At 40.4% G+C, this 116,569-nt stretch overlaps 2 protein-coding genes and 1 pseudogene across 2 annotated transcripts; 2 read left to right on the forward strand and 1 right to left on the reverse strand.

The window, feature by feature from the left end:
• The first annotated feature begins 11,094 nt into the window (after window positions 1-11,094).
• Window positions 11,095-90,167, forward strand: MED14 (mediator complex subunit 14). Its single transcript, XM_006864268.1, has 31 exons — window positions 11,095-11,596; window positions 23,670-23,696; window positions 27,969-28,074; window positions 32,607-32,780; window positions 33,466-33,595; window positions 34,222-34,350; window positions 34,636-34,743; window positions 36,161-36,293; window positions 37,491-37,641; window positions 38,123-38,234; window positions 41,275-41,400; window positions 42,345-42,423; window positions 48,292-48,451; window positions 49,234-49,428; window positions 50,262-50,396; window positions 52,284-52,360; window positions 59,975-60,135; window positions 60,222-60,368; window positions 61,965-62,056; window positions 63,035-63,187; window positions 63,506-63,775; window positions 66,981-67,127; window positions 70,889-71,000; window positions 76,403-76,534; window positions 78,553-78,735; window positions 79,871-80,106; window positions 82,748-82,927; window positions 83,016-83,123; window positions 86,561-86,686; window positions 87,062-87,254; window positions 89,795-90,167. The coding sequence occupies exons 1-31, from the start codon at window positions 11,388-11,390 to the stop codon at window positions 89,866-89,868; spliced, it is 4,365 nt and encodes a 1,454-aa protein (XP_006864330.1). The 5' UTR covers window positions 11,095-11,387; the 3' UTR covers window positions 89,869-90,167.
• Window positions 20,348-21,154, reverse strand: LOC102830600 (annotated as a pseudogene).
• A 5,017-nt stretch (window positions 90,168-95,184) lies between the features above and the next one.
• On the forward strand, window positions 95,185-112,376 carry LOC102817517 (chromosome unknown open reading frame, human CXorf38). The gene is made up of 6 exons (XM_006864295.1): window positions 95,185-95,400; window positions 95,561-95,695; window positions 102,303-102,422; window positions 104,575-104,724; window positions 105,019-105,198; window positions 112,230-112,376. The coding sequence occupies exons 1-6, from the start codon at window positions 95,185-95,187 to the stop codon at window positions 112,374-112,376; spliced, it is 948 nt and encodes a 315-aa protein (XP_006864357.1).
• Window positions 112,377-116,569: the final 4,193 nt, after the last annotated feature.

The raw sequence follows: 116,569 nt of genomic DNA on the forward strand, positions 1-116,569 counted from the left end.
TGATGCCACGTTTTTCTTCATAGAACCCAGCTTCTCGTATTATTTGCTCAGCATACAGGTTGAATAAGTATGGTGAAAGAATACAACCCTGTCACTTAAATACTCTTAAATACTCACAGGTATTTAAGCCAATAGGTTGGCTTAAATACCTGTGAGTAATTGCTCCCTTAAATAATCAACTATATGAGACCAAATGATCAAAAGCAAAGATGAGAAGACAAGGAGGGGAAAGGAACCTAGGTCAATAAAAACAGAACAAACAGAATAGAAAGAATGAGAATGCTGATACGTTATGAACATTAAAACCAATGCTCCAGAACAATTTGTATAAAAATTGTTACATAGTAACTTAATTTGCTGTGTAAACTTTCACCTAAAACACAATAAAATATTGAAAACACATAAACACCAATTCAACAGTTTTGTTGTTGTTGTTGTTAGGTGCCATTGAGTCAGTACCAACTCATGGCAACCCTATGCACAACAGAACAAAACACTGCCCCGTCCTGGGCTAACCTCACAATTGTTGCCATGCTTGAGCTCACTGATGCTGCCACTATGCCAATCCATCTCACTTGGAGTCTTCCTCTTTTTCTCTGACCCTCCTCCTTACCTAACATGATATCCTTCTCCAGCGACTGGTCCCTCCTGACAATATGTCAATTCAGTGACATTGACTATATTCTTTGAAGTGTGCACCATTCTCAACCTCCTTTTTTGAGTTTTTCCTTCTCCGTTAACAAAAATTCACTGCTCCCTGAAGTTTATATAACCTTTTGATTTAGATACTGTTGCCAATGTGATCCCATATAGATAGCCAGTCTGCATGAATCTTAAGAAGTCTGGAGTACATAATAATTTGAAATTCTGTTCTGCATTTTCCCCTTGTTGATCAGGATTCTTCTATATACCTTTATAAATTCCACAGTGACAAAATAAGCACATAGCATCATCCAAAGCACTGACACAGTCTGTTAATTTGTAACTACTTCATGAGGAGCCCTAGGAGTCCTGGTAGCGTAATGGATCACAAGATGGGCTGCTAATCGCAAGGTGTCTTAGGCTGAGTTCTCTAGCGAAGCAAAAGCAGTGTAACTTATATATGGATATATGTATGTAAAGAGAAATTTATATCAAGGAAATGGCTCACAACTGTAGAGATAGGAGAGTCCTAAGTCTGGGTCAACTGAGACAAGAAGGGCAGGCAGGACCAATAGGAGCCCCAAGTCTGGGCCAGGCAAACCAAGATCAGAGGGCAGATGGGTTGGGAAGACAGGAATCCCAAGTATGGGCACAAATGTGTTCCTCACTGTTGTGGTGAAAGGTGTATCCTCTGGGCACTCTGTATATGGGATTATGGGTTTCTCCTGATAAATCCACTCTAACATGCCAATTTCCGGAAGTCTTTGGATTCCTTCCTCTAAAGAATACCAAGGCAGGTCTGGTACTTCAATTTGATGTATTATAGGCTCTGGTAGCGTAGTGGTTATGAGTCAGGCTGCCAACCTCAAGGTCAGCAGTTCGAAACTCCCAGTTGTTCCGTGGGAGAAAGATGAGGCTTTCTGCTCCCGTAAAGATTTACAGCCTTGGAAACCCTGTACAGAGTCACTATGGGTCAGAACAGACTCCACAGCACATAACAACAAGAGGCCACCATGCAGTCCATGCTTCAGCAAATCAACCCAATCAACTATTAGATCCTTTCCTAACCTCTAATCAACTATTAGATCCTTTCCTTACAGCCTCAGAAACCCTGTATAGGGTTAGTATGTGTCGGAACCGACTCCACGGTACTTAACAACAACAACAAAACACATATTCTCCGGGTTTCTGTTTATACAAATTAGACAAATCAAGTAGTTCTTTTAGAGTGTAGCATACTTCTTCCTGGGGCACAGATGGTACTTCACCTTTTGAAGCTCAAAAAGGACTTAAGTTTAGTTACTAGACGCAATAATTAGTAGAAGTGTTTCCTGGCAACATTCAGCAATGTCTTGCAAGACATCCACCTTAGGCAATGCCTCAGGCAGTGCCTCAGGCACCATCTCAGCAGGCAGTTGAGTAAATCTCATCAAGAGTGGACAGAGATGTTTTTATTGATAATGGAGTAATGTCTTCAGAAGGGAGAGGTGGCGATGTTGGCAAGAGTGAGTCAATGGGATCTACAGGCTCTATGCCCTCAGCTTCCTGATTAGCTATTTGCCCAAATATCCCTATCCTGATTTTCAGGATCCCATGTCTTCCCAATCAATGCCCTCACTTTAGCATTATACACCATTTCAGCTTGGGAGGTGAGCCAGCATTATATAATCCAGTCACTCTTACAGTAAGATTCTGGGTTTGGTTTTCAGCAATATCTGCTCTGCTATTAAAGGAGCCCTAGTGTACTGGGTCGCTATGGGTTGGAACCAACTCGACGGCACTTAACAACAACAAGTGTACTGGTTACATGTTGGGCTGCTGACTCCAAGGTCAGCAGTTCAAATTTACCAGCCACTCTTTAGGAGAAAGATGAGGCTTTCTACTCCCATAAAGAGTTACTGCCTCAGAAACCCCATACAGGGTTGCTGAGTCAGAACCGACTCTCGCCAGCACCCCACCACCACCATTATAGGAAAGTTGGCTTTCTTTCAGGGCACAAGGCCTTTTATATGCACTGGAGCCGTGACTTTTAATCCCTGAGCGCATCTCTTTCTTTTACCACTTGGTCTATTGTAAATAGGACCAACCAACAACTCTCATCCTGGCAAAATTACAGAAAAGTATCACACAATCACCCAGAGCCTCGCTTCTCCCCAGTACATGATCTATTGGTGGTGATGTTTTGCGTGTTAATATTGCCACCTCACGTCATAGGTTAGCAGCATCCTCACTCTCTTTACTAGTGGAAACAGAGTTATCAGTGCCATTAAATTTAGACAGATCTGAGAACCAATTTAAAAAACTCATCCTTGTGCTATTGGTTCTCTAGAAGGACTCTTGGTACCAAATGCCTTAGGCTGGGTTCTCTAGAGAAGTAAAACCAATGCAACTTATCTATATCTATATCTATATCTATATCTATATCTATATCTATCTATCTATCTATCTATCTATCTATCCAGAGAGAAATTTATATCAAGGAGCCCTGGTGTGGCGCTCTAGGATAAGCACTGGATCGCAAGGTCGGTTTGAATGGCAAGGTCAGTGGTTCAAGCTCACCAGTCGCTCCTTGTAAACCCTATACAGGGTAGCTATGAGTCAGAACTGACTCAATGGCACTTAACAACAACATATCAAGTAAATAACTCACAACTGTAGAGAAAGGAAAGTCTCAAGTCTGGGTCAGCTGAGCCAAGATTGGCAGGTGGGGCCAAGTTCCAGCCAGGTGAACCAAGATCAGCAGGTGGCCTGGAAAGCAGGAATCCCAAGTCTGGGCACAGAGCAGAAGCGTGGTGCTGGAGCAGGGGTGGCAGCAGGGTGATGGGCGACCAGGGCTTGAGTGGGCATGCTGCAGAACACGTGGCATGGAGCACACAAGCTAGTGTGATAGGAGCAGGTGTGCATGGCATGGACCTCCATTGGGCAGTGCACTTGGCAGGCAGGCCCAGCAACCAAACATGCAATAGAGCAGGCCATGGACTCAGGTTCAAAGAACCAGATGTTGGAGGACAACCCAGATGTGAGATCCAGATGCAGCAGAAAGGAGGGGAGCAGGCCACACCCCCAAGGAAACTTAGGCTCTTAACCGTAAAAATTGTTGTTGTTATGTGCCGTGGAGTCGGTTCCGACTCATAACAACCCTATACAGGGTTTCCGAGGCTGTAAATCTTTACAGGAGCAGAAAGCCTCACCTTTCTCCCGTGGAACAGCTGGTAGTTTTGAACTGCTAAACTTGCGGTTCGCAGCCCGATTCGTAACCACTACGCTACCATTGTTGTTGTTGTTAAGTGCCGTCGAGTCGGTTCCGACCCATAGCGACCCTGTACAGGGTTTCCGAGGCTGTAAATCTTTACAGGAGCAGAAAGCCTCACCTTTCTCCCACGGAACAGCTGGTAGTTTCGAACCGCTAAACTTAAGGTTCGCAGCCCGATTCGTAACCACTACGCTACCATAAGTCACCTCAATTTCAGATGTGAAAAATCAACAGGCAAAGCATTTTCAAAGAAGGTCTCATCTCTCTCAAAGCCAATTTCTCGTGTACAGATAAGACTGAGGAGCACTCCCAGACAAACAACAGACAAAATGATGGACAGACAGAAAGCAGACGTTAGTGTTAAAAGCCAAATTTCACTAAAGGACATCCAAGTCCCATTTCCAATCTTTGTTTTATTAAGTTTTTGATTAAGCATATTCTCAAACATACAGAGAAATAAAGACGAGTATAATTAAGTCCCAATATATTCATCATACTGGTGTGGCACTGTAGGATCAGCTCTGGACTGCGAACCACAAGGTCAGCAGTTCAAACCCACGAAGTGCTCCTCAAAAAACCCTAAAAAGGGTCGCTATGAGGTGAAGCCAATTCCACAGCACTTCACAATAAAAACATAGTATGAGATGAAGGCATGTGCATTCATGCCTCAATAAAGCCAGATGACCAGGCACTATGCTAGGTGATGGAGATACCAGAGAGAAAAAGATAGCTATGTGAGGGCAGAAAGCAAATATTTCCTTCTAACGTGGAAGAAAGACAATCCATAGATTATTAGGTGAATAAAAAATGCAATAATGATTGCTTCTAAGCCAGGATGATAACAATAGTGAACATTTATCAAGATGTTATTTATTGTTTCAGTGGGTAGGATTTTTGTTTTCTTTACATTGAGGTGCAACCCATATTGAAGGCTGTGGTCTTAGATCTTCATCAGTATTTTATGTCCTCTTCGCTTTCAGCAAGCAAGATTGTATCATCTGCTAATTGCAAATATTATAATGAAATGTTCAAAGACCTGGAGTTAGAAAAGCAAAAGGGAAGAACATGCTCAGCATTTCTCAAAGAACTGAGAGAACTGAGGAAAAAATTCAAGGCTCGGCTTTCAATATTGAGGGATTCTATGGGTAAAATATTGAATGATACATAAACATTAAAAGAAGATAGAAGGAATACCCCTGAGTTACTGCACCAAAAAGAAATGGTTGATGTTCTACTATTTCAAGATGTAGCATATGATCAACAGCCAATGGTACTGAAGGAAGAAGTCTAAGGGACACTGAAGCTATTGGCAAAGAACAAGGCACTGGGAATTGATGGAATACAAAGAGAAATATTTCAACAAACTGATGCAGCACTGGAGGTATTCACTCATCTATGCCAAGAAATTTGGAAGAGAGCTACATGGCCAACTGATTGAAAGAGATGCATGTCTGTGCCCATTCTAAAGAGAGGTGACCCAATGGTATTCGTAAATCATCACACACAGTATCATTACTATCATATGACAGAGAACTGCCAGAGGTTCAAGCCAGAGTCAGACGGGGACGTGAAACAAGGGATATCATTGCTTACATCAGCTGGATCTTATCTGAAAGCAGTGAATACCAGAAACATGTTTACCTGCGTTTTATTGACTACGCAAAGTGTTTATAGACTGCACGGAGCATAACAAGCTATGGACAAATTGCAGAGAATGAGTATTCCAGAACACTTAACTGTGCTCACAAGGAACCTATATATAGACCAAGAAGCAGTTGTTCTAACAGAGCAAGGGGATTGTTTAAAATCAGGAAAGGTGTGCATCAGGGTTGTATTCTTTCACCGTATTTATTCAGTCTGTGTGCTGAGCAAATAATCCAAGAATCTGGATTATCTGAAGAAGAACGCGGTATCGAATTGGGAGAAGTTCCCTTTATGTTATTTAGTTAGACAGGAAGTTCTCTGTTAATTATTTGGCTGAAAATTGAGCCAGGGAGTTGAGTTCAGTTTCAGAGCTGAAGGGTGACCATAGTTCCAGGTGTTCCATCAGTCTTTTTTTTTTTTTTTTTTCTCCCATCAGTCTTTATCTGAACATTAAGCCTAGTCTCTTTTATGATTTTGAATTTTGTTGTATGCTTTTCTCCCACTCTATCCAGAACTTTTTAATGGGATCCCTTTCAGAACAGTTGGTAGAGGTAGCTGGGCACCATCTAGTTCTCATCTCAGGGTCATAGAGACCTAGTCCATTAGTCTATTGGATTGGACTGGCTCCATATATCTTTGATTTTCATTATTCATCTTTCCTCCTGACATGGAGAGACCAATAGTTACACCTTAGATGGCTGCTCAAGAGCTTTTAAGATCCCAGTTGCTACTCACCAAAGTAGGATGGAGAACATTATCTTTGTGGACTATGTTATGCCAACTGATCTTGGTGTCTCCTAACTCTCTGGTCCTGAGCCCCAAGGCCCAGCAATTCCTTCCCTCAAGGTGTTTATTTATGTTTAAAAAGTTTTCATAACTTTGCCTTCTGTGTGCTCCACTACATTCATGGATTTATTTCCAGCAAAAGTAAATAACCACATACAGATATCCTTTTCCAAACCTATATATATTTGTGGGTGTACTCCCACTCTCCCACACTTGTTCAGCCTGTGTATCTATCCATGCATCTAACCGTTGTTGTTGTTGTTAAGTACCACGGAGTCAGTTTCGACTCATAGTGATGCTGCACAGGGTTTCTGAGGCTGTAAATCTTTACGGGAGCAGAACGCCTCATCTTTCTCCCATGGAACAGCTGGTAGTTTCTAACTGCTGACCTTGAGGTTAGCAGCCTGATTCATAACCACTACACTTGATCACTGTTATTACATGATTGTGTGTTGTTGTTAAGTGCTGTTGAATTGCTTCTGACTCATAGCGACCCTGTATAAGGTTTCTGAGGAGTGGCTGGTGGGTTTGAACTGCTAACCTTGCAGTTCAAACTGACCTTGCAGTCCAGGTCTCTGTAAGATTGTGTATATATAAATAGCATTTATCTCTGTTGCCTTTAACTCTTGTACTTTTTCCAGTGTCTTCTGCTTCCATCATTTTTTGGCAACCTCCCTCTTACTGTATATTGCCTTCCCCTGCACCCAAGTTAACAACTGTCTACCCTCTAGCTAGTGACTTGCTCTGCCTTGTCCTCCCACCCCTGGTAATCATCAAAGAATGTTCTTTTTAGTGTGAAAACCTTTCCTTAGCTTTTTACAGTATGTGTGTCACACAATATTTGTCCTTTTGTAGTTAATTTCACTCAGCAAGACTCCTTATAGGAGCAGACAGCCTCATCTTTCTGCCTTGGAGGGGCTGGTGCATTTGAACAGCCAACCTTTTGGTTAACAACCAAGCACCTAGCCCACAGTGCTACCAGGGCACCTTTTTCATTATGTAAGCTAGTAGAAAGTGCAGTAATCATTGTTGTTATGTGCCATCAAGTTAATTCCAACTCATAGCAACTCCATATGAAGTAGAACTGCCCCATCAGGTTCTCTTGGCTGTAATCTTTATGTGGGAGTGCGGTGGCTCTACATGATAAGCACCAGACTGCGAACCACAAGGTCCACAGTATGAGTCTGCCAGCCACTCCAGAGAAGATGTAAAGCCTCAGAAACCCTGTGGTGGTGGGGCTGGTGTGCTGTGAAGTTGGTTCTGAATTATAACAAGCCTACATAGGGTTTCTGAGGCTGTGAATCTTTACAGGAGCAGAAAGTCTCATCTTTCTCCCGTGGAACGGCTGGTAGTTTTGAACTGCTGACCTTGAGATTAGTAGCCTGATTTGTAACCACAGCGCTATCATAGCTCCTTTCGGATACCCTATACTGGGTCACTATGAGTCAGAACCACTAGATGGAACAACAGTTTTTATGGAGGTAGATTCTTTGTTCTTTCTCCTTGACTGGTAGATATGAACTGCCAACCTTTTGGTTTGCAGCTGATCACTAAACCATTGTGCCACCAGACTCCTTAATTGCACTTTGTTGTTATTGTTAAGTGCCGTCAAGTCGATTCCAACCCACAGCAACCCTGTATAGGGTTTCCAAGGAGTAGCTGGTGAGCTTGAACTAATACACTTTAATTTAAACTTTTAAAAATGAAATATTTTAAAAGAATAAAACAGTAAAGAGAGAGTAGAATACATTTACAATTATATCTCTGTTCCCATATTTATTAATATTGTCGTTTCCTTTAGGTTTAAGGAGAGATCTATTATCTGTAACTAACAGTTAATAGGCTATTTGTTGTTGTTGTTAAGTGCCTTCAAGTAGGTTTGAACTCATAGCAATCCTATATAGGGTTCCTGAGGAGCAGCTGGTGGGTTTGAACTGACAACCTTGTGGTTTGCAGTCCAGTGCTGATCCTACAGCGCTACACCAGGAGTCCTAATAACCAATAAACATCGCCTTATCCCTTATGCCTTCCTAGAAGTGACCACTATCCTGAAGGCAGCATATTTCATCCTCATTTACAACTTTAAGAAATGTTTTACTGTTGTTAAGCACTGGCGAGTTGGGTCCAACTCACATGATCCCGTATAGGGTTTCGAAGGAGTGACTGGTGGCTTTGAAATGCCGACCTTGAGGTTAGCAGTCCAGTATTTATCCTACAGTGCCACACCAGAACCCCTTACTTTTACTACACTATGTAAAATCACAGAGTATACTTTGTGTGTTTTTAAAATGGATAGAGAGTATCCAAAGATTGCTTTTTTCATTCAGTATTGTTTTGAGACTGATTTATGTTGACAAATGTAGCTCGAATTCATTCATGGACTTTGGACATGTTATCAGGAGGGACCAGTCCCTGGAAAAGGACATCATTCTTCGTACAGTAGTAGTTGTTGTTTTTAAGTGACACTGAGTCAGTACCAACTCATATAGGGTTTCTGAAGAGTGGCTGGTGGGTTTGAACCACCGGTTCAAACTGAGCTTTCAGTCCAGTGCTTATCATACAGTGCCACACCAGGACTTGGCACAGTAGAGAGGCAGAGGAAAAGAGAAAGACCCTCAACAAGATGGACTGACCCAGTGGCTGCAAGAATGGGCTCAAGCAGAACAGTGATTGTGAGGACGGCGCAGGACTGGGCAGGGTTTTGTTCTGTTATGCAGAGGGTCTCTAAGAATTGGAAGTGACTCAATGGCATCCAATAACAACAACTAAGAAGAAGAAGAAAAAAAACCTTTTCCTTTTTTACACTTTGTGTCTGAGGAGTAACTGAATATTTCAAAATAAAACCAAAATAAAAAAAAATGTATTTTAATAGTTCTGAAACTAAGTTTATATAATCAGATAATGACCAATTGACTGTTTTAATAGGTTTGGAATAGATGCATTCCGGTTTAACCTCCTGCTGAGAGTTTACCTTTCCATCCCAAATATACTGAATTATTGTTGTTGGTAATTGCTGTCAAGTTGGTTCCGACAATATATAGAGTTTACAAGGGGCAAATGGTGGGTTTCAACCCCCAACCTTGTGGTTCAAACCAATCTGTGGTCAAGTGCTTATCCTACAAGGCCACAGCAGCACTCCATAACAAAACCCCCAGGTTTGTTGTTGTTAAGTGCCATTGAGCCGGTTCCTGCCCATAGCAACCCTGTATAGAGTTTCCGAGGAGCAGCTGGTGAGCTTGAACCACCGAACTTGCAGTTCAAATGGCTTTGCAGTCTGGCTCATTAACCCACAGCACCACACCAGGACTCCCTAGGTTTTAGATCCTATTGAAAATGCAGATTTTAACAACGCACTGGTTCTAAGCTCCGTGTTTAAAAACACTTAAAAAAATATTTTTAAATTTAATATTTATTTAATGTTTAATATTTATTAAACATGGATAGGGTAGGGAGTTGTTGTTGCCGTCAAGTCGATTCTGACTCATAGCAACCCTGTATCAAATTTACAAGGAGCAACTGGTGGGTTTGAACTGCTGACACTGTGTTTAGCAGTCTAGTTCTTATCCTACAGCGCCACACCAAGACTCCAGCTACTGTAAGAGGAGGCACAAAAACGAGTGAAAGGCAGAGGATTTATGGACGATTTCTCTGAAAGAAGTCTTGGTGGCGCTGTGGGTTAGGCATTCATTTGCTAACCGCAAGACCAACAATGCACACTCACTAGCCCAGAGGGGGAATGATGAGACTGTCAAAGATTTACAGTCTCTGAAAGCCTATATAGGGTCGCTATGAGTCGAAATCGACTAGACAGATAACAATGGATTTGGGGTTTCTGTGGTAGAAGGAGCTCTGGTGGCACACTGGTTAAGCGCTTACCTCCCATAGGGTTGTTGTTGTTGTTGGGTACCATCGAGTCGGTACCAACTCATAGCGACCTTATGCACAGCAGAACGAAACACGGCTGGATCCTGGGCAACCTCACTGTCATTGCCACGCTTGAGTCCAACGATACTGCCACTTGGCCAATCCATCTCGATGGGGGTCTTTCTCTTTTTCTCTGAGCCTCCACCCTACCAAACATGATATCCTTCTCCAGCGACTGGTCCCTCCTGACAATATGTCTGTAGTATGAGAGACGAAGTTTGGCCGTCCTGGATGGGGCAGCTAGCTCTACTCTGTCCTCTATGAATTGGAATCCAACGACCTCTTGGGATTTTCTAATTTTGGGTTTTCTGTGATCGAACTGACAGTATTTGTTGGACAGTAACGTGATCTGTATATAGCCAACTCTATTAATGTTATTTTGCCTTACTCCTGCCCCAAATTATGTTTTCTCACACTTTTTCCCACGGTTGGTAAAACAAGGAAGGATGCAATATCCGAGCACTCACAGGCGCGGCAGGAACTACAACTCTCAAACCTCTAGGGAGGGTCCCTCGGCCGCGTTAAGGGGCCCCACTAGGGGAGCGGTCGCGCTGGACAAACTGCCGCCTTTAAAAGCCCCCAGAGTCGCGAGGGTCAACGCCGGGAAACTACCCACGTAAGGGTGACGAAGCCTAACCCGCCCACACACCAACTTCCGGTGACGCGCCCCCCCGCTTCCGGTTCTCCTGCCCAGGCGTCAGGCCCTGCCCCACTCCGCTCCCACGCGCTCCCACGCGCCCCCAAGCGCCCCAGCAACAGAGCGCGGGGAGAATAGGCACAGGTTGCTGTCGGAAGTACCCCTGCAGGTTCTTCTTCCGCTCTGCCAAACGACTTCCGCTGGGGGCAGTCAATATGGACGTTATAGCTGCCTGGCGGAGCGGCTTCTGATTAGCAGCGGAGGTGCAGCTTCTCGTCCGCGGAGGCTCCCCGGATACCCCCGCCCCTCCGCTCTCGAGTCTGGGGCCGGCGGAATTGTCGCTTCATGGGGGCGGGCCTCCGCGGCCCGCGCACTGCTTCCTGTTCAGAGGCGGTTCGGCGGTAGGCGGCGACGACTCTGCCCGCACCCCCTTTGGCGCGGTGACTGAACGCTTGAGAGCCGCATCTTGTGCCGCTGCGCCAGTCCCGACCCTGCATCGCCATGGCCCCGGTGCAGCTGGAAAACCACCAGCTGGTCCCACCCGGAGGCGGGGGGAGCGGCGGTCCCGCGTCAGCCCCGGCGCCGCCTCCCCCGGGAGCCGCCGTGGCGGCGGCGGCGGCGGCGGCGGCCAGCCCTGGTTACCGGCTCAGCAGCCTCATCGAATTTTTGCTCCACCGGGCCTACTCGGAACTCATGGTGTTGACGGACCTGTAAGTGCCGCGAAACCCATGTCTGCTCCCCAAACCCCTCCCTTCCCGCCAACTGCTGAGCGAGGCTTGCGCTTCCCTTACCCCCAGAGGCTGCTGTTTCCCCCGCCGGGCTGCTTGATCTAGAATGTCTGAAGTCCAGGGGTTACGCGGGGGTGGATTTAAGGGGGGCTCTCTTTCTGGGGATGAAGCAATCGAGACTTGTTAATTATGCGTGTTAGACTTTCACTGCAGATCGTCTCGAGTTGCCAACATGTCATTCCTGGAAGCCTTTTAGCCCCAAACCTGAGACTATAATGTTCAGGGATTTGCATACATAATGTTGGCGCTTAAAAAAACAAAAAAACTATTAAAGACGGGAACTCTGTTTTACAGTCTCTGGACAATACCTTTTAAATATAGGTTGTACTTGTTAATAACTAGATGCAGGTTATTTTATATGTATAGGTTGTACTTTTTAGTAACTAGATACATGTGGTGTGTAAAATCCAAAAATGTTGATTAGAAGTCGTTTTTTTCTGGAATGTGAAAGAGTGTTTTAAGTTTTCTTGCATTTCGTGTAACAAAAGATTTTTTTTAGTAACTGACTTGCTATTGTCATCTAGTGAAGGGAGTTTGTAAATCACCGTGTTAAACCATGAAATGCCTTGGGCATGGTTAGGATAGTAATTTCATAATAGGATCAGAATGCACTGTAACGATATTTTTTGAAGTGTGTTAAAACAAAAAAAGCACTTTCAAATTTGGGGTCATATACTGTAATTGCTGTTTTACATTTAATAGGTTCAGATAAGCGATTTCAGAATTGTTATCTCAATGTGTTTTAATCTTTTAGCGATTGTTAGATTTCTGATCAGTGTTTTCAATTGAAATACATTTGTGTGTAGTTATTAGGTTGTAAAGTGTGGCAAGTAATTTGTTACTTGAGTCTGTTGAAATGTCTGTTGAAACTGTTAGAATGCTGCTGTTGTTGTTGTTTAGTGCCCTCGGGTCAGTTCTGACTCATAGAGACCCTAATCAGGGTTTCTGAGGAACAGCTAGTGGCTTTGAATGCCACCAACCTTGTAGTGAGCAATCCAGTGCTTATCTTAGAGCATCACTCACGATTTTGATACATTGAATGGGACAGAAAGGTAGTGTTAAAGAAGCCTTACCCCCGTCTAAGGAGGTCCTAGGTCGTGCAAACAGTTAAGTGCTCAGCTACTAGCCAAAAGATTGGTGTTTTGAACCCATCCAGAGGCGTCTCAGAAGGCTGGCAATCTGCTTTTGAAAGATCACAACCTTGGAAACCATGTGGAGCAGTTCTACCCTGCACACATACGGCTGTGATGACTAATGACATTGCATGGCTGCCATGCTTTGTAACCATTTATTGTGGAATTTCATAAAAATCCAAGACTATCCGTATGAGTATCTGAGAAAGTATCATGTACATGGAGCTTATCTGTCCTATGTATGTTGTTGTTGTTGTTGTTGTTGTTGTTAAGCGCCTTTGAGTCAGTTGCTACTCATAGGTAACTCTGTATAGGATTTTTGAGGAGCGACTGGTAGGTTTTGAACTGCTGACCTTGAGGTTAGCAGTCCAGTGCTAATTGTACAGCACAACACCAGGATTCTATCCTATGTATTGATGTCATAGCGACTCTGTATAGGGTTTCCAAGGAGCGACTGGTGGGTTTGAACCACCAACCTTGTGGTTAGCAGTCAGTGCTTATTATGTGGAAAAAATGTTGAGAACTGCTATCAGTGGTTGTGTATTTTGTTTTTCATAAGGAATTTGTTGAAATTCTTTGAATTTCATATTGTATTTCTAAGCATTGCCTTTTTATTCTTTTAGGACTTGGTTTATGGAGAAATCAGTTTCTTGGAATAAAAGTGTACTTTTATATTATGATGTTTCCTATATTTATATCTCCAGCACAGACTTCACCACTAAACTCCAAACTATACTCAGATGCTTACATTTCATTTATCTAAGGGGTGTTTCAGTGTACCAAATTCAGAGCTAAACTCCTGATTCCCCTCAACCCCACCAAAACTCCTCTCCACTCACCCTTTTTCACTAAAATGTCTTTAGTCTGATGTGGCACTGTAGGATCACTACAGGACTGCTAACCACAAGATCGGCAGTTCAAACCCACCAGTTGCTCCTCAGAAACTCTGTACAGGGTCAGTATGAGTCAGAACTGATTCAACGGCACTTAACAACAAGTCCTTCCTCTTGTTACTCAAGCCAAACATTTTGTAGTAATTCTTGGTTCCTTTTTTTTGACATCCTACATCAAGTCCATGAGCAAGTCGTGTCAGCTCTGACTTCAGAATATATATATCAGAATATATTCAGAAGCACATTATTACTTCCACCATTGCCTGTCTGATCCAAGCCACTTAGTCCTTCACCAGTGTTACTGCAGTAGTCTCCCAACTGGTCTCTCTACTGCTTTTCTTGCCCCTGTACAGTTTTTTCTCTGTAAAATGGGGTGATCCTTTTAAAACTTCTCTGCTCAGAATTCACCAATGGTCTCCCATGTCACTTAGACTAAAAGTTTTTTATAATCACGTAAAATAGATGAGGACTCCTGGTGTGGCACTGTCGGTTAATACGCTGGACTGCAAAATTGGTTTGAACTGCACAAGTTCACCAGCTGCTCCTTGGAAACCCTGTACAGGGTTGCTATGGGTCCGAACTGACTCGATGGTAATTAACAACAACGGCAACAACAAATTAGATGAGGACTTCTGGTGTGGCGCGTAGGATCATCACTGAACTTGGAACCGCAAGTGGGCTGTTCAAACCCACTAGCCGCTCCTTGGAAACCCTTTACAGGGTTGCTGTATGTCGGAACTGACTCGACACCATTTAACAGCAACAACGAAATAGATGAGAGAGGTGTGGTGGCTCTGTAGGATAAGCATGGGACTATGAACCACAGGATCAGCAGTTACAGCCCACCAGCCACTATGTGGGAAAAAGATGAGGCTTTCTGCTCTGGCAAAGATTTAAAGCCTATACAGGGTCACTATGGAATTGGAAGGCACTTAACAACAACAAAATTGATGACGATGAAACTTAACATCCAGGACACTTTTGAGTATGAAAGCCAGTGCTGTTAAAATACCAGAACAGCAGGTATAAAGTGGGACTATGAGCTGTGGGATGAGCTTTTGACTGCTAACTGAAAAGTCAGTAGTTCGAACCCACCAGCCGCCTCGAGGGAGAAAGATGAAGCTGTCTGCTCCCGGAAAGATGTACAGAAACCCAAAAGAACCATTCTTCTCTGCCTACAGGGCTGCTATGAGTCACAGTTGACTTCATGTTAGTGGGTTTGGTCTGGTTTGGGAGTTTATCTTGGACAAACCAGACATGTGGTCACTTTATGTTTAAGGCCGTATATGATCTATGCCTTATTTCCCTTACCTCTTTCACTTCGTTTTCTAACACTCTCCCCCCTTGCTTAGTTCACTCCAGCCACATTACCCTTCTTGGTGCTTCTTGATGGGACCTTTCCTTCTCCTACCAGGAGTCCTGGTGTGGCACTGTGGTTAATGAGCTGGACTGTAAGGTTGGTTTGAACTGCAGGGTCGGTGGTTCGAGCTCACCAGCCACTCCTTGGAAACCCTATACAGGGTCACTATGAGTTGAAACAGACTTGACAGCACTTAACAACATTCCGAAATCTGTGTGTGTGTTTTTTTCTGTTCCTTTTAGATCTTTTTTTCAGAAATCACTTATCAGACTTTCTCTGACCACTTAAATAAAATACTCTGCCTTTCACTTACCACACTGCAGCTGTATTTTACTCTACAACACTGCTGCCAACTGCCATTATTTAATTTAGTGTCTGTTTTCCTCCACTGGTTTCCCCAAGGTCTAGAACAATGCCTGGTGCGTAATCAGGGCTGTGCTAAATATCTAGGAGTCATCTGGGCAGCACAAATGATTAAGCCCTGGACTTACCACCTTCAAGTCTGGGAGGTGGTGAGTCATACCCATCCAGAAGTGTCTTATAAGAAAAGCCTGTCTACCTGCTTCTGAAAGGTCATAGTCATGAAGACCCGATGAGGTACAGTTAGAGTCTGACACACATGAGGTCACCATGAATCAGAATTGACTCCATGGCAATGTTTAAAAAAATTTTTTTTAAATTGATTGAATGAATGAATGAATGAATGTTTAGAATTGTCATTGCGGACCCTGGCAAATTAAATGGAGAAATGTGCTGTTTCTTGTGGTACTTATATAAAATAGCTATATAAAATAGCTTTCCTTCTTTTTTGATTTGTGATAACCTAATTAGTTTAGGAATTTACCTTTGAAGTTCCTAAATAGTTTATTATGAAATTGTCAGTGTTGATGTATTGATACATATATAACCAGTGTTCAGGTATACTTTATAACGACAAGGTTACGTTTATCTGCCACATTTTATGCTTCTCAGTGAATTATTGTGGGTGTAAAGGGCAGCCTTGCCAATTTAGGTGCTTTGCTTTTAACCCAGATTTCTGTTTTTTCCTCTCTTTTATCCACTCCCCCTTTTCCTCCAGCATATTTTCATCCTAGAGTTTAAACTCTGCCTTGACTTTTAAGAGATTGAAATTCTACTTTTTTTTTTTTTAAGTTTTAAAAGGACATTTATTCAGAATTTTTTTTTAATTGTAGAGAAAATATGCACAACAAAGTACACCAAAATTTTCTTAATGTCTGATTTAGTGCCATTGGTTGCATTCCTTTTAACTTTTTTAACATTGTTAAATTTATATTTTGGAAAGCATTCAGAATAGTAAAAGTATTACAAAATAGTCACACAGTAACAACCTTAAGATGTCATTACTTGCAGTATCGCCACATTTACTTACAAGAAGTTACAAACTTAGTCAAAATGAATAAGTTACTTAGAAACGTGAGTTGCTTTCTTGGAGATTAAAAGGCTCTAACGGATTTGTAGTAACAGCCTAACCCTCAGAGGGAGGCAGGCTGGCTGCACCGTGTGCTGCTCCTTCCTCTTCTCTGCTGCTAAGCTTCCTCATGCTCCAGAGGAGAGACACAAAGCGGGATGATTTCTAGTCTTGTGTGCCTTAGCCCTTCCATTTCAGAGGACAGCATAAGAGTTTACCACTGTTTTTTTGTTTTGTTTTTAAATGGTAAACCCCAACTAAAAATAACAACATGCTCAAAAAACTTTACTACATAGAGGACTATGATTTTTATTGTGATTCTCACCCCCTCTGGAAATTTCCATTTCAGAAGCATCTGATTGGATTTCCTTATTTGGAGATTCCTGCCTTTGAGCTATCCCCCCCATGCACACTCTTATAAACTACAGCCTTAGGCTCTGCCCTCCTCATAAAAACTGAGTGCTCAGGAGCTAACTGCTTTCACTTTGATTACCAAGTGTCCAGCTGACTGATTTATTGCTCTTTTCTTCCATACCATTGTTTGTCATCTAAGGTGTCTTTTGATATGTTCCTCTTGTTGTTAAGTGCCTTCCATTCCGACCCATAGCACCGACCATTTATAGGGTTTCCGAGGAGCAGCTGGTGAGCTTGAACCGCTAACCTTGCAGTTCAAATGGCTTTGCAGTTTGGCGCATTAACCCACAGCGCCACAGAATGTCTTTATTTCATGTTACTAATAACTAAGCTTGAGGTTTTTACTTAACAGCTCAGGTACTTTTGCTGGTATCTGAAACACTGATTTGCATAGAGACAATGATGGGATACTAATGCTAGTAGATGAGAGCGGCATCTTTGCACCTTAGAGTTGTGATTCTGTCCCTCCATATAGCCTGGTGTGACGCTGTGAAGCACTCAACCACAAGGTCGCTTTTGAACCTTAAGGTCCTTGGTTCAAACTTACAGGTCACTCCTCAGAAACCTTATATAGGGTTGCTATGGGTTAGAACCAACTCAACAGCACTGAACAACATGTAGCTTTGCACTAGGGTTCAAAGAGTCAACTCGTACTCACACTCTCAAATAAAACCCAATTTCCTTTCAATATCAAAAACCCACAATAAAAAAAACCCACAAAGACATACTCAGGACAAAACATCACAAAACCATGAACATCACGTAAATGCAAAGGCAATTGACCGATTTCTTAACTGCTGCTTCCATGAGTGTTGTTGGTGGGTCCAAGCAAAATGCAGTCTTTGACAATTTCTGTCTTTTCTCCATTTATCAAGATGTTATTTGTTGGTCCAGTGGTAAGGATTTTTGTTTTCTTTACTTTGAGGTGCAACCCATACCGAAGGCTGTGGTTTGTGATCTTCATGAGTAAGTATTTTAAGTCCTCTTTGCTTTCAGCAAGCAAGGTTGTATCATCTGCATATCGCAGGTGGTTAATCAGTCTTCTTCCAGTGCTGATGCCACATTTTTCTTCATATAATCCAGTTTCTCGAATCATTTGCTCAGCATACAGATTGAATAAGTGTGGTGAAAGAATACAACCCTGGTGCACGCCTTTCCCAATTTTAAATCACTCATTGTCCTTGTTCTGCTCAAACAGTTGCCATTTGGTCTATGTACAGGTTCCTCATGAGCACAACTAAGTGTTCCAGAGTACTTACACTCCGCAGTGCTGTCCATAGCTTGTCATGATCCACACAATGGAAAGCCTTTGCACAGCCAATAAAGCACAGGTAAACATCTTTTAGGCATTCTCTGTTTTCATCCAAGATCCATCTGACATCAGCAGTGATATTTCTTGGTCCACGTTCTCGTCTAAATCCAGCTTGAACCTCTGGCAGTTCTCTGTAATGTATTATTGCAGGTGTTTTTGCATTATCGTTAGCAGAGTTTTACTTGAATGTTGTATTAATGATATTGTCTGATGATTTCCGCATTCCAGTGGGTCACCTCTCTTTGGAATGGACACAAATATGGATCTCTTTCAATCAGTTGGCCAGGTAGCTGTCTTCCAGATTTCCTGGCATAGATGAGTGAGTGCCTCCAGTACTGGATCAATTTGTTGAAAGATGCCAGTTTGTATTCCAACAATTCCTGGAGCCTTGTTTTCTTTGTCAATCAAGGCCTTCAGTGCACCTTGTACTTCTTCCTTAGGCTCTTGATCATATGTTATCTCTTGAAACTGTTGAACATCAACCATTGCTTTTTGGTACAATGACTCTGTGTAATCTTTCCATCTTCTCAAGATGCTTTCTGCATCATTTAATATTTTGCCCAAAGAATTCTTCAGTGTTGCAAGTTCAGGCTAGAATTTTTTCCTCAGTCTTCGCAGCTTTAGAAATGTTGAGCATATTCCTCCCTTTTGATTTTCTAACTCCAGATCTTTGCACATTTCATTATATTTGACTTTGTTTTCTTGAACTGCCCTTTGAAATTTTCTGTGCAGTTCTTTTATCTCCTCATTTCTTCCATTTGCTTTAGCATTTCTGTGCTGGAGAACAAGTTTCAGAGTCTCTTCTGACATCCATTTTTGGGACTTTCTTCCTTGTCTTCTTAATGACGTTTTGCTTTCAGCCTTTATAATGTTCTTAATGTCATCCCACAGCTCTTCTCGTTTTCGATCATTAGTGTCTAATGCATCATACCTGTTTTTGAGCTCTCTTAATTCAGGTGAGATATGTTCAAGGTGCTATTTTGGCTCTTGTGGACTTGCTTTAACTTCCACAGCTTCAGCCTGAGCAATTGATCTGCTCTACAGTCAGTCCCTGGCCTTGGTTTGGCTGATGATACGGAGCTTTTCCACTGTCTCTTTCCACACATAGAGTGAGTTTGATTTCTGTGTATTGCAACTGATGAGGTCCATGTTTAAAAAAGGTGTTTGCAATGAATAAGTAAGTAATTGGTCTTGCAAAATTCTATCATGTGATTTCCATCATCATTTCTATCACCAAGGCCATATTTTCCAACTACTGATGCTTCTGTGTTTTCAGTCTTTGTATTCCAATCACCAGTAATTATTAATACATCTTGACTGCATGTCTGATCACTTTCAGACTGAAGAAGTTGGTAGAATTCTTCAATTTAATCATCACTGGCTTTAGTGGTTGGTGTGTAGATTTGAATGCTAGTGATATTAACTGGTCTTCCTTATAGGTGTATGGATAGTACCCTATCACATACAGCATTATACTTCAAGATGGATCTTGAAAACTTTTTTTTTTTTTACATTAAAAAAATCATATACTTCATTACAATGATTGCAATCCCCTCTTGAAATGTATTTTTTGATGATGAATGTGGTAGCATTCCTCTTCAATTTGCCATTCCTGGCATGGTAAACTATGTGATTGTCAAAATAAAAATGGAATTGACAAATGCAATTAACTAGTTTTAAAAGTAAAGGTCTTCTAGCCAGTGGATCATGCAATATTCCACATGATCATTTTTATAGTTATATATAGAAAAATGAAAACCCATAGTTTTATGTGGGGGGCATATTTTTAGAAATCATTACTGCAGTGTGTATCATTTTCATAATTCATAATTCATAGTACAACCACCCAAATTTTCTAATTATGAAAGTTGTACATTTACAATAATTTCCTCTCACTAATTGTAACATTCTCCATTTTAATTTATTTCTATTTAAATTCTGTTTTAACTGTCTGATTTTGAGTTTGAGGTAGCTTCACAGTGGTTTTATCGCTATGAAAATGGTATTGACCAGACTTAAATGAAAAAGAGAAATGCAGTATTCGTTTTACCAATTTTTCACATGACTTACAAACCAAAAAAGAAAAAGAAAAAAAAAAAAAAAGCTCTAAAACAACAAAACCAAACATTTCTTCAGTGATTAAAATATAGTTCCTTATTGGGCCTTGGACACAATGCATGGAATCTTCTTTGCCTGCAAAGTAGAGTCAAGGGAATAGGACTCAAATTCTGTTGCTACCTTCTGGTTAACCCGAATGAGGGTGTGGGTGAGTTCAAGCCTGTAAGCATACTGTTTCATCATAGCACAGAGTGACTGAATGGACCAGGATCTATCTTTTAAATTGCTCCAGGAATAGTAACCAGGTGCTGTGAAATATGCATGTAAGAAGTCTGCCTCAGCTGGTGTCTTCTGACATGTCATTGTCAGAAGCACTGTCTGTCTCAGTGCCACTGTCCAACTCTGTACCTCTTGCAATCCTGAATAATAAAAAGTTTGGGCTTTCCAAGCTGCAGTCATCCTCTCTGAATCAAGTTCATTTTTTTTAGGTCAACAGGTCCATTTGTTCCAACAATAACTCCATCCTCACCATAGCTTAGAAGCATGCAGATGAAACTGCTCTTTTGCTATGATTTTCTTTGATAACATTGCATGTTAATTTCACAATTTCTTCACATGTAAGATCATTTTTATTTCTGACTTCATATTTCAGGTTCCTGAATGTTTCCCTGAGGCTCGCTGTGTCTACATCTGTACCAGACCGAAGTGCCATTTTAGTACTTGAATGAAAGTTTTTATTATTAATTATTATACATAAACCCATCTCAGGATAGACCATTTTGTAACTAGTATCCAAGGATATGCTGGAGTCTTCCATGGAAGGTCTTTGTTTCTAAATTGTTAATGGATTTTGAATCCACTGAGTTTTCCCTGTTCTCCATGGATACTTTTATTGATGTTCAGCTTCCACTGTGCCAGCAGCTCGCTCCTTTCTGCTCCAGGGTCAGATTTTGCTGATTACATTCTTTAAGTTGTGCAACCGATCTTGCTCCCCCCCCCCCCCAAATTACAGTATTCCATTGCCATTAACAAAATTAATGGTTAATTAAGCAAAAACTCCCCTTTCCCTCCTCCCTTCTACCCCTGGTAATCACTAATAATGTTTGGTTTCTATCTATTTGCTGATTTCATTTAAGTGAAACCATACAGCATTTGCCCTTTGCAGCTGACTTATTTCATTGCTCATGAACATTTTCAAGGTTCATCCCTAATGCGACTGGTATTGAGACTTCATTTCTCTTTATGGTTGGTTGAGTAAGCAACCAAAATGCCCCCTCAGCAGATGAATAATAAACAAAATGTAGTATATGCATATGAGAGGACTTCAAAAATTTTGTGGGAAAATGGAATGAAAAGATACTGGAATTATTTTATGAACTTATTGAAGCTCCCTCATATGTATATAGACCACATTTTGTCTATTACTCAACTATTTTGGAACATTTGATTGTTTCCACCTTTTGGCTCTTGTAAACAAATGCTTTTACCAGTTCTAGGATGTATGATAGTTATATGTTCGACTATTTTGAGGAACTGCCAAATCGTTTCACATGATGCCATATAATCAGGGCTAAACGAAATAGTTGACTTCCTTCTTTTTTTAAAAAAATCTCTCTTAGAATCAGAAAATGCCAGGATCTCAGTCATGAACTTGTCTTATTTCGTTTTGGTATAAATGAGTTTCTGTGACTTCTTCCAACCATTTGCACCCGAGGGCTTTTATTGCAAATGGTGGAATTTAAGATTTGTTTACTATAAAGGAATTTCAAATAGATTAGGAGGAAGTTGGGGGGAAGGAGGCGGGCAACAAAGCCTTTATCCCGGAAATGACTCCTTCTGACATGAAATGATTCTTTTAGGGTTCCTGATGGTGCTGTGGCTTAGGTGTTGGGCTGCTAACTGTAAGGTCAGTGGTTCAAACCCACCAGCTGAAAGATGATGCTGTGTGCTCTCAAAGATTTATAGTCAAGAAACATCATATAGGGTCAGTATGAGTCAGAATTGGCTCGATGGCAGAAGCTTTTGTTTTGTTTTGTTTTTTTAAATGCTTTTAGGGCAGATAGGGAGGAGCTCTGGTGGCAGAGTGATTAAGTGCTCATTTGGTAACTGAAAAGCCAGTGGCTTGAACCCACCAGCTGCTCTGTGGGGAAAAGATAGGGTATTCTGCTTCCATGAAAGTTGCAGCCTTGGAAACCCTGTGGGGCAGTTCTTCTCTACCCTAGAAGCTCACTATAGGCTAGAAGGCAATGGGTTGTTTTTTTTGGGGGGGCGGAGGAAGGGGCCAGGTGGAAGAACTCTTCTGTTTGTTGTCTCCCCACCCCCCCTTTGGTTGTCATCTTCTCCCTTCCTTGAGGACAAGGGCTCTGGCTTTGGGGAATGCTCTCAGGGACTTTTGCAAGCAAAGGAACTTGACCGGTGATTGCTTTTATTTGTCATTTTACAGTATGGTCTAATTTCGACTCCATTCCTCTGATTTGCTGGTCCTGCCAGATCCTGTTTAGTTTCCCTTATTACTCCAATCATAGCTTCAGCTTCTTTTCCCATCCCTCTGTCTTTCCTAAGACTTGCAGGTAAAACAAGCCAAAGCCCATTTGGGTAGCTTCTCCTGATAACACTTTGAGAGTGGTTTTAGTTTTTCTATTCCTGTAGCATGTGGGTGGGAGGGAGGGATCTGAAGTAGCTACATGGGTATTTTTTTAAAAAGGGAGTAGATAGGGGGGCAGTTGTTCAGAGATTGACTTTTGGGCGGCAGGACAGAGACTGACAGATGAGGATCTTTCTAAGCATTAGTGAGCGTTAAATGGTGTAATTAGTTAGGGAAGAGGGTGACATTGATTGCTAGTGATCAGTACCAGGGGAGTAGTGAAAAGAACAGAAATCAAAACCTTAGTGGAGCACTTTAAAAGTGATGCAAATAATTTACATCTAATCACTGTGTAACGTCATGATGACTAAAAATCCCTTGAGCTGACCCTTTTGTGTGCTTAGTTTCTCCTTTTGCCATCATAACAAAACAAGGGGAGATTATTGCAGGGAACCAAGGTTCCATTGAATACAGGGAGACTGGCAACTGGCAGGAGCAGCTGAGACCGTTTTGTTCTTAAAAGAATATATTTTTTGACTATGATATAGTGTGCTAATAATGGCTTTTTAGGTGCTTCCCGTTCATGTAAATCCTTTTGATGGTTTCTGAATGGAGAGAAAAGTTCCTTTGTTGCTTTTTTTAAGGACAGCCATATTGCTGGAAATGCATAAAAATCAAGAACTAGCCCTTGAGACTGTTTACCCAGTTTTCTGAAATGCTAAGATGTTTAATAGAATCAAATAAAGATTATAATTAGCATTCTGATGAAGGTATGTATATCTTTAATCCATTTTCTTTTTTTTCTCTCTTAGACTGCCAAGGAAATCTGATGTGGAAAGGTGAGTATGAAAAACACCTTAAATCTGCATTGATATATATATATGTGTGTATGTGCTGTAGGACTGTGGATTGGTGAATTTTCACCAATTTTAGGAAGTCCATGGTACTGTAAGTTTTTTCATCCCTGGAAATACTTGGTGTGAGACCAGCTCTGAACCTTTATTGTTTGACCCACCTGATCAGTCGTGAGGCTGGCACAGGCCCGTCCAGTGTTTTGTTCTGTTGTGCACAGGGTTGCTATGGTCAGAACTGACTCCACAGCACCTAACAACGTGAAAGGGACAAGATCAGTGAAGTGGGGTGTTGAGGAAGATGTATGAGATACAGTCACTAATGGAAGAAGCCAAAGAGCAGGCTGGCTTTAGAAAGTTGACTGCTAATTTGCCATTTGCTGCAGTGATAATACTAGATATCTTTAAAAAATTAACATTTGCCTACTGCTGTTGATGTGGCACTGTATGATAAGCACTGGACTGCAAATTACAAGGTTGGCAGTTCAAACCCACCAGTTACTTCTCGGAAACTCTGTACAGGGTCACTATGAGTCAGAACCGATTTGACAGCACTTAACAACAGTGAAAACATTGCTGTTTTATAGTTGAGAGAATTTTAGTTCCATTGGATTTGGGGACCTAAGACATAACTAAATACTATTATGTTTCCATAATGAGCCCTGGTGGCAAAATGGTTAGGCGTTTGACTGCTAATGGAAAGGTTGGTGGTTCAAACCTATCAGCTGCTCTGTGAAAGAAAAAACTTGTGATCAACTCCTGTAAAAATTCCAGCCTAGGAAACTTTATGGCACAGTTCTAGTTTTTTCTGTAGGGTTGGTATGAGTTGGAATTGACTTGACAGCATGTCCCTCCAACTGTGTTTCCATAGCTAAAGGAACAATATAGCTACCATTTCAAGAGGTAGCATATGATTAAGAGCCAATGGTATTGAAGGAAGAAGCCCAAGTGCACTGAAGGCTTGGCAAAAAGCAAGGCTCCAGGAATGGTTGAAATACAAATAGAAATCTTTCAACAAACTGACACAGCACTGGAGGCATTCACTCATCTATGCCAAGACATTTGAAGACAACAACCTGGCCAGATGATTGGAAGACATCCATATTTGTGCCCAATCCGAAGAGAGGTGATCCAATGGAATGTGGAAATCATAGAACAGTATCATTAATATCACATGCAAGTAAACTCACTGAATATAATTTCAAAACAGTTGCAGCGATACATCAACAGGCCAGAAATTCAAGTCTGATTCAGAAGAGGTCATGGAATGAGGGATTTCATTGATGACATCAGATGGCACTTGACTAAATGCAGAGAATACCAGAAAGATGTTTGCTTATGCTTTATTGACTATGCAAAAGCTTTTGACTGTGTGGATCATGCCAGACTTTGGATAGCATTGCAAAGAATGAAAATTCCAAAACACTTCATTGTGTTCATGAGGTACCTGTACATAGACCAAGAGACAATTGCTAGAACAAGGGGACACTGAATGGTTTAAAATTAGGAAAAGTGTGCATCGGGGTTGTGTCCTTTCCCCATACTTAATTTAATCTGTATGCGGAGCAAATAATCTGAGAAGCTGGATTACATGAAGAAGAACGAGGCATCAGAATTGGAGGAAGACTCATTAATAACCCGCAATATGCAGGTGATACAACCTTGCTTTGCTGGAAGTGAAGAGGACTTGAAGTACTTACAGATAAAGATGAAAGACGACAGCCTTCAATATGGATTGTACCTCAGTGTAAAAAAAGTTAAAATCCTCACCACTGGACCAATAAATAACATGATAAATGGAGAAATTTTGCTTGAATCAACTATCCACATTCATTTTGCTTGAATCAATTGTTCACATTCATGGAAGCAGCAGCCAAGAAATCAAACGACATATTGCATTAGGCAAATCTGCTGCAAAAGACCTCTTTAAAGTGTTAAAGAGCAAAGTTTGCAGATTAAGGTGCGCCTTACCATAACCATGGTAGTTTCAGTAGCCACATATGCATGTGAAAGTAGGATAATGAATAAGTAAGACCATAGAAAAATTGATGCATTTGAATTCATGGTATTGGTGAAGAATATTGAAAATACCATGAACTGCCAGAAGAACAAACAAATCTGTCTTGGAAGAAGTACAGCCAGAGTGCTCCTTAGAATGGCGAGATATCATCTCTCTTACTTTGGGCGTATTTTCAGGAGGCAACAGTCCCTGGGAGAAGAACATCATGATTGGAAAAGTAGAGCGTCAGTGAAAAGGAGGAAGACCCCCAAGGGATGGATTGACACAGTGGCAGCAGCAGTGGGCTCAAATGTAACAACAATTATGAGAATAGCGCAGGACCGGCAGTGTTTCATTCTGTTATGCATTGGGTCACTATGAGTCAGAACTGACTCAGTGGCACCTAACAGCAACAAAGGAACAAGATAAATGAAGTTTTCAAGGAAAGCATGTAATGGGATTTCAGTTGTTTCCACAGGCTAGGTTACTTGACAAAATCTTTGTCATTACTTATGCTGCTGGATTGGTTTTTTGTTTGTTTTTATATCTGTTCACTAGGGAGCTTTTAGCACTTATTAGCGACTATATGCCGCCACCACCCTACAAAGAAGCATATTGCTGTTGAGTCGATTCTGACTCATAGCCAACCCTATAGGACTGAGCAGAGCTGCCCCATAGGGTTTCCAAGGCTGTAAATCTTTGCAAAAGCAAATTGCCACGTAAGTCTCCCACAGGGCAGCGGGTGGGTTTGAACCATTGACCTTTTAGTTAGCAGCAGAGCACTTAACCGCAGCTCCATCAGGACTCCTTAAGACTTCCCACTCCCGTTTGTTGTTTTCAGTAGAATCAGACACAAATGAGAAAGTAGAGATATAAGAGACAAATGGAGCATACCTGTGTTATGGTTGGGTTGGTCAGTATTAAAGAAAGGAAATGATAGTCAGGATTTGTTCTGTCTGGTTAGGGTTGAGGGTGAAACCATGGTCTTTTGGAAACCAACTCATAATGCCTATCACTTGAGACAGTTTGGTGCCAGAAAATCTTATTATAGTCATTTATAAAGGAAGCCCTTTCCAGTAGAGGAGCTTCTTTGGAAAACCAAGTTAATAATATTACAAGTATGTTTGCTCTGGGAGAGGAGCAGAGAGGCCTTGTAAGATGCTGTGGAGTTAGAGTGATGGAACTGAAGTGCCTACCAGGTCTTAATGTACATGCACCATTTCTGCTGTGTCTCAGTCTTGCCCGTGATGCTCTGCTTACTTATCTCTTTAAGGTCCTTCACAGGTACTGGTAAAGAAAGAGTCATAGTGTGGTCTGTCCTTGATTCTTTTCTTTCTAGTACCATTGCTGGCTGATCTTTAAAGAACCTCTTTTAATAACATTGGAAGGCTTTCTGAGCAGATAATAAAAATACTGATAAGAAAAAGCATTGTAATGGATAGAGCATAAATATAGATACATATCCTCTAGCTTTGAATGTCAGTGGCCCCAGGTAGTACAAATGATTAGGTACATGACTACTCGCTGAAAGGCTGGTAGTTCAGACTCACCCAGAGAGTCCTTGGAAGACAGGCCTGGTAGTCTGCTGCTATGAGATGACAGCTTTGAAACCCCTCTGGAACACTCCTACTCTGCACACCAAATCACAATGGACTCTGCTGCAACTAACAACAGCTTTTATTTTAGTAGTCACTTTAAAAAACAACAACAACAAAAAAAAACTTTGCTTGGATAATTTAACATTTCCACATTGACACTGGAATTAGTTTGGGAAGCATTGAGTTCTTTGATTTTTCAGCTTTGTAAATCATGCATTTGCAAGATGGGAAATTGCCCTTTGCTTTTGTACTAAGAAGAGTTTCAAGTTATGGTAAACATTTACTTCAGTTGATGCTCTTTATCAAAAAAGGTCACATATGTGTGATTTTTAACTCCTAAGTTTGGTACCATCTGTCGCTTCCACATAACATGAATTGTAAGAATTTAGTAAACTTTTATTATAATATAAAATTAATTAAAAATATGACTCATTGCTAAAACATTTTATTGGATTTGTTATTCTAAGGTGAAAAGGTAAGCATATCCAAGTTTTATACAAGAAGGGTGAAAATAATATAAATCCTATTTAGTTAAGTATAATTGGTTCATTTTGTTGTAGTGATTGTAAATGTAAGATTGGTTCATTTTTGAGCTCAGATAAAATAAATTATAAAATATTCTCCCTAATATTCTGGTTTATTAAGAGTTGTTTTATTTTATAGGAAAATAGAAATAGTGCAGTTTGCGAGCCGAACACGCCAACTCTTCGTTCGATTATTAGCTTTAGTAAAATGGGCTAATAATGCTGGCAAAGTGGAAAAATGTGCGGTGAGTTAACCTTTTGTTGTTATTTTATATAAAATAATAATTTTAGAATGCTAACTTATAGACATAGTTTTGAGAAACATTATGTGAGTACTTCTTTTTCTGTTTGATGTGTAATATATTTTCATGGAAAGTTAGTATTTGTTTCTGGAAGCCTGGTCAGAAAGAAGAATGGGAGTTATCTGGAGAAACATCATTAATTATTCTGAAAGACTTCATATATGCTGAGTTCCAAACCCAGGATTCTTACCATATGGACAGTTTTCTGCTGATATCTTCCGTCAGATTATCCTGATCAAATGCTTGAAGCATGTTTGTATAACTCATCAATTTTTTCCATATCATCTGCTTGCGTTTCCCCGTAACTTCGTCCCAGGAAGATATAGTGTACCAGATACACTGACCGTTGTTAAGTGCTGTTCATCATTGTAACTTGTAAATCGAGGACTACATGTATGTTCAAATCATTTCTAAATGTTCTTAAGTTTATCAGGCTTGCTAGATAAAGTCAACAGCTCCACACTATAAAGGTACCATAATAAATTTATTCTTGTTGTTGTTGTCGTTAAGTGCTGTTGAGTCGATTCCTACCCATACCGACCCTGTATAGGGTTTCTGAGGAGCAGCTGGTGAGCTTGAACCACCAACCTTGCAGTTCAACGGCTTTGCAGTCTGGCGCATTAACCCACAGCGCCATACCCTGATAATCCAAATTTAAAATATTTTTACAGTCATTTTTGTATGTGCAAATCTATGGGGACTAGCCCATTTCATAAAATTTCACTGCAGAAGGAGATCTATAACACAATCATATTTCTGCATGTCCTTATGATTTTCTTGGCGTCTTAACTCAATTTTGGCCTGCTGCGTTTCATTATCCTGTTTCACTAGACTCTCTCCCCTCCGTTTTTTCCCTTTGAAACTGAAAAACAAAACCTGGTTTTCACTGAATTAATGTTCAATTTCAGCCCTGACAGCTAAACAAATGGCAAATCTGGAAGAAGTAAGATACATCCAGCCACACGTCTTCTGTTTTAAGAAATAAATTGATATTATCTTTCTTTATAACATTGAGAAAAGGTTTATTTAGGGGTAGGATATTTTGTATCATATATTAACTTTTCCTTGGTAACAAAGGGGAAAAAAAGTCTTTTATTCATCTATGTCAATTGTTCATGTAATATGAGAAATTAAAGTTTGTAAACAGAAAGTCTATGTACATTGTTGCGAATCATTCAAAGAATAGATTTTGTTACAACTAGTAAAAAACAAATGTATCCCAATTTTATTAGAACACTTACAGTTCACTTCAGTATTTTGGAAATTAGACACTGGGTCTGTTGACTGAAATGAAACTTAGTATAGTGTTTCTGAAAAACTTAAGGTTTCTTTTCAGTGCTTAGTTAGTTTGGGGTAATCTTTTATTAAAGATGCTCAGATTTGTAGTAAAAAGTTAGGTATTCCTGAAATATATCAAAGCCAAGGATTAAGCTTTTCAAATCTTGTGTTACCAAAGCTCTTGAATCTGATTGGGAGCCAATATTGCATTAATCTTTATTTAATTCATAATATAGCAATCACCTATTAGTTTTCTGAATTGGTGGTTCAATTAAGTCATATTCTGAATAGAGTTTCATACTGAACTCTTACACACAGTTATAGTAATTTTGTGAATGTAGGCACAGATGTGTTTGTCAGAGATAAAGTCTTATCAGCTGGAAAACCAGAGAATTGTGCATGCTTTGATAACTTTTGTTCTCAGTCTAGTTATTATTTAACTAGTCTCATTAGAGGTTCTTAGATAATAATCTTTAGCAAAGAAAAAATGACGTGTGTGTGAATCTATAGCTTATAGAAAGAACTCTGACTAATGGTAAAGCAATCTGGATAATGCTTTATGTAAGGAAACTATCTCATTCTCTCCTAGAGTGTTAGTTTTTTTTTTTAAAGAAATGGTTGTTTAAGTAATAAAGTAGTAATGTTTGAACATTAGTCAAAGCTTGTGATCAATTTAACAAGTAAAAAAGACTTTAGAAAAAAAGTTTACAATTAGATACAAAATACTTGAGAATACAGTTTGATATTCTGTGTGCATATTTTAAAAGTAGGTTATGCTACTAAGGAGCTCTGGTAGTGTAGTGGTTACGAATCGGGCTGCGAACCTTAAGGCCAGCAGTTCAAAACTACCAGCTGCTCCACGGGAGAAAGATGAGGCGTTCTGCTCCTGTAAAGATTTACAGCCTCGGAAACCCTGTACAGGGTCGCTGTGGGTCGGAACCGACTTGACGGCACTTAGCAACAACAAATGCTACTTTAGCTCAAACAAAATATATTCACAGTGTCGAGGTAAACAAGTTCTTACTTGGAATTGTCCTTCTCCAGGATAGATGATTGTCATCTCAAAATAAGATTCATGTAAGAATTCATTTGAAAACAATGGTTAACTTGGTTCAACAGCATAGAAGTATAAGTACCGATGGTTCTTTGATCTTTTTTTTTTTTTTTTTTTTTTAACAGCTTTATTGAGATATATTTCACATACTCTATAATTCCCCATTTAAAGTGTGTAATTCAGGTTTTTTTTTTTTAAATAATTAGAGATGTGCAACCGTTACCACAGACAATTTTAGAATATTTCATCACCTCAAAAAGAAACCCCATGCCCATTAGTTATTAAGCACCCCCTTATCCTAAGCAGCCACTAATTTGTTCACTGTCTCTATAGGTTTGCCTGTTCTGAACATTTCATAGAAATGCAATTGCATAATATGTGGCCTTTTGCTTTCCTTTTTATGAAAGAATAATATTTCATTATAGGAATATTACCATATTTTGTATTTCCATTAATCAGTTGATAGCCATTTGAGTTGTTCCCATCTTTGGCTGTTATGAATAATGCTGCTGTAGACATTTGTGTAAGGCGCTCTGGTAATGTAGTGGTTTTGAATCGAACTGCTAACCTACATGATTTACTAATGATAGTTACTGAAAACGAACTTTGTCTATTTAATTGGTTTCCTAAGTCAAAAGAATGTACCTTAAAGCTAGTGTACTTCTGAGTTTGGCAAGGTAGCTTAGGAAGTGTTTCATTTCCTACCCATGTTTAAGGTTAGAGCGATGTGGGCTAGATAATCCGTGGCACCCTATTAGGGTCCATGCATGTCTTATGGGAGAGCGATCTTTGGTGCTCTTTGGCCTTGACTTTGGTTGATGAGCATTTGTACAATGTCCTGTGAAGGGAGACTTGGGATGACCTAAGTAAGTAAAATCCAATTCAGGAGTTAAGAGAAGCAGGACTCAAATTGGTTTTAATATGCTGAAATCAGATTACAGTCCTGCTTTAGGTTTAGGATGCATATAGGGGACTGTGCTTGAGAGAGCTTTATGTACAAACGATCAAGGCCTTTTAGTGGACCTCACAGTTTCTGTGTGGTAGCAGTATCATGGCTGCTAATAAAAAGTTAGTGACATTGACAGAAATCCATTATACCATTATAGGTCTTCTACCGAGCTATGCTATTCTAAAACAAGAAACAATTTTTGGTTCCACCTTCTCTGGTTATTAGCTGTCTTCCTTTGGACAAAGGCCTTAACCTAAGCTTCAGTTTTCTCATCTACAAGGTTTTGTCTGCTTCCTAGAGTTATGGAAGTCAGATGGTAAGTGTGGGAATACTGAGAACATGTAGAGTATTGTGAGTGCATGATGTGGTATGAACTTTGGGTGCCATGTTTTAAGTTGACCACTAACAGACTGGAGCATTTCTAGGCAATGGAACAATGATGGTATGTCAGGAAATTGGAGCTATGAAGACTTAATGAAGTCATTTGGAATGTGTAGCTTGAGGACTGGGAAGGTAGGTGCTCTGTGTTTGAGGTACGTGAGAGAAGACTTCAGGAATTGTTTCAGAGTGGAACTGGAAGATAAAAGCTTCAAGGAAATAGATTACAATTCTGCTGTGGAGTGCTACTAAGTCAGACTTCTTTATAAAATACATTGAATAGAGAACTTAATAGAAAGGATTTCTGTTTGGGGCACGAAGTTGGGCTGTTGTATGTATCTCTTAATAGGCAACATTTGTTGTTAGAAGACTGAAATTTAAAAATTTTTTATTCTTTATTTTTCCTAACTTCTCATACTACAAATGTGTAATGTTAAGGATGGAGTTGTGGTGTGGCACTGTAGGCTAACACACTGGACTGCAAAGTCAATTTGAACTGCAAGGTCGGTGGTTCAAACCCATCAGCTGCTCCTTGGAAACCCTACACAGGGTCACTGTGAGCCAGAACCGACCCAACGGCACTTAACAGTGTTAAGGATGGGGGAATAAATTGACAAACCTTTTATTTTAAAATGATAGAAAATGACTATTTAATGTCAAATAAAATTGTTTTCGTTTTTCTCATTACTTGGAAATTTTCAGAAATATTTTGAAGTATTTCCTAGAAGCTTGTATTAGAATGAATAAATAATACATAAAGTGAAAAGCAGATCATTTTCAAGGACGCTTAATAGTTTTACCTTTTTTGCTTTAAAGATGATCTCAAGCTTTTTAGATCAGCAAGCTATCTTGTTTGTGGACACTGCTGATCGCCTGGCTTCCTTAGCTAGAGATGCTCTGGTCCATGCGCGCCTGCCCAGTTTTGCCATCCCATATGCCATTGATGTACTGACTACTGGGTCTTACCCAAGGCTGCCAACTTGCATTAGGGTAAGTGTGTTGCCCCTGTGTTTTTAAAAGTTGAACATTTTGGCATTGGATTCCACTGTTTATTTAGTACGTAGTCCAGCAAAAAGCTGTTCCATATTTTTAAAACAAATATTTCATGTAGTTCACTTTTTTCTCTACAGCTAAAATTGTGGGTAAGGTTTTGGGTGGGGATGAGAGGTACAAATGTGAAAATTTGACTTAGGTCTATTTTAGATGTGGAAATACCGCACACTGATTGCTCTTTAGAAGTATTGTTGTTATATTTGCTGATTTATTGCTATTGTGATAGATTTTATACTTTAAAAAGTGGTAGGTGACATCTCTATAGTAGATGGCATCTCTAGTGACAGTAAGTTGGTTTCGTAAGTGGAGCGTGAAGGTAGCTAGTTGACTGCCGTTACTGGCCATCTGTAACGCACTATAGGAATGGTCACTATTAGCGGTGGTGGTTGTTGTTGTTAAGTGCCATCGAGTCAATTCAGACCCATAGCAACCCTGTATAGGGTTTCCAAGGAGAAGCTGGTGAGCTTGACCCAACGACCTTGCAGTTCATAGGACTTTGCAGTCTGATGCATTAGCTCCCAGAGAGGTTCTCTTTGTTAAAGTAAAAACATTTTTGTCAAGACAAGCAAAGGTAAAATATACGCCTCTTTGTGCATCATGAACCATTTAAATCTTTTTCTAGGATAAGATTATTCCTCCTGATCCAATTACCAAAATTGAGAAGCAAGCAACACTTCATCAGTTGAACCAAATTCTTAGACATCGGCTTGTAACCACAGATCTCCCACCTCAGTTAGCAAATCTTACAGTTGGTATGTACCTGAAATTTTAAAAAGAGTTTACTTGTTTAAAAAAGAGAGAATATGTTTCTGAAACAGCCTTTTGGGCTTTAGTCGAAGAAATGTTATTATGATGCTTTGACTACCCTTTTGATGTTGTTTACAGCTGTGAATTGTCAGCCATATTATTTCTCTTTGTTGTTGTTAAGTGCCGTCGATTTGATTCTGACCCATAGCGACTCTGTATAGGGTTTCCAAGGAGCAGCTGGTGAGCTTGAACCGCCGACCTTGCAGTTCAAACGGCTTTGAAGTCTGGCGCATTAACCCACAGTGCCACGACTTTAGTACCTAGAAATACATGGCTGGTATTTGAAGCTGTTGAGTGGGTGTGATCACTTAGGTTGGGAGGAGAGAAGAGCCCTTAGAGTTGAGCCCCAACAAAATAAGTGTTTGTTGAGTTAGAAAAGTTGCCTTTGGTTTCTTGATGAGGTACCTGGAAGTTGGCCATTACTTACGCAAGAACCATTGAATTGTTTGGCATTTAAAAAGGAACCTTCAATTTATTTCAAAATTTCTTACAAGCAAGGCTGCAAGTTCTAGGTTAGCAGCAAGCTGCTGCTTTTCCAGCAAAGTACAGTTCTTCTTCCTTTTTATAAAAGCAAATGGTCGAGTGAAGTTTCGAGTTGAAGGTGAATTTGAAGCCACTTTGACTGTGATGGGAGATGACCCTGATGTTCCATGGCGTCTTCTCAAGCTTGAAATTCTGGTTGAGGATAAGGAAACAGGAGGTAAATCATAAATGCCATCTTGATTGAACTCTTTTATTATATCAATAAAACATTCATACAGAATAATAAATGTACTTAGCACTTTATCCTCTAGTTGAAAACAAATTTCATCACTATTATAGCTACCAAGTGGTCATATAAGTTTAATGCTCTCTAGTTTCCATAAATCATTTATTTATTTCTTCACTTTTAATTCATTGTTAGTATATTCTTACTTAGCTGGTACTGTAACATGACGTGTATGCCTTTCTGATTAACCACCTTCTTTTCTCCCACCAATGGAAGATGGCCGAGCTTTGGTTCATAGCATGCAGATCAACTTTATCCATCAGCTGGTGCAGTCTAGGCTCTTTGCTGATGAGAAACCTCTTCAGGACATGTACAACTGCTTACGTATCCTTCTAAAAGGATGTTGTGTCTTCCCTCCCTGCGTTTCCATTTGTTCTTAGTTCTGAGCTGTAGCATCCTACCTAAGACACCTTCCTCCCATTCTGGGTAGATGTAGGACTAGAAACTGGCCAGTGTGAACAATAATGATACGTCTATAATGAACTAAGTTTTGTTTTTTGTTTTTTTAAAAAAGCTTTCATTGTAAATTGAGTAATAGTTTACATGGGAGAACATCGGTTTTGCACTCATCCTATCTTATTTTGTTTCATTGCAATGATTATAATACCCTTCATGCATCATTTGACAGTATTTGCTTCTATTCTTCTGTTTTTGTTTTTGGGTGCACACAAAAACACTCAGGAATATATGGTCATTTAAACAACCAAAAGGGCACATTCTGCAAGCCAGCCTCCTGCCTTTTTCTTTCCATGAATCCAGAGTCCTCAGCAACTCTCTCTCTCCATGCCATCATCTCTGCCTCCATCTCTGGTATCCCTGCTTCTCTGGTTAGGGTGCTGGGACCTCTGTTCCTGGACTGTAAGATTAACTACTCTCCCCTTTATGTTACAAAACTTCTACCTTTACAATTGTGACAATCACAATTAGTCATGATAACAGTTACTCACTAGTGAATCATAAGAATCCCCATCTCCTTCTACCAGACCCATCTAGACAAGATGAAAGCTATTCATTGGGGATTCTACCTTCCCCTGCACACACTCTGAAATGAAACTCCCTCTTGAAAACTTGTAAGCCTCATTTTAGGTAGCCAGTGTCTAAGTTGCCTGTCCGTATCAACCATGTATACAGAGGGGATAGGATTGATATTTAATGTAAAGATTCCTTTCCTCTCAGTTGGTATTTTAGCTACTACAGCCATAAGTGTAGGTCAGATTTCTTTATTTTCCTCTTGTTGAGCTCTGGTCATCAAGCCATTGAAGCTAGGTTAAATGGGTACTATCTACAAGTTTGGACGTTTTTTGTGTGTCTCCTACCACTTCATATCAACTGGATGCTTCACTCTCAGCTCTAGTCCTCTGTGGCTAGGTCAATGTCCATGGGCTCAGGATATAATAAACTAAGTTTTAAGTTTATTATTGTCTTTGCAAGTCAAAACAAAAATTGATTAGTTAAAAATAGTACCATTTGCAAAACCTGTAGTTTCTAAACTGTGCTGAATTAAGGGGCAATGTGGGCTTTATGGTTTGCTTGTATTCATTCAAATTAAATAGAAAACCTTCTAAAATTATATCACACATTATAATACTTTTTAGGGTAAGTCAGTAGAGAAATGTGATTCCAGAAATTTCCTCTATAGTCCAGTTTTTGGAACTAGAGCCTGTATTCAATGATGTTTGCATGTACTTCATTGGCTGTTGGAGTAAATATTCTATTAGATTTCCTTAATGAGATCCACCAGATTCGTTCTGCTTATCACTTCAGTTAGAAGTGCTGCATTCCCAAACGCTGATGTTAATCCGAGAGCGGTGGGGAGACCTTGTGCAAGTGGAAAGGTATCATGCTGGAAAGTGCCTTTCCCTCTCAGTGTGGAAGTAAGTAAAATTGTATTGTTGGTTTCATGCTCTTAACTGTAAATACTCCATCTTTTTGTTTCTCTTCAACATCTTTAAATATACCAATGGCTGTGTAGCTCTCTTAATGTGCTTTTGTATTGATTAATTATGGATGTCTCAGGCGGTCTAGGGTATTGCATAGACCACCTGGGACATCTATAATTAACTTTTTTTTAAGACCATGGAATGCTTTAAATGCCTAGACATCTATCTATTTGTATTGAGACTTGCCATTGTTAAAAAGTTTGAGCAATTAGTTTATTCTGGGCTCATACCAGATTGTTTCAAGACCATTAGATTAGATGGTTGAGTATCAATTTTTAAAAACCCGTTGCCTTATCACAGCTTTACATTTTAAGATGTACCTTTTTAAAACTTTTATTTTTTTAGTTCAGGCTTAAGCGTCACTAGGAAAATTCACTTTCTTGTATACATGTAATATCTATTCCTTGTATTGAAGAGCAATCAATCTTTATGCCTGTGTTCTACCTTTTCTCTACTTTATAAACTAGATTTAGTTAGGCTTCTCTCCTATGGGTAGCAAAATGCTTTTTGGGGGGGGGGTTTTGGAGAAATTTGATATCAGACTTTATAATTCTCTATTCTCTGTTTTAACTTCATTTGATATTTGAATTAAAAATAAATAAAAGGAGCCCTGGTGGCTGCTAACTGGGGTTAAATCTACCTGTGGCTTTGCAGGAAAAAAATGAAGCTGTCTGCTCCTATAAAGATTTACAGTCTCAGAAGCCCTGTGAAGCAGTTCTACTCTGTCAGTGGCCCTGGGTGGATTTTTTGGAGAGGGATGGCTACCACTTTAGAGTACAGGGTTTTTTGTTGATTTTTTGTACATGTGTTTTATTTAAAAAAAAAAATTTTTTAATGTCATAAATTAATTAATGATTATGGATTTCAAAAAAGCTATGTTTCTCTTCACAAACCTTGAAGGCCTACCATGTTCTGTGCCCTGGAGTGGCGATCCTAACTCCTGGTGACTGCATGTGTGTCAGAGTTGAACTGTGCTCCAGAAGGTTTACTGCCGTCCTGTCAACGAGCAACCAAGTATTAGCCATTTGCACAAGTCAAGAGCTGAAAATGCCCAATACATTGCCTCGATTTTATTCCAAAACTTAACCCTGTGTTGAAATAAGTTCTTAACATTTCCTTTTTCTCTTTAAGTCAACAGGTTCTTGGGAGAAAAACAGGAACAGCATCTGTCCACAAAGTTACAATTAAAATTGATGAGAATGATGTATCTAAGCCTTTACAGATTTTTCATGATCCCCTTTTGCCAGCCTCTGATTCCAAATTAGTAGAAAGAGCAATGAAGGTAAAACATCTCAATGTATTTTTATATAGATTAAATGAATATAATATAGCTTAACATTTATACTTAAACTTTTTGCATAGATTCCTTGAAATACCTAATTATTCCTAAGATCCTTTATGAACTTGCTTGAAATGTGAATTTTTGACTTTTTTTTTTAAACAAAAATGAAAAAATCTGATACTGTAATAACATAATTTTAAAGATGTCCTTTCAAATTTTATAATTGAGATAAATAAGATCACCATTTTGTTTTTTAAGGTCTAGCATTTGGTCACTATGACCACTGATCTATGTTGGTTAGAATGTTATCAGTACTATGTAAGTTAATTTTTAACACCTTCTAAGTTTACTTTCTTTTACTGGTTAACATTTAATCACTGTGATTCTAGCAGGAAATAGCTTGAGCCACATAAATCTTTCCAAGCTTTTAAAGTGAATAATTTAAATTGTACGTGTGATTCTGTTATTCTTGTTGATGCAGATTGATCACTTATCAATAGAAAAACTCCTGATTGACAGCGTCCATGCAAGGGCTCATCAGAAGCTCCAGGAACTGAAGACCATTCTTAAAGGCTTCAATGCCAATGAAAACTGTAGGTTTTTTAAATCAGCATTTCTGTCTTTTGTTTAAATGATTATCTACTTTTGTTGTATAAAAGGGTTTTCTTAAATATGATATTTTCCTCAGTACAGGTTGTCCCTGAGAAGTACTGTTCCTACGACTCTGTTATAAGTCAGTTCTGACATAATTCAAATACCTCTTTTTTTTTTTCTTTCCAATTTTCATTATTGCTTTGTACGAGAGCGAGTCTAAAATTATTATCTGTACTCTGGTTGTAGAATTTATTTTAACCAACTTTTTAAAAAGACAAATACATCATTTTTTGACATACTCTCCTTGTTTATCAGTACACTTTGCCCATCTGCCAACAAACTTTTGTATTTCCTTATTAAAAAATGTTTTGGGCTGAGCTGCAAGCCATGAATGCACCGCGGTCTTCATTTCCTCATCAGCGTGAATCTTCGTCCTTGAAGGACTGCTTTTAGGGGACCAATCAGGATGCTTTAACACCCCAAAATGAAGTTTTTTTTTACCATTTCAGCAGTGTAGACAGGTGGGGGGACGTGCATCAACATGCCCTTGGATAACAGTCCTCTGTGTTTAATCTGAAATTTAGGCTTCAGCTCTTCAGTTAGCATTTCACTATAACGAGCACTGTTGATTGTTGAACCTTTTTCACGATAGTGTTCTAGTACTGGCCCATGAGAATCCCAGAAAACTGTAAGCATCAATTTTCCAGCTATGGTTGACTTTTGAACTTTTTCGTGGTTGGCAAATGAGGACGTTTCCATTGCATACTCTGCCGTTAACTCTCAGACTGTAGTGTGAATCCATGTCTTGTTACCAGTAAGGATTTTTTTTTTTTTTTTGAAGAAACTTTTTCCTTCCTTCAAGTATCCAGATTTTGTTTACAGGTGTTCAAACACTTCTGTTTATGCTCTTCTGTGAGTTGTTTCGGTGCCCATCTCACACAGGCTTTTTGAAACCCAAGTCTGTCATGGATTATTTCATAGGCAGACCACGGCTGATTTGCAGATGATTTGCCACTTAATCCACTGTCACTCATCCTAGTCAACAGAATCATTTCACGCACATGCACAATGTTGTCAGCCTTGGATGGGTGTGTTAATATAACTGGAGTGTGGATAAGTTTTTACTCATTCTCGTATTATCAATATCTTTATAAATCATAACATTGAATATGTATGAGTAAAGAATGCTGAGAATGATAGCATCAGATTACACCACCGAAAGGTCGGTGGTTCAAATTCAACATCTACTCCTCAGAAACCCTGTACAGGGTCGCTGTGTGTTGGAATTGACTCAATAGCACTTAACACCATAACCTTGTTTATTAGTTTTCTTATATAAACTTTCAGGATTTTGTCACGTAAACTAATCAGATCTGGGGTGGGGGCGGGGGAGTGATTTTATATATACATATTTATATTCCTATAGTCCCCCCATCTTTTATTTATAAAACTTTTCAAACATTATACAAAACGGAATTAGAAAACTAATTCATATTTGATTTTGTGTTATTTCTCCTTTTATTATTTGCCAGGTTTAATGAGTTTTAGCTTTTGAACATAAATAGCAATTTTTTGAATCAGTATATTGCATTATTTTTGTATGTGTATGTCTACATTGAATTACATAGTGTGTATATTTAAAGCCTGGCAGGGAGAATCAATGATTTAAAATGTCACCACACTCATTCTAGGAACATAGTTTCACAGCATCACAGTGAGCATCTTTACTATCCCCCACTTCAGTTGTTTTTGTCTGTGATTTCCTTGGGCTAAAGTGAGCAGCCTTTAATTGGGATGATATAGGTGAAGTGTATAAACATGAAGTCTTCATAGTGCAAATATCAAAATTACTGCCTTTCTTCATCACAGAACCCAGCCCAGGTCATTATATCTAAAGAAAACAACCTCTTAGGTATGGACTAGGAACCCTGCATTAAAACCACTTTGATAAAATAGTGATAAACACTATCTGAAAAAAGGCAGAATGTCAGAAAAAGAAATTTACATTTACACACAATATTTATTCAAGGAAAGGAAACAATAAAAGTGAGCAGAAGCGATCTAAGATAAGCCAAAGTGTCTGCTTATATTTTTAAAGAGACTAGGGGGGAAAGGCAGTTTCATAACATAACAAAAACACCAGATGCTACAGGAAGAATCATCATCTAGTGTCGGTGCTACTCTCTACAAGCATTTCATCACATGGCCAAGTGAAAGGATTCATACAAAATGACGGCCAAAACACAAACCACGTGATCTCAACCATTGCTAAAGACTGAGGTCGAGAAAAGTCCGTCTGCAGCCACAGCCTCTGCCCCTATATTTAACATGGTAGCGTGCAGGTACTTGCAATGCAGCACAGCCATTTTCTTTACTCCCTTTTCACTCATAGAAACAAATACATTCCAGCCAAATGTGACCCTTAAGGAAATCATTGAAGGGTATGCCAGGAATCTGATGTGGCGCTGCTAATTCTTAGCAGGCCTGTAGGGCAGAGTAGAACTGTAAATGTTTACAGAAGCAAGCTGCCATAGCCTTCTCCCTTGGAGCTGCTGCTGGTGGTTTTGAACTGCTGACGATTTAGGTTAGCAGCTGAGCACTGTAACCACTGTGTCAACAGGGCCCCTTTTTTTAAAACACAGGGATCCTAGTTGCCAGAATAGTCCCCCATTTAAAAAAAAAAAAAAAGTGGCGATGAAAATCTTCTGTGCATAGATGAAATTTATTTCATTTACCAAGCAAACTAATTTTCTTCTCGCTATATCAAAAAGAAAATCCTTAAAAATTAACTTATTGTAAACAACCAAGTGAAAGAAAAAAATTAAACTAATTCAGACAGGGCTATTTTATGTTTGTTTCAAGTCAACTTGAAAGTTACTATCTTCCTTTAGAGGTACTAATTTGCCTAATAGTACTATTAACAAATTTTGCAGAATCATGTTTTTCATCTGACATTGAGGATCATTTTATAGTGACTTTATTTCTACTCAAAATTGTTTTTTCAGAAATAAATATAATTTTTAATTCTTAACTGTTCAGCTTCCATAGAGACTGCACTTCCAGCTCTCGTTGTTCCGATCTTGGAGCCCTGCAGTAGTTCGGAGTGTCTATATATTTTTGTAGATTTGCATTCTGGAATGTTCCAATTGATGCTTTATGGACTTGGTAAGCTATCAAATAATATAGTCACTTGGTATAAGAAAAAAATTGACAAAAGCAAAATTAAGTGTTTCTGTCATTAAGTATTAAAAGGAATAATAGTAAATAGCATAAAAAGGAGGTCTAGGATGAATAAATCTGGCTGGTGTGTATTCCATGGGGTTCTATTTTAACTATTTTTGATTTTCATGTACTAGAAGTTAAACTTCCTTATTATAAAGTATATTTCTGTTATTTATGTTAAGAATAGTGGTGTTGATGTGACTAGTGTTTTGTAGATCTCTATCCTCTGTCTCAGTTTATATTTTACCATGTGTAGTTGGGTTAATTAAAGGGAGTCTAATGTTATCCATGACTAAATAGCATATTTATAGCAATATAGACATCTAAGATGACATGGGGTACAGAGTCCTGGAGGAAAGGACTTTTTTCTGGATAATAATGAATAGTTTATACAATAGAGACAGTAACTCTGAGCTTAAGCACAGTAAAAATGAAAGTTTGTTTTCTGACTTTTTCTGTTACTAAGTTTTGAAATGATGAAATACTAGGAACCTAGTGTTTTTGTATTGCCAATAGAATAGTATTAATGAATATACTATATTTGCGATTTGAAATTAGTATTAAGCTAGACAGAGTAATTAATAAAAGGCTTCCAGTTCTATTGTATGGCTGTAAAGAGTGATTTTACTGTGAGCCGTTATGGAGAACTGAACTATTACATGGAATCATATCACATATATAATGGCTAATTGACCATTAAAATGACAAATTTATGAATTGCCTTTTAACTATTTCCAGACGAATACAGCCATTATTGTTTGTTCTTAAATTTTTTAATTTAACTATTTTCTTTGTTATCAACAAGTGGTATTGTTAGGTGCCATCAAATCAGTTTGGACTCATAGTGACCCTATGCATAACAAATAATAAAGCGCTTCCTTCTGTAGACCAGACAACTCTAGATGACATGGAGAAGTTCGTGAATGATGATATGAAACGGATCATTCCTTGGATTCAACAGCTTAAGTAAGTTTAAGTTTATCTATTTAGCTCCAGACCAACGATGTAAACATATTGTGGCATAATGTATTTTCTTCTCCATCATTACCTTGATCAGTTCCTGTCCATGACATGACACCGAGATCATCTTTATGGTATGAGTCTATCGGATGATATGTTCAGAGCAGTGGTTTCTGCTCTTCTAGTAATGTCATTCCGTTTGTCTTTAAATCCTTTGAATGCCTCAAACATATGTATATATATATATATATGTATGCACATTATTTTATATAATATAGTAACTGCTTTTATACTTTTCTTTTAATAGTGGACATACCAATCTCACAATATTTATGTAAATGCAAATAGAGATTTCAAAGCATTTTTAGCAAGTTCAAGATAGTCATTTTTTAGCTTAGATCCAAAATGGAGCAATATAGTAGAATTATTTTCAAAATTCATCTTGATTCTTTCATTAATAGCGAAGCCCAACAATTTATATTATAAAGTTGTAGTTAAATTTAATTTGTCTTTTAATGAAAAAAATAATAAAAACTGGTTTCCAGATTTTAAATCCTTTTGAGTAACAGTTGGAAAGCTACCTTTTATTTATTTATTTATTTATTTAAACTTTTTGTTGTGAATTGAGTGAAGGTTTACAGAGCAGATCATCAGTTTTACATTAAAAAATCATGCACTTTTCATTACATGGTTGCAGTCACGTCCATGTACCAACAGTTAACAGTGTTCGCCTCTGTTCACTTAAAACTATTTATTGCATTCCTCTTTGTGTCTCTCATTACCTTCATCTTTCCTTTGCTAACTTCCCTCTTATATGTTTCCTGCCCTGTCATCCATGTTAATATGTGCCTGCCCTCTTACCTAAGAAGCTCTGGTAGTGTAGTGGTTATGAATCGGGCTGTGAACTCAGTCAGCAGTACAAAACTACCAGCTGCTCTGCGGGAGAAAGATGAGGCTTTCTGCTCCTGTAGAGATTTATAGCCTCAGAAACCCTGTACAGGGTCGCTATGAGTCAGAACCGACTCCACAGCACATAACCACGTGGCACCACGACCCTCTTACCTGTGAATGATTTCCCCTCTCCCCCAAGTAACCATCATAGATTGTTTTTTATCAAGAAAACCTTTTCTTCACTTTTTACATTGATCTGATACAGTATTTGTCCTTCTGTGATTTACTAATTTCACTTAGCATAACGTCCTCCATGGTCATCCACGTCATGAGATGTTTCATAGATTATCATCTTAATTCTTCATCGTTGAGTAGTATTTCATTGTGTGTATATATCCACGTTTGTTTAACCATTCTTCTGTTGATGGGCATTTAGGCGATTTCCTTCTTTTTGATAATGTGTCTCATAGATAGCATATTGAAGGATCCTGTTTTCAGATCCATTCTGTGTTCTATGTCTCAAGACTGGTGTATTTAATCTGTTTACGTTCAGTATAATTTTCTATAGGTAGGAGTTGATTGCTGTCATTTTTTTAAATTCTGAGTTCATGTTTGTCGGTTTTCTGTTTAATTTTTATTGTGTTAATATTTACTAAATCTTTCTGACTTTCCTCTTTTTAAAATTTTGATGTTACCTTGTAATTTATTAATTTTTTTCTCTGCTTAAAACAGTTTTATCTTGAAATCTACTTGACTTCCTTGCCATTTAGAAGTTCTGTATCTACACTGTTCCCTCTTTTTGCTTTGTAGTTGACTTCATTATACAGTGATATCTCTGGTTCCCTATTTTCAGATTGTAGGTTTGTTTAACTTTAATTATATGTTTGGATTGAGTTCTGGATGGTGTAGTCATGTAATATCAGGTTGTTGTCTGCTGTTGTTTAGTTTTCATTCCAAACACACCCGTCGGCATTTTTTGTAAAGTTGGTCTGGTTATTGTAAATTATTTTAATTTCTTTTTATCAGGATATGCCCTAATTTCACCATCATATTTTGAGGCACAGCTTTACTGGGTATATGGTTGTTGGTTGGCAATTTTTTTTATTTCAGAGATTTATATATGTCATTCCATTGCCTTCTTGCCTTCATGGTTTCTTCTGAGAAATCAGATGATTTCTTATTGGTTCTCCTTTTTAGGTAACTTTTCATTTTTCTCGAGCTGTTCACAGGATTCTTTCCTCGTCTTTGGTTTTGGAAAGTTTGTTTATGGTTTGTGTTAGTGATTTTCTTTTGGGATCTATCCTCTGGAGTTTGTTCAGCTTCTTGTGTGCTTATCTTTGTATCTTTCATGATGTTGGGGAAGTTTTCTTCCAACAACTCTTGGACAGTTTTCTGTCTGCTTGTCTCTTCTTGTATTGGAATTCCAACCACCCGTAAGTTGTTCCTCTGCATGATATCTTACATAAAACTCTGAGGCTTTCTTCAGAGTTTTTCATTCTTTTTTCTAGTTGCTCTTCTAGCATACTAATATTGAGAAATTTATCTTCAAGTTCACTAATTCTAGCTTTTGTTGCTTCAAATCTTCTCCTCTGCCCTTTCAGTATATTATCTGTTTCTGAAATTTAGGTATTCATTTTCTGGATCTCTAATTGCAGGTTTGGTATGTTTTCAAAATTTGCATTTATTTTGTCTGTCTGTTCTTGCAGTGTTCTCCTGAATTCTTCTAGAGTTTTTTTCTGTGTTATGCTTTCTTCCCTTGATCTTTCTGTCAGTCCACTGAAGGTACCCAAATACCATTCTTTTGCATTATTTTTCGGTTCGTTCCATTACCTTATTTTCATCAGAAATGTCTTCTGTCTCTGCATCTTAGTCATTTATTTGAGCCATTGTTTCTTGTTTCTTTGTGTAAGCTAAAATTGCCTGTTGTCTGCTAGGCATTATGGGCTGTTGTATTTGTAAAAATAAACAGTGCGGTTGTTGGACTCAGAGGGGTGAAATCTCTGTTGGGCACCTACAATTCAAGGATCTCAGGGGGTGGCTGTGGAAGGGAAATGGCAGCAGAGTTCCTGGCTCTAGATGGAGTTCCTCTCAGCCTCGGTGTTATCTGTGTTCATGGAACTCAATCTGGAAGTAGTTCATGGGGACCCTTGATGGAATTGGTTCCAGTGTCTATTAGGACCACAGGGAAACTGGGGCCAGGTTGACTGGTTAAATGCTGTTCTGGTAGCTCTGTGGGTTTTGTAGGTCTGGAGCCAAGCCTACTTGGATTCAGGTACCAAAGTAGTGCACCTAGCCCCCAATTCACAAAGGCATGGCTCCAAACTCCCAGTGAGCAGGGTCTGCAGTGGGAATGAATGAGGGTGGGAGCTGGACACACCCCTGGCCACCAGGGAAGCATTGGGAAAAAGAAGAAGTCACACCTTTCCCGGTCGCCTTTGTGAATCTGCTCTGCCAGGTCTCCCTCCACTGCCAAAGCTTCTCACAAGATGGTTGAGCCATGTCTGCCAGCTGCTCAGCAGTCAGCTTCCCTCTTTCACCATCCTTGCTCGGCCTCTTCTCCCAGCAAGCAGTTCATCCACCTCTAACCTTTCTTCTGAATTTCAGTGTCCCAGAAGTTTCATCTCTTGTATCTTTTTTGTAGATCTGTACAGTGTCTCTGCCTAGTCTGCCCTCTTTGCAAGCTACCTTTTTTTTTTTTTTTTGTCATATATTCTAACATGCTTTTGCTGCTCATGGCTAGTACAGTGTATGAGTCCACTCACATGCTACCACAATGGGGCCGATCTAGATCCTATTGTTTACTAACTGATCACGATCTTGAATGTCTGGTATGTTACATTGTTGTGACAAGTTTTTGAGTTCCTAGTCTCATTTTCTGTAATCTCATTATGGATCAGTAAGAGTTTGTAAACCAGTCATTTTATCCCTTTTTCACATTTACATGGTTTCTTAGCCTCAAGGCTAGATAATCAGATAAAGGGAGTAAAAAGAGTTCCAAAGTGAAAGTAAACAAGTGAAATCTGATGGCTTAACTGAAAGAGTAGAGAGTGTGAAGGTAATTAGTACCTACTAGGTGTATCCTGTGAGCGTGTGACTCTGTAGAATAAGCACTGGACGAATAACCACAAAGTTGGCAGTTTAAGCATATGAGCTGCTCCATGGGAGAAAGCTGAGACTTTCTGCTCCTGCAACAGATTGTTGTTGTTGATAAGTACTGTGGAGTCGTTTCCGACTCATAGTGACCCTGCACAGGGTTTCTGAGGCTATAAATCTTTATAGGAGCAGAAAGCCTCATTTTTCTCCCATGGAACGGCTGGTAGTTTCGAACTGCCAACCTTGAGGTTAGCAGCCCAATTCGTAACCACTATGCTACCAGAGCCTCAGAAACCCTCTACATGGTTGCTATGAGTCAGAACTGATCTGCTGGCACTTAACCACAAGATATACCATAGGCACTTTACACATACACAGTATAAAACCTCAGAAAACATGATCCATGGGAACTAGTAAGTATAGGGACAGGCAAGTTCTTTTACGTTACCACCAAGAACATGCTTAGTTAGCAGTAGAGTATGAATTCTATTCCGTATCTTCTGATAAACATGACAGGGAGATAATAATCTAAGAGGATAAGTAAAAAAGTATTGCTATTAGGGTTCCAGTTCTTGCATTGTTGTTAGGTGCCGTTGAATCAGTTCCGATTCAACAGAATAGGGCCTGCACCATCCACAGTCCATGGTCCTCTCAGTAGTCTCCAGCTCAGATGTATCAGTTCTTCTCTGGTCATCTTTATTCATTGTCCAATTTTCACATGCATATAAGACAATTGAAAATACCAGTGCTTGGGTCCAGGTGCAACTTTGTCCTCAATCTGACATCTTTGCTCTTGAACACTTTAAAGTTCATACATGCATACATGCATGAGTTTATTCCAAAGAAAACATGTTTAGACATATCTCTAATGAATTGATGGCTGCAGACAAGTTTTCTCAGTAATACACTTTTTTTAGTCTCTTTGGTGTTGTTAAGTGCCTTTGAGTCATTGTATAGGGTTTCCAAGGAGTGCCTAGTGGTTTTGAACCCATGATCTTGTGGTTAGAAGTCCAGTGCTCATCCTAAAGTGCCACACCAGGACTCCTTCTTGTCTCTTTAGGGTGCCTTCAAAAGATAAGTCCAATGAAAACTGTGGCTTCCAAGGGAATCACCTGAGCCAGTTAAATTCAAGGCAGAGAGGTCAACTCAGAAGGTTAAGGTGACTGTTTTTTTTTTGATCCCACGGGGGATAATCTAAATAGGACATAGGACAGTGGCTTATAATGAAGTTTTACAAAAATTGGAAATTGCATTGGTGAGGAAAAAAGCCATGAAAGTTGTGCCAACTGTTGTCCATCACTACAATGCAGCTGCTCATTCATTTATTGTGTGTTCTATTTTGTTTTATAAACACATCAGGCATTTTATAAAGAATATTGAGGTTAGTTTTACTATCTTTAAACTATAAGAAATCTGTCATTTCCCATAATAAACTAATACAGTGTCTCAGCTTTATAATTAGCTAATTTTTCCTTATAATTAATCATAATCATTCACACTACACTTTAAATGTCCTAAAAACTAACAATCCAATACAGAACTTTGGAAAAATCATTCATCATTATGGGCTTAGATCTTTTTACTGGTGTTGTTAGTTGCTGGTAAGTCAATTTCGACTCATGGAGCCCACCCCGTGTATGAAGAGGAGACCTGTGCCATGGTGTTTTTAAGGCTGTGACCTTTCAGAAGTGTGTCCCCAGACCTGTCTTCTGAGGCACCTCTGGGCGGGTTTGAACTTCCAGCCTTTTTGTTAGTATTCGAGTGCTTAACTGTAGTGCCACATAGGGAGTCTTTTATTCCGTTACATTTTAATGGTCTTTGATAATCAGCAACACATAGTTGATTGTAAAAGTTGGATTTTATGATGTGAATTTTCTCTTTCAAATTAAGGTTTTGGCTTGGACAGCAGCGTTGCAAACAATCTATAAAACATCTGCCTACAATAAGCAGTGAGACATTGCAGCTTTCCAATTACTCAACGCATCCTATTGGCAACCTTTCTAAGAACAAGCTATTTATTAAACTTACCCGGCTTCCACAATACTACATTGTAAGTATACAGAGGGGTAATTTGGGCAATCAAGTTCAGTAATTCCATTAATGTCTTGAATGATTTATTGTGTAAATTAACTTGCACCTCTTTTTTATTGACTATTTGACTCTCATATAGTGATTTTCTACCCAGGAATAGGGATGGAGGAGAGAGGGAAGTCATCACCGTAAGAAATTATATAACTGTCAGACAGTTGCAGTATTAGATGTCCCTCTATCCTTTACCCTAAGATTTCTTTTCTAGTGTGCCTGGTTTCTTTGCAGTGTGGCATCTCTATGTGCGGAGAAGAAAAATGTGAGGGCAATTACTATGAAAATATTCATATCAGATAAATTTGTTTGGTTTTAGCTAAATACCAACTTGTATTTATGTTGTTGTTGTTAAGTGCCGAGGAGTCAGTTCCTACCCATAGTGACCCTGTATTGGGGTTTCCTAGGAATGGCTGGTGAGCCTCAATCTCCAACTTTGCGGTTCAGACCGACTTTGCAGTCCAGTGCATTAACTCACAGCACCACACCGGGACTCCAACTTGGCTGGCTGAAGTATTTTTTTTCTATACGTCTTCTTCTCCCACCTTTTCTACCACAGACCCATGAGGAAAACATAAGTTATTTGGTGGAAGTTACAAAGACCATAGGTTGAAGAGCCATGTGAAGTATTTCACTGCACTGTATACAATTTGCATTACTTTTCTAATTCTGAACCGCGCCTATGTGAAAAGGAATCTATCCAACACTTACTGTTTGCTTAACTCTCATTCCTAATTTGGCTCTTTTTAGGTTGTGGAGATGTTGGAGGTTCCCAACAAACCTACACAGCTGACGTATAAGTACTACTTTCTGTCTGTGACCAGTGCAGATCGTGATGACAGCCCTGTCACAGCACTCGTACTGCAGCAGTTCAAGGAAAACATCCAGGACATGGTTTTACGTGCAAAAGCTGGGAAACAGCCCAGAACCGGGGCCAAGCGCAAGGTATGCTCACATATGGGAAAGAGCATCGAATTTTTATGCATTAAATTAACTTGTCGTCTTTTACCATTTCTAATATTGGAAAGAATTAGGCATGGTTTGTAAGAAACTGGACAGCAATAAGGCTTAAGTTCCAATCATCTACATTTTCTTGAAAATGCCTCTCTTTTAATTAACATTAATTGTAAGTCGTTTTCTGAAAGTATTTATTGTTAAGTGGCATTGAGTTGGTTCCAACTCATAGCGACGCTGCATAGGGTTTCCAAGGAGTGGCTGGTGGGTTTGAACTGCCAACCTTATGGTTAGTAGTCTAGCGCTGATCCTCCAGCGTCACACCAGAATTCCTGTTAAACACACAATACCCACCCACTGCTATCAAGTCAAATCCAGCTCAATGTTGACCCTATATATAGCTGAGGCTATAAATCTTTATGGAGCAGAAAGCCTCATCTTTCTTCTGTAGAGCAGCTGGTGGGTTTGAACTGCAGTTAGCAGTCCAGTGCTTATCCTACAGAGCCACCAAGGCTTCTGAAATACCTGATTTGTTGTTGTTGTTGCTAACTCACAGTGACCCTGTATAGGGGTTTCGAGGCATTAAATCTATGAGGGAGTAGAAAGCCTTATGTTTCTTAGGTGGAGTGGCTGGCCAGCTTGTGGTTCGTTACTACTAAATTACCAGTGTTGAGCTCAGTGTCTACTCAATAAATATTTTGTTGAATTAATAAAACTTTTGTTTTGATTAGCTCAGCATCGTTACTGTGATTTTAACTGCCTTAAATAATTGTATCACATAGCTGTTATTTTTAACTCACTTTTGTTTATTCTTTACATTCTAGTTGTCTGGTGATCCATGTCCAGTGGAATCCAAGAAAACCAAACGATCAGGAGAAATGTGTGCCTTCAATAAAGTTCTAGCTCACTTTGTCGCTATGTGTGACACAAATATGCCATTTGTAGGACTTCGTTTGGAGGTAAGTTTTTTAAAAATTTTATTTAAAATTTTTTTTAATTCACTGCTAAAGCTACATAGATTCCATTAAGAGATCCAGAATTGTTGTGATCCTGTTTATTGGGATGGGTGGATGGAGGTTGAACTTTTAGCATCTCATGGTGTATGTGTAAAAATACCACCATGACTTAAAATTGTTTCATCTGTATAATTTAAGATTCTGGGTATTCTTTTCTTTATGGGAATAGAAATTACATTCTTCCAAGTTAAAAAATGAACAGCTTCTAAAAATTAACATTTTATTTATATACCTCTTCATAGGAACATTAGTTGAGCCTGTAGAGGTGATTAGTTCTTCTTCCTAGCTACTTGATTGTGTTCTTGGACTTTTTTCACTATGTCATTTGGATTAGTAATTTACATGTTACTTAGTTACTAGCTGTGCTTTGGGAAAGGGGCAATGTAATGTATTTGTATGATCTCTCCCTGCACTTACTCTCTTTCTCCCTCACTCATAGGCTAGAATTTACAAAAACATCATTTTATAGTGTCCATATAGACTAGCTCTATCTGTTCCCTCTCTCTATACTCCTTTACCTGTCATACCCATAAAACAGCTAAGTCACCTTCTCTAGTACCCTATTGAACTCAGTCAAGTATTTAAAAACTTACGTACTTTTTCTTCTTGCAGTGACCATACTAGCTATGTTAAAGACAAAAGCATGTACATTTCCTGTTTAAATTAATTTATACTGAGATAAGATTAATCTTCCCAAAGATGTTTCTGTCTCTGATTGATAGAATAGTAGCAACATTTTAAAGCCCTCCCACTCTATGCTTCCTTCTCAAACTGGACCACCCTTTCTTCACCTATTTGGCCAGCAAGCATGCTAAGTCTCGGCCCTTTCCAGGCTCAAAGAGCGGAGCTTGCTCAAATATATTGTTGTTGCTGCTGCTAAGTGCTGTCAAGTCGATTCTGATTCATTTCAATCTTGTATAGGATTTCTGAGGAGTGGCTGGTGGGTTTGAACCACCACCTTGTGGAGAGCTGCCTTAAACTCCTTTTGGAGCAAGTGGGTATAAATAAATAGTCTGTCATAGAGACCTGGAAATAATTGCCAAGGACAAACATTCTGTTGTCGTTGTTAAGTGCCGTTGAGTCGATTCCGACCCATAGCGACCCTGTATAGGGCTTCCGAGGAGCAGCTGTTGAGCTTGAATTGCCGACTTTGCAGTCTGGCGCATTACCCCACAGCACCACACCAGGACTCCTCTTGGTAGGTCAGATGAATTGCTGGCAAACATTAGGAGCCTCTAGTTGCATGGACAGGGTTTCAGGCACTATCCCTGCATTCATCGTTTTAATTCATTTTCTAAATCCTTCAGTTGTGTAAGATATCTCATTGGAGAAATGCACATGTTGGAAATCCTTTCTTCTTAGGCTTCATATGGGAAATAGTGTCATTTGTTAAAAATAAAAGGGCACTTTCAGAAATGTTATAGATGAAAAGACACTATGATGGTTTAATAGTGAGATATGACTGTGAGTCAAACCTCTTTCTAAACAAGCAAGGTTAAGAACGATACAAGAAAAGAAAAATCTATCTTATTTATAGTTTCCTCCAGGAGAATTGATTCAAGGTTACTTTTGTTGATACAAAAATAATATCAGTCACCTAGATTTTGAAGATTTGCCACCTGTGGGAGTGTTTCGGAGAGAGGGTCTGGGGCAGCTTTGAACTTTACAAAATTGATGTGATTTCCTAGGAAAGGAAATGATGGGGCCAATGCTCATGCCTAATATAACTCTGGAAAAGAGCAGATGCCAGGAGAATAGAGACAACAGGCCATAGAAGGGGTAGCTTCCTTTTTAAATTGACATGATATAATTACATTTTTCTCTTTGCAGTTGTCCAATTTGGAGATCCCACATCAAGGAGTGCAAATGGAAGGTGATGGCTTCAGTCATGCAATCCGCTTATTAAAGTAAGTCTCTGTCATGTTTCTCATCTGACACCACATATTGCAGTTGCACAAATGCTGCTTCTCTTCTTCCATGAGACAGCATAAAGCAGAATTGAGAACCTCTGGGTGTCCTGGATTTCTGCCCAGAAGTATTAAGGTCTTGAGAGGATTCTTTTTGATCTGTGGCATGGAGATGCAGCATCACTTGATAGTTTAGGATGTCTTTTCTTTGCACTTCTTTCTTTCATCTCACCAATATTTGTGGGGTGCTACAGTGTGTCAGGCCTTTTCAGATACTATGGGTTCACATAACGGAGGGATCTGCTCTCTCTCGGAAGTCAAAAAGAGTTTCCTTGAGGCAGTAACAGTTGTACTCACACTGAAAGACAGGGCAGTTAGCCAGAGGATAAGGAGGTAGGGTGACAGTGAAAGGCCCTAGCCAGAAGGGGTAACTGCTAATGTGAAGACTTGAAATCAAGAGAGAGCTGGCATCCTGAGACTAAAAGAAGCTTAGCATTGAAGGAGGTAACAGAGAGGAGGTTGGAAATGTAATCAGAAGGATCAAGCCTTGTAGGGTTTTGTAAGTGTCCATAAAGGATTTAAAGTTTATCTTAAGAGTAATAAGAAGCTATCAGATGATTTTAAGCAGGAACTTGACATTAGATTGGTGATTCTGAAAGCTCACCCAGATGGCAATACATAGAATAAATTTAAGGGGAACAAGACTGAAGTAACAAAACCAGTTGCCAAAATGGCTCACACCAGTGGTGTTGGTAGCTTGGACTAGGATGGTAGAGAGGCCTAGATAAGGTTCCATAAGAACTTATTCCAGGAAACATTCAAGCTTTGGTGAATTGATATTGGAGATGAGTAAGAGGGGAAGGTGGCAAAGATAGATAACTCAGTTTTATCCACGGCTACAGGATGGTGGTAGTGTTTTCTGAGATAAAGGACACAGAAGGGTTTTGCTACATTTAAGCTTGAAACATAGGCAGGGATGTGTTTCAAGCTAAGATCTCAGGCCTGGACAGGAGAAGTAGATGAACTCACCACCATGGTGATGGTAATCGAGCTAGGTTTGTAGATTAGAGATGGGGGGAAACAGTGTACAAAGGCAGATGGCAGGGGGCTTGGTTCTAAAATGTTAGAGGACCAGAAAGCAAAAGGTGCTTAAAAATAAAGCTAATCTGAGGCATATTTCTGGGGAATTTCCATGATCTTTTAACTCCATTTTTCCATGAGCTTTTTGAAAGCCCCCTGGTACAATATATGTTCTTTATAAAGTGATCCAGTGTGAACTATTGCAAAGCTTTGTTGTTACGTGCCATCCAATGGGTTCTGACTCATAGAGACGATGTATAGCAGGGGTGTTGTTAAAGTGCCATCATCAAGTTGGTTCCGACTCACAGCGACCCTGTATAGGGTTTCTGAGGAGGGGCTGGTGAGTTTGAACCACTGACCTTGCAGTTCAAACTGACCTTGCTGTCCAGTGTATATCTTTAAGTGCCATACCTTTTTTCTGCTAAGGGTCATTTAACAGGTAATACAAAATTATCAGCTTAAAAATTAGCCTGCTATAATATGATGGCTGGAATTGCAGTTGCTTTGGCAGTGCCAGACAAGATGACTGTGGGCTCTATATGACCTCTGGGCCGGTCGTGACCCACCCCTGCTGTATAGGATTTCCAAGGAGTAGGTGGTGGGTTTGATCCACTGACCTTGCAATTAGCCTAGTGTACCATTTAAAAGATCAACTTTTTTGGTACAGAAAACTTTTTTTTTTGGTACTGGGAGGCATTTTTTAGTTTCTTAGATGCTGTTAGATAATACAAGTTATATATGAGTGATGGTTATTTACTTAATTCCTCTGCTACTAAGAAATGGCACTTATACAAATTTGAACAGTGGGGCTTTAGCTTGTGCTGTTTGGGAATCAGTTTGTTTTTGTGGAAGATGGAAAAGGCCAGAAAATTCATGTTCTGGCACCCTGCTTCTGAAGTTGAAGGGTTGGAGTATGTGGAAATCAATAAGTGTAGTATTTTGGTTTTGAATTACTTCTGCCTTGTTCCCCTACCCCCCTTCTTTTTACTCTTTTCTGCAACTGCAGAAAAATAAGTAATGTTAGCATTGTGTTCTGTTTTCTTAGTTACACTTTTTGTGTCTTGCAAGATTTTAAAATTAATCTCGCTTGGCATTTTTACAAGACACATTTTGTATTTCCCTCGACCTTTCTGTGTAGCATTTGGATATACCTCAACATCGTTCTTCTGAATTCTTTATTAGGTAGTTCCAGAACCTCTTCTCCCTCAAAAGCAATTTCTAGCTCTTCCTCTTGGCCGTTTGTTTGAGCTACCCTGACTTGTTTCTGCATGTGAACAGAAATTTTTGCTGCTTTTTAGGCATTGTGGTGTTGTATTAATTTGATGAATGTATGTTGGTGTGTTCTTAAACACTCTAGTTGCCTTCTGGTAGGTGTGATCAGGAGATAGGCTTCTCTGTTCACTTCAGAGTGTATTCAGAGTGTTTGTAGCTGGTGTTGGTTGTAGACGCAGCTCTGCTGTAGAGCAACTGCTATTGACTCTTGCTCAGTTGGTGGGGTTTTAGAAAGTACAGTTATAGAGTGGTTGTATGGTCACAGTTGCTGTCTCCTGTCGGGTGAGGCAAGAAGAGAAAGCGCTCCCACAAGATGGAAGAAACATAAAAACAAGACTAAAAACAAAAGTCATAAAAACCCAGAAAAAAACAATATAAAGGCAATAAAACTGGAAAAACAAACAAAAAATGATAGTAAAATAAAAACCAGCCACAAAACAACAGGGTGTGGGGATGGGGTGGCGGGGGTGGGGTGGGGGAGGGATAAGAGTAATTCTTTAGCACTACCTAATGTACCTATACAGGGTCGCTATGGGTCGGAACCGACTCGATGGCACATAACAACAACAACAACAACAATGTACTCTTGCTTTCACAGCCATGTTCCTGCTGTGCCTCTCTGATCTGTCACTGGCTTTTCCCTTTCCTTTCCTTCCTCTTAAATTCATTCAGCTGTTTGTCCTAGTGAGAACCAGCCCAGGGCTGGCCAGACCTGATTTGGAAGAGACTGCTGGCGATTTGGAAGAGACTGTTGGCACTGTCTCTTTCTATTGTCTCCTCCCCCTTTGATTATGTGCCAGCTGCGGGATCCACACAGCGCAGGGCCTTTCCTGATGGTGTCTACTTACTTGTACAGGTCTCATCTCTGGTCCCCAGAGAGGAAATGAGTAGAAAGAGAACAAGGAAAGAAGAAAAATTAATAATAATCACACTTTGTCTCTGTAAGTCGTAGGCAGGTTTCTGTAACGGGAACCCTCTCTTTTGTCACTTATTCCCTTTCCAAATGGCTGCAGCAGGTTACGTTGGCCACCCCAAATCAAAAGTCATCTCCTTTCTTGCTTCCATTCAAATTCTTTCTCCTGGTAAGCATTCGATCCACTTATTTATTCCTTTATATGAAGCTCAGAGTTCCGGGACCAACCTTTGAATCTGTTTCATCCGGTTTTCTGTGTTTTTGCTAAAGAGGATCTGCATAGCCTTTCTGCCTACTGCCATCAAGCCCTGCCTCCACAAGACAACTTTTGGAATCCATTTCTTCTTGAACTCAAGAGAACTCCTGATTTCTACATAGAAAGGAAGTTTGGTTAGGGCTTTTTCAGGTACCATGGGTTCACATAGCAGGGCATCTGCTCTTTTCTACATAGGAAGGAAGCACTTCACGTTTCTTAGCTTCAATTTACAGCCATTTGTAAAAAAAAAAAGTCTTTACTCCTGACTTTTGTTCTCTTTATTTAAAACTTAGAGGAAAACATATAGAACGAACAAATTTAAGGTAGATGTTTATTCAGTAAGTGCTGTCCACTATTTGAGTAAGGTATAAAAGCGAGGAAGGAAAAAAATGTACGTAATGAATGCTTAAATATGAGTTTTTATAATTAAAATCCTGCATAGATCTAATATGTAGTTGACAAATGCACTTTACCTCCAGAAACTTTTTAAAGCTTTTATCCCTTAATCAAGGAAAAAAACAAAATCACTGCCATCGAGTCAATTCCGAATCCTAGTGACCCAAGACTAAATCTTTATGGGAGCAGATAGCCTCATCTTTCTTCAGCAAAGTGGTTGGTGAGTTTGAACCGCCCACCTTACAGTTAGCAGCCCAATGCCTAACCCATACAGCCACCAGACCTAGATATATCAATATGAAATAGGAATATGAATTGATACTGGCATATTTTTCTCCTATGCTGAAAAGATGCTCTGTTTTTGTTCAGTTTTATCTCCTTGAAAATCTCTTGCACAGCCCTCCTGACTTCTCTCTGGAAATATCCTGGTGAGCTCAACTCCTCAGATTGTTGTCGTTTGTGGACCTGGACCACAAGGGAGGCTTAGGGGCCACCTTTCAAGAGCAGCATGCTCATGGTGCCTATTTTGAGCTCTTGAGCAAACTCCCCACCTTTCCTGAATTCCCATTACAGTGACAGGCGAGTGCTACTGTGATCCTCTAGTCACACCCGTAAGTGTTTTTCATCTTACCTCTTGGATTTTCTCTGACTCTTAGAGTGAACACACAACTCTTTTATGCAAGTTGTGTAATTCAGCTTGTCATCCTACACATGCATACACAGCCTTTTTAAAACTATCTTCACTTTTCTTCTAGGCACAGTTGCACTTTTTCACTAGCACTTTTCCCAATCTCACAGCTTTTGTACTCCACAGCCGATGCTAGTGTGGGTACTGATGACGGTAAAACCCCTCAATGAAACTGACACACAGCACGAAAACTTGAGGCACCTTGCTGGCTGTAGAGTATCTGCCTGGAGGGATGCAGCTTAGCTTCTTCCTCAATCTCTTCAGGACTCAGAATTGCAGGATGAAAGTCAGTCCAAAGCGGCTGTTTTGCTCCAATAACTTTTTTGAATTGATAGACATTTTTGGTTAATCCACTGTTCAGGAAACCTCTCTCAAGGCTTAATTTTTGGTGAATGATAAAAATCACTTGAGTATTTTGTAGTACTTTGTGTTTGTAACAGTTGTGCAGGTTTCCTTGTAGAGAACCTGGCATTTTCCCCTCATGGTCATGCTGGAAGGGTGAAAAATAAAGAATGTAGTTTATTTTTCTTCTCTCTGTTTCATTTCTAACTTTAAAAGCAGGTAAATATTGTACAGGCTCCTTGAAGTAGAGCCAGCTAGAGCTGTATCACAGGTTTAGAAAGTGGCTTAGAATTCATTTTCGAGGTCATGGTGTCACTATGAGCCGAATTTGAAAGGTCTCTTGCTCTTAGTTCTAGAGGACCTGCTGGCTTCTGTGTTTTCATTCTCTAAACAGACGGTTGCTATGAGTTTCTGGCATTTGGGTTCCAACACATAGCTACAGAATGAAACACTGCCCAGTCCTGCGCCAGCCTCACCGTTGTTAGGTTTTGGAGCCCATTGTTGAAGCCACTGTATCACTCCATCTTCTTTTTCACTGGCCCTCTTAGCATGTAGACTTCATGAAAACCCTATTTTATGTGAAAGAGAGATAATGTACTACATTTCTATTTTCAAACTTGAAATTTTAAAAAATTGTGTCTATATTAACTGCTTTATAACTTCTATGGGTTAGGATTAAATTTTGAGGGTAAGGGCAGGCAAGTCTCCAGCATATGTATGAAGTTGAAAAACATTTATGTGTTGTATTTTATTTCTTTAATAACTATTCAAAGTAAAATTGTATAAAATCTTTTTAGATTCAAAAGTATGTAGTATGAAAGGTTAACTCTTGAAAAAGCTTTAAACCTATGTATAATTGAAATTTTAATATTTGAGGCTGATTGCAAATTCTCAGTACTGTGTTGATTCTGTTTGTATGTAACCTGTATCTCCCTACCCTGCCCCTCCATACACTCACACAATTTTTTTTTTTAAACCATAGACAAGTTCTACCTCTTCGCTGTGCTCTTAAATTGTTTAATCTGAGTCACTGTTTCTTAACCAGGGGTAGATTTGCTTCCTAAGAGGCATTTGGCAATGTCTGGAGAGATTACTGGCATTTAGTGGGTAGAGTCCAAGGGTACTGTTAAATATCCTACAAAATACACATGACAACCCTGCAGAACAAAGAATGATCCGGTCCAAAATGTTAGTAGTGCTAAGATTGATAAACCCTGTTATCGGTGCTGTGTTCTCAATAAAAGGACTGAATCAAGATTCCATACATCCAGTTGTAGTTTTTTGCCTTAGATGTGTTATACTGTTAAGTGTCGTTGAGTCAGTTCTGACTCATAGTGACCCTATAAAGGGTTTTTGAGGCTTTTCTAAGTCTTTGTGGGAGCAGAAAGTTTCATCTTTCTCTCGTGGAGCAGCTGGTGGGCTCAAACCACTGACCTTGTGGTTTGTAGTCCCATGCTTATCCAATACACTCCCATTGCCTTAGATATAGATGCTCATTATACCAGGCCTAATGTGCCATTTAATAATAATATTATCTCATTATTTTATCTATATATATAACTCATAAATCACTAGCAAAGATTACTTCACAATATTTTATGACAAAATATTCTATAAAGCTGAAAGGTGAAAATAGGTATTTTTTTTAAAAGAGTCTTAGGATAAGCACTGGACTGCTGACTACAAGGTTGGCCATTTAAGCCTACTAGCTATTCCTTGGAAACTCAATACAGGGTCACTATGAGTCAGAACCTTCTTGACAACAACAAAACTAATACATTCCTTTGGGATATGTGATAATATGTGGTGGTGGTGAGATGCCATGGAGTCGGTTCCAACTCATAGTGACCCTGTACAGCATTTCTGAGGCTATAAGTCTTTGCAGGAGCAGAAAACCACATCTTTCTCCCACAGAACAGCTGGTAGTTTTCAACTGCTGACCTTGATTTAGCAGCCCGACTCATAACCATTACGCTACCAGAGGTCCTTGTGATATGTATGGTAAATGAATTAATACGTGTAAAGCTCTTAGAATGTCTATCCCGGTAACTGCCACCTCCACATAGGAGGAGTGAGGGGAGGGGAATAAGGAACCCAGAATTTTGTCATGTGGTCAAGATTTGCTCCTACTATAGGGAGAATTGACATATGAATGCCTGCTGTATCGGCCATCACACTAAGCACTTTAAATATATTTTGCTTTTTTTCATCAGTGACCAACATATTCATTTTAGAGTTGGGAGACTGAAATGCAGAGAGTTTAAATGTGAAAGAGGTAGAATTAAAACAGTTTTTTCCACTATATCACTTTGCTCTCAAAGAGTGGTTTTACAAGTATTTTGTTCCTCTTTGCTTTTCTTGAAGATGGTCTAGATGGATTTCATGGGAAGTTGGGCCTTGATTTTCATTCTGAAAAATTAGTGTTTTCTAATAACAAAATTAAGGAAAAAGACCAATGTCACTTTGTTAAAGTGAGTCCTGATCTGTGGTGATGTGAATGTTGTGAGTAGTTTAAATGCTATAAATTGTCTCCTTCCTGTGCGGAAGATACGTAGTAGTGGGGTTTGAACTGAAGCTCTGGTTTCACCTTGCCTGTCATTGTGTTACATTGTGCTTTTGCCTTTTTGTGATGTAAAGTGTACTTCATATGCTGTCTTTCATCACCAGAATTCCTCCATGTAAGGGTGTAAATGAGGAAACTCAAAAGGCTCTGGACCGCTCTCTTCTTGATTGCACTTTCCGATTACAAGGTAGAAATAACCGCACATGGGTGGCAGAGTTAGTGTTTGCAAATTGTCCACTTAATGGGACTTCTACCAGGGAGCAAGGTGAGAAATTTCACACACTTTGTCTTTGGATATTTCTGGATATTTGTAGTATTGATTATTATTAATATTCTCTTTTAATCCTGTAGGGCCGTCAAGGCATGTGTATCTGACATATGAAAATTTGCTGTCTGAGCCTGTTGGTGGTCGAAAAGTGGTTGAAATGTTCCTTAATGACTGGAATAGTATTGCACGATTATATGAGTGTGTATTGGAATTTGCACGTTCGCTACCAGGTACATGTGATAATCTTCCTCTAAAAATTTTTAAAGGTAAAGCATCAATATTGTAAAAAAATATTTAGATTTCTTCAAAAGTATATTTAATGAGAAATAAACTCTCCCTTTCACCTCAGACTCTAGCTTCCAACCCTGGAGACAGCCACTGTTAAGTATCTTAAGTATCCAGAAATGTTTACACATCGGTATACCATATTATAATAATAGTTAATACTTGCTGAGTGTTTACCATGAGTCACACAATATAATAAACAATTTGCATATGTTAAGTCATTTAATCCTCAGTCACCCTATAAGGTAGGTATTTTATTGTTCCTTATTTTACAAACGAAGAAAACAAGTCTCAGAGGCTTAAGAAACGGGCAGAAATTCACATGGCTAGTAAGCTACAGACCTGGCGTTGAAACCCTTAACCACTGTGTTGTATATCTTGCCCCCTCCCTGACTCCATTTTTTTTAATCTTTGTTTTGTGTAAATTTGGTAAAGGTTTATAGAGCAGATCATTCTCCTTTCAACAATTCTTAGGCATTTTGTTTCATGTCATTGATTACAGTGTCTCACAATGTAACTAACATCACTGGTCCCACATCTTCCCTGCTTCCTCTTTCTTCCATTTCTTCTCTCGTAACCCTTCTGAATTTTGTCCTTGGGCAAATGCTACCTTTTGCTGTCAAATGGTTATTATTCTAGTATTATTGTTCCCTTCATAGACCTGGCTATTACTCTACTGAAAATTGAACCATGGGGTGAGTCCCATTTCCAGACCTGAAGGATGACTAACTCTTTTGTAGAAATAGAAACATATGATGTGCCTTATGGTGTTGCTTTTTTAAACAAAATAGCTACAGGTATGTCACGTGACATCCCTGATGCGTTCTGAGAAATAGGGTCTGTTGTGATTTGTACATTGTGCAAACACCGTATTGAAACCTTATGAGGCCTACTTCTAGGCGTCTTTGTTTCCGCCACTGCTGCTGGTGGAAGCTGGAGGAATGGGCGGCAGCAGCAGTGGGAGCAGTAGCAGCAGAGGAAGAGGAAGGCCCACCTACTGTTCCATCTACCTACCTCCTTGCTGGACAGAGCTGGAGAGCCTTGTCCTCTGCCTCACCTGCCTGGACCCCACCCGTGGTCCAGTGCTGCAAGAGCCTTTAAAACCATTGGTGGTGTGCCATGGAATCACTTCTGACTCATAGCAATGCTGTAGAGGAGTTCCAAAGCTGGAAATCTTTACAGGAGCAGAAAGTCTCATCTTTTTCCTGTGGAACAGCTGGTAGATTTGAATTGCTGACCTTGCGGTTAGCAGCCCTGCACGTACATTCACTATGTTACCAAGGCTCCTTTAAAACCATTAGGGAGAAATAAACAAAAGGAGAGCTGCTTTCTTTCTTTCTTTTTTTTTTTAAATAACACCTGTGGGACCATGGACATATGTGGTTAGATGTTTCTTGAACAGGTGTTAGTGGTACATACCTGTATTTGGAGACTTACCTGCCTAGGCATACGATGCTGCCCAAATACCCTCTTTTTCAGATGTGTAGTTTAAGTTTTATGTGTACAATCTTAATCTCCTTTTTTTCCCCCTCTCTGTTTAGACATACCTGCTCATCTAAACATTTTCTCAGAAGTTCGTGTTTATAATTACCGAAAACTTATCTTGTGTTATGGAACCACCAAGGGAAGCTCAGTGAGTAGCTAAGCTTTTGCAGCTAAATACTAAGTCTTTGAATTCAAATCCTGAAATTGCTCTCATATAATTTTTTTAAATAAAAAAATATGAAGTCTGCCTTAAAATGATTAAGAGCTTGTAAAAATCTGGACAAAATGGTAACTTGTAAGCACTTTATTGATTTAAATAAGTTATCGCATACTATGTTTTATCTTGAAACTTTGAAAATTGAAAGCAAAGGCAGTAGTACCCTCATTGATGAGGCATATAATCTTGGAGAGTTGCAGACCAGGTAGTGTATCTTTGGCATTTGTGCTTTTTTTCTCCGTTAATTTCAAGTCTGCTTTGCAAAATGATTATTATAAGGAAGATTATGGATGGTTATGAACAATATGGTTTGTCTTTGCTTTGGTTCACATGATTGTTAACCTTTAATCCTATCATTATAAGGTATTCCCTGTAATCTGTAGCTTCGTACTTTTTCCCTATATCATGTGCTAGAGATTGATATATAAAGTGCTAGAAATTTAGTATAAAAATTCAGTCAGCTGGCTTCTCTCTGGACTCTTGCTTCAAGTCCTATCAGAAATTACTTGAGTATTTCAAATTGATTAACCAGAGGTGCCTGTATTTGGGGTGGTGTCCTTTCCCTTTAAGTAGGTGCTCCTTAGTATAAATAATACCCAGAGGGGACATTTCTTCAGTTCAAGAGAGAAAGGAAAAATAATGGTAATTTTCAAATAAAATTTAAGTAACAGTTTTTCTTTAGTGATGTCTCTCTATTTTATGTAGTAGGAATGAGTTGTCTAGCACATACATGTTCAGTTAATAGACTGGTCCATATTAACAGCACATCTGAAGATTACAGAGCTCAGTCTTATTTATTAAATCTCATTTAGTTCTTTGGCATTTTGCTCTGCTATTTACAAAATTGTTTTCCTCTTCTTAAATCTGTTACTTTCTCAGTTTCTGAAATATGCCTTCTCTTTTATTTAGATTAGTATCCAATGGAATTCCATACATCAAAAGTTTCACATTTCTTTGGGAACTGTTGGCCCAAACTCAGGTTGTAGTAACTGCCACAATACCATCCTCCATCAGCTTCAAGAAATGTTCAACAAAACACCAAATGTGGTTCAGTTATTACAGGTAATTAAGTTTCTGTTTACAAATAAGACTCGGCCAATGTCAGTGTCGCATACAAAACTGAAATAATCATGCGGACTTAACTTGTGTTTAAATGACAGGGTAAGTGCCTTTCTTTGTCTTTTCTAGCCTGCATTTTTCTGTAAAAATTTTTTTATTTATTGACAGTGGACACAATGCTCTAATTTGCATTTTCTTCTAGGAGAAGTTGTCTGGAGTATACCCGAAGGACATTGTCTCATTTGTGACAGTTTTACATAGAAACTTCTGAGGTTTTAGAGTTTGTGGAAACTGGCTGCTCTCACTGTTTGTTCCTTATAGGTACTGTTTGACACTCAGGCTCCACTAAATGCCATCAACAAGCTTCCCACTGTGCCAATGTTGGGCTTGACCCAGAGAACCAACACTGCCTATCAGTGCTTCTCCATTCTGCCACAGTCTTCCACTCACATCAGACTGGCCTTCAGGAACATGTATTGCATCGATATATACTGCCGGAGTCGAGGCGTTGTGGCAATACGGGATGGTGCCTATAGTCTTTTTGATAATAGCAAATTAGTGGAAGGTTTTTATCCTGCACCAGGACTAAAGGTAATAGACGAGTATGATGCAAATTTAGCGTGAACATAAAAATGATAACTGAAACAATTCCTTTGTGGGGCAAACCAAAATATCACTGTTTAAACTTAGCACATTTGTGTGTGTGTGTGTGTTTTTTTTTTGTTGTTTTTTTTTTTAATTGTGAAAAAGATCATGTTTTACATGCAACAAATCACACACTTTGTTTTATCTCCATGATTGCAATCCCCTCCATGGAACAGCTCGTATCCCACTTGCTACCTGGATTTCTTGTTTCCATTCCTTCTCCTTTCTCAGTTGTCAAGTGCTGTTGAGTCAGTTTCGACTCATAGCAACCCTGTAAAGGGTTTTCTGAGGAACTGCTGGTGGATGTGAACTGCCAGCCTTGCGGTTCAAGCCGACCTTGCAGTTCAAGTCGACCTTGTGGTCCAGTGCTTATCCTACAGTGTCGCACCAGGACTGTCTACTTGGCTGAAAATTGAGCCATAGGTGTGAGTTTAGTTCCAGACCTAAAGGGTGACCAAGGGCTCTAGTCTCAGGGTTTCACCACTTTCATCAGACCAGTAAGCTGGGCCTTTTTTTTATGTCACTGAGTTTTCCACATTTTCTCTTATTGGATCCAGGATCTTGCAGTCCTGGTGTGGCGCAGTGGGATAAGGCACTGGACCACAAGGTCAGTTTGAACCACAAGGTCAGTGGTTCAAACTCACCAGCTACTCCTTGGAAACCCTATACAGGGGTCTCTGTGAGTAGGCTAGCTTGATGGCACTTAACAACAACAACAACAGCATCCAGGATCTTATAAAGTGATCCCTTTCAGAGCAGTTGATAGTAGTAGCTGGGCACCATCTAGTTTTTCTGGTCTTAAGTCCAACGTTTAATTCATCATCTCTGCAACTTCATTCTGAAGTTTTGAGCTAGAACTCTAAGAGCTACAAGCTGTGATAAAGTGGTATATGACTGTGTATGAAATGGGGAAAAAGCCCTTTTCATTATTTCCTATGGTAAGTGAGGTTGAAGATATTGAAGAGAGTTGCATTTGCTGGTGGGAACACCCCAACTGACTGTTGGGGATTTGTAGAGAGCTTTTAGTTTTTATTATTGGCAACCATCAGTTTAATAATGGTGCTTATTTAAACCGTAGGATCCTGAACTATAGCCTCCAAAGATTCTTGCATAACAGCTAGTTGTACATGCATATCATTTAGAATTAAAGCATTCCAAAAGGTTTGTTTTGAAAAACAGTCCCCTACAGCACACTCTTGCCATTTTCTGATTTCTCAGAGGCCCCTAGTTTCAATTCTTAAACCGCTGCTTCTTGGTATTTAATGTCCATTATCTCTAAATAGCATACTTAAATTGCCTTTTTTTTTTTTTTTAATCTTTTCAGTTGAGGGCGTTATTTAATTCTCACAATGGAAAATTAGGATTTAATTCTTTTTCACATGTTCCTTTCCCCCTTCTAGGCTGTTCCCAGTGCATCAACCCACTCTTTTCCTCCTGTCCTTGCAATATGTTAGTGTCTTTTTTATCTAGTGTTGCTATAACAGAAATGCCACAAGTAGATAGCTTTAATTTTAAAAAATAAAGTTATTTTCTTACAGTTTTGGAGCTGAAGTGGGAATTCATATGCTAGATCTGTGGGAAGGTTTTCCACTCTCTGTGGGCTCTTCAAGTTCTACTTCCTGCTTCCTTGGGGATCTCCATGTGGCTTGGCATCTATCTTACCCCATCTCTGCTTGCTTGTTTAATCGCTTTTGTGTGTTAAAAGAGATTGACTCAAGATGCACCCTGTACTAATCCTGCCTCGTTATCATGAGAAAGACAACCCATTCCTGAGCCCATAACCACAGGTATAGAGGTTAGAATTTATAATCCATAATAGATAGTCACTTTGATTAGATAACTTTTCAGTGTTTATTACTCTGTATACATAAACACTGGTTCCTCAGCCATCTAATTTACTATGATTACTTTTTCTTGTTTGCTCATTATTTTACTTTCCTGGCAATTAATACTTTTGTCTGCTTAGCTTCCTCTGTCATTAACTGTAAACTCTCTTTCAGTTATGTAAGTCACCCTCAAAACCTTCAATACTCCATGTCATTTTCTTGGTCTACTCCTTTGCTTTGGTGGAATACTTCTACAACAGTGACTTGAAAGAGGGAAGTTAACTTGAGATCTTGCATATGTGAAAAAATCTTTGGTTTATGCTCATCTAATTGAGAGGGTGGCTAGGCATAAAATTCTAAGCTGGTACTCAGTTTCTGCTAGAATTTTTAAGGCATTTGCTCCATTATCTTCTATCTTCCATTGTGATTGTTGAGATGTTTAATGTTGTTCCAATTCTTGCGTCTTTAAAAAAAAAAAGTATTGTTTCTCTAAGGAGGCTTCTTTGGTTGTTCCTTGGATCACACTCGTTCTGAAACTTCAGATGAGGACTTAGGAGATTGAGTGGGCACTGTCAGTTTGGAGACTCACATTGGTAATTCAGTTATCACTCAACCATCTACTTTGCAGGCTCCAGAATATATTGCTATTTTCTACTCCCATGGTTTTTGTCTTTGTGACTTGCTGATTCAAAGGAGTTTATTTTCCCTCTAGATTTAGTGGGAGGGAGAAGATGAAATGTGTGATATGAATCCATCATCTTTGAAACTTTACTGTGATTTTGATGAACTTACAGTCTTTATTTTGGGAGGGTGGGAAGGTGGAGGAAAGAGAATCTGTGATGGTAGGTAGCCTTGTTCCAGTTTTTCTTGATACCAGTGGATCCAGATTAAATTTTATAAGATAAAAAGGGAAACATTGGCTTAGTCTTTTCACTTAGATTTCCTTTGTCATATTTCTAGCTTGAAAATAAAGTCTCACTAAATGGAAATGTTCCCGTGTTTGAAGTTACTTACATTGACAGCATACATCTTTCCATTTCACCTTCCATTTCTGAGTCAGAAGTTAACGAGAAAATATTTTGACTTGGTGTTAAGAGGTGCTACAATGTACTTCTTTCTTTAACCTTTTGCTTGGGCATGATTTCTTAATTGATAATATTTTTTAGTTAAATGTTGGTTTTGCTATTGACTGTTTTCCTTCAAAATTAGCAAAATCTCTTCTAGGTCATCCTAATAATCGTGGTTGTATATCAAATGTGTATTTCAGAGATGGATATAATAAAGTCAGATAAAATAATTTAAATTTTCCTTGTTTATGTCCATAGACATTCCTGAATATGTTTGTTGATAGCAATCAGGATGCTCGAAGAAGGTCTGTAAATGAAGATGATAATCCCCCTTCTCCAATAGGAGGAGATATGATGGATTCTTTAATATCACAACTTCAGCCCCAGCCACCACCCCAACAACAGGTAACATCTAGCTGAAATTCCAGTGTCACATCTATGTAACTTAACAGACTTTATAGGTGTCTTGGCTTCTTCATTGGAAAATAAGGTAATCCCTTCCCACGATATCGAAGAAATCCATATGAAAAAAATCATTAATAGAGGAAGAGGGAAGGAAGGCATCCAGTACCAGAAGCAGCATTAACCTCAGATCATTCGTGCATTTAACATAACTTCATGTGATCCCAAGAGTGGAAGCACTATCTGCGGGATATGTGGGGGGCTTTGGGAGAGTGTCATCACCATGTCTTGGAAGAAAGATGTCATTAAAGTAGAGCACAGTGAACTAAATGTTCAGTAGGGCCTGCTGCAGAGAACAAGTGGACAAGTTTCAAGGCTTTTGACCTCAGACTATTTGGATAAATCACATTGTAGAATCTTAACGAGCTTTGAGTTTTACCCCGTCACTTTCATGTATCCCGAGGAGCAGCTGGTGGGTTTGAACAGCCAGCCTTGCAGTTAACAGCCCAATGCTTATCCCACAGCGCCACCGTGGTTCCTTTTCTTCAGTTTCGGTGTACAACATAACTCACTGTTTCTCACCCAGAAGCTTTCATGGAACAGCATAACTTGAACTGAAAATTCACTTTGTTTGGTATTCCCACAGCATTTTCTACTGTTGACTACTATGGCTTGAATTGTGTGTCCTCCACAAGTTATGTCGAAGTCCTAATCCCTCTGGTACCTGTGATTGTGACCCTGTTGAGAAATAGGGATTTTCTTTTGTGACATTAACGAGGTCATGCTGCCATGGGTTGAGTCCTATGTCTAATCCCTTTTGAGTGGTGTTTTATACCAAGTGAAAACAGACAGGGAGAGACACCATGTGGCAGTGAGAGCAGACGCGTTTGTAAGTAGCATGGATGGTGACAGCTGGCAGAGACTAGGAGAGAGGCCCACAGAAAGAATTGATAAAGTTTTACAGCTTAGCTCCCAGAACTGTAATCAAATTACTTTCTGTTCTATAAAGCCACCCACTTGTATTTTGTTCAAGATTTTGTTGTTGTTATGTACTGTCGAGTCAATTCCAACTGACTCAGTGACCCCGTACAGGGTTTCTGAGGTGGGTTTAAACTGCTGACCTTGTGGTTTGAAGTCCACTGCTTAGCCTACAGCGCCACACCAGGTGTCTGTAGTTGTAGGAAATTTATGAGACCTAGCTTTTGGTCTAACTACTTAGTAACTGAAATTCTTCAGTGAGAAGTTACAGGGCTTACATCTTTGACAGACTCTTATCAGAGGGGAACTTGGGGGAAGGAATATTACCCCTAGCCATTATTTAGGGGATCCCCTCCCCCCCCACACTATTTGATTCCTTTCTTAATCTTCATAACTATACGAAGGAGCAGCTCAGCAAAACCCCATGTCAATGCCTCTAACCAAGGTGTGGGTCGTGTTCCCCTCTGCAGGTCTTAGAACAGGAGTTATCTTGAGTAAGTCCTCTGAGGATGCTGATTCATCATAGGGGAGAAGTGCCTCAGGCCAGCAGATGCAAGAGCAGCTCTTTTCTATGAAAGCCACTTTCTTGTGATGTAGGTCCTCCCTATACCTGAGATGGAGCAAGGGACATATGAGACACATCTTTTGGGGGATAAAAAAGAAACTGATTAGTTCTGCAAATCATGGCTGACTACTGACCACAGCCATTGTTGTTTTGTTAACTGCCTTCAAGTTGGTTCCGACTCATGGTGACCCTGAATAGGGTTTCTGAGGAGCAGCTGGAACCGCCAGCCTTACAGTTCAAACCGGCCTTCCAGTCCAGGGCATTAACCTGCAGCGCCACACCAGGACCACAGCCATAGCAAGGCCAGTGTGGTGGGATCAATGGAAGGAGAAAGTCGTATACTGTTTGCCCCTCCCCACAGTTAAGTTATTCATTGGCCCATCTATAATTACTTTTGTTACTTAATCATAATTTGGCCAGTGCTGGGTTATGAATATTCTCAAATTGAAGAGCTCTGAGTTCCAGTGGCATTATTTGATTTTGCTTTTTCATGCTCTCTCTTCAACTTGTAAGTCAAATTTTAATTTTTTTTTATACCAGTCAGCATTCTTTTAAAGAATATTTATTGGTTATAGTTATAAGTGACTTTGACCTTAGATACTCTTGTCAATAGAACATTTTGGAGAAGTATTTTAGTCTTCAGTTCTGTTTTGGTTACCTATATTGTACTATACAAAAAATAAAGTTCAAATGACCAGAAATACAAATAGAACCCACAGTGAAATACTACTTTGTGCCCACAAAAGTGACTTAAAAAAGGAAAAACTCTATAATCCATGCCAATATTTGGTAACAGGAGCAACTAAAGCTCTCATTTACTACTGGTGGGCTGTGTAAAATGACCACTTTGGATAGTATTCAGCAGTATTCTAAGATGCCAAACATGAACATCATGCATGCCTGACATAGTGGATGCAACAATGGGCTCTCAAACATAGGAAAGATTGTCAGAATGGCACAGGATCAGGCAGTGTTTTAGTTTTGTTGTACATAGGATCACTCTGAGTTCAGAACAGACTCGACAGCAGCAAACAGCAACAGTGATTGAGCCATTCAACTCTATAAGGCAGAAATACAGCAGAAATACATCAGAAAACACAAAAGAATATTCACTGCAGCATTATGTATCCAAAAATTGTAAGACAAAGTAAGTAGTAGAATGAGTGAATAAATTGGGATATGTTCATACAATGGGATATTTTACTGAAATAAAAAAACATACTACTGCTCTCTGCAACAACGAAGATGCATTTCACTGGCATAATGAACAAAAGAAGCTAGGCACTAAAGACTGCATTCTGTATTTCTAGGAAATGGCGGGGGTGGGAGGCAGAGACAATGACGTGGAGAGATGGAGTGGCTGGGGACTTGAGATCTAGAGAGGGAATGGGGCTGTGTGTTGATGATGGCGGGGGGGGGGTGGGGGTGGGAAGGCACAACTTAAGGTTGAGTAATGAAAATACAAAATCTCGCTTGCCTTTGGGGAGGTGGTAAAGACTTGGAAGATGGTGTACCAGAGAGACCTCTGGGGTGTTGGTAATGTCCTTTGTCTTGATTTATGGTAGTTATGTATGTAACCGTTCATTAGGCTATACACTTAAAACTGTGTACCTTAATAATATGTGATTCATACCTCAATTTAAAAAGATAATGTAATTAGATGATCCCAAGTTTATCACTAAATTTTAGGGTATACAGTGACTAGAAGACAGGTTTAACGACCGTAATTGATTAATTTAAGATTCCTCCAAATGGAAGCTGCACCATTTTTTAAAAACTTACAGCTAAGAAAGAAAAAACACTGTCAGTTAAATGGACAGACCATCAATTGAAAGACACACTCTGATTTCAGTAATATTAAAGTGGGCAAAAAATATCATTCTGTTGTATATAGGGTCCCTTTGAGTCAGAATCAACTTGACAGTACCTAACAACAAGAATCGATGGAATGTGGTAAGTAGGCGAGAAAAAAACATTTTGAGGGGTATCAGCATTGGTGATGTAATGTGACAAATGAGGATGTGGGTATGTTTAAATGTTTCGGACGTTTATGTAGATTTGTGTTATTGATGTGTACTGCGCATGTTTGCATACCTAGTATTTCTGTTAGTAACCAACGAATTATGTAGTGTTAAACATTGTAGCTATAATCAGGAAAAGCCATACCGTCATACTATATGCAGTTGGTTGTCATATCAACATTTACTTTTCTCATTTTCAGCCATTTCCAAAGCAGCCAGGATCATCGGGCGCTTATCCTCTTACTTCACCTCCTACATCTTACCACAGCACAGTTAATCAGTCTCCCTCTATGATGCACACCCAGTCCCCAGGTAAGCTATTTTCCAATCCTGTGTACATGGAAGCATTATGCATGTTAGCCTTAGGCCGCAGAGAGAACTTGCTTTAGTAGACTGTAGCTATTTGCCATTCATTCAGGGTGGCTGGGTTATGATACCTGTCTTGATAGTTTGGGAGCACTTTTTGTTTGTTTGTTTGTTTTAATTTCAAACTTATTTTATTGATCTGGTGCTACCAATAACAATAATCCCAATTTCTTTTTGATCTATAGCATAGAGAAGATTTGATAGGATTTATGCAAATCTGTTTTGACATGGACATTCACTGTCATTTTTAACATTTTTTCATCCAGTTTTCTCCCTAAGTAACAGGAGTTAAAACTAGGCTCTGAAAATACTTATATTCTTCTTATTGTAAACCTATTTTTTTAAACGTTTGAATGAAGTGGAGGTGTTGTCACCCCGGGCCAGCCTCATGGCACAGCTTCCCTAACCTATAACCTATTGCTGTTGAATCCATTCCAACTCCTAGTGACAGAGTAGAACTGCTCTGTAGGGTTTCCAAGCTTGTAAACCTTGATGGAAGCAGACTGCTACACCGTTCTCCCACAGAACAGCTGGTAGATTCAAACCACAAAGCTTTTGGGCAGCAGCTGAACACTAACCACTGCGCCAGGAGGACACCTGACACAGCTTCAGGGAGTATTAATCACATTTATGTCAGAGGCCAGCAACCTAACTCCTGTGTGATAGACCATGCCCACAGCCTGATTTTGTAAATAAAGTTTTATTTGAATCCAGCCACACTCATGTATGTATAATCTATAGCTGCTTTCCTGCTACAGTGGTTTTCCACAGAAAAGTTTAGAGACTCTGATACATGTGAATGGTGCCTCCTAGAAGTAGGCAGTGCCCAGTAAGTTTGTCCAGACAAAATGGTTCTGTTGACAACCCCATGAAGTGCACTATAGGGTTGCTTGAGAATGCCAGATTTTTACTTTGAACTGGCGAGTTCTGGGATATCTCCTGAGCACTTGATCTGTGCTGGATGTTGCCTGGAGTGAGTCACATACCAGCCATGTGCATCTTCCTAGCAAGGAAGATGGGGATGAGATTTCTGGGTACCTGCCAGGGCCCACTCCTAATCTGCTCTACATTAATGTTTTCAGAGCACAGTGATGCTCCTAAAAGAAGTTTTAGCATATAAGGTATGGTATGTAATGTGGGATATAAAGTATGATAAGAAGTCAATTTTTTTAAGCATTTTATGAGGCGCTTCAAAATGTACACAGAAAAATGTCATTATCTTTTCATTCCATTTTTCACCAACTATTTAATATATCAGTCTAATCAAGTAAGGAATGCATTTAAGTAGTTTTGTCCCATTTGAAGGCATTTGAGCCCATCAAACACAAGAAAATCTTTTACATAAAACTCTGATTAGTGAATCACAAACACAGGAAATACATTTGCTTGAAAGTTTTCACATTGAAAACCAGAATTTGCAATGTATGTATATTTTTCCAATATAAAATTAAAAATCTATATGTATCGTGTGTATGAAATTTATATTGAGATTGTTAAGTGCCATCGAATCAGTTCTGATTCATAGCGATCCTGTGTAGGTTCTGAGGCTTTCAATGTTTGTGGGAATAGAAAGCCTTATGTTTCTCCTGAGTAGCAGCTGGTGGGCTCAAACCACCAACCTTGTGATTCGCAGTCCAGTGCTTATCTTATGGAGCTACCGAGATACTAGAACCTTGTTAATCAGCAAATAAAAGATACAAGGACCTCACTTGTTAGCCGGCTAGCTTCATTTATACAATGGGAATAATAATGGAATACCTTTTGCTGTAGAGGTGTGCAAATTTAATGAAATAATCCACATAAAGTCTTTAGTGTGGGGCATATGATTAACACCTCTAATGAGGGGGTTTTGATCCACTCGTTATAATTCACTGTGGCCAGAATTGGGCTGCTTCACAACAACCCTCACTGCCCAGGTACTCGCTCTGGCACTGGCAGACCCCCACCTCTGCCCCATGGCTCACATTAGAACCACTCAGCTTGAGCTTCCAATGACCACAGTAGTGTGGCTTTAGAAACAGAAACTAGTCCTCATTTTATAAATCTGTAGTTTTCCTTTTTTTTTCTTAAGTTTTTACTTGAGGTGGGTGGGTTTCTGGAGATGCCTTCTTTGCTACTGCCTGCCTCATTCTGACCCCCTGACCCCATCTCCCCACCCCCGCACTCCCCCACACAGGTTAAGCTGAGGCTTGAAAAGCAGATCTGAGTTAGCTGGGTTCAAGGGCCTGTAGAGAAGAACGTACTCTAGGCAGAGTGTGCAGGGAGAAAGACAGGGCTCTGTCAGAGAGTTGGGACTTAACTGTCTGAGTGATGGGGAGCTGTGGTTGGGTTTTAGTAGGAGAAGGTCATGGTTAAGTTTGTACAACTGAGAGAAGGGTAAGTGTGGTAGAGGAGCAGATTTTGCCAGGAAGGAGGTGAGTTCTGTTGAATCTGTTGAATTTTCAAGTACCTGGGAGACTTCTAAGCCACTTGTTAAATGCCATCCTGATTAGGGTTTCTGAGGAGTAACTGGTGGGTTTGAACTGCCAACCTTTGGGTTAGTAGTTCACCAGGACCCCTCTTTTGTTGTTGTCAAGCTGGTTCTGACTCCTGTCGACCCTCTATAAGATTTCCAAGGAACGGTTGGTGGGTTTGCAGCACCGACCTTGTAATGACCAGTCCAGTGCTTATCCTGCAGCACCACAGCAGGACTCTCAGGACCCGTCCAGGCAGTTCCTGCAGCTCATCAGATAGCAGTTAGTCACATAGTGGACTTGGATGTTGGCATCCTATCTAGGACTGTTGAAGCTTTGTGTCAGAAGGACCAGGTTCATGGAACCAAGGGGAATATGTTTCTACAATATGAGTTGAGATTGTCTTTGCTTACAATAAAGGGGAAACTGTCGTATCAAAATGATTATAGTAGCAAATATGTATATAGTGCTTGTTGTTAAGTGCCATGGAGTTGGTTCTAATTCATAGTGACCCTATATAGGGTTTCCAAGGAGTGGCTGGTGGGTTTAAACTGGCACCTTGTCGTTTAAACTGACCTTGCGGTCCAGTGCTTTATCCTACAGCGCCACACCAGGGCTCCATATAATTGCTTCTTGTTGTTAAGTGCCAACTCATAGCGACCCTGGATAGGGTTTCCAAGGAGCAGTTGGTGGGTTTGAAATGCCAACCTTGTGGTTAGCAGTCCAGTGCTGATCTTACAGCACCACACCAGGACTCTATATAATATGGTGGTGGTGGTAGTGGTGATTATGTGCCCAGGAGTCAGTTCCGATTCATAGCAACCCTGTATAGAGTTTCCAAGACTGTAAATCTTTACAGGAGCAGAAAGCATCATCTTTCTCCCACAAAACTGCTGGTAGTTTTATACTGCTGACTGTGAGATTAGCAGCTCGACTCGTAACCACTACGCTACCAGAGTTCCTTGTTGTTGTTTTTAAGTGTTGTTGAGTGGGTTCCGACTCATAGAGACCTTGGGTAGTAGGGTTTCCAAGGAGTAGTTGGTGGGTTTGAACTGCCAACCTTGTGATTAGCAGTCCAGTGCTGATCCTGGAGTGCCACACCAGGAGTCCTATATAATACGTGCCAGAAACCTGTTTCAAGCAGTTTACCTATTTAATTCTTAAAACAAATCTGTAGAGTATGTACTATTATCCCCATTTTATAGAGGAAAACTGAGATGTGGCAAAGTTGTCAATTGCCCAAGTCATGTAAAGAATACATAAACATAGCACACTTAAAGGTATTTGGGTTGGTCAACGTGTTGACTATAAGGCATTGTGTTAAGTAATGTAAATGTTAAAAACATGAAATTACCTTATATCAGAACATTTTGAAACATGCTGATGCTAATGATAATTCTTGTTAGGATAGCAAGTATTTTTGTGTTATATCTGCTCAAGTTTTTGGTAGTCAGTTTCCTGTTTCATAATTTAAAATTAAAACTAGTCCTTTGGCTGTAAATATCACCTTTACGCTCATAATTCCCAATTTTAGATCTCCAATATTGACATCTTCCCTGAACTCTAGTCCTCTATTTCCAGCTATGTATCAGCATAGCCAAAACAAAACTCCTGAGTCCCCATTCCCAATGCTGCTCCTCTCACAGATAGCCCACCTCAGGAAATGACAGCTCCTTCCTTTCTATTATTTGGGCCAAAGCTGTTAGAGCCATCCTCGACTCTGCTTTCTTTCACACCTCACACATTTAGTCAGTTACCAAATACTATCAGCTCTGTCTTCAGAATGTATCTAGAATCCAGCTACATTTCACCACCTCAGCCTTTGTCACTCTTGCCCAAGCTGCTAATTATTTCTCACTGAAATTACACTGCCTTCCCCGTTCTTATTCCTGACAATACACTGTAGTCTTTTTTCACACAGTAGCTAGAGTGTTTCTCCTAAGACAGAGTTGGTTCATGATTCCTCACCCCAAACTCTGCCATGGCTTCCCGGAAATCTCAAGCCCTCAGAGTGGCCTATAGTTCCCTTGTGATCTGGACTTCTCCAACGTCCGGGGCTTCATCTACAACTCTCCCCATTGTTCACTCTGCTCCAGCCACGCTACCTTTCTCCCTATTATTTATACTGGCTTCTACCTTTGCCTGGAATATCTTATCCCCTGGATAGGCCTCATGCCTTATCCTTCATTCTTTATTCATGTCTCAGCTCAAATGTCCCTTTCTTAGAGAAGTCATCTCTGCTTGTTTTATGTATGAAGGGGCTTCGAAAGGTTCATGGAAAAATTCCATTATCTTTCTATTCCATTTTCCCATGAACTTTTAGAAGCCTCCCTATCCCCACTCCCCACCGCATATAAATAGTAGCCCCTACCTCCACCAATATACGCAAGGACTTTAAAAAGTTTGTGGAAAAAATCTGTTAGCTTTCAATTACGCTTTTCTGCGAAATTTTTTGATGCTTCCCTCCCCCACCTACCTTGCTCTGTTTTTCTCCATAGCACTTACTGCTACCTGACATATGTTTGTTTGTTTGTCTTTCTCATTCTACTAGAAAGCTCCATGAGGGCAGGAATTTTTGTCTCTTGGTAAACTGCTGAGTCCCCAGTGCCTAAAATAGTACTTGACATGAAGTTGTGCCTACTTTTTGAATGAGTGAGCAAATAAATAACAAGTACACTGGGTATGGGGGGAAATTTTAGTCAGTATAAGAGCTGGAATTTGGGCCCATGGAATTGATTTCTTTTTTTGATACTGAAATCTTTCCAGTTTTTCTTTGCACTACATGAGTTTTGCTGTCTGTTTCTTTAGTCTATGGAGAGATTCTTAACTTGGGGTCCTTGGACAGGACATAAAACGTGTCCTTCAAGATCACAAATAATTATTTTCCTTCATTAGGAAATCTGCACGCCGCCAGCTCCCCCAGTGGGGCTTTGAGAGCCCCTTCACCAGCATCATTTGTTCCAACTCCTCCCCCATCCTCGCATGGAATCTCAATAGGACCAGGGGCCAGTTTTGCTAGTCCACATGGTGAGTCCACACATGGAAATAGCTGTAGTATAAGAGCTTGATGTGAAAGTAGTTTTTCTTAAATGACTTACTTTATTATTGCAAAATTAGTACATGTTTATTGATGAAATAGCACGAGTATTACTCAAGCAAAAAGAACATAATCATCCCACCTGGTAGTCTGTTTCAGCTTTATCATTTCTATCTCTTTCGGTCTGTCTGTCTGTCTCTGTCTCTTTTCACTTTTTTTTTTCCTCCGTTTTTCCTGCCATGCCTCGTCTCCCCCTCCCTGTCATACTCTCCCTGTTTACCTGATGCTCATAGTTCTTTTGTAACTACTTGCTCTCTACCCAGCTGTCTTTTCTTCCCCCCCCCCCCCCGGTTGTTTTGAGATGTGAATTTCTTAACCTTTTAACTAAAATATTCTGTTTTAAGTCAATTCAAAATTCAAGAGGTAGTCAGTGAAGAGTTGCCTTTCTACTTCACCAACCACCCGGTTCCTCTTTCCAGAGGTGTTTTGTGGTGTTCACTTCTGATGTATTCTTGCAGAGCTGTTTTCTGCATACACAATTACATGTAAGTGCTCCCTTTCTCTCTCTCACGCACACACTAGCACACAGTGCACAGGGGTTCCCTGCCTTACTTTTTCCATTTAACATATCGTGAATATAATGCCAGCTCAGAACATAAAAAGATCTTCCTCATTTTATACAGTGGCACAGCATCTGTAATTTTCCATTTTACTATTTATGGGGATTTTTCTGTAGTAAAAACTCTACATCACCATACTAATGGTCTCATTGTCTTCCCATGTCTGGGTACACTGTAATTTAACCGCTCTCCTACTATACGTTGAAAATTAAAAATGACACCACCTCTGTTCACATCCATGATTATTTCCTTAGGTAAGTTCCTTTACGTAGATTTGCTGAGTTTCAGTTGTTTGAAATGTTCTAGAGCTTTCGAAATCCATTGCTAATTGCTCACCTGAAAGGCTGCACCAACTTCTTTGGGCATCATACAAAATTTATGTTTTCCTGTTATCATTGCCAACACGGGATGTTATGATTTTTAAAAGTCTTGACCATTTTGCTGGGCGTAAAATGGTGTCTTCATTTTTGCATTTCTTTGATGTAGTGAGGTTGAACCTTTTGCTGTTTGTTGGCTCGTTGAGGTTTCATATTTTATACCTGCTAATATATGTCCTCTGCCTTTGTTCTTGTGGTGTTCTTCCTTTTCTTATTGATTTGTAAGAGTTCTGTTTATAAGTAAGAAACATTTACTCTGATAAACAGTAGAAATATTTCCTCAGGTTCGTCATTTGACTTTTGTTGTTGTTTTTAAGTGCCGTTGAGCTGTTTCCAACTCATAGCGACCCTGTATAGGGTTTCCAAGGAGCAGCTCGTGAGCTAGAACTGCCGGCCTTGCAGTTAGAATCAACCTTGTTGTCCAGTGCTTGTCCTCCAGCACCACACCAGGAGGGATATAAATAATCTGTCGGAGGTCTCTGCAGGATAAAATTTAAATATCAAATTGTTTAGGAAGTTGCTGGTATAAGAAGTTGATTCTTGGTTCATAGTCAATATAGCTACATAAAGAAAATGGGAAATTTCAATCTCCTTAGTCTTCTTTGGGTAGAATGAAAACACGATTTGTGAAGGTTAGCTGAAAATGTAAAGATTTCTACACTTAAGGGAGCTTTTAAATATTTTGCTTAATATTTCCCAGCATATAAAATAGGTTGTTGCATAGCATAAAATAGATTATTCCATATTACACATGCTGAAGCTTGTGTGAAGGTACATTTTAACCTTCATGGGTCTTTTTCTTTTACTAATTTTTGTATATCAAGTTAAAAAGAAACTGTATACAACAGCGATTCGGAGATGGGATATTAAGAAGCATGATGCTTAAGTGAAATATACCACCTTACTGAAAGAAAAATAGTAAATTATCACCATGTAACGAGTGGAATGCATCAGCGATTATTTAGTTACTAAAACACAGGTTTTGAAAGATATTTGTTCACATTTTTACAGGGACCCTTGACCCTAGTTCTCCATACACTATGGTTTCACCAAGTGGACGAGCAGGGACCTGGCCAGGGTCTCCTCAAGTATCTGGCCCCTCACCAGCAACACGCATGCCTGGAATGTCACCAGCTAACCCATCGCTACATTCTCCAGTTCCAGATGCCTCTCATTCCCCTCGAGCTGGAACAAGTGAGTGTCTTCAACGTTTTTATGTTTGTTTTTAGTATAGCCAATATATGACCTATTTTATTCCATCCTCACATTTCAATGGCATGAGTTGGCTTTTGAACGGGGATATTTCATAACCTAAACTTTGATCACTTAGTACATTGGTTAACAGTAGTTCATTGACAAAGGTCAGGTAAATATAAGAAAGATGAACATCTCTTCCAAAAATCGTATGAGGTGAGTCCTAGGACCTCTGTTGTGACTACTCTTTCTTAGCTGCCATCCTGGACCATAGAAGATATACACCAAAAAGAAGACTTGTACAAGTATATCAACATCTCATATTAGTTAGCTTTTACTATATGATTTTTTTTTTAGTAGCTTAAAACAATGGTCATATATTAGTTCACAATTCTGCAGGTTGGCACTTTGGGTTGAATGCAGTTAGACAGTTCTTCCAGGCTTTGTTGTGCTAACTCTTGTCTGTGGTAGCTACTGGGTTGCCACGGAGCTTGCTGGCCTAAGATGACTTAGCTAGGATGACTTTTCTCTGTTCCATTTTGTCTTTTCTACTTGATCACACTGGTCCAGGCTTGTTCACATGACAGGGTTCCTAGAGAATGAGTGGAAGTCGAGGCTTACAACTAGTACATTGTCACCTCTGTGGTATTCTGTTGGCCAAAGCAAATTGCAAGGCCAGCCCCTATTCCAGGTGGGGAAATAGGCCCCACCTCTTGAAGGGATTGCTGTAAAGTCACCATGCAAAGGACTTGAATAGAGAAAGCCTGATGCTTCTCGTGTCTGATCCAGACATGGGCATAGAGTTGTGTATATAGACCCATTTTATCCTTTGCTCCTCTTGGGGAAACATTGTAAACATCTTTGAAGGTGGAGTTTTTAAGATATATGTTTTGATAAGCATCTTCTCTAAAGGAAATATTTTGTGGCTTTTTGGAAAAATAAAATACAAAAGGAGTTAAATACAGGGAAGAGCATAATGGTGATCTTTTTTTTTTTTCTTGCTAACTGTCTGCCATAGGAGTAACTAAAACAGTGCAAATGATTTTAATCTCAAAAGATTTTTCACAAAAGCAAAACGGGACAATGGGATCCTCTGTATTTGTAAATGAAATGAACATATTATCTTTCCCAAAAGGTTCGCAAACGATGCCAACAAACATGCCTCCACCTCGTAAACTACCTCAGCGCTCTTGGGCAGCATCCATCCCTACCATCCTCACTCACAGTGCCTTGAACATTTTATTGCTGCCCTCTCCAACGCCAGGTCTCGTGCCTAGCTTGGCAGGTAGTTACCTTTGTTCTCCACTCGAGAGATTTCTTGGATCGGTCATCATGAGACGACACCTTCAAAGAATTATTCAACAAGAAACGGTATGTTTTCTTAAGGCAATGATTTGCTGGGCCTGGGGATTCAGGACCATAGTCTCAGGGGACACCATGGTCAATTGGTATACATAGTCCAACACAGACAGTGTTCTACATCCTACTTTGGTGAGTAGTGTCTGGGATCTTAAAAGCTTATGAGCGGCCATCTAAGGTGCAACTACTGGTCTCTCCATGTGTGGAAGAAAGAAGAGTGATGGTAATTTGAAGATGCTTGGAATCAACTAGGCCAGTGTACCAACGGAGCAAGTGAATGTCACCAGGACTATGAGACCGGAAGAACTAGATGGTACCCAGGTACCTCTAACAATGTCTCTGAAAAGGGATCACATTAGAAGGTCCTGGATAGAAAATGTGGAACAAAACTCACAGTTATGAAAAAAGATCATGCTTACTGGTCAGAAAGAAACTGGAGGAACCAATACTATGGCCCTTGACCACCCTTCAGGTCTGGAATGGAACTACCCTCGTGACCCAAGTTTTAGCCAAGCAGTAGATAGGTCTATATGGGGAACAACACCATTATTAGTAAGGTATGCTCCATGGAAAGATCAGTCATTCAAGATGAAAAGGGTAGCATTTACCTAAGGACGGAGTTGAGAAGGGATGGGTAGGAGGGTGGAATGGACACAGGAACCACAGGAAAGAAGTGGGAGAACTTGTGTTGCATGGAGGGGATTGAAATGATTGAAGTGAAACAAAGTATATAATTTGTTTGATTTAAATTGATGATCTTAAGTCACAATAAAAAGTTTTATAAGAAAAAGAGTGTGTCTACCTATTGACCTCACAAGTTTTGATTTTTATAGGTGAAATGCAAAGTTGTTTTACAGAGTAGGATCTGAAACTGAAATTATAGTTCCTCATCTCCTTTAACTTGCTTTTCACTCTGTGCTAGCATTAAAATCAAGTTCCACTATATTCTTTTCCATTCTTAACATTGACATAATTATATAGCCTACAGTTGGCTGTGTAGTGGGTTCTGTGTTACGTGGTTAACATGGACTTAAAGATTGCTTACCACATGATAATCCTATAACAAGTACAACCAGGTTCTGGGCTTGCAGAGGACAGCATATGAGTAACTCTTTGTTCTCTGGAATGCACTGCAGACAGCTGACTTGGAATCTGAGTCCCATTAGAATATTTCTGATCACAAGACTGGAAGCTGCTTTGTAAATACATGGACAGTGGAATTTATTTTAAACCCTGGTAGAAAAAAACCCATCCTGTTGTGATGCGTGTTTGTAAGAGAAAGTTTCAAGGTCTGATTGAAAGCACTAGTTCTAGAGGAAGGCTTGCCTGGACCTGAAGCCAGCCTTACCACCTGACCTAACTGGTCCTGGTGTGGCCCTGTCGGATAAGCACTGGACCACAAGGTCGGTGGTTCAAACTCACCAGCTGCTCCTCAGAAAACCCTATACAGGGTCGTTACGAGTCAGAACCAACTCAACGTCATTTAACAACAACAGCAACTGGCATCATTGTGGGACTTTGAGTTATTTCATGTAAAGCCCTTAGCATAATGTCTTAGCATTTTAAAAGATTATTTATAGTTAAAGTTATATTGAAACATCCTTGCCCATTCATTTATATACTGTCTGGCTACTTTTGTGGTACAACAACATTATTGACAGTTGCTACAGACTCCTGGTGTGACGTTGTAGGATAGACACTGGACTGTAAACCACAAAATCAACAATTTGAACCCAACAGCTGCTCCTATAAGTGGGAACTGACTTGACGGCACTTAAAACAACAGAGACCATAGGGCTCATATAAAATATTTATGATGTGGCCCTATATACAAAAAGTTTACAAACCCTTGGACTATAGAATAAAAGCCTAGTTCAAATCTAACATTTTAAAATTGTACTCTTTTATTCTTTTTTCCCCTGTGCCATTTAAAATTTTTTTTTATTCAGGAAAACTTAGAAATATACAAATATAGAATAGGATAATGAGGCTTTATGTTCTCATCACCCAATTTCAACAGCTAATTCAGACCAATTCATCTATAGCTCCTCCCCCCAGATTGTTTGACAGCAAATCCCAGTGTATCAGATTACCCATAAATGTTTTAGTATGTATCTCTGAAAGGTACAAAGTAGCGACTGTACCACTGTCGTACCTAAAAAAAACAAAACAAAAAAACACCATTTCTTTATTATCAGATATCTAGATTTCCAGATTTCCTCAGTCATCTCATTGTTGAGTTAGAATCTAAGTAAATGATTTGAAATCCCTTTTACACAAAAGATTCCCCCTCTAGTTCTCCTTTCCTTTCACTTGACACAACTTACATATTTTTTTAAAAGTGCCATTTATCCTGTAGCGTTCTCACTTAGGATTCTGCTGGAATCATTTAACATGTTCTTTTGGCTCACCTGTTTCCTTTGGATCTAACTACCGAATTCAGGTTCAAGTTTGTTGTTCATCAAGTAGCACATAATTGTCTAATATTGCCTCTTTTTGTGAAAGCGTTAACAGTTGTTGATGCTCAATGCCTAGATTCGTTTGTTTTGAAACAGGTATCTGCCTGGTTGCTTCCCTTTTAAGACAATTCCCTTAATAACATTCTCATTTCTTCTTTGTCATACATGTTTATTTCATGATCCTTGTTTTCTAGCTACAACTGATAAATTCCAATGAACCAGGAGTGATCATGTTTAAAACAGATGCACTGAAATGCAGAGTAGCTCTTAGTCCCAAAACCAACCAAACACTTCAACTAAAAGTGACACCTGAAAATGCAGGACAGTGGAAACCTGATGAGCTTCAAGTTTTGGAGAAATTCTTTGAAACAAGAGTATGTATTTAATAATGGATAATTTTAAATAAGGAAACAGAAGAACCAAGAAAGAAGGAAGAGTAATTTACTTGATTTATTTCCATAGGTTGCAGGACCACCGTTTAAAGCCAATACGTTAATAGCCTTCACCAAGCTGTTAGGAGCACCTACACATATCCTCAGAGACTGTGTGCATATTATGAAACTAGAGCTGGTAAGTTACAGAAAAAGCCATATTTTTATAGAAAGACCTATTGGAGGAGGTTAGAGTAGGTAGGAGCAGTGGTTTTTCATGCATACTTACTTTCTTCCATTTTTCTCTTCAAGTTGTCTCAATTTTTAAATTGTAATTATATTTATCTGAGAGTGGATAACACTCTTCTGTTGTATCTTATGAGTTGAGAGCAACAAAATGATACTTTGAAAATGTTCCCAGCCATGCCGTCCTCCTCCACATAAACAGCTAGAGTTGGTGTCTTGCCTATTCTTCCAGAAACAGTTCGTTCATAAAAGCAAATGCATTTATCTCCCCATGTACTTTGTTTATCTGAAATGATGCCATTCTATACATCCTCTTTTATGCTTTTTTTCCATTTTTCAATCATGAAGTATTTTACATATATATAAATTGATGACATATATGTAAGTAGTAAGCATACCTATGATCTCAATCACAGAGCTAAAGAACTACCATTTTATTTTAAGTTATAGTCATGTGTCCTATCTTGATTAGATCCCTCTTCATTGCCCCCAAAAAGAATTTGTTTTCTATCATTCTCTTGCTTTTCTTTATAATTTCATCACAAAATGTAAATTTCTTACATAATATGTTGCTTAATAAAATTTCAGATTTTGATTTTTAGATAGAGGACTCCTGGTATGGCACTGTAGGATCAGCACTGGACTGCAAACCACAAAGTTGGCAGTTCAAATACCCCCAGCTGCTCCTCGGAAACCCTATATGGGGTCACTGAGTCAGGACTGACTCGATAGCAGTTAATAACAACAACAACAGCAGTACCATACTAAATTCTTTTAGGGTTTGTTGGTTTACTTAATTCACTATCATGTGTTAAAGGCTTGTCCTTATCGAAGCAAGTTCCTATAGTTCACTCCTTCTCACCATTATGTAAGAGTGCACCACATCACAACCATTCATTTCTCTTATATCAACAAATTTGCATGCAGTATCTCCTCTCAGTTTCTCAGCCTTTAGAGTAAGTACTGATTTCAGCCCAGTCTTTAGAAATGAGGAGGCTAAAGCACAGAAAAGTTACATGTGATTTGATTAGATAATGTTGATCTGTTTACAGAGCTCTTGTACAAATTTACACTGCCACCAAAACTGAAATAGAGTTCCTGTTTTCCAGTATTTAGCAACAAATTAGTATTGGAAAACTGCCCCTTCCCCCATCTTTTCAACATTTGACCCACCTGGAATTGCTTCTTGTGTATGGTGTGAAGTAGGGAATCCCAATTTTCTTTCTCCCACGTGAATAACTAGTTGATACCGAATTTTTTCTATCATCACCTTTTCTAATCTGCAATGCTGCATCTGTCGTAAATCAAATTTCCATATTTGCATGATTATTCTGTTCCCTTGATCTACTGTCTTGCCTTGTATGTTACCACACTTAGTTACTGTAGCTTGATGTGATAAGTCTTCCTCTGTCAGAGAGCAAAGTCTTGTACATCTTTTTTTAACTTTATTCCTGCATTCTTTATTTATTGATTGGTATTATAAATGATATCTTTTCTGAATTACATTTTCTAATTCTTTGATGCTGTTATGTAGAAATAGAATTAAATTTCTCTCTAGCAACCTTTCTGAACTTCCTTGATCATTTTACTGTAATATATAATAGGAGTGCAGTGGCTCTGTAGGATATGCCCTGGGCTGCTGATCACAAAGTTTGCAATTTAAGCCCACCAGCCACCCCACAGTAGCAAGATGAGGCTTTCTGCCCCCAAAGATTTATAGTCTGTATTGGGTCACTGCAAGTCAGAATTCATTCAACAGCACTGAATGATATTTTCTGTAGGTTTTGCTAGATACCATCAGATTAAGGAAGTGCCCTTTTCTTAGTTTAAAATGTTGATAACAAATTAGTATTGGGTTTTATGAATGCTTTTTCTGTATCTATTTGAGGTAATCATGTGGATTTCTCCTTTTTTTTTTTTTTAAATTAACATGGCTGATTATGTTTCTCTATTTTAGTTAGCATTAGGTTTGGTTGTAAGTAGCAGCATCCCCAAAATACCCATATCTTAAAACAAAATAGAAATTTGTTTTTCTCTCATGGCAAAGCCCCAGGGTAGGGGATCCAGGGCCATTTTGTTGAGCCACAGTGTTATACATCCAAGCTCTTTCTGTCTTGTTTTACCCTATCATATAAATACTTCTAGAGTCAAATTTGGATCCCTGGTGTGGTGCTGGGGGTTAATGAGTTGGACTGCAAGGTCGGTTTGAACTGAAAGGTTGGCAGTTCAAGCTCACTAGCCACTCTTCGGAAACCCTTTACAGGGTCGCTATGAGTCGGAACCGACTCGACAGCACTTAACAACAAGTGTCAAATTTAACATGCTAGATAAATAGGCAAGAAAAAAGATAGGAAGGCGAAATCTCTTCTCCTTTAAGGGAAATTGCATGCTCTATTTCCACTTAACATCTCTTTTGTCAGGATTTGGACATTATCTAGTTGCAAGAGAAGGAACCCTGTTGGTGCTGTAGGATAAGCACTGGACTGCTAACCACAAGGTCAGCAATTAAAACCCATCAAACACTCTGTAGGAAAAAGATGAGACTTTCTGTTCCCACAAAAAATTTATAGTCTTGGAAATAAATATGGGGTTGCTATGAGTCAGAATCAACTCAATGGCAGCGGGTTTAGTTTAGCTGTAAGAGAGTCTAGAAATGTAGCTCTTTATTCAAAGCTCCCATGTGACCCATTAAAAATCAGGGTCTCAACATTTATATTCTGATCTGATAAGGTATAGTAAACATTGTTTATGTCAAAAGGAAACCTATTCAGGTTTTTAATGGAATAAATATGGTTATGGCTATAGAAGGTACTAGTGGATGTAATTTTAAATCACTGACACATTTGTCTACCTTGTTTGGGGAGGAAGTTGGAAATGGGATTGGAAGTCTAGATTACCATCAATTAAGAATGGCCTTGAATGCCAGGTAGTAGTGTTAGTCCTTAGTTAGGCGGCGGGGGCAGCATGTGTGACAAATGTCACAGAACATTGTGAACTACATCAAAACCATGGTGTAAGATACGTGTCTGGCAGTGGTGTAAGGACGAGCCACTGGAAGAGACCATTAGGCGGGTGCCAGGAAGAGTAATGAAGCCCTGAGCTTGGGTGGCATGTGTGAATTGAGAGGCAGGAATAAATGTCAGAGGCGTGGCAAGCAAAAGCCATTGACTTCATGAACTAATTAAGGAAGGGGAACAGTACTTAAATCCCGAGTTGCCTTTGACTTAGTAATGTCATCTACGCATTTCTTTTGGAGGGGAGGGGGAAATAAAGATGAAGTTTACCAATTTTGTGTTCTATTAGAGAATAAAATTCTAACCGGTCAGAATCCTATGCTGTAATTTTAAATAATCCTAGGACTTTATCATGATTTGTTTTCCCCTTAACCAGTTCCCTGACCAGGCAACACAGCTGAAATGGAATGTTCAATTTTGCCTGACGATCCCACCCAGTGCACCTCCCATAGCCCCTCCTGGGACGCCTGCTGTGGTGCTGAAATCCAAAATGCTTTTTTTTGTAAGTATCACCTGGTTTCTGTGTGTATAGCACTTCTGAGTCAAAAGTTTTAGGAGGATGGTAGAGCAACTTTTGGATAACTGTGTAAATTACCTATTACTGCCACATATAGGCCTACATTCTTTCATTGTCAGTTTTGACTTTATGTAAGTCTGGCTCCTTGGGTGATAACAATTTTCTTTAACTAGGCAATTATGTGACACAGATGCATCCTAATCATAATGATTTGGTGGTTTGCCGCTTTTCCTTGTCATATTTAATATTCTCTTGCTTGATGGATCTTAATCTGAAAGCATAGTAAATACTTTCTTTTAGGACATTTCGATAGATGTTTTATTTTCTTACTATGTTTTTCTTCTCTTTGTGTGTCTGCAGCTTCAGCTAACTCAGAAAGCATCAGCCCCTTCTGAAGAACCTGTTAGTATTATAGTTCCAATCATTTATGACATGGCTTCAGGTACAACCCAGCAGGCAGACATTCCCAGACAGCAGAACTCTTCTGTTGCTGCTCCCATGATGGTCAGCAACATTCTGAAGAGGTTTGCAGAGATGAATCCACCACGACAAGGTACATGACCAGTAGACGCTATTTTATTGCATATATGTTATCAAAGTTCTTTTGAGAGACACCCCCTACTCTTCCCCTCTTCTCTCTCCTTAACCCCCCACCCCCTATCTTAGTAATAGAATTCTGGTTGCTGTGACCCTCTTAATGTCTGCCTGTCGCTTTCTTCCTTTCTCACTTGTTCTTCAGTTTTGTCCATTTCTCTGCTGCCTGGACTTTATTTTAGTTAGTTATTTACTATTGGGACTGACCCAGTTGCTAATGCCAGAAGCTTGTATTTATAGCACATGTTGCCATGAAGCCCTAGATTAGGATGATCAAATTTTCCATGGCTGTGAATTCCTGCCCTACTCTTGATAACTGCCACTCTGTACATCACGAAGTTGAAATGCATGTGAATTTCTCATTTCATGGTTCAATCATGAATAGAATACTATCATTAAAAGTTCTGTATCTTCTAAATGTTTTGTGAAGAATAAAAGCTGATACAACTGGCATCATTGCTTTTTGGGCTTCTTATATAAGTGAACCTTTCACCAAGTGCACAATGAAGCTCTCAAACTGAACATTTTCGAGGAAACCAGAAAGTTTCTGGAAAAACAAACAAGATCCCTTCAGAAATACTGAAGTGTAGCATATGCTTAACATGTAACTCCCAGCAGTGCTAAATTTTTGGTTACAACACATAAAGCTCAGCAAAGAGAACTTTTCTTCCATTTTGCTTATTTATAATATTCAGAAAATAAAAATTGAATTAAATTTGACTTTGCTTATTTCAAATATTAAGGAAGATCCTGTATATCTTTCAGCTCGGAATAGTTTGACAAAATAATTAAGTGTTGAAATGAGAGAAAGTTGTTCTCTGAAACATTTCTAGTGACCGACCACGATGTCAAAATTTCACTAGGTGCAGGAATCAGCAGAAGTCATATTTTTAGCTGTTTGTTTCCCCGTATTTCCCCTAGATGATTTTCCCTTTAATTATAGTCTACCAGGAATACTACTACTACACTGGGCAGTAGAGAAGGGTATCCTTCTTTTGTTGTAATACTTCTTCCCCTTCTTAAAATTGTCTACTTTCATCCTTCCTTTGACTTATAATCTCTTCTTTCAGCGAAAAAGAGGTCCTCAGAATCAAAGTTTAAAACTCTCCTTATTCTCAAGTAGCAGTCCAATAGAACATTGATAATAAACACCATTCCTTCACAAGCAGAAGACTTAATGTAAATTTAAAATGAAAGGAAAGAGTATTTTGATCCTGTTGGGATCTTGCAGATACTTCTATCTAGCAACAGTGAAAGTACATTGTTGAAACAGAAAGACATAATTTCTTCTTTTACTTAAGAAAGTGTTGGGCTGTTTGAGAAGTGATTTTATTTTTCTTTTATTTTTACCTTAAGGCTGGGCAAGCCTTTGGGTTTCATTTTCTTTCTGTACCTTAATAACAATTAAGGTGAGGAGGTGACATAGCTTGCACCATGTCCCTGCATATCCTAACCTTTGCTGGAAGGCCATTGTTCACATGAGGTCTTCAGTTCTTCTCTCGCTTTTAGCCACGATTTTGTTCGGCCTGCACTAGTGAAAGAATCCAGCTTTTGGTTTATTCTGTGTACAGTTGGTTTTGTTTATAATATTGAAATATTTGTGCTATTTATAAGAAGTAGTGAGAGGCAGGCAGGGTATTTGGGTTTTTTTGAGCAAAAGGGAAGCTGAAAGGATGAATCATCAGAACCCCCACCCCCAAACAAATCTTGTGTTGGGCTTGTTGGTGTGCCTTACTTTACCCCCCTTCCTCTCTTCCCAAACCCATCACCTCCCCCTCCCCTTGACGTGCTTTTAAGATATCACTTAAAAAAAAATTTTTTTTTTTTTTAATTTAATTTACTTCAATGTTGACTGCCAGAAGTTGACCTTGCCTTGAAATTTTGGAGAAGACTCCCAATAGAGATCCTAGACCAGCACTGTCCACTATGACAGCCATTAGCTGTATGTGGCTATTTATGTTTAAGTGAATTAAATTTAATGAAACGTACAATTCCATTCTTCAGTCTGACTAGTTAAACTACAAGTGCTAAGGAGCCACAGCAGAGAGCTGGAACATTTCCATCATCTATTGAACAGGGCTGTCAGACATTTTCATCTGGCCTTAACGAAACATTGTAAGGATACCACTGAAGATGTAGCTAATACACAAATACAAACTAGATCTTTTTGTGCGATTCAAAATGCATAAGAAAGTTGTTGGTAGCTTTAGAGCTCAACTTCATAGGGCTTATCCAGTGTTGTAGTGTTTCTGTAGAGAAGCTCTAGGCATATCTAATTAAATTCAAAACCTCGAATTGCCCAAATTTATTCCTGAGGGAAAAACTAAACTCCAACCAAATATCATCATCTATACTTACCACCAAAGCTTAATTCACTATTATATGGGCAAATAAAATTAGTCTTTTATTTGGGTCTTAATTACCCTTCCCCCACACCAGTGTGTTAACATCATCTTTCCTGTATTGCGAATAGCTAATGACCATTTTTCTCTGTTGCAGGTGAATGCACAATATTTGCAGCTGTTCGTGATTTAATGGCTAATCTTACACTGCCCCCTGGTGGGTGTCCATAAACACTATTGTTTTTAAACCAGGAAGGCTGACAAATGAGACAAAACAACAAAAATAATAACTCTGAACTCAGCCTTCAGTTTAAAAAAAGGAAAAGGACATTTTGACTTTAAGAGCTAAAAATCTAAACTGGCAAAAAAAAAAATTTCAGGGTGCACTTCTTTCATCAAAAAGACCATCAATCTTTTGTATAGATAACTTGTATAGTGTGTTTAAATGGGACACGTTTCCAACTAGGTAATACATCAGTATCCACTTGCCAGTAATAGATTTAATATTCTGTTTTATACTATAAAGTTATGAAAATGCCAAACTTGTTTATTTAATTGTTTTCTTATGTTTTGGGTGTAATAGTCCTTTTTTTGTTTTGTTTTGTTTTTTAAGGACAGGTCTGTCATTTTTGAATACTGTAAAACTGTGATAAACTTTATATTGAAGCTGTATTTTAATATGACCGCTCTGAATCCTTACATGAAAATGTTCTGGGAATTGTTACAAACAGATCCCAAAGAAGCAATATTTAATAAAACTAGGTTTTAAAAAAAAAAAAAAAAAAAGCAACAACAACAATGAAATAATAATGACACTCACTTGTGTGTGTATAAGCTCTGTAGACATTTTAGGATGTCCCTTCATCTTTAGCCTGGTGGGGCCAATAATTACTTTTTAATGATACATGTCTGAAATTTGGCCAAAAACATCTGCTGCTTTATTTCCAGGTTTATTTATTTTCTTCAGACATTCTTAACCTGACTGCACCTTGGTCTTTTTGGTGTAGAATTTGGGTGAAAAGGAAAAAGTCTGGTCTTTGAAAAGACACAGTTAAGTGGTTCCTATTAATCAAGGATCCCAAGTAGTGCCATCATTCTCATCCATTGAGGATGTGGAATCTTTTCTGTTAGGCAGATTTGTTTTACAAGATACCTCTGCCTACACAATTCATTAGGAAACAAAGAACTCTAATTCTCTACCCTTGCATGAAATGTCTGTAAGTTTTCATTTATCTTGCTTAACTTTTCCCTCTTACTTCCCACTATTGTCAACAAAAACAGAATGCTTTGCTTGAAAAAGACCCGTTCCCTGTCTCCCCTCATTTTGAAGACTCAAGATCCAGGATCTAGTCTGCGTATCCTGGGGTTGAATGGAGTTTCTGGTACTGACACATCTTGACACGGTTTCTTTTTTGAGCACAGTGCTGTTTCTCCCAATTAGGAAGGGACTTTTTAAGCTTCAAAGAATGTGATCTGAAGCAAAAGTCTTCTGGGAATTAGACATTATTGGGAAAGTTTTAAAATGGTAACACCATGCTGCATTATCTGGTTGCTGTAATATGGTTCTCCATAAAATTTTCGATACTTTATCGAATTCTACTTTAAGACCATTTAATTAAGCTTCTGTAACTATCAACTACCAAATTCTAGCATTGAACATCTCACTGCAGCTGTATCATGTCTGTTCTGAACTTGGCTTGAGTCTCCATTTCGGTCAGAGTTGTGGCCTTGTTTGCCTTTCTTCTTTGTCTTATTTCTGCCTTCATCTCCTGTTTCTCACCCAACTCTACCACTAGTCAGGAAGCAGCTGACTGAACTTTTATCCTTCCTTTAGCTGACCTTGTATCCTTCTATGTTCAGTTCTCTTTTCAATGGTAATAACATCAGTTTGGCAATCTAAAATATCTTTATCAAGGATCAGCCCTTTTCTATTTGGTGTTGAATCCTTTCTTTCATGTAGAAATCTACATGTATATACAAGAAGTGTATTTTTATCTGCAGGATAATATTGTTTCACATAATTTTATTAATAGAGCTAACTTTTCAGGTATTTTCCCTTTTAAGTGTGGTTTTTAAATGTTAATTACATTTTTAATCATGATGCATTCAATGAATCCCCCCCTCCCCATTATAACTCATCTCCGAATGCATTGTGAAAACAAAAGTAAGATAGGAAACAGAATTTGCTTTCAATGCTTATTAAAAGTAAACTCATGGATTTGAATTTTGATATCATGCTTGGTACTTGGAATTGATATATACTTTATTAAAGCTTGAAAACATTTAGCGTTTGAATCTTAGGTTTCATCACAAAACTATGCCTTTTGCCTCTTTTGTTATCCAGGTTCAACCAAAGGAATTTTTCTTAATAGGTGGTTTGGATCTTTAAGGTGTTTTCAATGTGATTTTAGTACTATCAGTGATGAATAAAATTTATACAAGTTTCAGAGAACTACCAACTCTCTCTAGTTAATTTTGATGAAGATGCTTTGGATAGTAATCTGATATAGTACTCCTTTAACCTTGAAACAAGAAATTGGTCCTGATTTGTCACACACACCCCCATCTGCTTACATGCAATTTCAGATTGTGTAAAAGTACATTCAGACTTAGCAGAGAGGAAGAAGGTGGCAACTTCAACATAATGTATCAATGGAGATTATTAATAGCGGGCTGAATCTTAATGTTTAAAAATTCTGAGTGGGCCAAGTATAAGGATCGACTAAAATATACATAATTTTGAATTTATATGTCCAATAATAAATTTACTGTGCTGCAGTTAACACAGTAACTTGTTAAATAATCACAGAATACTATCTATCTGTTAGTCATTCTTTAGACCATGGTTAATTTTAAAACTTAGAATTTTGCCACTCTGCATTCTGATCCAATTTCAACATACAAAATTTGTTCAATTCTTTCATGATTTTTTTTTTTCTCCAAAAGAAGAAATACCTTTTACATTATAGTTTAGTATTTATCATCTAGGAATTCTTGGTATAAAATCAGCGTACAGAAAATTTTAAGATATCTAATAGCCAAAGGGTACATACATTTCATTATTTCTTGAAATTTTCATTTTCATTTGGTTTTTATGGGAGTGGATAGTTCTCAAGGGCATGCTTGATGTTTACTTAGGATAGATTTAGTACTGAAGTTATTAAGAATAAATAAGGTTAGGCCAGTTGGTACTGTGCTACGTTACTCCAGAAACACCATAATTTAGTGTAAGGAGTCTTCACAAAATCCATCAAAAGATTTCAGTATCTTTTTTGTTTTTTGGATGTACACGAAAACACTCAGGAATATACAATCATTCAAGCAACCAAAGGGCATACCCTGCAAGCCTGCCCCTCAGCCACCAGCACACAGCCCCTCTGCCTCCATCTCTTGACACTGCTGCTTCTCTGGGTAGAGTCCCACACTCCACTCCCGCTCTTCTCCCTTGATGGTCCCAGGGTCCTTCACTCCTGGACTGTAAGATCAACCACTCCCCCCATTTTACTACAAAACCTCTACCTTTACAGTTGCGACAATCGCAGTCAGTCATGATGACAATTACTCACTGTTGAATCATAAGAGTCTTATCCCCATCTCCTTTCACACACCAGCCCCATCTAGATAGGATGAAAACCATTCAGTGGAGATTCTACCTTCCACACACACACACACACACACACACACACACTGAAACTAAACTCCCTCCTGAAAACTTGTAAGCCAGTCACTTTGTGCCTTTATGTTGTTGTTAAGTGCCATTGAATCGGTTCTGACCCATCATGACCCTGTATAGGGTTTCCAAGGAGCAGCTGGTGAGCTTGAACCGCCGACCTTGCAGTTCAAATGGCTTTGCAGTCTGGAAATTAACCCACAGCACCACATCAGGACTCTATAGTCCCCCCATTTTACGAAGTTAATATGTTAGTTGCCCATCCCTATCAACCCTGTGTACAGAGAGGATGAGATTGATCCTTGCTGTGAAGATTCCTTCCCTTGTGGTTGGCAAGAAAATTTCATTATCTTTTAATTTTATTTTTTCCACATAGTTTTGGAAGTCTCCTTGTATAGTACTTGTTCACAGTTTTCTTTAAATTGCCCCAACTTCCAAGTGGCCAGCAACTTGTTAAAATACCTTACCTAGGAATATAACTTACTGATTATATTTAGGTCTGGTAGCATAGTGGTTTATGAGTCAGGCTGCTGATCTCAAGGTCAGCAGTTCGAAACTACCAGCCATTCCATGGGAGAAAGATGAGGCGTTCTGCTCTTGGAAGCCCTATACAGGGTCACTGTGAGTCGGAATCAACTCCACCACACGGCACACAGCCACCACCACCAAAATAATAGCTAGTATTTACTGAGTGCTTATTAAGCCAGGCACTGCACTATGTATTTCAATTCCCACAGCAATCCTATGAGCTTGGTATTAATAGTCTCCCTTTACAGATGAGTAAACTGAGACTCAGAGAAGTGAAGTAAATGCTTAAAATCAAGTAGAGTCTTCAACAGATTTATTTAAGGTCAAAACAAAGCTAGGAAGCTCTGAGTCCAGCACTAGTGTTGTTAACCATTGTGCAGCTCTCCTGTGAACCTAGTTGGGGATGGCAAGTCCTCTAGACTCTTCTCTCAGAGCCTTTTGACTGTACATGCTTACATGTTTCCAAACACAAGAGGCTCACTCACTAAATAAACAGTTAAAGTTGAGATGAGCTCTTGACCGCTGGAGTTGACAATCCATTTGTTGGCCTATTACCTTTTGGTACTTATTTGGAACTTACCTCAAACTTGACACCATCTTCTAAGACACGAAGCACTTACAACCTGAGAATAAAATAATTATCATCTAACTTACTCCACATGGAGTCCTGGTGTGGCGCTGCATGATAATGCGCTGAACTGTAAGGCCAGTTTGAGCTCCAAGCTTGGCGGTTCAAACCAGTCACTCCTTGAAAACCCTATACAGGGTTGCTATGAGTTAGAACTGACTTGACGGCCCTTAACAAGAACACAATAGCAACTTGCTCCATGCCTCTGGGCCATAGTGAAAAAGACTTACCTGACCTGGAACTGTCCAGTTAAAGTTTTTGAGCTTTGTGTTCTCCCGGCACGCCGCCCACATGATAGGTACGTGGTACAGTCAGCCTGTGGTAACGTTTCACAAAGTGCCCCGATTTTATACAGGTAATCGGGGTTTAGAAACCAGCTAAGTCCCTAGAAAAAATAGCCCGAACGTCTGGAGTGTTGAATTGGGGGCTGATTTGCGGACAGACAAGAGCATAAGCTTTTCAGAGGCTACCTTGGCACTTAAATGACAGTTGTCACCAAAGACTAGGAGCTGGCTGACTTGCCCAGGAAGCCAAGGCGCCCCGCCCGTGTGACTAGCATACACTGCTAAACTCTGCTCACAGCGACACCCGCATCCACGTGGCCACCCGTAGGGACAGCCTCTGGGCGGGGCTGCGCCGCCGCAGAAACAGCGCTCCCAGGCCCCCGCGCCTGCGCACTGCTGCCCGCCCAGCCCCTTAGTTTCCGGTACCCGAATGGGCCATGGTGCTGTTGGAGCTGGCCGTGCGCCTTAACTGTGTTGAATACAAGAATTGGGTGAAGGCGGGCCACTGCCTGCTGCTGCTGCGTGGCTGCCTGCAAGGCTTTGTCGGCCGTGAGGTGCTCGCTTTCCACCGCGGCCTGCTCGCCTCCGCCCCTGCTCTGGGGCCGCGCGCCGCCTGCTGTGGCGGCTTGCGGTGCAGCCCGCGCGCCCGCCAGGTGAGCTCCAGGTTTGGGATCTTCACACCCCCTTCCCTGCCCCTAGCAGTTTCTGGGTCCCTCCGCGGGGCGGGACTGCACGCGACTTCCGAGGCGCAGAGACCCCAGACGCTGCCCAGCGCTGGCTCTCAGGCGCATCCCTCACCGCCATCCCCTGTAGTTCCAGCCTCAGTGTCAGGTGTGTGCCGAGTGGAAAAGGGAGATTTTGAGCCATCACACCAACAGGAATGGAGACGTCCACTGGGGAAACTGCCGGCCGGAACGCTGGCCCCTCGACGCTTGGGAGGTAGCCAAGGTAAGCACCTATGACGGGGAGGGGAGGAGAAGGCGGTGAGTAGTCTCGTGCCCACGAGACCGGGTGGGGGAGGGGAGGGGCGGAGTCTGTGAGCTCGCGCGGAAGCTGGGGCCTCACCCAGAGGAGCCTGCCAAAGGAAACGGCAGGGTTTTATTTGATTCACAAAGTTTTTGAAAATTTTTGCATCTGAAACATCTAGGTGGTTCGGGGCTGGTATAGTTGATCCAACGCACTGTTGGGTTTTACCTGCAGACATTTGAGTCTCCTATCCCTGGTGGTCCCCAGGGGTTTGTTGTTAAGTGCAGTTGAGTCCTTTCGCCGCCTATGGAGGGATTCCGAGGAGCAGCAGATGCGTTTGCATCACCAACATTGTGGTTCAAACCTACAGCGCCACACAGAGAAATCCTATACAGCGTCACTATGAATTGGAACGGACTCGACAGCACACAACAATAGCAACAACCATCCCAGCCTAGAGCTCTGTGTGAACCACAAGGTCAGGGGTTCGAGCCTACCACCTACTCATGAAAGAAAGATGAGGCTTTCTGCTCCCCAAAACGATTTGTAGCCTTGGAAACCCTATTCAGGGTTGCTCAGCACACCATAACCACCACCACCCCTGCCGGGGAAGGTGCAGGAAGGGTTTCATCCAGAGATGCTGGGCGATGACAGCACAGGCTGAAAGGGCGAAAAACTGCAGCTGTTTGAGAAGCTCAGTAGATCCTTTTGGCTGGCACATAAGGTGCCATTAGGATGGCTGAGGAAGACAGGGGCATTAGAGCTAAAACAGGAAGGATCTTAAGTCCTGGTGTGGTCCTGTAGGATACGCACTGGAACTGCTAACCACAAAGTCAGCAGTTCAAACTCCTTTTGGAAAGCCTTTGCAGGGTTGCTTTGACCCAAAATTGACTCGAAGGCCACTTAACAAGTGTCCAACTAAGGAATGATCAAGGGAGGGGCTAGGAGACTTAACAGTTGTGTGTTCAGGTGCAAATGAGCTCCCGTGGTGCAGTCCACAAATCACAAGGCCAGCAGTTCAAGCTCACCAGCTGCTCCAAGGTTACCCCCACTGTTGTTAAGTGCTGTCAGTGATTCCGTTTCCATCGAGGAAGCAGAAACTGCGTCTTTCTCTCCCACAGAGCGGCTGTCGGCCTGCAGACCTTGTGATTCGCAGCCTAATGCTTGTTGTATTGCACCACCACGCACATGCCTGCCCCCATAGAGTCTTAAAAATGGTTCTGTTTTGTCTCATCAGTCACTATGAGTTGGAATTGAGCCATTGTCAGTGGATTTGTGCTTTAGTTCTGGTTCAGATGTGATTTACTTAGCTGAGCCTAAGTTTTTAACTTTATGGTGTTTCGTAAAAGCCCAGCCAGAGGTGGCTTCCTCACACAAAGACCCTTTGGGGAGTCAGTCTACATGTGGGTTAGTAGCAGATGTGGGCTCAGCACCTGGGAAGCTGGCAACCAGAGTCCTGGCATCTGGAGATCCTGGCCTGTAAATGACCACACAACCCCATCCCCATTTTCATTGCGGCCACAGGGTTGTCATTGTTGTACTTTTTAAGGGCAAAGAGAAAAAACGTGAAGAAACAAAACTATATTCTTTACATTGCCCATCCCTCACCTGTTTGGTCTCCATTGCTGCTCTTGTACCCTCAGAATCCTTTTGAAGCCTGTGCCACCTGCTTATGCTACCCTTTCCCCCTCCTCATTGTGTCACCTGCAGACCTACTTTTCCCCAGTATTTACGTTCCCTCCCCAGTCCCATCCTTTCGGTTGTTGGTCTCCTTAACTCTTGAATACTCTGGTCCACTTCACCTCAGCCTCCTTGCTTGTTCACAGAAAGTCTCTTCCTTTGGTACATTCATTCAAACACTCCCTGCCCCCATACTATTTCAACCACTGTTTTCTCAGTGCCCAGCAGCCTCTGTCCTCCTGGTTTCACTGGGTTCGTTAGCTTATTCACATTCCACAGTCATCATTAAAACCAGTCCCTCCTCGCAGTTGCTTCTCTCCTTTCTGAACGTGCCTGGTCCAACCCTGATGACATCGATGTCTGCTTCGGCTCCTGGGCGAAGTCTCACAAAGGAGCTGACTGGTTTCACTTGCAGTTCTGGATCAAGATCCCTTGCAGTCAGGCCATGTGTCTCTCTTGCAGGCTCCCTTCCTAATTCCTCCACGCTTGCTTGTGTTTCATGGATTGATGGGTGCCCCAAACACATACTTCCTCATCTTTTCACCAAACCTTCTTGTTATGGTGAGAAAAGTATCTCCTCTCATCGGCCTGTTCCTCCAGTGGTGTGTGGGAGTCTTCAGTGAGCCACTCTTCCTCTTGCCTGATTTATTTCTATCACCATGCAAATAGCTTTAGTATTGTCTGGATTTATGGTTTTTGAAGTAAGGATTAAACAGAATTAACTCAGTAGTCCCACTCCTAGGAGACCTATTTGTTGTAAGTGCTGTTGAGTTTGTTCCAATTCATAGCAACCCTGTATAGGCTTTAACTCTTTAGGGATCAGAAAGCCTCATTGTTCTCCCATGGAGCAGCTGGTGGGCTTGAATTGCAGACCTTGCAGTTTGCAATCCCAGTGCTTATCGTATGGAGCCAGCACATTCCTCCTAGGCCTGTAAGCCCTGCAAAACCCAAACCCACTGCCGTCAATTCAGTTCCGACTCAGCAGCCTTTGGGGACAGAGTCAAACTTTGTGATAGCTAATGATAGGGTTTCTGAGGATGTAAAATTTTTATCTTTCTCCCTCAGAGTGGCTGGTGGATTTGAATCGCAGACTTTTCTGTTAGGAGCCCAATGCTTAAGCCACTGTGTCTGCAGAGCAAGAATCCTAGGTGTATTGCTGCTATTGTTAAGCGTTGTCAAGTAGGTTCCAACTCATCGTGAACCCTGTATTGGGTTTCTGAGGAGTGGCTGGTGACTTTGCACTGCCATCCTTGCAGTTAGCAGGCCAGTGCTTATCCTACAGTGTCATGCAAAGACTCTTCCTAGACATAGACTTGAGAAATTATAACGTGTACACACAAAAAGATAACAACTCAAATATCCATCAGCTGATAAGCAAACCGATGTAACCATACAATGGAGTGTTATTCAGTCATAGAAGGGAAAGAACTACTGAGACAAGCTGCAGCGGGGATGAACTTTGACAATATTACATGATGTGAAAGAAGCCGAACACAAAAGGCTACATATTATTTGGTTCTATTTACATGAATGTCCAGAAAAGACAAATCCATAGAGACAGAAAGTAACTCAGTGGTTGTCAGTGGTGGGGTGGATGGGAGGGCGGGGTGTGTGATAGGTAAAGGGTATAGGGTCTTTTTCGAGGTGATGTAATGTTCCAAATTGACTCTGGTGATATTGCACACTCTGCAAATACACCAAAACCCACTGGGTTGTGTACTTCAGATGTATAGATTGTGTGGTGTGTGAATCATCTCTTAGTAAAGTTAGAGAAGAATACTTGGAAAATGAAGGGAAGAAAGGAAAGAAAATCCTCCTTTGGTCCATCCCTCAAGCCCTGGTGGGGCAATCGGTCCAGTGTTGGGCTGCTAATCTCAAGGTCAGTGGTTCAAACCCATCAGCCACTCTGTAGGAGAAAGATTGACAGCCTCAGAAGCCATAAGGAGCAGTCTCCACTGCCCTGTAGGGTTGCTATGAGTCGGAATCGACCCAGTGGCAGTGGGTAGTGAGCAGGCCCCTCCCTCCAGCTCTCTCTCCATTTCTCTGGCCACCTTGTACACATCCTCAGCACAGCTTCTCTCTCTTCCTCTGCTCCCATTGGCTCTTCCTCCCACCCGTCTTCTAGTCTACCCCTCCATTGCATCTACTCTTGTTTGGTTACACATAGCCTGAAGTTCTCTGGCGTCGTCTCTCTCCTGTCAGAGACTCTCAGCACTGTTGTTGGCCACTCTTCCTCTGGAAACCCTCCTGGCCTTGAGACCTCATTCTCTCCTGGTTGGTCTCCTATCTTCCTGGCTTCTCCTCCTCCTAGTCTCCTTCCAGCCACCCTTCTGGTGCCTGACCCCTCTCTCCAAACACCTGCCTCCTCTTCTTGGTGATATTACCCAGGCCTAAGGACTTACCTAAGGAGCTCTGGTAACGTAGTGGTTATGAATGGGGCTGCGAACCTCAAGGTCAGCAGTTCGAAACTACCTGCTGTTCCGCGGGAGAAAGATGAGGCTTTCTGCTCCCGTAAGGATTTACAGCCTCGGAAACCCTGTACAGGGCCGCTGTGAGTCAGAACTGACTCCATGGCACTTCACCACCACCACCAAGGACTTACCTGCTATCTTTATGCTGTGGGCTCCCAGATTTGTTACCCTAGCCCTAACCTCTCTTCTGAGCACTTCCTTACCTCCAGTTTATTTCTAAGACAGGACTGTCATCTTCCCCCACTCCCAAGCCTGCCCTACTCCCCACCACCAACTACTAGAATCTCTCTTGTAGCATCTGCCCTGTCATTTGCACCTGTGTCTCGGTGCCTCTGCTCTCACCCTCTGTTGCTGATGCTGCACTGGGTCCCTCCATCAGTTGTCCACCTGCGTGGTCTTTAAATGAGAATGAGATCGTTTTATTCCCTTGCCTAAAATCCCTCAGCTGCCTTCCTGGTGTCCTTATAGTGAACAAACTCCTTGGCAGAGCTCTTGAGGCCCAATAAACTCAGGCCCCCATTTGTTTCTCCAACCTAATTTCCTGCAATTCAAGAGGCAGTAGTGTGTGCTGAAGGAACCCTGGTGGTGCAGTGGTTCAAAGCGCTCAGCTGCTCATTGAAAGGTCAGCAGTTCAAACTCACCAGTGAGAGAAAGATGTGGCAGTCTGCTCCAGTAAAGATTGCTGCCTTAAAAACCCTATGGGGTAGTTCTGTTTTGCCCTATGTGGTTGCTATGAGTCACAATCAACTAGAAGACAACAGGTTTGGTTTAGTGTGTGGTGAGGTAATAATGTATGTTTCTAACCATTGTGTGTTCAAATGAAACAGAGTCACTAACCAATTTTAAGAAAATATTTTCACTGACAGCAGGCCTCCCCTGTTGCTTTTGAATTTTTGAAGATTTAGACTTTGTAACCAACTCTACGGTACATAACAACAACAACCTGGATGAGGCAGGTTTATATTGGTGAGAAACTGCCAGCCAGGACATGGCGCGAAACTAAGGCAGCCAAGGCTCCTCTGGCTTTGCAGTTTCTTTCTGCACTTTCATTGTATTATTTTGCCTGTTAACATTTATAGTAGATGGCTTTCAGAAGCTTTGACATAGCAAGGCTGTAATGACTACCATATGTTTTGATAGGGACCTTTCCTTATATGCAAAATTCTTCTTAATTACCGGAAGTTCCGGTGCCCATTTCCACGACTAGCAGGGGTGGAGGTGGGGGGTTGCCTACCACAGCCTTTTCTGATACCATGGTGAACAGCACCAAAGAAGGCATTGTAGTTCCTAGCCTACTGGAATTTATCCATTTTTTAGGAAATCATTGTTTTAGAGTTCTTACTGTGAGCAATTTTTCATAGGTCATATAGCTGGTCCTTTTGGCAAGAATGTACTCTTGAGATGCTTAAATTAATAAAGTGGGTGCATCCAGACATAAATTTGGGGATGTTTCAGTGAGGACATAGGCCTGAGCCTTGCACAGATACCGCTTTTGAAGTTCATGCCATAAAGCCCTACTAAAGGCAAGATTGTGCTACAATGAGGCCCTTCTCAGTTATCAGCATGTGCCAACGAACGATTGTTTTGTGAAAATTGGCGTTATGCTACAATGGAGGGTGATCACATCAGATCATGAAATGTAGGATGACTACACCTTTACATGACTACCAAATTACGTCATCACATAACTGCCAAAGCACTGAGAATCATGGCCCAGCAAGTTGACACACAGCCATTGTACCCAGTGTTACTCTCACCTTGCATTTCAGTGTTCATTACTACCTGCCATATGTCGTTATGTGCACAGTAGTTGGGTAGTAGATTTTTTACTCTCGTTTTAAATGTGAAATGCTGGGCGATGAGATCATTGATAAATGAGGAGTAGTTTAGTCTTTTGGACCCTCGATTCCATCTGTAACTGTGATCCTATTCACCTGCCTCATCAGCACAATGATTGCCGGCATTTATTGCCATATTGATTGGCCCATGCCAGGCCCTGTGCAGGTGTTTTGCCTGCATTTGCTCATTGAATTCTCACAACATCCTTTGCAGTGAGGACAGCTGCCCCCAGCTTACTGATGAGAAGTAGAGGATAAATAATAGCTTGCCCATGATCATGCAGCTCAGCAGACTCCAAGCCCATTCTGGCTATTTTTAAATTCTCTTGAAGAACTCAGCCACTGAAACATGAGAGGGACAGGGCGAGTGCTTTCTACCCATGCTTCCTGCTTGTACACTGGTAAGACAGGACAGAAAGAAAAATCAGTTCCGGGAGGCCTTCATCACGTGTCTGTTTATGACACGAGACAACTAGAACAACCCTTTGGGTATTCCCTTGAGCCAAGGCATCTTGGTCATCATTGGAGGCATCTGCAAATAATATTTGCCCTCGCAGCTTCTAGAGATTTAAGAGCCCCTTGTGCTTGCCCACACTCCAGGCCTTCATGCCCCGAGGACTGGCAGACAAAAGAGGGCCGGAGGAATGTGATGCAGTCGCTCTTCTAAGTCTCATCAACTCCTGCGACCACTTCACAGTTGATCGAAAGAAAGTCACAGAGGTAAGAGCTGCCGGATGTAAAACCGTCTAATGAGAGTCAGTCGCTGGGGAGTGTGCGTGGTTAACACTCAGCCACTCACCAAAAGGTTGGTGGTTCCAGGCCACCCAGAGGTGCCTTGGAAGAAAGGCCTGGCGATCTACATGGTCTGTGGTCTTTTCACAGCCATGAAAAACGTTACGGAGCACAGTTCAACTCACACACACACACACACACACACACACACACGAGGTCGCTGTGAGTCGGATTGATTTGACAGTAACTGTTTTTTTGTTTGTTTTTAAGTGGACCAGTTAGCTAGGGATTGAAGATCAGCAGCAGACATACGCTTTGTTGTGCTAAGCCAGCCTTACAAAAATAGTACATAGTGTCCCTTCCAAACATAGATGTGTGCAGGCAGTTAAAATTCTGGCTGTTGTATTTGCCACGAAAATGTGGGTGCCTCCTGTTCTCAGTTCCCTGTTCTGCTATAAACAGAAGCCAGGGTAATTGAATCCTGCCCTTCTGAATGTTTTTGGGTAACTAGTAATAAGAGCAAATTAACACAGAACTGAAGAAAAGATAAACACTAATGGATAAACAGTGTCAGAGTAGACCACTGTGCATGTCAGATTTTCTCTAACTGCTGGAGATTCTGTTTCACCAGAGACTAGGTCTTGCATGATTATTACTCTACAGATCATTTTTTTTTAAGTGGTGTCTAGTACAGCTGGATTGTTTTAGCTGCTAACCTAAAGGTCGGTTCTGCAGGAGAAAGATGTGGCAGTCTGCTTCTTTAAAGATGACAGCCTTGGAAAACCCTATGGGTGCGACATGCCTACTCTGTCCTGCAGCACTGCTGTGCGTCAGAATTGACTCAGTAGAAACAAGTTTGGATTTTCGCTTGTCAGCCACCAGAAGGACTGTGAATCTTTTCTGACATCAGCAGATGCAAAGAGCTATCACAGTACTTGATCAACCCCTTTGGTATCTTTTAACTAAGAACGTTGAGGTCTTCATCTGAGGCATATGTTAATATATGATTATATGTTGTTGTTGTTGTTATGTGCCGTGGCATCGGTTCCGACTCATAGCGACCCTGTACAGGGTTTCCGAGGCTGTAAATCTTTACGGGAGCAGAAAGCCTCATCTTTCTCCCGCGGAACAGCTGGTAGTTTCGAACTGCTGACCTTGCGGTTCACAGTCTGATTCGATTATATAGTACCATTTTAAATTTTGGCAGAAGTTGATTTTCTTTTCATTGTAATTTCTGCATCAAAAGCCTCTTTTGACCTAACTTTCTGGAGACAGTATTTTTGTATTACTGCTCTTTGACAAGTTGTTTTAGATAAAGTTGTTGAAGTTATATGTGAATGATAGCTGGCTGGTCACAAGATCTCAAAGGCTAAAGATAGTCATGGGTGTGTTTGTGGTCCTAATCCTGATTGAATTACCCAAGTAGCAGAAGTTTGGACATTGCTATCCTTAACAGCACCCAGGTGGGCATCCCAAGAGCTTCTGGATTGTTCAGGAATCTGCATCAGAGGCTTAGGAAGGGGAGAGATGTTGTACCTCTGTTGTCCAGTTGCCATCATTTTATTCCCGAAATCCTGTGGCCAAAATCTGGCTTATAAAATACAGCAATAATATCTTGTTTCATCTGTCCTTCCCATTTTTTTTTTTTATAATTTTGAATTTGTTATAAAAATATGAATTGTCAGCTACTCTTGAAAAAATCAGGAGATCTGACTACACTGGGTTCATACAGCTTCCATGGCAACAAGCCGAGTGAGTAACAGCTGTCCCTTTAGATAGGGTAAGGACACACTCCAATTTTCCCAATCCCGCCTCTCCTTATTGTCTCTCTTGAAGAGCCCTTGAAGGCATTTCAACTCACACTCCAAGGAATACTTCTTTTCTTGGTGCATGTGTCCCCAGAACAGATTGAAGTTAAATATGGATATGACTTGGGGGCTGGAATCCTTAAGCCACAGTACAGGTACGCCAGATCATACATATGTTCCCAAGAAAGTTCTGGTCTTTCTCCTCTGGGGACCACAATTGTGGCTTTTGTAGTTAACATAGCCTTTCTGAAATGTCTCTATGGAACCACAAAATTGCAGTCTATACCATTGTTTGACTTTAAAGCCTTTTTATCTTTTTTGTCTTTCTATAGGTGATTAAGTGTCGGAATGAGATCATGCACTCTTCAGAGATGAAAGTATCTTCTGTGTGGCTTCAAGATTTTCAGATGAAGATTCAAAATTTTCTGAATGAATTCAAGAATATCCCAGAGATTGTGGCAGTGTATTCCAGAATCGAACAGGTGAAAATTGTATTTAACGGTTGTGACATTTGGAACTGAAGGGAGAAAAAAGCCACAGTGACGCATTTCGAATTGAAGTTTAATAGATTGAAATGAAAATTTATGGGATACGTAGGAGAAAGTATGTGCCCACCTTGTTGATAGAAAATCTAGAGTTGTGCTGGCCTGCAACGCAGTCACAGGAGGGTATTACGTGGATCTGCTTAATGATGTTTCTTTGCAGATTCTTAGAATAATGCACTGGAATATTGTTTTCATTAAATCAGTTCATATAATTGTTTGATCATCCGACAGCTTCTGACATCTGACTGGGCTGTTCATATCCCTGAGGAAGATCAGCGAGATGGGTTTGAATGTGAAGCAGGAGTTTACCTGAGTGAGAGCCAAGTAAATGAGATTGAAATGGAATTACTAAAGGAAAAGCTTCAAGAGATTTATCTTCAAGCAGAAGAGCAAGAGGTGTTGTCTGAAGAGGTAAAAAAAAAAAGTATTGCATCCTCTGGCCAGGCAGGAAGAGTAGTTCATTTGGACATAGAGTCAATTATTATGATTCTGATCTCTAAGTCACATCATTGCCAGAAGTAACTGTTCTTTACACAGTAATAGTACATTTTCACAAATACATACATTTGTGTGCCTACTACGAGAGGAATTGAAAGCTAATGTACTTTTCCCACTACTTTTTGAAGCCCCTCTGTGTGTATCCTGAAGTGGAAACCCAGTAAGGGCTAACCCAGTTCTGAACAAAGTCTGGGTCAAGGGGGTTGTAGAAAAGGCATTGCTGTGACGACGGTGCTGTTGAGCTGAGACTTGCAAAATCAAATGAGTTTGGCCAAGGAAGAAGGGTGCTCTGCCGAAGGGCCTGGGGAACGACAAACCAAGCATAGGAAATATGGTCAGGTATGAGGGTGGTAGTAAAATAGCCATATTTTGAAAGACATATGCCATGCCAAATGTCTTAGATTTCAAAAACTCCATCGGGTAAAGAAGAAAGAGTGAGGTGATCAGACATGGCTTTTAGAAAGTTAACTCTTACCGGAGGTGGTGGTTAGACTGAATTAGATCAAGGAAGCATGAGGGTGGGAAGAAAAAAGGTCTGAACTGGATGCAATGGAGGTGGGGCCAGATTCTGGAATTTATTCCAGGCAAAGCACATGGATGTTAGTGGTGGGTTAGGTTACCTGGGATGTGGAATGGGCTGAGGGGGGCTGGTAAAAGGAGAGGGTGGTTCAAAGATCATCAAGGTGTCAAGCTTAGAATAAGGAAAGCTAATGAAAGTCTTGAGTCCTGGTAGGGAGAACAGAAAGAATGAATCCCTTCGGTATATACAAGGTAGGAAAGATACAGTAGTGGAATTGTAAGGCTCAGAAATAACGTAGCACTGGCTGGATTCAAATTCTAAGTCACCAAGAAACTTTGGAAAAATTATTTCGCCTCTCCGGTCCTCCTTGTCTTAGGGCTGTCATTTTGCGGATTACCTCACTGAATACAGGAAAAGTCTTTAATAAAAAATGTGTATGCCATTCACAAAGTACACTCCTTACTGGTATATACGTGGGGACTTCAAAAGTTTGTGGGAAAATTCCATGACCTTTAATCCCATTTTTCCATGAACTTTATTGACTCCCACTTTTATGCCTATATAAGTATTCTGATCTTCCAGTGCCTATTCAGCTTGGTGAACTCCTTGAGCACACAGACTGGGGACGCCTTGTTTTGGGGTACACTTGCTCTGGTACACCGTAGACATTTAAAACAACCAGTAAGAGTGTGGGCTGTTTGTAAGCTTCCAGTTTCTAAAGCCATGTGTCCCATCTTGCTCTATTTGAAAATGACAGAAGCATTCCCTGTTTCTTTTCTGTTGCCTCTTTCAGAACAGAGTAGAGCAAGAGAAGACAACTCTGGGGTCAGTCAGGCTCATGGCCTCAGCTCCTCAAGGAGTTCTCTCTTCTTACTTGAGGGAATGACAAGTCTTTTCCTGTTGATGTGATAAAATGCAAACTGTATCAGTAGCAATATAATGAAGCCAGGCATCTATATAGTTGAGAGCTGGTAGGAAGCCTAGCAATCATCTGATCACACCCGTGCTTCTTTACATCCCAGAGGTAGTGGTCTCAAGAAGCAGGCCCTGACAGTGCAAGGCCATGTGGCTGGATCTGAGGCTGGCCTGGAGATCTTACCCCTCTGGTCCTGAGCCTTCTTGCAGGTGGTGTGCAGATTCTGTAACACAGAGGAGCTGGCAAGTATATGTCCTGAACCCTAATCATCTCTGTTTTACAGAGAGGAAACAGAGGTTAATTGGCCTGTCTTCTGGGTCACCAGGTCTCTGGATGAAGTTGATAAACTCTCATTTTTTAAGCTTTCTGTTCGGCAGACCATGGCATTTCTCTTAATATTTCATGTAAGTTAGGATTGATTGGCATGTCTCTCCAAGAAGTTAAAGGTTGCCATTCTACGATCTGTGGACCTTGATTTTTTTTGAAAGTTCAATGCCATATGTAATCTGTGTACTTTAGGGTTCGTCTCCAAAGGCAGAGACTTTGATAAGACCAAATTTCAGTGAATTTATAATGTCATCAATTATAGGACATGCCATTAGTTCAGTGACTTCCAATAAGGTAGAGGGGTGGGGCTTTGTCCATTAATTATAAGACAGTCACCGGTAAGGTACTTTCTTATATGGGATGTTAAAATATGGGAGTAAACGTGCACCTAGGAATCAAGAAATACAGTGATTGTATTACAGCTACAGGTTTGTGTGTGTGTGAATGTTCAACAAGGTCTACTTCTGTTTTTTTATGAAAACAGTTGGGGTTGAAAACAGAGTTATTGGACTTGATATGGTATGTCCGTTCCAGGAAACACACCGCAGAGCAAGGGAATGGTATACTGTAAGACCCCCACCCCCACCCCGGGGAAGGCCAAGGAGAGCATGCCAGAGTTCAGCTCATCCATTCTATTCTTTTCTGTTAGTTTGATGAGCCTTAACGGTGTAGACAAGGAGCTCTGGTAGTGTAGTGGTTACGAATTGGGCTGCGAACCACAAGGTCAGCAGTTCGAAACTACCAGCGGTTCCACGGGAGAAAGATGAGGCTATCTGCTCCCGTAAAGATTTACAGCCTCAGAAACCCTGTTCAGGGTCTCTATGGGTCAGAACTGACTCGACGACACTTAACAACAACAACGGTGTAGACAATTATCATACATATATATGTATAGATTCTGCAGTACAACTGTGCTTGCAAAATGCTTTCCGCTGTGGAGCCAAATGGGACCATTGCTCGGGCACCCAGGGACACCATGGAGGGTGCATCTGCTGGATGCCACCTGCAACCAAACTATCTTGCAGCCCTTGGTGTTCTGTTAGGATCTTGGGGTTTTAATCTTCAGCTGAAAAACATTGAGGGTAGTAACTGCATTAAAAAAACTGAAATAATTTGCACATTATTTAAAATCAGTACTGGTTTTCTTAAATCCTGGTGAGGGGAACCCCTTTCACAGAGACCCATGGGGAAGTACAGTGAGGACACAGAATGACACTTTATCTGTTATGACCTAGAAATCATTATTGAGTGCCCACTATGTGCTAGACACAGTTCTAGAAGCTTAGAGTACATCAGTGATGGAACCAGAAAAAGCTCCCTGCAGGGGGAGACAGACATTAAACAATAAATGTAGTAATTAGATTATGTGGGTAGAAGGAGGAGAACTACAATTAGAGCGGAGCAGGGAGGTGGGGGGTATCAAGAGTGGCGGTGATGACTCAGTGTGTAAAAAACTATTCAAACCAAATCTCCAGGCCCAGTAGCAGAGGATGCTAGATTCTAGCAGATAACATTCCAGAGAAGTCCGCCTTGAAGAACAAGACTCATCCCAGAGCTGGTGTCTCCTCCTCTGGGCTAAAGCTAAAACTTAAACAGCTGCAGTAGACATTTTTGTTAGATAAAGAGCTGTAATTGAATGAGATTTGTTTGTTCCTTTCATAGATCAAAATACCCCTGTCCTTGGAAATGGAATGTGTAGATGTGACTGCTAGCTTTTGCAAAACATATGTAAGCTCTGTGTTTAGCCAGATGCATTGGTAGCAGACATTTTAGGGTATGTGGAAACTATCTGTGTCCCACTGCCTGTAAGTGATTCAGATTTTCTCTGCGTCTTCTCTTGGTGTGGCTGCAATGACTTTGGTTGTACCTGGCACCACCCTGCATCTGGGTCAGAGCAGAGTGCAGACGAGTAGCAGGTTGCTGTAGGGTGGTCAGTACCTTGAAGAAGGGAACATTGGCCCTTGGTATATCTGGAGGAGAGGAGTGCTGTAGGATAAGCACAGGACTGCTCTCTAAAAGGCCAGTGGTTCAAACCTGCCAGCTGCTCCTTGGCAACCCTATACATGGCCGCTATGAGTCAGAACTGACTCAGAGGTACTTAACGACAATATCTGGGGGAAGAACATTCAGACAGGGGAGAGCAAGCCGAGCAGAGAGCAGTAGGGCCAGAGCAGAGTTAGGGAAAGTACTGGACCCTGAGGTCAGGGAGGAAGGCGCTGAGTCATATTGGGCTTAGTGAGCCATTGGAAGAACTCCCCTGCTCCTATGTAGTGAGAGCCTTTGCTGAGCTCTGGGCAGAAGAATGATAAAGGAGCACAAACTGCTGTGTTGAGGCTGCCTGGGTGGTAGATGTGGGAAGGGCTAAGACAGAAGCAGAGAGCAGCTGCGGTACTCCAGGTAGACAGGATGGTGAGTCGGAACCGGGTACTGGGTAGAGGTGTGGTAAGAAGGTGGGTAAAGAAAAACCAAATTCACTGCCAACAAGTTGATTCTGGCTCATAGCAACCCTATATAGGATTTCAAGACTAAATCTTTCCAGCAGCTGGTGGATTTCAATTGCAGACTGCCATTTGCAGCCCATTGCTTAACCCACAGTACCACCAGAGCAGCTTATATGAGAGAAAAAGAGGCATCAAAGACAATGCTGAGAGTTTTGGCTTAATTGACAGGAAGACTGGAGTTGCCAAGCACCTCAGGCTAGAACAGTGGCTGGTACAGGGTAGATTTCTCAGTAAATATTTATTAAAGGAAGGGAACAGAAGGAAAGCAGAAGGGTACTAGATACATTGCTAAATGCTGTTAGTAGATTATTTCTAATCCTCACCCCTTGTTTGTAGAAAGGTAAAATTTCTGCCTAAGGTCATCACCAAAGTTTAGCTAACAATAGGACCTCAATACCCAAGCCTGTCTTGCTGCATTCTGTTGCTTTTATTCTAATGTTTTCAATTGTTACCATCTACTTCCTCCTTCCCCTTGATGTGTGTGTGTGTAAATGGGAACAAGTCTTTTCCATTCTTCATAATAGTTGAAAGAAAGAAAGGTATCCACTGATCTACCAGCCAGGAGCACCTCTTTCCTTTTTTTTTTTAAGACTTTTTATTATGAATTGGATGAAGGTTTACAGAGCAAATCTGTTTTCCATTTAACAATTCAGATACATTTTGTTTCATCTCCTTGATTGCAATCCCCACAATGGAACATCACCAATTTCCACTTCTCCTTGTGTCTTCCGCCTCCATTCCTCCCAGGAGCACCAGAGTAAATGCTTATACTACTGATGTTCTAAGTTGTGGCCTTTAAGGAACACTCTTCTTGGAGAAGATTCAAAAAGGGAAGTGAGGTGGATGATGAGGGAGGAGCAGTGCTTTTTATACCTGGCCTTCAGCAAAGGCAAAGAAAATGAGTGGAACATAGCAAGTCAAGTCAGTCTTACCGCAGTCCAGGAAAGCGTATTTGGTCTGGCCAATGGAGACTCCGAGTTGCTGGTTCAGGGCAGCCCTAGGCTGGTCAGGCAGGGGCCCGAAGAAGGAGAAATGCTGCAGAGCCCACTACTCCAGTTCTGGTCAGGTCTGGGGGGCCGCCAAGAGGGACAGGAGCAGACAGCACAAGGATCTCCCAAGAGGGGTGGATCCTTTGGGATCCTTTGTCTCTGTCAGTGTCTAGTAGTGGCCAGCAGTCCTTGGTGTTCTTGGGCTTGTCATGTCCCTGTGTGTGTGTGTGTGTGTGTGTGTGTGTGTGCTTTTTGTAAGACTCTTCTTAGGAATGTGTCCTCATTAGCATAACAAAAGAACACTCCTATTCCCAAACAAGGTGCCAGGGTTAGCACTTCAAAGAAACAGGAGTGTCTGCCAGCATTAAAGCTGCATTCCCTTTCTAATAACAGATCCTACAAATGGACTTGTCATTTGTGCAAAATGACACATGTACCAGGTCAGTTACTGCAGCCTAATTGTCTCAGCAAAAGGTTGGAAATAATAATGTGTTAAAAATCGGAAACAACCACAACCAAACACCGAATGGGGCTGTTCTTTATGTTTTGATTAAAGATCTTTAGGATCTAAGCAAGTGGGACAATAGCGTCTCCATTTGTGTGGGTGTTTGTTTTTTTAAGAGTGAGGCCTGTGGTGTGGCACTGTAGGTTAATACACTGGACCGCACAGTCGGTTTGAACCACAAGGTCGGTGGTTCAAACTCTCCAGCCACTCCTTGGAAACCCTATACAGGGTTGCTGTGAGTCGGAACCAACCAACTTAACAACACTAACAACAACAATACATAATACACATGTTCACACATAAAAATGCATAGGCTTTCTGGGAGCAACCCAAACTGTTCATCATGGTTGTTTCTGGGGAGAAAGCGCTACGCTACTAGGGACAGGAAGAGGAATCGTTATCTCACACTCTGGTGTTTTCATTTTGTATCATGTACAAGAGGACTTCAAAAAGTTAATGAAAAACAATCCATTCTCTTTTCTTTCCATATTTCCATGAAGCACCCTTGTATATTTATTACCTTTATATATATATATGCACACAGAGTCCTGGTGTGGCGCTGTGGGTTAATGCGCTGGACTGCAGTGTCGCTTTGAACTGCAAGGTCAGCAGTTTAAGCTCACCAGCCACTCCTCGGAAACCCTATTCAAGGTTGCTAAGGACGTAACAGCACTTAACAACAATATATATTCATATTTTTTATATGTATTTTTTAAAAGCATAAAATGAAGCCCTTTTACATGAGTTGTTATGAGTTGTTAATTGTCGACTCATAGTGACTCTGTACAGGGTTTCTGAGGAGCAGCTGGTGGGATTGAACTGCTGACCTTGTGGTTCACAGTCCAGGACTCCTGGTGTGGCACTGTAGGATAAGCACTGAATCGCAAGGTCAGTGGTTCAAACTCACCAGCTGTTCCTCAGAAACCCTACACAGGTTCACTGAGTCAGAAACGACTCGATGGCACTTAACAACAACAACAAATATGAATTTAAGAAGACAAGCAAATGCCGCACTGTATGGTCCCAGAAGTAGTACTATTTTGAATGGAGAGCACTTTGTTTTAAAGGATTGTTTAAACTCTTTGAATCCTTTGAGCAGGAGCCAGTCTTGGAGCTAGTTCTTTGTGGAATTGCAATCTTCTAGAAAATGACCTCAGCTAAACATTGCATGGTTTCCTTCTGGCAGACCTCAATAAGACTGGAATTGGTGAAAGAATTTCTGAGAAACAATGAGGATCTTAGAAATGGTCTTACAGAAGAGATGCAGAAGCTAGCCAATCTCAGTCTCCAGCCACAGAAACTAGTCTTGGGAGCCTTCGGGGGAGACTCGTGAAGAGAGAGCCCGAGGTAAGTTTAGGCGTATAAGGACGGAATTGTCTTATCTCTCTGGGGTATCTGCTCTCTTATATGAGCACACAGCTTTGTCTAATTCGAGGTTCCTTATGCCCTTGTGGTTTGAAAGAAAGGACACTGAGCTGTGTGATGTTTCCAGTGAATGGTTCTTACATTTGTAGAGTAATTCAACATAACAAATTCCCTGTCAACTTTGTTTAGGCCAGTACACCTAAACTCATTGGTCTCATCTTAAGTGAATCAGCTTTATAACATGGGAAAAATGCATTTCAGCCCTACAGTGTAATTGACCAGTGATGCCTAGCTCTTAAGGGGTCCTAGTTGCACGGTGGTTAAAACACTCAGCTGCTGACCAAAAGATCATCAGTCAGTGGTACAAACCCAGCAGCCTACTCAGTGGAAGAAAGATTAAGTAGTGTGCTTCTGTCAAGATTACAGCTTCAGAAACGCTGTGGCGCGGTTCCGCTCTGTCCTGTAGGATCGCTATGAGTCAGAATCGACTCGGCAGCAGTGGGTTGGGTTAGGTTGGGTTTTGGTTTTGCCTCACTCTTAGCTGTGGCATGAATAGCAACTGGTTCATTCTGTAGGGAAGGGTTAAAATAAGTAACTGTCTTTTGTATTTTACTGTATTTCCCCATGAAGAAAATAAAAGTCTTCTTTCATTTTAGGTTGCCCTTTGATAAAAATCAGACGTGTTCTGTGACAGCCAGCACAGTTTCCATGTCAGCCACCCTTTCCTGTGCCTGAGGAAAAACACCTGAGAGTATACTACATGAACCGTCTTCCCTGGACTTGTCTTTGTCGCTTTGAAAGTTGCTTTTCTTTTGTAATATTCACAAACTTACGAGTTGTACATACCGATAAGATATTGGATGCTCTTGGGCCAAAACTTGCTACTACCCAGATAAATTTTTTCCTTTTTTATTGTGGTAAATGTGTATGAGGAGCTCTGGTGGCACAGTGGCCAAGCGCTCGGCTTGATAACTAAAAGGTTGGCACTTTGACCCTACTAGCTGCTCTACAGGAGACAGATGTGGCAGTCTGCTTCCGTCAAGATTATATGGGCAGTTCTCTCTGTCCTGTAGGGTTGCTGAGGCAGGATCAACTCCATAGCAATGAGTTTGGGGTTCGGTTTGATCAATTTGTATGTAATAAAACATTTGCCATTTCTTATGTGTACAGTTCAGTGGCATAAAAGATGAGGGTTTTTTTCTGGTTCTAAGCTGCTTACCATTAGTCAAGGCTGCGTTTGGCCAGTCTTATGTCGCAGCAGAGCAGCCCTGCCCCCATTCTACTGCATCTGTGTGCACCGTTCTTTGGAAGAGATGCCCACCGAGGCGCACATGGGAGGAGGCTGACTGGTTCAGTAGATACAGCACATCTGTTCTGCAGTGCACAGCTGTTGGAAAGAATGTGGCAGTGCTGAATGCAGTGATAGGGAATGATTTGTAAGACACACCCGCTGCCATTGAGTCCATGGTGACTCATAGTGACCCTCTAGGACACCTTACTGGTGTTTTTATGGGAGCAGGCAACTTCTTTCTCCTCTGGAGGTGGGCTTAAACCACTGATCTCGCAGTTAGCAGCCCAACATGTAGCCTACTGCGCCACCAGAGCACCTTTCTATAAGACATGTTGTTGCTGTTAAATGCTGTCAAGTCGGTTCTCACCCATAGTAACCCTTTATAGGGTTTCTGAGGAGTGGCTGGTTTGTTTGAACCAACGACTTTGGGGTTCAAACCAACTTTGTGGTTGAGCATTTATCCTACAGTGCCACACCAGGACTCCCTTGCAAGACATAGGAAGTAAAAAAACAATGTTTAACAATGCATAACATGCTAATAATACCAAATGTGAGGTTTTTACAACAGGCAATCATGTATTTTGAATGTTTTTTCATTAAAATTTGTATTTCAAAATAATAGAGATGTAAACAATGAAATTCAAACTTGCATGACTTAGATGTCACAGTTCCTAGACTACTTTGTAGCCTCCACTCTCTTGGGGGTCAGCCCCAGCCCCTGGGATACTTGCGCTGTGTCCACAAGGTCATGAAAAGCAAGCAGCCCAGTAGGAAGGTTCCCTTCCACATAGGGCTGTCTTTGCTTCATCTTGGACTTCTTTGTCTCCAGCCAGCAATGTAATTTGCTCTCTGTCTTTCCCTGGCACACAGTAGATTGGGGGGGTGGGGGGGTGGGGGCGGGTGTCATTACCAGGGTGCTCAGAGAACCTGTGGTGGAAGACATTACATATTAAACTTAGTATAAAACACCTGAATGCTGAGAAATAACAAGAAAATGTCTGGGAAAATAACTGCCAGTTCAGAAGCTGTGGGCTTCATAGAGCAGTGATAGAGATCTGTAGACAGTTTAAGTTAAATTGTCAAGGTCAGAAGAGGTTTTTTGACATTTGCCTTTTGGGAGATTAGGAAATAATTATTAGCCCTACTTGTCACGGATTGTATTGTGTTCCTCCCAAAATATTTTGTCAGCTTGGCAGGGCCATGGTTCTCAGTGGTTTGACAGTTAAGTAATTGCACAGGGTTTCCAAGGCTGTGAATCTTTACAGGAGCAGAATGCCTCATCTTTCTCCCACGGAACCACTGGTAGTTTCTAAACCACTACGCTACAGAGCCCCTGCAATACCCTTAATCCCATCACAACCCTAATCTAATCTGTGTGAGATTCCCAGGGGTGTGGCCTGCGACATCCCTTATTTTACAAGAGAGAAGAGGACTTCAGCAGACTAGCAAGCTCAGCAGATGTGCTACACAGACCCTTCATAAGGGAGATATGCTTATCCTTAGTGCCTTCCAGTTCCGACTCAGCAACCCTGTATACGATAGGGTTTCTGAGGAGCAACTGGTGAGCTTGTAGTTCAAACCAACCTTGTCCAGTGTTTATCCTATAAGCATCACATCAGGACTCCATAGCAACCCTGGTATAAGGTTTCCAAGGAGCAGCTGGTGGGTTTGAGCCACCAACCCTGTGGTTAGTGTTGTTGCTAAGTGCCGTCGACTCGATTCTGACCCACAGCGACCCTGTATAGGGTTTCCGAGGAGCAGCTGGTGAGCTTGAACTGCTGCCCTTGCAGTTCAAATGGCTTTGCAGTCTGGCGCATTAACCCACAGCACCACGCCAGGACTCCCTGTGCCTGTGGTTAGTAATCCAGTGCTTATCCTACAGCACCGCATCAGATGAAACAGACACATAACCCTGGAACCTGAACTTCAGATGTAAGGTTAGAGAATACTTAACTGGAAGGAGAAGCTGAGAAGCCGGGTACAGTAGATTGTACTGGCTGGCCAGATGTGGTATGGCTATCTTGAACTTTTCTGAGCAGCTTTGGTGACAGAGATGGCCCAGCAGAGCAGATTCACATGGGTGATAGAAAAGTGGGATTCCTTCTTTTTCCCCACACTCCCTGGTGACTAGAAGTGTGGCTGACCCCCAACCTCATCCACCCCCAGCTCAAACCCTGCTCTTCAGGGTTCACAGCTGTGAAGTTGTGAGCCAGGTGCCATCTGGGTGCCTGGATTCAGGAAGCCTCAGCTCCAGACCTATAGAACCTGCAGAGCCACTAGGCCAGCATTAGTCTGGCAGCAAGCCTCATAACCAGCCCCCCTAGCTGCCCTGTATTCCAAACAGACTGAAACCGGCTTCAGAGTGTTCAAGGGCCTCCAGAAACTACTTCTGAATTGAGTGTTCTGAACATAGACAATGCTTATGCCTCAGGAACTCCATCTAGAGCAAGGAGTCTTATCCTCACATTCCTCCTACACTCACCCCCTGGGCTCCTAAGCTAGCAAGCGCCCCACAGAGTTTTCTCTTTGGTCCAACAGCTGCACTGGCTTAATGGGGTTTTTTTCCCTTTTGTTGTTTCATTGTGTTTATTTGTTCTAATCTTTCTCTTCCCTTTAATTTTATCCTTTTTATCTCTACTTTCATTTTCCTCTCTTGATCTTTCTTTACTACTATCTAATCTCTCTTTTTTCATCTTCCCTCCGTTTTTTTCTTCCATGTTTTATTGTGAATTATATGATATTTTACATGGGAGAACTTTAGTTTTATATTCATCTCACCGTACATCGTTTCATTGCCATGGTTCCAATCCCCTCCCTGCATCATCAATCGACCAAAGGGTATACCCTATAAACCTGCCCGCCCCCTACAC

This window comes from Chrysochloris asiatica, unplaced genomic scaffold (genome assembly GCF_000296735.1).
Source record: "Chrysochloris asiatica unplaced genomic scaffold, ChrAsi1.0 scaffold00062, whole genome shotgun sequence".
Taxonomy (NCBI): Eukaryota; Metazoa; Chordata; class Mammalia; order Afrosoricida; family Chrysochloridae; genus Chrysochloris; species Chrysochloris asiatica.

What these genes read in the sequence shown, in the direction of transcription:
- MED14 (XM_006864268.1), top strand. Translation starts at nt 11,388, where the DNA reads ATGGCCCCGGTGCAGCTGGAAAACCACCAGCTGGTCCCACCCGGAGGC. An exon ending in AGGAAATCTGATGTGGAAAG is followed by an intron (nt 23,697 to 27,968) that starts GTGAGTATGAAA and finishes TTTATTTTATAG; the next exon opens with GAAAATAGAAATAGTGCAGT. An exon ending in GGCTGCCAACTTGCATTAGG is followed by an intron (nt 32,781 to 33,465) that starts GTAAGTGTGTTG and finishes ATCTTTTTCTAG; the next exon opens with GATAAGATTATTCCTCCTGA.
- LOC102817517 (XM_006864295.1), top strand. Translation starts at nt 95,185, where the DNA reads ATGGTGCTGTTGGAGCTGGCCGTGCGCCTTAACTGTGTTGAATACAAG. An exon ending in GCAGCCCGCGCGCCCGCCAG is followed by an intron (nt 95,401 to 95,560) that starts GTGAGCTCCAGG and finishes CATCCCCTGTAG; the next exon opens with TTCCAGCCTCAGTGTCAGGT. An exon ending in TGTATTCCAGAATCGAACAG is followed by an intron (nt 104,725 to 105,018) that starts GTGAAAATTGTA and finishes ATCATCCGACAG; the next exon opens with CTTCTGACATCTGACTGGGC.